Source organism: Microtus oregoni, unplaced genomic scaffold (genome assembly GCF_018167655.1).
Source record: "Microtus oregoni isolate MIOR12 unplaced genomic scaffold, Mior012 000010F_ref0000083, whole genome shotgun sequence".
Classification (NCBI taxonomy): Eukaryota; Metazoa; Chordata; class Mammalia; order Rodentia; family Cricetidae; genus Microtus; species Microtus oregoni.
The window spans coordinates 36,460,921-36,605,099 of record NW_024543069.1 but is presented as its reverse complement, the minus strand read 5'-3'; the positions used below and the strand labels follow the sequence as shown (position 1 = coordinate 36,605,099).

The 144,179-nt window shown below is 45.0% G+C and overlaps 2 protein-coding genes and 1 pseudogene across 3 annotated transcripts; 2 read left to right on the top strand and 1 right to left on the bottom strand.

Annotated features, from left to right (window-relative positions):
* Positions 1-86,140: 86,140 nt before the first annotated feature.
* Positions 86,141-86,769, top strand: LOC121452976 (annotated as a pseudogene).
* Positions 86,770-127,611: 40,842 nt separating this feature from the next.
* Positions 127,612-130,266, bottom strand: LOC121452762 (centrin-4). The gene is made up of 5 exons (XM_041659018.1): positions 130,210-130,266; positions 129,106-129,252; positions 128,490-128,618; positions 127,872-128,009; positions 127,612-127,712 (listed from the first exon to the last, which is right to left on the bottom strand). The coding sequence occupies exons 1-5, from the start codon at positions 130,264-130,266 to the stop codon at positions 127,623-127,625; spliced, it is 561 nt and encodes a 186-aa protein (XP_041514952.1). The 3' UTR covers positions 127,612-127,622.
* Positions 130,267-130,562: 296 nt separating this feature from the next.
* On the top strand, positions 130,563-140,025 carry Bbs12 (Bardet-Biedl syndrome 12). 2 transcript variants are annotated; one of them, XM_041659154.1, is made up of 3 exons: positions 130,563-130,635; positions 132,722-132,839; positions 137,901-140,025. In XM_041659154.1, the coding sequence occupies exon 3, from the start codon at positions 137,917-137,919 to the stop codon at positions 140,023-140,025; it is 2,109 nt and encodes a 702-aa protein (XP_041515088.1). In that variant the 5' UTR covers positions 130,563-130,635; positions 132,722-132,839; positions 137,901-137,916. The 2 variants fall into 2 exon arrangements, with proteins under 2 accessions (XP_041515088.1, XP_041515089.1); XM_041659155.1 differs by lacking the exon at positions 130,563-130,635 and adding an exon at positions 130,908-131,027.
* The last annotated feature ends 4,154 nt before the right edge of the window (positions 140,026-144,179 follow it).

The following is a 144,179-nucleotide window of genomic DNA, read 5'->3' as shown; positions in this document are numbered from 1 at the left end:
GCTCCCCACACCCTACGCCAGCCAGATGCTTGTAAAACCCAGAATGTTCCAGCAGACATTCCTCCCTCTGAAGGTGAGCAGGCCAGTGGGTCACACACCGAGCTTGTCTGAATCACTAGGGAACCTTCTAAAAATACAGTCTGGAGTCCAGTCAAACCCAGAAAAGTCTCTGGGGGTGGGGAAAGGAGAAAGGGAATCGTGTGTTTTAAAAAAAAAAAAAGAGAGAAGCAGCCTTGGTGACTCCCATGTTAAGTCACGGATGTGACCTCTCTGTTCCCTTCAAGACTGAAATTCTGTGATTCTAATCGTTCCCTCTACGTGAGTCAGAGCCCAGAATTACCGTGCAAAATGAGGTAATTTGTGGTTTCCTGTCTTAAGATTATGGTAGAAGGAGAATCACACAGCTAGCATTGCCTAATGTACGAACATTGACTACACCAGGGTGATGGGGTGTGTGTGGGGGGGGACCTGACTACATCGGGGTGACGGGGTGTGTGTGTGGGGGGACCTGACTACGCCGGGGTGACGGGGTGTGTGTGGGGGGGGACCTGACTACACCGGGGTGACGGGGTGTGTGTGTGTGGGGGGGGGACCTGACTACACTGGGGTGACAGGGTGTGTGTGTGGGGGGGACCTGACTACACCGGGGTGACAGGGTGTGTGTGTGGGGGGACCTGACTACACCGGAGTGATGGGGTGTGTGGGGGGGGGACCTGACTACACCGGGGTGACAGGGTGTGTGTGGGGGGGGGGACCTGACTACACCGGGGTGATGGGGTGTGTGTGGGGGGACCTGACTACACCGGGGTGACGGGGTGTGTGTGTGGGGGGACCTGACTACACCGGGGTGACGGGGTGTGTGTGGGGGGGGAGGACCTGACTACACCGGGGTGACGGGGTGTGTGTGGGGGGGGACCTGACTACACCAGGGTGATGGGGTGTGTGTGGGGGGGGGACCTGACTACACCGGGGTGACGGGGTGTGTGTGGGGGGACCTGACTACACCGGGGTGACGGAGCGTGTGTGGCGGGGACACCTGCATAAGTCCTTAGGCTAAAATCCTGACTGTAAAAGTGAGCCAAAAAAAGAACAGACCGACGTCGTAGACACAGCCTGTGCTCTGAGAGCTCTGATTAGAGCAGGAATACTCAGAGAATCAAGCCAAGATAACAACCGACACCACTGGTGTTACCTCAGAGCCGAACAGTGCAGTCTGAGGTGTGACGAAATAGAAAGAATCGGTCACAGGAGCCTAGAGCCACACTTTCCGTAGGATTATGGGCACGATTACTGCCTGAGACCCATATGGTCAAGAGAAATGTAACTAAATCAGAGTTCACAAGCACACTTGATTCGACCAAAGCAAAAACTCCAGTGGCGATTTCGCAATTGTCTGACACCAGACGGAAGTCCTCTGGACTAAGAGTAGACGTGTGTTTCCAACGCTGGGATTGTCTCTGGCGACTTCCAGGTTCTCGAAAGCACATGGGTCCTCCGTGAAGTTTGTCTGAGAAGGAAGCAAGGAGAGGCACCTGCCTGTCACTCCCGACTGCTGCGCACAGCGCTAAGTAACAGATAAGGGCTAACTCCACCCCTCGGAGTTAACTGCCCCATGCATCTATAAGCAGTCAGCTTCTTGTACCTGGGTTGCATTGGTTAGACTGTGAACTCGTACTGGGAATGAACAGTTACCTTGAAGATTTCAGGTTTTGGAAAAACGCATGGACAACACAGGTTTCCCACTGCGTATATGATTCTCTTAAAGCCCCTATGAGTTGTGGTATTGCTCAGAAATGGGGCTACGGGAGTAGATCAGTGTTAGGAGCAAGAGCCTAAGCTGGATGCTCAGTGCCACCCCAAGTCTGCTGATTTACACAGTCCTGGGCTCTCGGCAACAGTGGGGAGATTTGCGGGAGACTAAACCCTCGTGTAGTGCTGTCTCTACTTTGATTGGAAAAAAGCCAAGCAGTCGGTGGACAGAAGTTGGAGCTGTGTCCTCCTCAGCTAAGGGTCCCTTGCCTTTGCAGCCACCACCGTCTCCCCGTTGTGAGCTTGCTGGTCTGCACTGTGGTAGAGCCGACAGAGCTGAGAGTGGAGACGGGTGCTGACTTCACAAGCCGTTCTCAAGGGCTCCATGCCCCATCCTGTTTTCAACGCTAAAGCGTAAGTACTCCGTCGCCTCTTGAGAACGTGGCACGGAGAAGGAAATGAGCAGTTTTACGACTTCAGTATTTATAACCTCGTGATTCATTCTTGGCTACAGATATCCGTGGGAGATTACTATAATCTGCCCAAAAAACCCCTTCCGGACTTGAGCCAGGTGCCAATGGTCTCGCCGTTTCTATTTTGGCTTTATTAATCTGATTGCTTTCCAAGACTGTAAAGACCAGACAGAGGGGTTTCCTTCTAGGTGCTAAACAGGGCTACTCACTGCTAGGCACTCTCTCCAGGGACCAATCCAAGGCTGTATTGGAACCCCACTTAATGGGAGATGTTTAAGACTAGTTGCAATGTGATCTGAGGGGAAGATTGGTTCTGCCAAGAGTGATATCTATGACAACCAACAGAGAGAGAAGCCCTTGCTTCCTTGAGCTGCATCATTGCAATGGCTTCTAAGCGGTCCTGGGTGTTTGATTCAGCACAGTGGGGACAGTTGTCTCACGTTCTCTTCCTCACACTGCGCCTGTTCCGCACTGCGCCCGTTCCGCACTGCGCCCGTTCCGCACTGCGCCCGTTCCGCACTGCGCCCGTTCCGCACTGCGCCCGTTCCGCACTGCGCCCGTTCCGCACTGCGCCCGTTCCGCACTGCGCCCGTTCCGCACTGCGCCCTTATTCTGCCGTGTATCTTCAGACTCTCTATATCCTCATGACTCCTTTAGGAAGTCAGACAGGTTCCAGTAGTCTCTTCTCTTAAGGCCTCCTCTCCACCCTGGCTCCTCCTATCTAGCTTCCTGGCCTCTATAGGTACTTCTAAACACGAAAATCTGAAAATCCAAAGTCTGGGCTCATGTATGAGAGAGAGCCTTTATAATTTGTCTTTTGCTTTCAGGACGACTTCACTCAGGATAATATCTTCCAGTTCCAGACATTTTTCTGCAGATTTCATAATTACACTTTCCTTTACAGATGAATCGAATCCCTCTGTGCATTTGACTGCTTTTTCATTACTCGTTAGTCGGTGGATGGACATCTATGTTGGTCCATTTCCAGCTATTGCCAATAGCTCAGGAATGGCTATGGATGTGAAGTATCGCTCCGCTAGGATACAGAGTCCTTCGAGTACATGGCCGAAAGAAGCACATCTGAGCTGTAAAGGAGGGTAGATAAGGGATATATGCAATTGACAGGTCAGGGAGGGGACACTGGGAGCGGATTGGGGACGGGGTGAGAGGAGGAGAGGAATAACCAAATTAAGGATTATGAAAAAGCCAGATGGAAACCAAATATTTTTCAATCTAATTTTAAAATTTATTTTTTGTGAAAGGAGTTTGAACAGAGGTTTGAAGCACGATTAATAAAAACTCAGAGAGAGAAATCGGGGTTCAACCTGAAGATCTGAAAAGCAAAGCAACCAGCCACTGGCTCTTACCACAACCTCAATCTGAAATGGCGATCCTGCCTCCAGGAATCTCAGAATGAGACTGTGTCTGAGAGCTGTCTCCTCCCGTTTTATATTCCTCTCTAGGGTTGGGATTAAAGGCGTGCAACACTGGGATTAAAGGTCTGTGTCATTGTGGCTACTGGGGTTAAAGGGAAGGAGAGAGACAGAGGGGGGAAAGAAGGGGTAGCCAAATAAAGGGCTCCCCTAGGAAGATCTCTCTCCTCAACAGTCATTGGCGGCCTGTAGTTTTCTGTTTATGGGGTGGAGCCCCATGAGATTTCCTCTGCCACGTTAGCGTGTCTGTTGTGATATGATTGCTCAGGTCTTGTTTAAGCAGCCATGTTGTTGAACTATTATGGGTATAGTTTCTTCGTTGTTTCTAGAGACATAACCTCTCTGCAAATCGTGCTCCTCTGGCTCTTAAAATCTTTCTGTTTCATCTTCTGTGATGTTTCCTGAGTTTTGGGTGTGGATTTATGTCGTAGATAGATTTTTTTGGAGTTTACTGTGCCGGGCACCCCACTATCAGTGTGTTCTGAATTTTGACCAGTTGTGTTTTCTGGAATGGTCTCTGTCTGCTGCAAAGAGAAGCTTCTTAGGTGATGGGGACAGGCTCATCTAACTGTGAGCCCAGGGTTAGCATGTAGACTATTAGTACAGCAGCAACAGTAGGCACTCCTCTGAGATCCTCTAAGATCTATGACCTCACTCTCCCTGGGGAGCTGGCTAGAGTTTTGATACCAGGCAAGATTTCCCTTCTGTTGAGCTGGCCGTGAGTCCACTTTGACAGCAGCTGGCTTCCCCTTCTGCAGCGTTAGGGATATCTTGCCATGCTGGTCCTTGGCGCTGTTCATTGCCTCTTTCCCTGTGGTGGTTTGAATGAGAATGGCCCCTCTAGGGTCAGATGTTTGAATGTTTGGTCTCCAGTTAGGGGAACTGGTTTGAAAGGATTAGGAGGTGTGGCCTTGTTAGAGGAAGTGTGTCACTGAGGGGAGTGGGTTTTGAGGTTTCGAAGACCCATGCCAGGCCCAGTCCCCACCCTCCTCTCTCTCTCTCTCTCTGCCTGCAGACTACAGGTCGGGTGTGAGCTCTGAGCTACCTGTGCCACACACCCACCCCATGTCGGTCATGGGCTAACCCCTGAAGCTGTAAACAAGCCCCCAATTAAATGCTTTCTGTATAAGGTTCCTTGGCCATGATGTCTCATTGCAGCAACATTTTAAACAAATGGCCAACACCAGATATGGGATATTGCCCTATGACTTGTAGGCTGAGAAGACCCCGGAGGTCCTGAAATGATTCAGATACTGCCATTTCTCTTATTTTCCCCCTGAGTTGTATGATAAGACTCTATTGCTGAAGACACACACACACACACACACACACACACACACTTTGACTGTAGGCGTAGGGAACACAAGCTAGAACTGAGATGGAGACTTCTTTCCTACTGCATGGCTTCCACGGAACTGGAAGGCTGGGGGTAGGCTAAGAGAGCCCAAACCATCAGCAGCCTTACTTAGCCAGGTAGGAGCTACAATACTGACCTACCAGACAAAATATGCCCACTGGTATAATAATGGCACTGATGTTTTGAAGATAACCAATCACTTTCTGCATGGATTTGGGGTCTGTTTCACAGGAGGGAGTTTATCCCCCCATATTGTAAACCTTGTCAAAAGCCCAAGGCTGTGGGGGATATAAGCCATAGCGAGGAACTGCCTTCTATATATTTGTGTCTATTGCTATAGTGATTGGTGGGGCACTCAGGTGTGGTCAGAGAAACCTCTGTTTTCAGTGAGTTATTGGTAATGCAAAGACTCATAACTGGTCCAAGTGCTGAGAATAAGTGACCATTAAGCACTCGGTCCTAGACAGGATATCTGTACCCATGCCCCTACTCCAACCCCCGACTCAAGGAACATCATGGAAGAGAGGGCAGAAAGATTGTAAGAGCCTCAGAGGACCGGGAGGGCTGAGAGACACAGATGTCGCCGCCACAAGCTCACAGCAGCTGTGATTATCTGGACAAGGTAGAACCTGTCGACACTCCATCATAAATAGTATAGGATATTCATGAGGCGCTTGGCAGTTAATTGTCGCTAGAGGAGCCATTTTTTTCCCCAGTGGTGTAACCACTGGTAAGTGGCTCAGCTCCTTACTGAAGATCAGCTTGAGAGAAAGTTCAGCAGTAGCCAGATAGTGGAGGTGCCATTCCTCGGGCAGAGACCTGAGGGTGGGTTGTGTGGGAAAGAAGTGGACCCAGTGATGTGCATATGTAAACCCAGCACTAGGGAAGCTGAAGGAAGAGTGTAAGTTTAAAGCCACACTGGGGAACGCAGTGTGGTTTGTATCAAAAATAAAAAAAAAATAAATAATAAATAGAATAAAAAAAGGTCTGGTAGGTGACAAATCCCTTTGGTGGTTTTGCATGGTCTTATGAAAACCCAGCCTTTGATACAAACAGACACGGTCAGAAACAATGTGTCGCATCTCCCCAGCTTGCTGATATGACACTTGGAATGAGGCGCAGGTCTCAGAACAAGATTCAGGGACTGAGGAGAAAACTAGACCCCCAGCACTTCTGGGATCTGAGCACAGCAGAAGGAATTGGAGGCAGCTGTGCCTCCTGACTCTTCCTGCCAGGTGTGAGCCTAGAAAATAAGAGTGTAGATAGAAACTGATCTCAACAGCCTGCGTCAGAGGAGCTGTGTTTGGGGCAGGCTGACTGACGATGTATGCCAAGTCACAGAGAAGACTGTTGTCCGGCACAGCTCAGCACGGCCTTGGTCATCCGAGAGCTCTCAGTATGGCAAACACCAGAGAGGTACCCTCACTCACCACTGACCTTGGCATTCTCACCGTTAAGTACGCTCCTGCCAGTGGACCTCTGGGCTGCAGACACAACCACACCACCGCAGAAGTATGAAGGACAGCTTCGCATAGCTACCCAAAGCTACCTGTGAGGATCTGTGACAGGGAAATTCGCTACTCTGACTGGGAATAGTCACATGACCAGATCTGAAAGTATACATCTCTAACCCTAGCTCTCAGAGGGCCGAGCCAGAGAATGGCAAGTTCAAGGCCATCCTAGGCTACCTCGCTAAACCCCATCTCAAAAGGGGAAACAAAATAAGATACGATGGGGTGCTATTTTGAGAGGCTGTGGAACCTTCAGGAAGAGCTGCCTTGCTGAGGGGAGTATGTCAGAAGGGGTGGGACATTGACGGCTAGACCGGGCCCTGGTTCCTGTCATCTTCTGCAGCATAGGACCTGAACTGCTCTGCCATGCCTGTGCTGCCGTGACAGACGGAAACCTCCTGAAAGAAACTGTGAGGTTGCTTTCCTCCTTTCTGTTGTCTCTGTCACCATGATAGAAACACAGCTAGTATTATTGTTAGACTGGAATCGACAGCTCAGCCCCATTTCTCTCTCTCCAAACCCTGCCCTCCCTGAAAAACCACGTAGACAGTTGTGCTGGCTCCTCCCCTGGAGTTGCTAGCAGCCTAGTCCCTGCCTAAGCGTTATAATCAGGCACAAATCCAGCCTGTGGAGGACCTGTCATCGCCCCATGCCTACAAAATATTTAAGCCCTCTGCTTTAGATTGGCCATGTGATTTTTTTTTCTGCCCCTTCCCCCACTACCACCTCAATCTCTGGAGGCTGAAGGAGTCACCGGGGAGTTGCTCAGAATAAACCCGGTCTTTTACTTTTTAAGTTGGCTTGATCTGACTTACCGTGTAGGCAGAGAAACCTGTTTTGGGGGTACAGAAAACCTATTAATAATGTCACAGCAACTTTAAGATTCCAAGGAAGCCTGATGATGCCTGTTAGGAAAAGCAGATGTACCCTGGCCCTCTGTGTGCCTGTGTGCTGAGGGTGGTCAGGGCTTCAGACCCTACGTGATTGCGTGCAGCGGAAGGCTTATTTACTTTCCATTTGAATTATTTGTTTTTAGTCTTTCTGAAGATAATTTCCTGAGCCTCTTGCCCTCTGGATAGAAAGTGGGTAGAGACCAGATGTAAAAAATAAGATTATAAACTGGTGGGCTGTCAGGAGTGCGCCAGTAAAACCTATTCTAGGAAAAACTTGTTAAACTGAAAGATATTTCTGTTCTACTGTCACCACCCATATAGTTTATGCATAATGGACTCTTGTTTTACTTTCTGGCAAAGTGCAAACTGTGGAGTTAAAATGTTTGAAAACATGGAGATTTCTCACACCTTTAATCCCAGCACTCAGGAGGCAGAGGCAGGAGGATCTCTGTGAGTTCGAGGCCAGCCTGGTCTACAGAGCGAGTTCCAGGACAGGCTCCAAGCTACAGAGAAATTCTGCCAAAAAAAGAGAAAGAAACGAAGAAGAAGAAGAAGAAGAAGAAGAAGAAGAAGAAGAAGAAGAAGAAGAAGAAGAACAAGAAGAAGAAGAAGAAGAAGAAGAAGAAGAAGAACAAGAACAAGAAGAAGAAGAACAAGAACAAGAAGAAGAACAAGAAGAAGAAGAAGGCGGCAAATATCAAGATCATACCTTGTTCTTGAATGAAAAAATGAACTAGAAAGAGGACATGGCTACTCCTGTCATATGGAGGTTTTTGTTGTTGACATAAAGGAGAAAGCAGGCAGAGGGAAGAGTCCGGGCTGAACATGGCGGGCAGACTAAGCCCCACCGTGAGAGCAAGAGAGGTGGCCTGGGCTAAGAGACCAGCCTAGCTCAAATGACTGAGCTATAAAGGGAAGGGCAGTTCCCGGGCTATAAAGGTTTAGAGGAAGTTGTTGAGTGTGCCAGCCAGGAGGACCCAGTAACGGCTAGGGACCGGGGTGCCAGGAGGACCTGGTGGCCAGAATCCACTGTGAGGTGTTAATAGGCACCTCAATGAGCCTTTTGTCCAGGGCTTGAGACCTCCCCGTTCTGGGCCCATTCTGAAAAGCATAACCTAGAATTAGAAGGCCAGAGAAATCAAGGCTGAGAACATCCAGAAACTACAGAACATTCTCCTCTCAGATGGCTACCATCAGAAGCCAGGGTGACGAGAGCACGGCCGTGAGGCCTAGCTGGTCGTAATGACGACCTTCTGTAGACAGTGCCTCTGCTCTTCTCCACAGGTCAAGGAGAGCACCTGATCTTTACACCGCGGGAAAAACAGGCAACACGAACATGTGCTAAGAAGGCCTGAAACTGTCCCTGGCCCTGCAGAGGGTGGGCAGCCTGCCACCCTGCCTTGGCAACGTCCAATCATGACTCCGCGGAGAAAGGGTGATGTTTCTTTTCTTCTTCTATCAGAAGAATTATTATTCTCAATGAGTTACCTCTTCCAGGTAAAGTTTCAAGTTTTAAAAAGACATAAATCAAAGTAATTAATTTCTAATTGGGAGGTTCCAGAATCCACGCATCTCTCCCGGTCTCCCAAGCAGTAAGTACTAGGAGAGTGCTCCCTGCGCTGGGTGCAGAGCCGTTATCAGACATTTTTCTTCTTGTTGTTGTTTTGTTTTTGTTTTTTGAGACAGGGTTACTCTGTATTACTCTGTAGCTTTGGAGCCTGTCCTAGAATTCACTCTGTAGAGCAGGTGCCTTGAACTCACAGCGATCCATCTGTCTCTGCCTCCCGAGTGCTGGGATTAAAGGTGTGCACCCCCAGTGCCTGGCGTTGTCAAACATTTTAAACCCTGACTCAAGAGGGTTTAAACTGTACCCAAGCTGACTTCAAAGAACTCTACAGAGGGTTTGTTTGTTTGTTTTTGTTTGGGGTTTATTTATTTATTTATTATTCATTCATTTTCAGAGACCCAGAAAAGGCCTAGTACTAACTTAGGTCTAAATGTGTGCTCAAACAGGGCACAGCCATTGAGCAATACTGTAGGTAAGACCATGTTAGATTCTGGGAAAGAGATGGAGAAATTTTTTTATTTCTGTCTGCTAAAGGATGTAAGTCCTGCATGTATTTAAAAAAAAAAAAAAACCTTTTTTTTAAACTTTTGAGACAGGTTTCATCTAACCCAGGATGATCTTGAACTTGTTGCGAATCCAAGGTTGATCTTGAACTTTTGATTCTTCTGTTTCCATCTCCAAGAGCTAGAATTAAGGGGTACGCATCACACATAGCCAGAGACAGACACTCAGCATAGATGAACATTAGCTAGAATTAAGGGAGGCACACCACGCTTAGACCAAGATAAACACTCAGCACAGATGAGCGTGAGCTAATCATAAATGGCCATTTTCCTGTGACTGGAACGTGCGAGAACACATTGAGGATACAAGAGAGTATGTGGGTGGGCGCTAAAGACTCAAGAGAAAACAGTGTTTGAGAAGATAATGTCGCTAGAATGAGATTCACGGCTAGCCTGGCAGAGGGCTGTGGGATGAAGCTGGTTCCCTGGGTTCTTCCTGACAGGGAGGAGTCAAGAGCAGCCAGGGTGATGAGTTCTGAGGAAAATGCAGTGAGCCAGTCTCCTGGAGGGGACAGGAGAGGATGGGAACACTCTAGGACACAGCCCCAGGCAGCACCAGTCGAAAGACTTTAGACAGGGCACCCATTGCCCACATTTCACAGGAACTGTCCGCTGGTGCATATTCAGCAGGAAAGGTCTAGAAGAAGGGTCCTGAAGGCTGTGGCATTGCATCTGTTAGGGAAAGGTTTGTCACGTCATGTCAGGGTCCAGCCGGGTGTCCACTGTGAGGCTTCGTTGTGAATCTACCCAGCACAGGGGTGTGAATGTATCCCATGGCTGACTGCAATTGCTATAAGAATGAATGTCAGGACACAGTTGGATGAGATGGGCAAAGACAGCACAGTGGGAGGCAGCAGGAGAAGGTCCCTCCTGGGGTTGAAGGTCCCTCCAGTGGGTCGCTCATAGCCTTCCCGCCTGGCTGCTGTTCTCTGAAGGCTGAACATCCTCCAAGGCGCCTTGATGCTGTCAGAAGATGGGAGAAACTTTAAGAGGCCAGTCAAGGGGGAGATTTTAGGTGGTTTTATGAAGGGGGCTGCTGAAGCCGATGTCCCTGCTCAGGACTGAGCTGCCCGGGTTGTGAGCACCCCGGTCGTGCTCTCCATGAAATAATACCCTTCTCTCCTCATGAGCTGGTTTCCTCCCGAGTTTTGATGGAATCTAACGCACGAGCCATTCCTCTCTTTGTCCTGAGGGGGACAAAGTCAGGAGGGGATTGGTGGCTGAGTGTGGCCACGGCTCCAGCAGCAAATCTTGATGCAGAGCTGACTTTCACACAGTCCGACTTTCTACAGGAATGAATCATTGCAAGCACAGTGTTTACACCATTTAAAATTCGTGATGTGAATGAGCAACCCAAAGCAAAAAGAATTCTCTATATGAGTCATGGGGTTAAAAACATTTAAGTTGATCGAACAAATAAAATCACATGTGAAAAATGAAGCACTTCACAAACTCTTGATTGTGGTTAATCATTATTTATCATTATTTAATCTTAGCACTTTTCCCTCTGGTCTCTGTAGACTTTTCTTGCTTTTTCTTTTATCTGGAATCTTTACACTCGAAAATTAAAAAAAAAAAAAAAAAAAAAAATTCCAAACTTGCGAAACCTGTACCGAGAGCCAGTTGCTGCCTTTTTTTTCGGGTTTATGCCATGGACCAACTTTCCCTGAAGGGGGATTTTTTTTTCCCTTCTCTCGTTTGGTTCTTTCTTTGTGTCATGAGAACAGAAAGAAACCACTTTCCCCCATTTTCACTCCTAAAAGAGAACAGGTTAATTCCCTAAGGAAAACCCTGTCTTCCTTTTGTTAGTCTAGCTGTTTCTATTTTGTTTGAGATAAGGTTGGATGTATCCCTCCCTGGCTACGCTCAAATCCCATGGAGTTGAAGACAGCCTGGAGCCTGAGCTCATACAGCCTCGTTCCCCAAGTGCTAGGATGGCAGGTTTGGGCTATCACAGGCTCGTTCCCCAAGTGCTAGGATGACAGGTTTGGGCTATCACAGGCTCATTCCCAGTGTGCTAGGATGACAGGTTTGGGCTATCACAGCCTCGTTCCCCATGCTAGGATGGCAGGTTTGGGCTATCACAGGCTCATTCCCCATGCTAGGATGACAGGTTTGGGTTATCACAGCCTCATTCCCCATGCTAGGATGGCAGGTTTGGGCTATCACAGGCTCATTCCCCGAGTGCTAGGATGGCAGGTTTGGGCTATCACAGGCCCCTAATGCTTTTATTGTGCTGGGGATTGAGTCTTGGGACCTAGTGCATGTTAAGTTAGCAATCTACCAACTGTGCTAGAAAACAGAAAAACTAGCCAGAAAACCATGGCTTCCCCACGGTGAGAAGCTTTCAGCCTCCTCTTCTTTTGGAAAATGAACTCTAGAGGCGTGCTACAGCCTGCACCTTCGACGGTGTTCTCCTTGCCCCCACCGTCTCTCCACAGCAATGGCCTGCTGGGTGAGCGCCATCATAGACGCCGTTATAAAGTCAGACCTATCCCGATGTGATTTTTAAGGTAAGATCGTGTTTAAAGGTAAAATCATTTTTATTTTGTTTTTGTTTGTTTGTTTGCTTTGCTTTGTTTTTGAGACAGGGTTTCCCTGTAGCTTTGGAGCCCATCCTGAACTAGCTCTTGTAGACCAGGCTGGCTTCAAACTCACAGAGATCCGCCCACCTCTGCCTCCGGAGTGCTGGGATTAAAGGCGTGCGCTGCCACCACCACCTGGTGGTGGTGGAACAGTTCATTTAAATCCTCAGGAGATCAGGACCGAAATAATGAGCTGAGCAGATGTAGGTAGCTACCCCCTCACTCATAGGAGACCCTGGGTTCCAGGTGCATGGGAAGCCCCCAGTCCATCAGTTGTGCGTTCCCTTGGGAGGGACACCAGACAGAGAGCACTAAGAAGCCAGTTTTGGAATCCTTAGTTGCGTGTTCCAGCCCCAGCCCCTGTTGGTCTGAGAGTAGCGGTCATCTTGATGCCAGGTGAAAGGACTATGGCTGGGAAGCGCAGAGGCCCGGGGCTGAGAGTGAAGACAGCTGGGGACACTCCACTAAAGCTGTTTCCAGTCAGCTCCAGGGTGAGTGTTTAACAATAATGCCAGGAGCTTCCAGGGTGTCGGGGGCCCTTTCTTAGCATGGCTGCTCCCTGGAATCTAATCAGGAGCGTTGGAAAGAAGCCTAGTGGCCAGGCCATCCCAGGCCAGCTTTCCTAAGTCACCTGGGTACTTCAAAGACTGAGGTAAGTGATGACCTTTGACGTAGACCTTGAAATTGATCTCCTCCCTCTCTTTGAAACTTCAGCTGACTGGCCCCTCTCTCCTATGAGGCCTCAGTTGCTTGCTTCTGACGAGGCCGGGATGCTGGAAACATTCTTCATCCTGACGTGTTTGGGAGCGAGCCTCGCTCTGTCCCCATTGGAGTCGTTTGACTTGTGTTCAGTTCTCGTAAAACCCTCGACTTTCCTTGGGGGGGGGGGGGTAGTGGTTAGGAGCACAGGCTCTTAAGAGCTCCCCCACCTGACCCCTGCCCAACCCCAACCCAACTCCAGTCCTGAGACTAGCAGGAAAATCAGTTAACCTCATGGTGCTTATCTGACTAAAAAATCAGATGATAATAGTATCAGAAAGGGAGGGAGGGACGAAGAGAGGGAGGGCAGCCAGAGAAACAGGCCACTTGGAATAATGAGAGCACAATAAATGTTATCTTTTGCAAAAATTATTGCTCGCTTCCGTGCCAGACTCCCTGACGAGAACGAGTCTCATCTATTGTCAACCCCATGAACCTAAGAACTCTCTGAGGTCAGCATTGTGACTTAGATCCGCTGTGCTCAGCTTTTCCTCAGTCACGCATGGCACACCATTATCTTACACAGATCTCCACGTGTAGCCAATATAATATCAGTTTATCTAATTCCTAAGATGGTTTCCAAGGCAACTGAAATAGGGCAAGATACCTTGACACAAGGGAACGTCCAGGTTGAGGAGATTCACTGTGGATGAGTGCAGGGTTTCCGACGCCTACAGCCCAGTGGTGTAGAGTCCATTGTACCCCCATGCCTCCCCAAAACACACACTAGAGACCTAACCTCACACGGTGATCATGCCTGGAAACAGGGTTTCCACACGTGTAATTACCTGAGATCACACTGAGAAGCGGCACACTGACCCAGGACGACTGGCATCTGTACAAGAAGGGCTACGGAAAGTGGAGATGGCAGATCCCGTGTGAGAATGGACGGGATTGTGGGCGTGGGCAGATACAGCCAATGGGTACCGAAGAGCGGCGGCAAACCGAAAGCTAAGACTTCAGGGTGGACGTGACCCTTGACCTAGACTCTAGAAGTGGAAGATGACGTATTTGTTTTACTCCGTCTGCTTCTCCGTGGCTTATTATGAAAGCCCTAAGGAAAATACATGAAGGAAGCAGACGCTAACCAGGCTGTATGTGGACGACGCAGGAGAGGGGGAGGGTGTGGACAGCATCTGGGCAGATACTACCTCCCGGCGTATACCGGGTGTGTGAGCTGGCGAGGAATAACCGCGAAACTAGCTGCCATGACCCCTCACGCCGCCTTTCGATGGAGGAATGGCTATCTGAAAGTTGCTAGATGTCTGGACCACTTTCATTAGTGGATCCCGAATGCACTAATGCAGGCTTCAATATCCCCATTTTGTAGACAAGAAGACTGTGGCACCGTGTGGTTAAGTTGAGCTGCAAGGCCCGCAGTTTCTGCTCTTCAGCCGCGCTGAATCAGCGTTAACTAGAAGCAGCTGGGGGGGGGGTCACTGAGCTGAGCAGGGCCCTGAGTGGGAACTGAGGAAACCACACCCAGGGAAGACGATATCTGTACACATTCAATTCCCCACCAGCTGAGACTAAGCCAGAAGTCGGTCTAAGTAAAAGCAGTTCCCAGGGTCAACCACTGTGGGGCTTCCGACATTTCACTCCCTGGAGGAAATGAAAGATATCAGATTCTGTTTGTTAGAACGGACTGACTTTGGTTTCTTTCTTACTGGTAGTTAAGTACACACCCTGGAACTCTTGGTGTTCTTGCGGTCATCCTTGTTGGTTTTAATACTGCTGCTGGTGGGATTACACACACACACACACACACACACACACACACACACACACACACACCTGCTGCTACATCTTCTGGGGCAGAGTGTTTCAACAGATACAGAATTGTGATACAGCCTCTAGCTCTGTCTCTTTTGGTCATAATACGTTCTATTATGTGACCTTAAATGTCCCTCCAAGGTCCATGTGTTAAAGATTTGGCCCCCAGTGTTGCGCTGTTGAGAGGTGGGGAGTCTCTAAGAGATGGAGCCTAGCGGGAAGTCTTGGGTCATTGGAGACATGCCCTAAAGGAGACCGTGCAGCCCCAGTTCTTCCCTGGGACTGGACTCTCTAAAGCTCTGAACCAAAATGTATCTCTTCCTCATGGGGGGTTGCTTTCCCCTGGTGTTTGTCACGGAGGAGGAGGTAGACAGAATGAGCAAGCAGACAGGGTGCCAGGAGCATTTCTGGAATATAACTTAGGTAAAAGATGGCCGACAGCATTGGTGTGGGCTACTCCTGAACTCAGTATATTTCCAGCTTAATTTCCACTGAGTCTCGGCCCATTCCAGTTATCAACCTTCTGCAAAGAACCCCCTTCACGTTTTCCTTCTCACCCCATCAGAGCACCGCGGATTGTTCAGTGTGTGTATCTGTGCTTTGTGTGTAGGAAGAATGCCTTTTGCTGTTGCGATATCACCCCCTGTGAGAAAGCATGTCCTCCTAAATGTTCGCACCGTTCCAATGTCACTCTCTCCATGGGGAAATGTGACAGGGTAAGCTGGGGAGAAAGAAGAGGACACTAACACCAGGACGAAGCCCTTGGTACCTCATAAGGGCTGGTGCCAGCTTGACAGGAAAGGAGATCGCAGGGCAGGGTCCGCATGGATCCTCTGCAGCACAGGGGGTCCAAAGGAGAGACCTTCTCCATCACAGTAGGTCCAAAGGAGAGACTGATGAAAGACACACTCGTCTCTCCTGACACTTCAAAAGTGGGGGCTTCTTATGCGTGATAGTTCATTTTTTAAATAAATTATATTTTTCGAGATAGAGTCTTTTGTGAAGCGTTGATTGTATTGCAATAATGTCGGAAAACACTTCAAGTAATTGAAAATAACCTCAGTAGGTCATCAATTTATAATCCTAAGTCTTTATTATAAAAAACCTTTATAAAATTCATTTTATAAACATCTTGACAGAAAATAAAAGTGTGTTTAAACTGCTCCCAGTGTGCAGAAATAGTGACCATTTGACGGTGACGCTATACAAAGAATTGATGGGTTTTCATTTATCTCTCTGTCTTAAATGAAAACTGAGTTTAGTAATGATGTTAGATGATGGTACTATAATTACAAATGTGTTTTGAGAATCAGCAGGGCCTCACGTAACTGTGTTGGTCTCCTGGCAAGGAAGCCCGGCTGATATGGCTGTATCACGACTCACGAGCCCGGGACTGTTTCCTACAATATAAAAGATCAGTGAACATGTGTTTTTCAGACTTAAAATAGAAAGGCAGGTTTTATTTTTTTTTCCCATGTAGGAGAGAGCGGAACATTTTAAAATTGGAAACTTAAAAAGAATTCCAAGATAAAAGAAAGTGAGACCTGAAATTTCTAAGTAGCCCCGCCTGGCTCTTACTCAGTGCCCAAGTCATTTCTCATAAGATACTTCTGTCTTTGGTAAGTTGTGTTCCTGTTTATATAAGAATTCTTATTTACAGTATTCGTGAACATAAGAACTAATTTAGAAAATGACAGCGATTAGGGAGTCATAGGACGCGCTGTGCCCCCAGGGAGCATGGTGTGTGTGCTGCCTGTCATCCTGGCATTTCCACCAAGTAACACGTTACCCCCAGCCATGCCCCCTTCTGAAAGGCCTGTGGTTGTGCTGCCCAGAAGGGTCATTATCTAGAATAAATTATTTGATGCCTGTTCCAGTAGGTTTGAACTTTTCCTGCTATTCTTAAACACAAACACCTCCTGACATTATGATGGTTGTGTGGACAAAACTCCAGAGTCTGTATCCATCTCTCCCAAGTACTGTGTGGCAGCCTGCTTTATGCATCTCCACCTCGCCCTCTCAAGTTCAAGGATTCTCAGACTATCTTTTAACATGCTATAGACACAGTATTTTATTAACTTTATTATAATTGCACTTTTGTTAACTTTTATAATCACACTTAGCCATGTTTCTGGCCGTGTCCACTGTAAGCTGAAAAAACAGCTAGCTGTTCACCTTACTCTTCCCGTCCAAGTGTCCAGCGCATGTCATCTGGCACCCAGTGGGTGCTTAGCTATGGCTTCAGTAGCTGGACAGTGATGTCATTATGGATACTTCTGTGCTCAGTTTCCTTGGTAAAGTGTTTTCCCATGTGGTTTTGGAACCTGCTTCAGTTGTGACCTGAGGTCCCCATGACTCATTCAGCCTCCCAACCAAAAACACCAGGAGTGTTCATTACTGTAAAAGGCAATGTCTTCAAAAGAGAAGCTGTCTACCTACAGTAACTAGACAGAAACCACCTACCATAGAATGGCTTGTTGGCCCAAAAACTGCAAAAGAACAGGAATTTTCCATTTCCATCTGAAGATTATCATTTAGCAAGTGGCATCGTTCACCTTGGAAGACGCTCAAACCAGAACAAAACAATGATGATCCACAGACCCACTCAGTAAGGTCTTGCTTAACTCCTAAATATGACCTGATTTTGTACAAGACGCCTTGTGAGTGACAAATGATTGGAATTTCCTTGCCTGGGCCCTCAAAGAATTGCTCCTATATGAAGGGGGAAAGCCCATACCAGGAATGGGAGAATTAGTTCCAAGGTGGCCCATGGAGATTCAGGCAAATTTTGTCTCTTAGCTTGTGACTTATGGGACTTCTCCTTAGAGGAGAATCAACTCTTGATTTTTAAAAAAAAATTCTTAAATTTAATAATTTAATTATTAATTTTATCACATGGACCGAATACAAAAAGGTAGGGTCATTTCAAAAGAACAAGCCTAGTAAATTCCTTATGCCTGGCCGTGTAAAGACTTTTGCTTCTGCATACCCTATAGCTCTGAGTTCTGGGGTTCTTCAGACTCTACCGTGGGTAGGATGTGGTGTCATTAACACATGTGCCTCTCAGAAACCCAAGAAAGGTCGATTTTGATCAGAATTTGAGAAGGGATGCTGGACTGAGGTTCTCATCTCTCTGGAATGCTTCTTCCCCCATTTTGTATTGTCGCCGCCATGCAGACAGGGTGACCCGTGGGAACAGGGTAACCAGGCTAGGGCCAACAGAGTGGCTGAGTGGGGAACTCATCAGACAGTAGATTCAGGAACAGTGAACTGGTAAGTGGAGAGAATATAGTGAAAGATTCAGGCCCAAGACTAGATATATAAGGTGTTTCTGGTTGATGGCTCTGTGGCAAGGGATGGAGTTTGGCATCTGGGGCATCTTCTCTGAGCTAGCCACTGTTTCATAGCAGGAGTGACCCAGCATGGCCAGGCAGCCTTAAACTGAGCAGATAGAGGGCTCTTGGCTCCCAATTAGCACAGATGCTGCAACCCTGAATTCTGTGAGATAACGCGTTTGTACCCTGTAAAGATTTGTCACTTGTATTGGTTTAATAAAATGCTGATTGGCCAGTAGCCAGGCAGGAAATATAGGAGGGGCAACCAGACTAAGGAGAATTCTGGGAAGAGGAAGGGCTCAGTCTGCAGTCACAAGCCAGATGTAGAGGAGGCAAGATGAGAATTCCTCACTGAACAAAAGGTATCAAGCCATGTGGCTAACATAGACAAGAATTATGGGTTAATTTAAGTTGTAAGAGCTAGTTAATAATAAGTCTGAGCTAATAGGTCAAACATTTTATAATTAATATAAGCCTCTGTGTGCTTGGGACTGAACAGCTGTGGGACCGGGTGGGACAGAAACCTCCACCCACACCTGAACATCATCTTCACCGTTATCCACACAACAGGAGAGGGAAGGGCAGCCGAACTGCTCTCAACTGATTTTCTCTCGTTTTTGTCAGCAGAATAACATCATCTGGAAGGGCCTAATAAGGAATATTTTCCCGCATGCTAAGCAAGATTTCACCAGTGGAGCCATAGTCCCAGTCCCTGTGCTGTGCTTTTAATCCAACCCAAAGAACACATCAGCCCTTGAGGAACAACTTTCCAGAAGTACAAGGATATCCATGTTCCTGGAGATGGCTCTCCTCAGGGACATGTAGAAGTCAGTAGACCACGCCCAAATAGTCTTCAGTTCCGTGGAGACCCTAGAGGGTGTTCTGCAGACTTCCACAGGGCACCATGGAGAGGTGGAATCAGCTGATGAACCCATTTCCTGGTTTCCCCTCTGTGATTCACTTTCTCTCTCTGGAATTCACCCAGCAGAATCCTCAGGTATTTGCTGATCATTGAGCTGTACGCATGCGCGGGGGACCAACACAGAGCAGAAGTGGCTGCCCTGCAGGGTTCACGGGGATTGAAGAAGCAAAGGAATTGATGTGGGAGTGATTTTTTTTTAATCTGTTGCTTTTATTGGTTAACTAATAAAAAAAAACTGTTTGGCTCTCTGATAGGGTAGAATTTAGATAGGCGGAGAAAACAGAACAGAATGCTGGGAGAAAGAAGCTGAGTCAGTGAGTCGCCATGATTCTCCCACTCCAGACAGACGCAGGTTAAGATCTTTCCTGGTAAGCCAGCTCGTGGGCTACACAGATTATTAGAAATGGGTTAGATCAATATGTAAGAGCTAGCCAATAAGAGGCTGAAACTAATGGGCCAAGCAGTGTTTAAAAGAATACAGTTTCCATGTAATTATTTCGGGTAAAGCTAGTCCGGTGGCGGGACACAGCCCGCCGCTCCTATTACAACAAGGAGTAAACATTTTCCTTTTCTTTCTCCATTCTCTGCCCTGAACACACTGAGGGGCCTCTCTCCCTCCTGTGGAAACCTGGGCTAGATTATAGATTTCAACATCATTCATGCCTAAAGTCACAACTTTAGGCAGGGATGGGAACTGGGGATTTCACATTTAATCAGTAAATAAAAGGGGGGCAGAAAACCACGTGGAAAATAAACTCCAGAAAACAGACTAAAAGACAGGGAAGAAACAAATACAAGCCATGGCTCTGACAACAGGGAGGTAGGAGAAGACTCTGATAGAAGCATCTTTCTTAGTTCTCAGAGATCCAGAGTGAGTCTCACAGACTGGGATTCATAGACTTGATGCCACCAAGAGGGCAGGAGGGGTGGGGAAGTCTCAGCCTTGAGCACAGATAACGTCACAGTTGGCAGCTTTGATAGAAGGGCAGACAGCATATGGAGACATTACGTGACCTCTCCCTATCAGCTGTTTTGACAAGCAGGAGTATTTCCTCCTTTTTCCTTTTCTTTCTCCATTCTCTGCCCTGAACACACTAAAAGACCTCTCCCCCTGCTGTGGAAACTGCCTGCTCTCATCTCCTCATCTCTGCCGTCCACAGCTTCCCTGGCTTCTAAGTATCATGCTGTGGTAAAAGGAGCAGCTCTCATCTGAACACGTGTTGGCACTTTGTAAACAGCTTTGCGAAGGGCACACCTGTCAAGTCCTTGGTCCACCCACAAGGCCACAAAGCAGGTGACAGTCCTCAAAGAAATTATAGACAAAGACAAATCGGTAAAAACTGGGAACAGGTACAAAGCTGTACGTCCACTTGATCCTTCTGGACAGAGACTTCTAAAGGCGCACGGTGAACCAAATCTTACCTGTTGGGAGCTGTAGAAGAATTACCAAGAAATACAGGGGGAAAAAAATCTTTTTAGAAAATGCCGAAGGAATCTCAGCCGAGAAACCTGTTTAAATAGGAAGCCTGGTTCAGGTTCTGGCCTCTGCCGATCAGGCTGAGAGCAGGAAACACTGGCAGGGTTTGGGAGGCCCGGGAGATGCTGCAGGCTCAAGCTTCAGAGGGCTCTGTGGGGTGTGGGCTTTAGTCACAACTATGAAGGTGAGATTCTGACTTTCAGTAGGAACCGTACAGGCATGCGTGGCAGAGGAAGCTCTGTTTTTATGGATATGCTCTTCCGGAGGCTGAAGAGCTACTGCACTGGAGATCTGGGAACTGAGTGACAATTCTTGATTCTTCCAATCCGTGGTGACAGACAGGCCTGCAGAGACTGCTGTCTATGAACACCCATTCTCCGTTCTCCTCAGTAATGACTGTGAACTTTTTAGCCAGGCCCGAGCTGAAGTGAATGACTGTTCTTCTCAGTGCTGTTTGGTTGTTGTCTGTGGACAAAGTCTAGCCAGTTAACTATTCTACACATGCTGTAGGGGACAGTTGGTAAAGTAGGGGGCCTTCTCCATTGTCCTGACTCCCGATTGCACTGGACACATAACAGACAGCCCAGACTGTCTGTTGGCTGTGAGGAAGCCATACTAGGTGAACTGGACAGGGGATGTGAAGTCCATTGACTTTGCGAAGTGGGATGTTCAGGTCTCTCTTACTAGAGAGACTAAACTCTTGTGTGTAGAAGGTAGTGTGGGTGGGTTTTACTTTCAGCTGAACGTAATCTAAAGAATACAAACTCAAGGTTGGTAAGAGAGACACCAACAACCAAAGCTAAACACACAAACAAAGAAGGCAGAACCACAAAGGTTCTGCCAGAGAGGGATAAGTCAACATCAGGGAACCCACAGAGAGGGAACCAGAGGGGACCACAGCATTAACCAATGAGATGGCGGTTATGTCTCTGCCAAAGCACAGACGTTTCACAGCATGGAAAACAAACCTGTTCCGTGGTCCTCATGGATTTCACTCATTTACTTAATAGTTTGGAAAATCTGGGGCTTTCATTTTTTCTAGTTCTCTTTGATCTGAGAATAATCCAAGCCACAGAACTTCATGAATTGTTTCGTGCCGAGTTTTGACAAGGTGGTAGCACAAAAATATTCTGTGTGAAAAACATTGAATTCTACGGCTCTACTGAAGTTGATAGTCATGGTTTTGATGGATTCCAAACAATATGATCACACTACCTTTGTATTTACTCTTCGGTTATACACAGGTTTTGTTCAGACACTTAGAGCATTGGTTAAAATGGGCACACTGCCTAGAGCGGCTCCATTGCCAAAGTTTCTCATCACTGAAGCTCCAACTGCACAAACAGACACAGAGCAAAACAACAGTGTTTAGAACCAGCAAGAACTGTCCACAAAAGCGTAATGCCCCTTATTCTTTGTATCTGTGTCCATGTGTGTGGGGGGACACACGTGTGTGCATGTGGAGACCAGAAGTCAATCTTCCATGTTATTCTTTTTTTTTTTTTGGATTTTTTCGAGACAGGGTTTCTCTTTTCATGTTATTCTTTAGGCATTGTCCACTGTTGGGAAGGGGAGAGAGAGAGAGAGAGGAGCAAGAGAAGAGGGAGAGAGTCAGGTTCATTGTCCTGAAGCTTGCCAACTAGACTAGACTCTCTGGCCAGTGAACCCCAAGATCCTCCTGCCTTTGCTTCCCCAGTACTAGGTGAAGCTTGTGCCACCAGGCTTTGTAAGTGGGCTCTAGGGTAGGAACCAAGGACCCCAGGCTGGGAGAGCAAGAGCATTGCTGAAGGAGCCATCTCCCCATCACCCCCTTTCTCTCTGTACTAATACAGAGTTACAATATTCACTCCACTAATATTACCATCTTCTAAACTGTAGAACATTCCAGCTGTGAACAAATTTCCTACACAATACAAGATTAAACAGCAGCCTTGGTTTTATTCACTACCGCTGAAAGGCTGGTAAACTTGCATGTTCCCAAGCTTTGTAGTTACAGGGGCCACACCGTGTCTGCGCATGCGTCTTGTCTTGTTTCCTTTCTTTTGAGACAGGATCTTAATTCATAGCTCATGCTGGCCTGGAGTCACAAGACCCTCTGCCTTGGCCTCTGTAACTGCATCTCTTGATCCTTAATTTGTAGTGATGTAAAGAATAATTTATATAGAACTACAGAATTAAAAATAGGTGAGCCAGGCGGTGGTGGTGCAAACCTTTAATCACTCAGGAGACAGAGGCAGGCAGATCTCTGTGATCTCTGTGAGTTTTAGGTCAGCCTGGTCTACAAGAGCTAGTTCCCTGGATGCAAAATTTTGTATTGCACATGGTACAAAGCCTTGGGAACTAAGAGAGATATTTACATGCATACAATACCAATATATATCAACAATAAAATATATTTGCCCAAATATAAAATGCCTACTACCATCTTTTACAATGCAAGATCTCAATAAAAGAGTTTAGAATAAAATACCAAGGGCTGGAGAGATGGCTCAGAGGTTAAAAGCACTGATTGCCAAGCCTCAGCAACCACATGGCAGCTCACAACCATCTATAATAGTAGCTGATGCCCTCTTCCACCATGCAGCATACATGCAGAGAGAACACTGTATACATAATAAATAAATAAATCTAAAAAAATTAATACAGAATAAAATGCCAAACACAGAAATTGGATTTTAAGCAGTAATTGTGGCCTTTCTTGTCCTGGCCCATATAGTAAAGATCTCGGGGTGTGGCCCAGAGGTAAGATTTTGCCCAGCAGGTATGAGGTCCAGGTTCATCCCTGGTACAACAACAAAAAAACCCTAAAGACTCACATTTATTCCATTTTACATAATTTAGCCAATATTTACTCATAGGCCATAAGTATAGAATTTAACACGGTAATTTACTACAGTTCAAAGTCCCAAAGAACCTTCTTGATAGTAAGGAGGCTGGAGAGCCAAAGTCAGACCTGTGTTTAATATTATTACAAAATTTTATAATATCATCTAACTATTTTTATTTGTACTATTTTTTGAAATTGTAATGACATCTTTCCCTCCCTCCTGGTGTTCCCTCCCACTCTTCCCACGCACACCCTTCTTGCTCTTCCTTGTCAAACCCACGGCCTCTTTTTCCTTAATTGTCGTGACATATACAGATACAGGTATATAGATACATTTGTAAATACATAAATACAGCCTGCAGCATTCATACAGTGTTACCGGTATTTATGTGATCTCAGGGCTGACCACTCTTCCCAGGGAGGCCCGTTCCACCCACCCTCAGAATTCTCCATCTGTCCATAGCTCTCTGCCTAAGGCTGAGGCCCATCCTGTGAGGAGCATGGTGTCCCCACTGTTTAGGCAGTCATGTTGAGGAGACTTCATCGGTGTAACTTTCCTGACATCTCTAAGGGACACAATCTCACAGCAACCTCCTTATCCCTCTGGCTCTTAAAACCTTTCTGCTCCATCTTCCACAGTTGTCCCTGAGGCTCGGGGACAGGAACTGTGTTGTATATAAATCAGTTGGGACTTAAATCACACAATCTCTTGTTCTCTGCATTTCAGCGGGTTATGGTTTTCTGAAATGGTCTCCATCTGTTGCAAAGAGAAGTTTCTTTGACGGGGGTGGGGAATGAGAACTACACTTATCTGTGGGTATAAAAATTCGTATGTATAATGTAGGAGTTATACTGGCTTACTAAATTGGCAGTAGTAGTTTTTGCTTAAAGGTCTGTGACTTCACTAGCCCTGAGTGGTTGGCTGGGTTGCCAGCCGAGCAAGCCTTAAGTCCAATTAAAGAGCTATTGGTTACTACCGAGGCAAGTGTGCCCCTAATGTACCTTTAAAGTTATCATGCCTGCTGGCTGTTGTTGAGGGTCACAGCTGAGTGGGACCGTTGATGGCTTCTCAACCTTGAAAGTTTGTACAGAGCTTTCTGGTCCCCTGAAAGCCAGTCCTGGGGCCTCTGGGGCCTGTGTCTGAGGTACATGGCATCCTCAGCAATAGAAACTTACGTTCACCTCTAGAGGGCGACCAAGAGCAAGAGCAACAGCCTATAATGCTTTGGGACTACCTCGGACAACCTTGACCAACTCAAAAGAAGGCTTCTCATGCCTGGCGTTGGGGTTGACGCCTTATGTCCTTACTGTTATTTTATCCTCTTCTTCTTCTGTATTTCTCTTCTTCCCTCCTAGTTAAAACTCCACCTGCCCCAATCTTCCCATTTACCCCTGCAAATCACTGAAAGCCTGCTAGTCCCCTCCCTAATACTAATTCTCCCCCTCCATAACTCCCCTTTACTTCCCTGGATTTTGCAGTTAATCCAAACTCAATACTCATGCCATCTAACCATTTTAAATCAGAGTTAGGGGTAAGAGAAAAGGTGAATTGAAACATGGACGTCCTCGAAGATGCGGGCACTACACTTGGTATTCCTGACACGAGTGGACATTTCCATGTTATCCTATTTTGCTAATAGCATGAATTGGTAAAACTTAGGCCTGCAGCCTGAATTTGTTTACCTGGCTTTATTTCTGTTCCCAAATATGCCTTGCTGTGTATATCATCTTATACTGATGATATTATGGTTATCAATTTCCTTAACCAGCTCTGTAGATGTCGCCTTCCCATTCTGCCCCCAGAACAATGTGTGGTGGTCTGTTTTATACCCATATCTTGATAATGTATGAAGCAGACTCCAAATCATTTCCCGACTTTGTGGGATATCATCATGACCTATTTTATACTGTTAGGGAGGCCGGTTTAATCCAAAATCGAAATTTACATCCTATTAGAGTTCCTCCCTTCTCGTCTCTGTCAGTTTGGAACTGAAGCAGGGCTCGAAACCTACATAACTGAAAGTTTCGGTCCAGACACAGAGACTGCGGACGTGAGCGCTCGCTTCAAGGTTTGACTGAGAAGTGAGGTCATTGGAGATATGAGGGAGAGAACAGCCAGAGGCATCTGGAAGGGTCCAGAGCGAGGGAAGAAAGTAGAAAACTGGACACGGCCAGCAGACTGGACCAGACCATGAGACAGAGGAGAGGCTTGGCTAAAATGCCTGGGTTATATGGAAATGAGAAGCCAGAGGAAGGAGACCCCCCCCAGAGAAGACTTTAGGGTAGGGGGTGGGGTGAGAAAAGCCATAGGTAGCTGTGGCAGTGAAGAAGCCTGGAGGCCAGTGTGGGGGCTGAGGAAGCCATTGTGGTGGACACCTATCCTAAATTCCTAAAAGCTAAGCTGCCAGGCAACTCTTCACCCCCTCCCTAGAGCTGTAAAACTACTGGGATAATTCACTGCCTGCTCTGGCCACTATAAAACCTGTTTATCACTGTGTACCAGGGTGTGAGACAGCTTCTCCCTCTCTCTGTAATCGGGGAGAGAGAGACAGATCCTCACTAGCTGAGGGTAGAAAAGGCCGTTTCTCACTCAGTGACACACTCCACGGGAACCGTAAACATGGTCTCCATCTTCAAAAACTACCTCTCCCCCAGCCTCTTCTATGGAGAACCTCCAATTTGGTTTTAAGGCTGATATCCTGCTAATGATAATACATGCATTTCATTATAATTTGAACTGAGTCTGTGGTCTTTTCCTGGAGATTCAACCTCTGTAATACAGTGTCTTAGTGTTCTATTGCTGTGAGGAGACACCATGACCCCGGCAACTCGTATAAAGGAAAGCATTTCATCGGGGCTGGCTCACAGTTCGGAGGTTTATGGCGGGAAGCCTGGCAGCGTACAGGCAAACATGGCTGGAGCAGCAGCTGAGAGTTCTCCATTCAGATCTTCAGGAAACAGGAAGAGGCGAGCTCTGGGCTTGGAATGGGCTTTCTGAAACCTTAAAGCTCACCTCCCAGGGACGACACACTTCTGCCAACAAGGCCACACCTCTTAATCCTTCTAAATAGTGCCACTCCAGGGTGACCAAGTACTCAAGTCTGTGAGCCTTCGGAAGCCTTTCTTGTTCAAGCCACCACAACCAGCCCGTGCTTCCATATGCTAGTCAACACCCCAGACAGCCACGTGGCTTTTCAGACAATGATGAAGAAGTAGCTCCTTTGGTGGAGGGGAACAGGACCCAGAAATTGGGGCAGTGGAATTCCCTTTGGACCTGACCTTGTGGAGAGGGAACCCACTCCCTGCCATCTTGTTCTCCCTTCTCTTCAGGCTGCACACCTCTGCCACTCTTTTCTCCTTCAAAGCCAAAGGCAAGGATAGTGTTGTCTGTGCCCTGGAGTGAGCCTGACTCTGGCGAATCCCCCAGACCTCCCTCTGTGCATTCTGGTCGCTTGCCTCTAGGTGGCGTCTCAGCAAGCTGCTCACCCACTGTCCCTGGTGAAGACCCGCATGACCTTTCTCTGCCCTCGCCCCTCAGCAGCTTTTCAGGTTCGAGTCAGTTCTAGTTTCCCCTCTGCTGCTGTAATAAAAAAAAAAAAAACCACTTTGACCAAAAGCAACTCAGGAGAGGAGAGGATTTACACACTTACACAGCTAGGTCATAGTCCATCACTGAGAGAAGTCCAGGAGGAAGCCAGGGAGAAAAACTGTCTCCTAGAGCCCAGCACTACCTGCCAGGGATGAGGCTGTTCACAGTGGGCCTCTCTTGGTGCTTAGGAAACATGTTGCTTCTTCATTTGGATGGCAGAAGAAATGCCTTCACCCCCATGAATTGGAGGATAAACTCTTAGGGGTGAAAACTCCTGCATTAGGTCAGTGCCTCTCTTTGCATATCTTGCAAGGTTGCCGTGGTGATTCTGGGACATTCTTTGTAACATGAGGTCTGCTTGTTGGGGTTTCTGTCCTGCCCAGTTCCCACTGCCAGTAAGCCCCAAGAAATTACACAGAGAATCTATATTAGATATAAACTGATTGGCCCATTAGCTCAGGCTTCGTAGTAGCTCTTATAACTTATATTAACCCATTATTGTTATTTATGTTAGCCAAAAGCTCGGTACCTTTTTTGGCGGGGTAGGTCACATCTTGCTTCTTCCTTGGTCTGGGCAGGACTCAGAAGCAATGGGCTTCCTCCTTCCCAGAATACTCCTGTTCTCATTGCCCTGCCTCTACTTCCTGTCTGGTTGTCCTACCTATACTTCCTGCCTGGCTACTGGCCAATCAGTGCTTATTTAAAACATAATTGACAGAATACAGAATTGTCCCACACCAGTTCTTAGCTTGATGTGAAACTTTCAGGCAAGGGAAGAAGTCACCTGAGGTATGCAATATGGAAATTGTTATAATTGTAAAAGTATATAATTATATACTATTAATTAGCATAGGAAATTATTACAGCGTCCGTAGGTTGTGATGAAGCAGATTTCAGTCCTTCCCTGGTGTCCACAGAGGGTGGGACGCCGACAGCCTCCAGCCTCCTCTGTAACATAGTGTGCTGTTTGCACAGAGCCTTGCCTGCATCCTCCCACACACCTGAGATGCTTCCTGGGTTATTTATGGAGCCCATTGCTATACAAATCCTTGTGAGTAGTTGCTACGCTCTATTGTGTAAGATACAGTGACAAGGGAAAATTCTGCGCATGCTCAGGATTGTATTTTTAACACTATTTTGTTTTGTTTTGCTTTTTTGTTTTAAATCTGGAATTGATTGGACTGTAAATATGGAGCCCAAGGAGCTTGCTGTCTCTGAAATATTTGCTCTTCTTCCTAAGGTCTGCTCTTGTTGCTAAAATACTGTGAGATTTACCCAAATATTCCTTTATGTTGTAGCCTTGCAATTAGAGAAAACCGAGTCCGCAGTGAGCTGACAGGAGTCCTCACACACAGGCACATACGCTAGCACATGGCACACACCCTGACCATGGCCCACAGCAGTCCCCAGGCTCTACACTGGCACATGGCACACACCCTGAGCATGGCACACAGCAGTCCCCGGGCTCTACACTGGCACATGGCACACACCCTGAGCATGGCACACAGCAGTCCCCGGGCTCTACACTGGCACATGGCACACACCCTGAGCATGGCACACAGCAGTCCCCGGGCTCTACACTGGCACATGGCACACACCCTGAGCATGGCACACAGCAGTCCCCGGGCTCTACACTGGCACATGGCACACACCCTGAGCATGGCACACAGCAGTCCCCGGGCTCTACACTGGCACATGGCACACACCCTGAGCATGGCACACAGCAGTCCCCGGGCTCTACACTGGCACACGGCACACACCCTGAGCATGGCACACAGCAGTCCCCGGGCTCTACACTGGCACATGGCACACACCCTGAGCATGGCACACAGCAGTCCCCGGGCTCTACACTGGCACATGGCACACACCCTGACCACGGCCCACAGCAGTCCCCGGGCTCTACACTGGCACACGGCACACACCCTGAGCATGGCACACAGCAGTCCCCGGGCTCTACACTGGCACATGGCACACACCCTGAGCATGGCACACAGCAGTCCCCGGGCTCTACACTGGCACATGGCACACACCCTGACCACGGCCCACAGCAGTCCCCGGGCTCTACACTGGCACATGGCACACACCCTGAGCATGGCACACAGCAGTCCCCGGGCTCTACACTGGCACATGGCACACACCCTGACCACGGCCCACAGCAGTCCCCGGGCTCTACACTGGCACATGGCACACACCCTGAGCATGGCACACAGCAGTCCCCGGGCTCTACACTGGCACATGGCACACACCCTGAGCATGGCACACAGCAGTCCCCGGGCTCGCTCCTGCTCTGATTTTCCCACAAACACTCCTTAGAGCACAGCTACAGCAAGGAGAACTCCCAACAGTTCGTATGCTTTTCCTGAGAAAGGACAGAAATCTCCTTAAAATGGCTTATAAATTCAGACACTTTTTTGGTTTTGTTTTTAGAGACAGAGTTTCACTGTGTATTACCTTGGCTGTCCTGGAACTCACTTTGTAGACCACACTAGCCTCAAACTCATAGAGATCCCCCCACCTCTGCCTCCAAGTGCTGAGATTAAAGATGCCTGCCACCACCCTGGTAGATTCATACTCTTTTAATTGTAACTAGAAGCCTAACTCAAATTAACTTTTAAAATATAAGAAATGTCCGTGACATGGCTTTAGGAAAAGCCTAATCCAGGTTTGTACCAAAATCCCAATTTCTTTTATTTGGTGTCACTTAAGAATAAAAAAAGGAAACATTTTTCTCAACAGCTAGATAAGCTGGCAACAGACTGTGTGCCCAATTGTGCACACAGCTGTCCGGGAGAGCAGGCTATACCAACTGGCCTCAGTCTGATCCTCTCCAGAGCCTAGGCTTGAGATCTGTTCCACCCAAAATAGATAACTGAAAAGATGATGTTCGGGAGAAGGTTGCAAAAATCAAAAGGAAACATCCAAATGTATAATCAGGACATGGGGATGAATCGGGGCTGTTCTGACTCAGGAGGGAATGGAACTATCAGGGAACGCTCAGCTGGCGGTCTTGGCATGCCGCTTCCTGCATTTTTTTCTCCTTTTCAGACCTCTGCTTGTCTTTCTAAAGAGAACATACCAAGGCCATGTGATGGAAAGAGAGCTTCCAGTAGCTGCCAGTTCAAACGTCCCAGCTACACACAAAGAGGACTTTAACTCACCTGAAACCAGACCCCACATGACCAGAACAACTCCTGAGTCTCAACACTTCAGGCCACCAACCGTTCCAGGGACGAACTTGGTGGCAGGGAGTCACAGGGAGATACATGGCTGTCACACTACATGTCTGCACAAGCGGTAGCTGCTGGAGAGAACATAGTGCTGAGACCTGTCAACAAGGTGGAAGGAAAGAGTTTGCAAAACACACAGGAATGCAAGCATGTAGTGACGAGCTGGGCCGGGACGAAGGTACCTCAACTGTCTGCATTTGTGGTAGACGCTCCTGATGACTCGCGGACATGCTAGCTAATGTCACCCTATTTAAACTGAAATTTTGCTCTTATAACCTACATGGGACCGTTTCCGCACAGATGTACGTTGCCTAAATTAGCCACTCAGCGTCTGTCTGCACCGTCCTTGATCTCTCCGTGCGAATGGCATTCGCTACCGGACTTTCTGCTTTCGCTGCGAGTATCTCAGTTATTTCTAATACCGATTCTGAATCACTGCAATTGTTTTTAACCACAAATTCCGATCATTTTGGTCTCATCAAACAGCTGCCTTCTTTTATTACCTGTGGTCTTATTTGCATAATCTTGACTGAGCTCGTGGAAGCAGCTGCTCTTTATCTCGGTTCCCAGAGACGAACCTGCTATTAAACTGTATCTGGATTTCCTTATCACCAGGTTTTAGGCTGCAGAGCTCTCTGCCTAATGGCTTCGCTCCACTGAGGTCAGGCTCTCTTGAGAACCGCCAGAATAGCTGAGCTGAAGGGACCCGGGGAACAGCCCCGCCCAGAACAAGAAACATATTACCGGGGAGGAAAATATGAACTGTACTCAGCATTCAGTGGCAGAGCCAAATGCCCCTGTGGAACCCCGTCCTGCTTTCTTTGCTTGGTTCTAGAAGCACACCCTACCCTGAGAGGCCAGGAACACAGTAAAAAGCACAGGCCATCAGTTACAACAGCTACGTCCACCGTCCACCTCTTCCCAGCACCTCTGTACTCCGTTTTCCCTTCCTTGGGCTGAGGGCGCATTCTCTTAGGTGTTTGTACGCCTAAGCTTGGGACCAGCTTCAGCGCCTGCTGGAGCCCACTCCCCTCCGTGTAAACTGCACCCTTCTTGGCCTTCCCTCGACACTGGTGTGATTTGCTCCAACACTTCCTTTCCTTTCTGGCTCCGTGCATCTTTGATGCTATGCTGGGTTAGACGCTGGGGGAACCTTGCTCTGCTAGGGCATCCATGAATCTTTACTGACTCTTTCGAGCAGTTCCTTTTGCGTTTCTGGGCATCCTTCCCTGGTGAGATCCTTGGCCACTCTGTCCAGGCTCCTTTTAAAGAGCCAAAGCTTTAGTTGCTGCTTTAATTCTTAAATTGTTACCAGTGCTTTCTTATCTAATAAGCTTGCAAACCTGTTTTTTTTTATTTTAAAAAAATCTGTTTTCTAAAAAATGCCAGTGTATTCTCTAAATAATAGCTACAGCTAACTTTCATGACTGAGCAGAGATCATAACATATTATCTTTGCCAGCCCCGTTTGGAAGAGTGATAAATACTTAGAGCCAATGCAAACACTTTGCCCATATTATAAGAACAGTCACACAGGGTGTCACACAGAATGTCACCTCCATATCCTACAGCTGGAGACTTCAGGGAACACCCAGGTGTGCCAGCTTAGGGGGTCTATCTCCCGCTAACCAGACTTGCAGCAGACAGGGGAGTTTACTCAACAGATGTATATTTATACAGAGAGTAGCTGGCTTCCTTACTCTGCAGCCTCTTACGATACTGCCTGAAGCAGTTGGTTCTACTAAATACTTCGTGATCATAATTTGTGTCTTGTATCCAAAAGAGGCCTTAGTCAAATGCAAGTCACTATTTCAGAGCTGTGCTGCGGAGTCATGTGGTAGGTGGCAGAACTCTTAACGGAAACACTGGCTGAATATAGGTACTTGTGAGGAGAGGGGAGAGAGGGCGTAGGAAGGGAGGGAGGGAGGAAGTACAAAAGAATGTCAAGCTGGTGCTGTACACAAGATTTTCCTAACTGAAGCAGAAAGCCCGTTGTCTGGTTTCCTCCCCTGCACTGCCCCCTTGTGGTGGAAAGCCATTGGTGCTTTGGTAGAAAGATGAAGTAAAGACTAGTCAGCACAGAAACAGGAGGCAACCACACAGCAAAGAAGGAAGATCAAGGCCCCCAAGAAGAGCTGCCAGCCTCCATGCAGCTTGTGGGGAGCCTTGCCCTGCATGAGCTTCCTGTTCATGCTCTGTGGCTCTGTGAGAGGCGGCTGTCTCTGCCCCACACTGACCCTGGACATCACTTCTGAGCAGCTTAACCTACGATGATTACACCGTCCACAGTAGCTTGGCAAAAATGTTAGCTGCAGAGCTTGGGGGGCGAGTGGGAAGCTCCTGCCTGGAGCACGTTTCCTTGGCCAGCTGCTGTGGATGTTCCCAAAGAAGGTCCTGTTACTGTTTGTGATGTCCCCTCCGCCCCCCGTCTCTTCTACTAAGGAAAATCCACAAAGACAGGAAAGTGTGTTGTTCGCGTCACCGAGAACAAAAAGAAAAGAAAGACAGAAAAGAAAGGAAGGAAGGAAAGAAGGAAGAAAGAAAGAAAACTTATTTGTAAAGTCCAGTTTGAGCACTGAATTCTTAAATCAACTTATCACAGTAACTCTTAACTCCTAACTACAAGGTTGGCAAGCACCCTATGTGTAGGGACTGCTCTCTGGGAGCAAGATCCCACCATAAGGGAGACCTCTTGTGGAGGGCACAGTTATTGCAAAGCACTAGTGATCTTGTTTCAAGAGAAAAAAAATAGTAATATTGGTTGCAAATGTACTAATATTCTCCAAAAATAGGAAGACATCAGAATTAGAAAGATAACTACTCAATGAACACCAGCATTTAGATATTGTCTAATTTCTTAATTAAATTTTACTAAAGTGCAATCCTTAACAAATCAGATACCACAAATATATCCTTGTCTGAAAGCTGTGAAAGGCAGATGATACACCCAGCAGAGACAGCAGGTCCCACTCATCCCCAGTCTCAGTAAACATTTTCCTGTTCTGAGATGAGGTCCAGGAGCAGCCAGTTGCTCTGATTCTCTGGGGTTTTGTTCTTTAACCAGCTTGTGGCTTCTGGAGGCCCAACAGAACCTACGGTCTTGCTACCCCACATACTTGGCTGGGGAAACCTAAGCATCCTGTTGTGATTTAAGAAGTAACGTCTTGGGGTTCTGGAGTGGGCATGAGAACTGTTCAAACAGAAGTAGGAAGAGAGGCAGCTATGGGACTAGTGGCCCAAACACTCAGGCTGTGGTTGTCTTCACAGACAACTGCTCTTCAGTAAGTTGGAGATCTCTCCAACAGAGACAAACACAGCTCTTTCATGTGGGCAAGGGAGGCTTGATCAGACAAAGTCTCTATGCTTTTGAAACGCTAGATGAGAGGGAGGAAGTCAGGCTACAATTGGGGCAGAATTTACAACAGCAAAATCACATTCTGGCAAGTTCTCTCTTATTGCAAGGGGCCTCTGAGCTGCTAGAGATGCCCGCAGACAGTACTGTCACCTACTGGCTGGCCTCCAACAGCCATGGGGCCCAGAGCAGGGAATTCAGCCAGGCTAGCTCCTGAATCAAGGCTTGGGTGGTAGCCATCATATCCTCAGTCGCATGACCAACTTGGTTCTTAGAGGACAAGGTTTGGAAACTTTGATGTGTCTGCCGAAAACTTCACGGGAGGGGAGTTGGGCGGTGTTTCTGTGTCGCCTGGTGCAGTAGGACTGTGAAACAACTGCCCATCCTGGAGATGGCTTCCGTATTTAAGTGCTAAGGTCATCTGTAGTTTATTCTGTAGCTCTGATAGCTCACTGAATGAATACAATCTGACTGACCGCCTCAACTGCAGCTGTCACTGTCACAGTTCCTCAGGTATCCAACTGGAAGTCTGTGTCGGAGTCTTTCTCAGAATGCCTGGTGGGTCTGTCGGGAGAGAGGTAGGGGAGGGAGTAGCAATCGGGAGATGGGGTATGCCGGATGAGCAGAAGGTAGAGAATGAGGGACCAAGATGGATTTCGGACACAAAGGCAAAATGTACAGCATCTATGGATGTGACCCAACCTCAGTTTCCCCTCCTCCTTCTCAGTGTCTTCACCTCACACCCTGAGTTCTTGTTTAGCCCCTTTCTCAAACACACCTGTCATGTGGCCACTGGACCAAGAAGATGGTGCTTACAACTTGATTCTTGGGGTTAGGCAGCCTACTTCTTTCTGTTCCTTGTGTGACATGGAGCCAATGCCACATCTTAGCTGCTCAATTCTTTAAAAAAATAATCTAGTATTATAACAATCCTGAAAGCTTGAATCATTTTTAAATCTGCGCATTTAACATAGTAATGTCTTTTTTTTAATCTCAAGAAGGCATTCTGTATAACTGTATATCTTCCAAATGAATAGACTCACAATGGATTCAGAGAAATAAGGAAAATAAAGGTTTTTCGTTCTTTCTGACAGGTCCATGTGAGCAACTGTGAGGGAACCAGACTTCCTGCAGAGGCCTGATATCCTGCATCATGGCTTAAGTGAGTCTAGGGATCCCGTCAGGCTCCCTCACGGTGGCGTGGAGCACCGCTTCCCCGAGGTGCAGCCTGGGAAGGTGAGTTCCCCCACTGGAAAGCCTTGGCATCGGAAGCTACTGGGAATCCTAAACTAAGATGGAGAGGGAGAGAATGCTACCGAACATGAAAATTCAACGCTACACATGAAGTGTGTGTGTTCCAGGTCGTGTGGCTGTAGTATCTCCCTGGGGGCTCCTCTCAGCTTGCTGGCTTGTTTCCTTGGTTGAATCGATTGAGCTGAGACATAGAGGGTGGTACAGAACACATGACAAGGAGTTTATTGCAAAGGAACAAGGGACAAGAGTGGCCAGGGGCCAGAGAGGCCACTGTGAGAGAAAGGGTTCTTAGTGGGAAGTGGACAGTGGCAGGCAGGTTTATGCAGGCTTTATACTACTTTCAAAGTATCTGAAACATTTCCTGAGGGGCATCTCAGTGTTCAGGTGATTGACAGGCCTATTTGGATTAACTCTTTAAGGGAAAGGACAATGGCATGTCTTTATTCTGTGCTGGCAAGCCCCAAATTCCTCCCAGGGTCAGAGATAAAACTGAAATTCCATTCTGATGGCCAAAAGTCATGTAATTAATTTATGAGAATTAAAGACAAGAAAACATCTCTAAGGATAGCCAAATTTTACCCAGAGGAAATGATCCTCTCTTGATGAACCTCAATAAAGCTCTGCCTCCTGGTCCTTCCCTTCCATACAGCTTTAAATCTTGAGGGACTTTCTTCTTCCTTAAAAATTAGTGTTACCAGGGACACTGGAGGGGGGGGCCCAAAGATGACTGAAGGAGGGTTCATCCACAGAGACTTTCAAGTCTGAGCATCTCTAACTAACCTGCCTCAAAATCTGTTGTAGCTATTTAAATGAAGGAATGAAATGGATGCCCTGGCAATGCTGAAGCAGGCATGGGCAGCCCATAGGGGGTTTCATGGTCTAAGCCGACGACTGACCAGGTCTCTTCCTCAAGAGGGCATCGGAGCCTCATTGTAGGTGGTTGTGAGCCACCTCGTGGTTGCTGAGAATTGATCTCAGGACCTTTGGAAGAGCCATCTCTCAATATAGACGTCTACAAATGTTTCCTTTAAGAATTTTTCTGTATGGCACGAAGGCTAGGCCTTCTTAAAATATGAATCTAGTGATATTTTGATAAAAACAACTTTTAGTTCTTCTATTGTATAAAGAGTAAAGGAGTTTTTATTGCTCCAGGATCTGCTAACAAGCACGTCCAATCTTTGGCATTGTAATAGAATGTTGTTGTTTATGAAGCCCACACTTGAGAATCACATCGTTTAGTTACAAAAAAAAATCTGAACATGTCTTATAATCTTCTTACTACGCTTACAGTTCTGTGTTGGTCCACATTTATAGCTCTCGTTGACCTGCGGTCTACAGGTTGGGCATGCATAGTGCATAATGGGTGGGGGGTTTCTGAGAGATACAGAAAAGGGAGTTTGAAGGACAGGCCAGCTTGGTGGTGGTGGTGCTGGTGGTGGATACTGGCGTTAATAGGAAGTTTCAAAGGGGTTCTGTGTCCTTGTGTCCCAGAACAAGGAATTGGACAGAGACACGTGGATAATAGCAAGCAAAACAAGGGGCTTTATTAAGAAGAGATGTTCCACAGGAGGAGGCGGTTCAGAGCAGAGCCAAGTCTGGCCAAGATGGGGCTGTTGTATCATATCTTGGGTTTTGAGCTCATTCTCACAGTCTAGGCTTCTCACATAGCCCGTCACGTGGAGTTCTACACATAGCTCCAAACATCCCATGACTCACGGCATCTTAACTCCCACCCGGATGTGTTTTTGTACTGCCAGGAGCCACAGGTCACCTCCAAACTCCCCACAGTGCCTCTGCTCCTGTGACCCTGGTAGCGCTTGTTAGAATTTCTCTTCCAGCCCTCCCCTTTGTAGGCTTTGCCTGAATGTTGATTTTATAGCCTCTAGGAAGGGTTTCTGAACCTCACTCTCTACTCTGATTTCCCACCTGAGTTCCTCTCAGGCTTAGCAGGGAGAGGGCGCCTCTGTGGGGCTCTGTGTGTCCATCAGCAAAGTGTTTCTGAGCATCTCTCCCCTAACATCTGGGTCAAAGGAAGAGACATATGTGTGAGGCCAACTAAGACTCCAACAAACTCATTTCAAGTTCTCATCAGAGTCGGGATTCAAATGTACGACCCCGGCCTCACGTCCTGTGGAACTGGATCCCTGCGCAGCCCCGAGGGAGGTTGAAAACACTCTGAGAGACCTCTATGTGCTGGGTGATGCTCCAGGCATCAGTTAGGCAAAGATGGATGCACGCTTTACACAGTGATGGGAAACGATGCTAAGATACAAGCTGGAACTTCAAAAAATAAAACAAAACAAAAAACTTAAGTATGTGCAAACCACTAGCAATTAATGCTAAAATGAGATTTTTTTCCCCCTTAAACAAAGGTTCAAAACAATGTCTTTTTTCACTGTGAGAGACATTTTGTTACTTTCCCAAACCATTGATGGAATAACATATTGATGGAAGAGTTTGGCAAAATGTATAAAAATAAGAAGGCACAAACCTGGGCACGGTAGTACACGCCTGTAATCCCAGCACTCAGGAGGTGGAGGCAGGAGGATCAGAAATGAAAGTCCAGCTTCAGCTACATACAAGTTCAAGGCAAGCTTGGGCTACACAGAATGTCGGTAGGTAAAGGTGCCTCCCAATCAGTCTAATGGCCGGCCTTCCCGCCCCAGAACCCACGAGAGAGCAGCCAGAGAGAACTGATTTCTGCAGGATGTCTTCAGATTCCACGTGTATGCTACGGCACAAGCCCCCTCCCCTTCTTCCCAGCCAAAATAAATAGGCAAACGTTTTTTCAAAAGATGTCCAAAAAAATGGCGATACAATGTTATTGGTAGAAAACTGGCTTGGCCAAGATTGTGGCTTTGCTGGTTACTCCCTGCGAGGCGACAGCTAAGTTACCTAAGCCATGTGTATCTCCTGCATGTCCTTCCACCAGCTCTGAGTTTTACAGCTTTCTTTGTCTCTATGTGTGTGTGTGTGTGTGTGTCTGTCTCTCTCTGTTTTCCTTTAACATGTCGAGCAGTATGGTGTTCTCTAGTTATTCTAGTTTAGCACCTCATTCATCACAACAATTGTCCTAATTTTGGTCTTCAACCATGTTTTCCACGGACCCTCTCTGTGAAACACATGTCTTTAGGCCCAAAGAGTCTCACTCTATTCTGAGACTGCCTTTGAAAGTAAGTTCATGCTTTGCCCTGAACTGTTGACATTTTCCAGAAGTGATTCAAGTGCTGTTGCCATATTGATCTTCAAAACAGCCTCTGTAGATTTCTCATAACCCCCTGGCATTTCTCTGCAGCCTTTGCCTTGCTTTCTGTTTTGGCTCGTAACATCCTCTGTGAGGTATTTTTGACAACAAAGTTTGTCTGATTCAGTCTTCTTTTCATGTCTAAGATAAACCAGTAAATTCACCTTTAGTACGGTGCCACTTCCACAAACAAAGCAGCGACACCTTTATGTCACTGGGGTCTGGGTTAGAGACAGAGATGAGAGACTTTCTGAGGAACATCAGTGTCCCAGCATCCTCCTCTCTGCTTCTATTTTGCAGGCGAAGCCCCTGGCTTGTTGTTGACACCATCGCTGCCTGGGTTAGATGCTCAGAGAAGACAGATGATGGCTACTTAAATCACGTGTCTTCTAATATTTCACACTGAGAAGGGCAGAGTGTCCCTTATATGTATTCCTGCCCAAAACAGCTCATCTGAGCCTAGCTAATCAGGCTCATTCAAATGATAGTTATCAAAGGGTTCCGCAAAAATGTCAGAGTGGCTGGGCATGCTGGCACATGACTTTAATCCCAGCACTTGAGAGGCAGAGGCAGGTGGATCTTTGAGTCTGAGGCCAGCCTGTTCTACAGAGCGAGTTCCAGGATGGTCAGGACTACAGAGAGAAACCCTTTCTAAAAATAAATAAGTAAAAATATGTCAGAGTAATGGAAAACATCAGCAAATTGGTGGGGGTCAATTTTCAAAATACAGATGCAGAACTTGGAGCTATTGGAAAGAAGACAGACAAGATAAAGTACTTGTGCCAAAGTAGCGTAATTTAGAGTAGTACACTCTGGCCCCTTCACAACAAGTGAACACAGTGTCTGCCTGCCTGACAAGTGTTCCTTGTCCCCAATAACAGCACACCAGTGTGCAGTGGGTCAAGAGCAGTTTCGGGGGGGCTCTCGTAGCAACTCATCAGCAGAGTGTGCAGTGGGTCAAGAACAGTTTCTGGGGGGCTCTCGTAGCAACTCATCAGCAGAGTGTGCAGTGGGTCAAGAGCAGTTTCTGGGGGGCTCTTGTAGCAACTCATCAGCAGAGTGTGCAGTGGGTCAAGAGCAGTTTCTGGGGGGCTCTCGTAGCACCTCATCAGCAGAGTGTGCAGCCATGGCCATCACTTATGACTGGAACCCGGGAAGTCTCATCGCCATGACAGCCGACAGGAACGGGTGGTCTGCACTGACGTCATCATGCCTCTAAGTGTCCTGTCTGTCAAAATCGCTTATCGTCTGTGGTATCAGACCTGCTTGATGCAGGCCGTCTGTGTCCAGTGAGTGACTCTTGCTAGGAGTGGGAAACACAGAGTCCTTCCGTGCCTGGTTGGTGTGGCTCTAAGTACCCTGGTATACATAAGATGCAGGAGGCAGTCTCTTTCTCAAACCATGTCGGTCAACGCCTCGGTGACCTGGGCGGGTGACCTGGGACATTTCTGCCACACATGGGCAACATGCTCCCCTACACACATAGCCGTGGGGTCATTAGTAGGCTCCAAGGCATCACTTGTAGCATGTCCTGAGAAGATGTTCCTGGGACCACAGTCCTCACAGTCTCCGAGTTAGCCAGCCCTCAGATACAGTGTTAGTCCCAGCGCTGGAAAGAAACCCTCCACGTACTGGTGACCCACAGGTTCGAGCGCCTGACCAGGAAAGGCTTGGTGTTTTTCTTCACTCTCTCCCACAAACATAGCGTGAAGTTCTTCAGGCCTTTGTTTCTGCACCTCCACTGCATCGGCTTTTGCGACAGTGATTCACACACGTCCTTCGCGAGTCACTGAGTCTTTGTTCCTTCAGCCGTGGCTTCTCTGTGGCCAGAGGGGCTCCTGGGCCTCTGAAGGGCTGTTCCTTCTGTGGCCTGGTTCTACCGAATGCCCACCTAGCTAGAAGGCCTTTCCATCTGCCAGATCAGGTAGGCAGTGTGTCTCTTGGGGGACATGGGGAAACCTCTAGAGATATTTGATTGTCATAGCTTAGGGCAAAATGGTGCCCGTGGCATCCAAGAATCAGAAAACAGGACGTTGCCAATCCTGCGGTCTAAACTGTCAATGGTGTCAAAGCGAGAGCCCCTTCTAGTGATGTTTAGGAGCCCATTAGCCTGACATTTACATTTAAATGACCCCCCCCCCCCATGCCTGGACCTCCTCTAAGCATAAGGCGTTCTGAGCAGAGTTCCCGGTACACAGCATTTATTCAATTCACATTGGTGTTTTTGGCTGTTGGTATTTTATTTTGTTTTTCTTAGTAAGTTGGAATTTTTTTATGTCAAAATGAAGCTTCTTTTTCTTTCTCGGAATGAAAACTTTGCAAGACAAAATAAGTTTTGCTTTTTAAGTCTTTCCTCTTGGTTGACATTCTAAGGAACCTAAGAACTGGTTATATCTGGTTTTCACTCACAACCCCCTACCATGATGTCCTGTGAACTACCAGATCTCAAAATAAATGACAGGCTGATGGGAACTGAGAGGAATGGAGTTCTTCCCTCTAGAGATCGTATCCTCTCCATCACCCAGGCTAACATCCCCTCCTAAACTGAACGTGCAGTCCCCCATGTCTGTCTCTCTGTCTCTATCTCTGTCTCTGTCTCTCCCTGACCTGGGAGCCTTCTTTGTGGCCTCTCCACTCTGACCTCAGTTGACCTTATCCACAGTGGATGTCTTTCCACACACAGATCCTTACTTTCCATCCTTCACCTTGCCAGCTCTGCCCACTTTTCTTCAAATACCCACCTCTGCCAGGGAACTCTCTTCATTCCCCAGCCTCCAACAGTAGCTTTTGTATACTCCAAACATTGAAGAAAATTTGCATTTAAGGAAGCACACCAATCTTAGGTTTATAATCCCAATAATTTGAATAAGTTTATATATACCCATGTAACCACTACACCAATCAAAACACAGGAAACTCCCCCATGTCTGCTCTTAGTCAATCCCAGCTGCAACCATCACAGGCATCCAACTTCCTATTTTCTATTCCCTCATATTGATTTAATTTTGTTTGTTAGGGTTTTGAGACAAGATCTTATTGTGTAGCCCAGACTGAACTCAAACATATGGAAATCCTCCTGCCTCCACCTCCTGACTGCTGGAGTGACAGGCATGAGTTATCCATCACACTATTCTTTGGAATGGTTTTTGCCTCTTTTTCAACTTTGTATGAATGGGTTCATATGGAATATACTTCCATGTGTCTGACAAGTTTAACAAGGCAGTATTATAATTCATCTGTAAAGACTCTAAAGCTGGCACTCCAGACATGGAGCGTGCTGTTTGGAACTGAGTACCAGTCTCGGAGCATGTCCCCATGATCCTCTCCATCCTGGCTCCCCGTCCTCACTCCTGTCTCCCCATCCTCTCTAACCCCTTTTCTCTCCTGAAGTACAGGGTGAATCTTTCTCAGTTAAAGGTGTTCCCTTCACACAAAGAAAGCATTTGTTATGAAATCTCACTAGCCAGGAGCTATGCAGCAAATGCAGCTGGCTCCCAGAGCCTGCCCTACATCAGTGTCTGCTTTGGGAGCACATACATTCCCCTAAATATCATGAACTACCCCTCTAAAGTCTCCAGCAGGCCCCTTCCCCTGCCTCAAGAAGAGGTATAGAAGTCTCGGCCGTCTGGCCGCCCTTTGGATCTGCAGATTTTGTGTGCATGGTGTAAAGTTTTCCACTTTTTCTCCTGTCAGTGTATCCATTGGTGTTTGACACTTAGAGATGAGAAGTTCGAGAAGGGAACCAGGCCCATTCTGTGTTTCAGTAGCTTGTTCTCTTTTTAAATCGCCCAAGATTTTGTCTTATAGACGACACATTGCAATTTGTTTAAACCTGTGGGAGCCTAGTAACAAGCCTTTGAATTCCTTATGGGCTTTGGCTATCGTGAGTTCTTCAGCTGCTAGGGAGATTCCTCCTGCTGTGTGTGCTGTTTGATACAGGAGCTCGCCCCATAGTCCGGCTGGCCTGGAACTTACAATATAGTTCAGATTGAGCTGGAACTTACAACTGTTCACTTGCCTCAGCCTCCAAACTCTCCGACCTCAGGCAGGAACCAAGGCTACGTGGTCCTGACTCAACAGCTTCACACTAAGTACTGAATTTAGGTTACACAATGCCTTCGGGCTTGCTCTTCTAAGGTGTTCTGGCAATCGCTGCTATGTTGTATTTCTATATAAATTTTGCATTCATTTGACTATCTCTATCAAAAAGTGCCTGAGGAAAGACAGTGAGATGGTTTGGTGGGTAAAAGTACTTGCTCTCCAATAATATGAGCAAAGGAGTCAAGACCATGATGAGGATACCCAATGAAACAACCAACCTGAGCTAATGGGAGCTCACTGACTCCAGACTGACAGCCTAGGACCAAACTAGACCCTCTGAATGTGGTTGACAGTTGTGTGTCTGGGACAGACTGTGGGACCACTGGCAGTGAGACCAGGATTTATCCCTATTGCTTGTAATGACTTTTTGGAACCTATTCTCTTTGGAGGGATACCTTGCTCAGCCTCAATATAGTGGGGAGGACTCTGGTCCTGCCTCAAAGTGATATGCTAGACTTAGTGATGTGGGAGTCTTAACCCCTCTGAGGAGTGGATGGATGGGAAGTGTTGGGGGGGGGGGAGGTGGGCGGAGCAGGAGGAAGGGAGGGAGTAGGAACTGGAATTGGTATGTAAAATGAGAAAAGATTTTTTTAAAAATAAGTTAATTAAAAAAAATACTTGCTTGTAAGCCCAACAGCCTAGATTCAGTCAGTGAAGCTGAAGAGGTGGATGGTGAATCCCATTGTCCTCTGAATTCCACCATGTACTGTTGTATGCACATGACACAAAACACCTGAAAACATTAAAAGTACCTGTGAACATTATGAATATGACTGCGTTTACATTAAATGTCTAAAAATAGCCCTGGGCCAGCGACCTCTGCAGGAGCAGGCTCAAGCCAGTGACCTCTGTTGGAGCAGGCACAAGTTAGCAACCTCCACGGGACCAGGCCCAAGCTACCGACCTCCCTCCACAGGAGCAGGTACGAGAGAGCAACCTCCAAGGGAGTAAGCTGTGAGGGAGCAGGCCTGAGCCAGAGACCTCCACACGACCACCCCGAACCAATGACCTCCATCGGAGCAGGCCTGAGCCAGGTACACCTGCAGGAGCAGGCCCGAGTCACCAACCTCTACAAGAGCAGGTAGGAGGGAACAAGCTCTAGACTATGAAAGCCAGAAGGTCCTGGTCAAGTGTTATGCAGACATTAAGAGATCACAGATGCCAGCCCAGACTACTATACCCAGCAAAACTTTCAATCACCAAAAATGGAGAAAACAATATCCCATGACAGAACCAGATTTAGCCAATACCAAGCCACAAACCTAGCCCTACACAAAGTACTAGAAAGAAAACGCCAACCCAAGGAAATTAGTTATATCTACAAAAATACAGATAATAGATTATCCCAAATCCCAAAGAAAGGAAATCGCAAAGAAGGGAAAAGCACACACAATAACATCACCAACAATGAAAACTAAAAGAACAGGAACTAGCAATCACTGGTCATTAATATCCCTTAATATAAATGGACTTAACATACTTATAAAAAGACACAGACTAACAGATTGGATACAAAAATAGAATCTATCTTTCTGTTGCATATGAGAAACACACCTCAACCTTAGAGTAAAAAGTTGGGAAAAAAATTTCCAATCAGATGGACCTAAGAAACAAGCTGCTGTAGCTATCCTAATATCTAACAAAATAGATTTCAAACTAAAATCAATCAAAAGAGATAAAGAAAGTTATTTCATATTAGTTACAGAAAAAATTCATCAAGAGGAAATTTCAATACTGAACATCTATTCCCCAAATACAAGGGAACCCTCAAATGTAAAAGAAACTTAAATCATACATTAAACCCCACACACTAATAATGGGAAACTTTAATACCCCACTCTCACTACTGGACAGGTCTGCCAGACAGAAACTTAAGAGAAATAAGGGAACTAACAGATGTCATGACTCAAATGGACTTAACAGACTTCTATAGAATATTACATCCAAGCATAAAATAATATATCTTCTTCTCAGCACCTCATGAAAACTTCTCAAAAATTGACCACATACTCAGTAACAAAGCAAACATCAACAGATTAAAAAAATGGAATAACCACATTTATCTTATCGGATCACCATGGCTTAAAATTAGAATTCAACGGCGACACTAATTTCAGAAAGCCTGCAAACACATGGAAATTAAACAATGCTCACCTGAATCATCAATGGGTGAAGGAAGAAATAAAGGGAGAAATTAAAGACTTTCTAAAATTCAATGAAAATGACCACCCAACACACACAAATTTATGGGTCACAATGAAAGCAGTGTTAATAGAAAAGTTCATAGCCCTAAATGTCTATATAAAGAAGCTGGAAAAATCCCACACTAGTGAGTTAACAGGACACCTAAGAACTCTAGGACAAAAAGAAGAAAACTCACCCAGGAGGACTAGAGGGCAGAAAATAATCAAATTGAGAGCTGAAATTAACAAAATAGAAACAAAGAAAACAATACAAAGGATCAATGAGACAAAGAGAAAATCAACAAAATAGACAACCTTTATCCAAACTAATCAAAAGTCAGGGAGAGAATATACAAATAAACAAAATCAGAAACAAAAAGGGGAGACATAACAGACACAGAGGAAATCCAGAGAATCATCAGGTCATACTTCAAAAACCTGTATTCCACAATATTGGAAAACTTAAAGGAAACAGACAAATTTCTGGATAAGTATTACTTACCAAATTAAATCAAGACCAGATAAGCAAATTATCATAATTATCAAAATTAAATAGGCCTGTAACTGCTAGAGAAATAGAAAAAGTAATCAAAAGTTTCCCAACCAAATAAAAGCCCAGGACCAGATGGTTTCAGCATAGAATTCTACAAGCAGGAATGGTTCAACATACAAAAATCTGTCAGTGTAATTCACCATATAAACAAACTGAAAACAAAACACCACATGATTATCTCATTAGATCCTGAAAAAGTCTTCAACAAAATACAACACCCCTTCGTGATAAAGGTCTTGGAGAGAGCAGGGATACAAGGAACATACTTAAACATAATAAAGGCAATATACAGCAAGCCAACAGCCAACATCAAACTAAATGGACAAAAACTCCAAAGAGAACCCACTGAAATCAGGAACAAGATAAGGTTGTCCACTCTCTCCATATCTATTCAACATAGTACTTGAGGTTTTAGTTAGAGTAATAAGACAATAAAATGAGATAAAGTGTATACAAATGGGAAAAGAAAAAGTCAAACTCTCACTATTTGCTGATGATATGATAGTTTACATAATTGACCCCAAAAATTCAACCAAGGAACTTCTACAGCTGATAAAAAAAAACTTTCAGTAAAGTGGCAGGATACAAGATTAACTCAAAAAAATCAGTAACCCTCCTTTATACAGATGATAAATGGTCAGAGAAAGAAATCAGAGAAATATCACCCTTCCTCCACAATAGCCACAAATGATATAAAGTATCTTGGAGTAACTCTAACCAAACAAGTGGAAGAACTGTATGACAAGAACTTTAAATCTTTAAAGAAAGAAATTGAAGAAGACACCAGAGAATGGAAAGACCTTCCATGTTCTTGGGTAGGTAGAATTAACATAGTAAAAATGGCAATCTTATCAAAAGCAATCTACAGATTCAATGCAATGTCCATCAAAATCCAAGCTAAACTCAACTTCATTTGGAAAAGCACAAAATCCTGGATATCCAAAGCAATCCTGTACAATAAAGGAACTTCTGGAGGCATCACAATCCCTGACATCTGTGGTGGACCTCTCGACAGGCGAGAAAGAACAACCACCACACCAGGATTCCACTCAGATCACGCTTTACTGGAGTACCCTTGATTGATGGGAAGCAGGAAACGAGAGGGGCAGGAAAACAAGGGGCAGGAAGAGAAGGGCAGGGAGAGCATGAAGCGAAGGGGCAGGGAGCGAAGGGGCAGGGAGCTAAGGGGAGAGACAGCATGAAGTGAAGGGGTGAAGGGCTCTTAGGCAGCTGCTTAAATAGGGAATTGGCACACGGGTCGCCCTGTGATTGGCTGCCACCAACAGCTGACACCAGACCGCATCGGGATAGGCTCAAGGATCCTCATCCACCGTGCATGCGGGAAGCGGGGGACACGCAGCTCTCAAAGGCATAGCCAAATATGGAGTTGTTTATTTCCAACAAGACAGGATGTCGGCGCCATCTTGTAATGGCGATCCTGTCCGGCTCACTACAGACATCAAACTCTATTACAGAGCTACCATAATGAAAACAACCTGGTACTGGCATAAAAACAGACAGGAGGACCAATGGAGCCAAATCAAAGACCTGGATATCGATCCACACACCTACAAACATCTTTGACAAAGAAACAAAAAATATAAAATGGAAAAAAAAAGCATATTTAACAAATGGTGCTGGTAAGTGAGAAGTACACTTGAATGCATTGGCACAAGAGACCACTTCCTAAATATAACCCCAGCAGTACAGACACTGAGAGAAACAATTAATAAATGGGACCTCCTGAAACTGAAAAGCTTCTGTAAAGCAAAGAACACAGTCAACAACAACAACAAAAAAAAAAAACAGCAGCCTACAGAATTGGAAAAGATCTTCACCAACCCCACATCGGACAGAGGTCTGATCTCCAAAATATACAAAGAACTGGTCATCAAAAGAACAAATAATCCTATAAAAAATGGGGTACTTAGAACTCTCAACAGAGGAATCTAAAATGACTGCAAGGCACTTAAGGAAATGTTCAACATCTTTAACCATCAGAGAAATGCAAATCAAAACAACTCTGAGATTCCATCTTACAGATGTCAGAATGGCCAAGATCAAAAACACTGATGACAACTTATGCTGGAAAGGATGTGAGGTAAAGGTAACACTCTTTCATTGCTGGTGGGAGTGCAAACTGGTACAGCTGCTTTGGAAATCAGTATGGCGATTTCTCAGAAAATTAGGTAACAACCTACCTCAAGACCCAGCAGTACCACTTTTAGGTATATATCCAAAGAATGTTCAATTGTGCCACAAAGACATGTGCTCAACTATGTTCATAGCAGCATTGTTTGACATAGCCAGAACCTGGAAACAACCTAAATGCCCCTTGACCAAAGAATGGATAAATAATATGTAGTACACAATGGAGTTCTACACATGGAAAAAAAATAATGACATCTTGAAACTTGCAGACAAATGGATGTATCCAGAAAACATCATATTGAGTGAGGTAACACAGACCCAGAAAGACAAATATAATATGTAATCACTCATAAGTGGCTTTTAGACATCAAACAAAGAAAAATCAGCCTAGAATTCAGAACCCCAGAGAACCTAAACAATAATGAGGACCCTAAAAGAGACATACATGGATCTAATCTACATGAGAAATAGAAAAAGACAAGATCTCCTGAGTAAATTGGGAGCATGGGGATCACATGAGAGAGTAGAAGGGGAGGGGAGCAGAGAAAAATCTATAGCTCAATAAAAACAATAAAAATTGAAATAAATATCTAAAATAATTTAAGGAGAATTGACTAGGCAGTATTGAGTGTCTTAATCCACGAAGATGATTTTTATTTTCCATTTAGTTACATTTCCTTAAGACTCTATCAGCAAAACTGAATAGTTTTCAATTTAGAGGTCTTGAACGACTTTTATTAAATATGTTATTATGCATCTTCTCACTAAGATTTAAAATTTTTCATTTCCCACTTTTTCAGTCGGCATACATAGGATTAACTTTTATATTAACATTTTTTATTGTGACTTTGGTAATTGCTTACCACTGCTAGTAAGGTTTTTAGATTCCACAAGATTTTTCCACATGGTAAATCGTATTATAGACACAACTTTGCCTCCTTTCAATATTTATTCTTTGTGCTTGTGTCATTGCCTTACTGTATTTGACTTGGCTCTCAGATCAATTTTGGGGGAATATGGCCAGGTACAATCTTACACCGCTCCCTATCCCGCTGGAGAGAAACGTGGGCAGTAACTTAGTTCCCACCGTAGCTTCTTATGTTTGCAGAAATTTGATTAATGTTGTAGAATAATGTTAAATTTTGTCATATGTTTGTTTTGCATCTATTAAAATAACTCTCCTCTTTAAACTGTGAATAGAGTAGATTTAATCCATTGATTTTGAATATTAAACACTGTATTAATTACACAAACCGCAGTTTATTGGAATGTAATAAACATTGTTTGTTTCACTAGGTAAAGCTTAATGATTTTAAAGCAATTTTTATAACTACATTTTGGAGGGTGTTAGCTTCTGATTTTCTTACATCAGTGTAACAATACCTTGTGATATTATTTGAAATTATCCCCTCACTCTTTGTCTTCAGAAAAAGTCTACGAGACCTTGACTTCATTTCTTTCATAAATGACCTAGAAGTCACCAGGGAAGTCATTTGAGCTGAGGGAGAGCCGTAGGAGACGCAGTAAATTTCTGAGCTCCCATCCTCTGCCAGACTCAAAGCTCCTCATTTTCTCACATTGGTTTTATAAATGAATGCCTTAAGGAACACGTCCACTGTATCTGTCTAGTTAATGTGCTGATGTTCAAAGCCTTAAGGTAAGACTTGTCTCTCTCCACAATGGCTGTGGGCTCTATGGTGCAATCTCTTCTGTGCTATTGGTCAGCTCTCCTCCCTTCTTGCTTGGGATTTGCCAGTTTTATTCATTTCATCAAAGACCAAACTGGGGGCTTTCAAATAGAATTCCCCTGTTCATCTGTTTTCCTACTTCATGTATTTCTGGTCTATTATTTACTCTTTTTCTCTCTCTTCACTTCTGGTTTACTTATTTCTTTTTCTAACTTAAGATGGATCCTGGGTCATTGCCTTTCAGAATTTTTCTTTCAAATATGAGTGTTTAATAGCTAAAACTTTCCTTCGCACCCCGCTTTCACCGTCCACCAATTCTGATATGCTCTGTTGGATTAATGTTTTTAACGTTCCATTTTAACTTCCCTATTTTTTTTAACTGTTATTGCTTGAAATATATTTTAATTACTGCTAGAATAATAATGTGAATTAATTTATCATGTGAAATTCAGCATTTCTGAACAATGTCATTTGCTATTCCACTTGTCCTAGTGATAACTTGAACTGCCCACGTGACTCAGGGTTACCTCAACTGAAGAGCTGATTAGTTCAGACTGGCCTATGGCAACGTCAGTGAGGACTGTCTTGGTTGTTAATCCAGGTAGGAAGCACCAGTCCACTGTGAGAGGCAGCTTCTCCTTGGCAGGTTGTCCTGGGCTAGCTGAGCAGGGGTCTGTGAGCAAGCCAGCAAGAACATTCTTCCTGCCCTGTCCTAAGTTCCTGCCCTGCTTTCTCTTAGTGATGGACCCGTGAGCAGAAATTAGCCCATTTCTCTCCTAACTTACTTTTGTTTTGGTCAGAGTGTTTTTTATCACAGCAATAGAACCAGATTATGCTACCACCATTTCATTCTGTACATTGTTAATATATTTTTTAAGTAATCTAAACAGCAGTTCATTATACTTTGGAGCATTTGACAGGTACTTGTCCTTTAAAAAGGTAAGAAAAAGAAAATAAACATTATCTTACATTTACTTGTGTGTCTGTTTCTGGTGGCTCTTATCTCACCATTTCCTAGATACCTGAGTTTCTGCCTGCTATTCTTTCCTTTAGCTTGAAGAACTTCTTTTCGTTGTCCTTGTGGGAATTCTGCTGGCCCTTTGACATTGGAATTATTTTTGTTTTTTCCTCATCCCAATAGGACATTTTAACTGTAGAGTCTTGGATTGAGACTGAAGTACTTTTTATCATCTATTTCCCATTGTTTTCTGATGAGAAGTCCAGCCTTCCCTCAGCCCCGTCATTTCCCCCTGAAGGCCTGTGTGGGTTTTAGCAGTGTGCTGAGATCTTCAGGTGTTTGTTCCCCTTGAGAACCTGAGCTATTTGTGTCTGTAAATGGATTTGGGTCTGTAAATGGATTTTCAGCCAATTTGAAAAAGCTGTGGCCACCACTTCTGTAGATTTTGTCTTTCTGTTTCGTTATCCACCCTCTTCCCTTTTCATCCCCCTGAAGTCCGTCTTCACACATCAGAACAGCCAGCGTCGCTACAAAAGCAGGGTCTACTCGTTCTTCCGTGTTGTTCCTCAAAGAGGAACCACTCGACACCCACCTACAACTTCAAATCCGTTGGCTTTTCATTCTGCTATGTTCAACCTGCTGGGTCCATTGATGAGATTTTCCCCTCTGATGTTATAGCCTTGGGTGGGAAAGGCCCACAGCTTCCCATGTTTCCTGTCGAGACTGTGTTAGATCCTTGTCACCTTTTCTCTGCATGCTTGAAACATCCCTATTAGTTGCTTTGAAACTACAATCTACTGGCACCATTGTTCGGGTTACGCTGGCATCCTGTTCTCCTAGCGATAAGTAGCATTTTTCTCCCCTCTCCCTCTTCACCGCCCTCCTGTTTTTGTTTATTTGTCTGTCTTTCTGGTATCACTAATGCTTATCACAGTAGTATCTAGAATACTTTATGGAGGCCAGCCTGGCCTACAAGAGCTAGTTCCAGGACAGGCTCCAAAGCTACAGAGAAACCCTGTCTTGAAAACCAAAACCAAACCAAACAAACAAAACAGCAACAACAACAACCTTACCAAGTTTGATGGATGGGGCAGGAGGCACTGCTCCTAAGCAGGTGTGAGCAGCTCAACTGTCCCCTGATCAGTCACTGGAGAGTGTTCTGGTTTTCTGAGGACTGAAGGGGCAACTGTTATCTAGGTTTAAAGAGTTTGTCTTTTGATTTTGTTTTGGCTTTTGAAACAGTGTTTCATATAGCCCAGGCTAGCTTCAAATTCCTTATGCAGCCCAGGCTGACCATGAGTCCCTGATCCTCCTGTTCCATCTCACATGTGGCGTGACAGCAGTATCTCCCACACCCAAGTCTCCCTCTTCACCCTGATTTATTTAGGTGTGTGTGTGTGTGTGTGTGTGTGCACGCGCACATGCACGCGCACATGCAAATGCATGAGAACCATGTCTGAGTACCAATGTGCATTTGTATGTGCAGAAGTAGAAGCATGTGTGTATTACAGAATTGCATGCGTGCAGAAGCATGTGTGTGTGCACTCCTGCCTGTGTGTGTGTGACACAAGCAAATGCATCCACATGGAGATCAGATGGCACTCTCAAGTGTCATCATTCAGCTCACCATAAATCTTGATTTTGAGACCAGGTCTCACTCACAACAGTTTGGCTTCAGCTAGGTTGGCTGGCCCAGTCAACTCCTGGGATCCACTTGTGTTTGCCTCCCTAGCACTGGGATTACAAACTTAAGCCTTTTTTTAAAAAAAAAAAATGAACTTTACCAACTGAGCCAACATGCCAGCTCTTCTCCCATGCCCTTTGCCTGGCTGCGGAGCTGCCCTTACAGCAGAAAGTATCTCTGAGAATATAAGCTAATTGCTTTTGGCAGGTATGCGGTGACAAGGTTTATCCTTGGAACCTGCGCACTTGAAGTGCTTGCATTCTCCCGACAGGTGGCAGCATAGTCTCAGAGTGGAGGGCCAAGGTGTAGCACTCTTGTGGGGAAATCGGCAATGCTGTCGGTAGCAGAGGCCAAAGTTGCCCTCCATCCCTGTGACACAACATGAATGTAACATCCGTGGTCACACTCCAGCCCCTTGACCAACTCTTAGCCATCATCAATCACTTTAGAACAACGCCATGTCGTGAAGCTTCCGCTTCAAGCTGGAAAGCTATTAGTGCCCTTATCATTGGGAGCACCATGTGGGGGAGAAGTCGTGGACAGATACTGCCTGCCTTCCCTCCTCTTGGAGACTCGCTCCGTCCCTCCCGTCCCTGCTCTGCACAGTGTTTCTTTGGTCTCCTCTCTCTCTTCCGGGTGGGTTTATCAACCAGCGGATGGTAGTATGGTAACTCCATCCAGTCTGCTCCAGGCCTCCACCAAGCAATGACTGGCCTCGTGTGAGTCAAACAAGAAAGGAGGGGGATGACTGGAAGTCTAGAAGCCGCTGTCTTCCAAGAACATGAATGTTTGTGTGGGGGCCAGTCTGTGTGCAGCCCCGGAGTTGTGTCTGAGGCTGGCAGGGCAGGTTGGAGAGGGGGAGGGAGGACCTCGGGTGGGAAGGACTTGAGGTGCCCATGAGTAGTGTCAGATTCTGTTACTGAGAATTCTCTCTTTAGGGTGTAAGTCACTAGAATCTGGGCTCCTTTGGGAGAGAATTAAATTGTGATACAGATGGCAGTTATCTAGATAAAACATAATCAGTTCAGAGGCTCAGCCATACCCTGATGCTACCAAAAGCCCCCCATGATGAATATATCATTAATCTCTTACCTACTTTTAAGCTTTGAAAAATAAACTTAGAAGAAAAAAGTCACTGTGACAATATCAGTGAGGGTTGATGTTCTCAAAAGTCTGCTCCACCAGTTCTGGGAGCCCTGTCGCCTTGTCTTCTGTGTGCTTTGACATCCTGGAGTTCGGAAATTCTGGAGACTATTCTTTGACACGGGAGCGCTCTCCCTACACCTGGAAGTCAGCAGGTATAACTGCTGTCAGGGGAGTAGACACCCAGACCCTCTTGCCTCTGAGGCAGCTAACAAGTCTCAGGTTCCCTGCAGGGTCAGGGCGATCTGGGGCTGTACCTGCCGTGACCTCGCTGCTAGCTAGTCAACTCTGCCCTCACATTCTCTTCCCGCAAGGGATTGCTGCCTCCTACCTTTTCCGAGGAACCAGACACCACACACACATGCATGTGCATACACACACACACTTCGCTCTCTAATTTATGAAAGCATTAAGACTCAAAATAGAGTCATTTTTCTGATATATCAAGCAGCCTTGATCACATGATTAGAAAACATTAAGAACATTAAGTCGCTTTACCTATCAGTAAAAGAATTCTGCCCACTATAAACCCAAAACTTTTCTTTAGAAAAAAAATATTTTATGATCCCAACATTTGGAGAGGTTGAGTCAGGAAGATTGCCATAAGTTTGAGACCTGCATGGGCTTCATGCTGAGTATCAACCAGGCTAGCAGCCTGGGTAAGGCCCTGCCTCCAGAAAGAAAAACAAAACTGTTTAAAGTACAAATGCCTTAAATAGAGTTCCGTGGAATGTTGGAGAAATAACACCAATGTGCCTGGAGTCCGTTGAAAAGTAGCGCGGGGTGCAGAGGCACAGGGAGACAAAGAAGCCCTAGGCGGCATGGGGGCCACTGGGACCTCTGAGTTGAGAGAGTGGTGGGTTGTGGCTTTTTTCTATATGTAGCACAATGTACCTGTGGAGGGTCAGAGACAACTTTCAAGAGTCATTTCTCTCCTTCTACCATGTGTGGGTTCCGGGAGTCAGATTCAGGTCATCAGGTCCCACGGCAACTGTTTGTAGCCACTGAGGCTTCTCACGGGCCCCGAGGTTGGGTTTTCAAAGGATTAGACAGGTTACTTGTTACAAATAGGTGTTGGCGAGGGGGACGTACAGAAGCAGAGAAATTGCTTAGACCCTCCAGCTACCCAAGTGGGAGTTCTTGGTGGCCGGAGCAGCTGGAGAAAGCATGACTCCAGGAGCTGTGGAGGGCCCTTCAAATGTTTGCCGATGTAAGCAGCCAGAGTCAGTGCTTGAATCCGAAGCAGAACAGCAACGCTGAGACAACCAGGAGCGGACTTCGTGGGCAGTTTCTCAAGCAGGAGGAGGGACCATGCGCTGCCAGGCCGGTAGCTCCAGGGACTCATGTGGCCGGGGCTACGTGACTGAGGGAAAGTACTGAGAGATTCGGGAAGAGTGGAGGCCTGGCTTTGGGTGCAGAGGCGGGAAGAACACAGTGGTTCTGGGTGCCTGACTAACAGGTGGTGGGTTACACGTGCGGCTGTTTAGAGAGAGCAGGATTCAGGATCGTGGCCGTGAGAATAACGGTGGGGTGAAAGGCCCAAGTGCTCAGACAGACATTTGAGGTTCTGGGGAGTTTCCTAACGAGAGCCCTCCCCACCGAAGCCGCCTCAGCAAGAAGCATAGCTTAGTGATGAGCACGGCATAGTGACCCACAGGCAAGGGACGCTGAGAACAAGAAGCTGAAAGGCACGTGGGGCCAACATGAACCGGGGAGTGGTAACTGCACGCAGCTCAGGTGTGATGGGAGAGGCAGGCAACTCTCAACCCCTTCCAAACCTGCTGGGCACTCAGAGGGGGGCTGCAAAGGCAAGGGGATCGCTGAGCTGGAACTGGGGATGGTCTCATTTCAGCGGCAGTGGGAAGGAAGAAAATGCCATCTTCCTCACAGCCATATAAAAGCTGCACGCTCACCTTTTCTGCCGGGATTAAGGGTTTTCAGAGAATCACAACAGACAGTTGTACTGACTGGGTAGTATTTAATATGACCAGGTCTTAAATAAGAAGCCATGAACACAAACATTCAAATCCAAATACATAATAAATAATCATTAAGTTATAAAGTACATCATTCATATTAAAACTAAATTCTCAGGTGTAACTGTAAATAAAACAGAGCAATAATGTAGATTAATAATGCTATGAATTTATTCACGAGTACAAAGGAGACATCTTCAGCTAAAATACTAACAGTCGTAACTAATTTTCTCTGAACCCTCATGACCTACCGCAACCTTTCATCCCTCCCTTCCTTTCTTTCTTCCTTCCTTCCTTCCTCCCTTCCTTCATTTCTTCCTTCCCTCCTTCTTTCCTTATTGAGGAACTAAATATTATACTTGAGCTGAAATTTAACTCAGAAGTGGGGTCAGATGTTTCTGTAAGAGTACCCAGGACATTAATACTCAGACCTACAAAGATCAGAAAACAAAAAACACAGAATAGACTTAGGAAAGCCCAGTAGCCCTGTTCTACAGATAAGGAAATGAAAACCAAAAGAACGTAAGCAAGTGGCCACATTTCATGGGCAACAGCATGTCAGATCTACGCGTTGTCACCCACAGGTGGACGAGGATGTCCACAGGCTTTCCTTACAACCCTCTCAAGGACTGGCTGAGTCTCGGACACAGAGAGGTGGAGGTACTGCCGCCTAGGACTTGCTTTGTCCAGTTTATACGGTCTGACTTTCCCTTGGCTGGTGGTGGACCTTCCGCTGGAGCTTTCAAACTTTTCAAGCTCTCAGCTGGGCACCACTGAATTATTCTTACCTCCAGAGTTAGAAATGCTCAATGACCTAAGAGGCTAGAACAGATTTTTTTTTAAACGATAAACACACCAAAATAAATATGTTGTCTTAAATATAAAACCACAGTGTCAAGAAGTCGACAGTTACAAAGCCAGAAACAACAACAACAACAAAATAAAACATGTAGATACCCTCTCTCTCCACCATTTCTTCCTGAAGGTTTGCATGTCTGCTTCAGCGTCCAAGCTTCGAGCTCAGCAGCCTGTGCTAGCACCATTTGACACTCAGGGGGGCTCTCTGTATATAACGGCATCACGAATTGCACATTCGCACAATTTCTTTACAATAACACTTTTTAAACTTTTAAGAGAGTACATTGTTTCTGATTGCGACACTTTGCTGGGAATTAAATAATCAGCTGTAGATTAGAGCTGTACACTGGGTCTGTGTTTGTTTCTAAAGCACTTCTAAGTACAGACATTTCTTCCTTGGCGCAAAGCCCCCCCCCACTCCCCCACCCCATCCCCCACCTCCCTCCCCAGTACATGCTCGTGGGCCCTCAGGTCCATTTTAACAATAAGAAATTCTCAAAGAGGTTGTACTATTCCAGGGCAAATAGCTTTCTGACTTTAACCTCACATTGAAACAGACTGTCAGAATTTACCAAATGGCAGAACCCTTTGCTTATTTTTACCCTCTGGGGTTAAAAGACTGAAAAGTTAAGTAAAAGTCTGTTTAAAACTGGGACAGAACCTCTGGTCTCTCTTAGTTTATCTCCTGATTTTTACTTTAAACAAATGGTCAAATTTAACTTATCAAAAGGGTTCACGCAACGTGTCTTCAATGCGCCACGTGTTTGAAATGTCTTTATCTCAGAAGGCTCGCTCTACAAAGAGGGAAGGAAAGAGCAGAGGTGGGAACGGAGTCTGAAGGCTAGAGTTAGCAGACTGATCAGAAGACACCCACACCATTTGAGATGAGAGCTACAAAACTTCGAAACTCGATTGGCTCCAGAAGATTCTGCTGATGTTTGCCCCACCATAGGTTTTAGTTACCGTCCTCACAAGTTTAAAGTATTAGCTTATAAAAGGACTTAACACTGGGGGAAGGCAAGTTAAGCCTGCTTCTTCATATGCTATTGCCACTTTAGAAAGACAAGGAAGACCAGGAGTGAAGTCCATAAATGGGTTAAATTCTAACATATTTAAATATTTTGATAGCCCTAATAAAGAAGAAAACTCTTCCCCTAGAGCATCAAGAGACTAGACATCTGCATGTTGGATGTTTGATTCGAATGAGCAAGCCCTCCAGACATGCTTTTAAGTACAAGGTTTTCCTTAAAGAATAAAGACTTCAATTTCCGATTTCATCCTCCGCGTCTGTATTTTCAGCTTACACCATTCAGTTAGGATCACAAGAGATCTTATTCTTGCAGACTGACAAATTCCCTAGCTGTATTTTTAGTTAAAATCTTTAGTTTTTTCCCTTCCAATCAAAGCATATCCCCGCTGGGAAAGATGAGAGGCCACGGAAATCCACGACACAGGAAGCTGAGCTCTCCAAGGAGAGATTTCCCACGTTGACAGCACGGAACCTGTCAGTGAACGCAGTATCTGTGTAGTAATTTGGCAAAGGATCTTAGCCTACAGCTTTTATGAGTCATTCCTATTGTAATACATTGTACTTCTCCAGTCACAATCCAGGAAGCGAGGTGCACCCCTGTGTTCGTGAGCGTCTATAGTGTCCAGTGTCTCCTCGGGTCCTTGGGAATCTTCAGGTCCTGTGCGTTCTAGGAAAGCTGCTGATGTATCATCTGTGGAAACAATGGTCCATGAGTCACAGGGCACAAGAGGCAACGAGGAGACAACAATGAAGAGGAGAAATAAACAGAGCGAAGGCGCCTACCTTTTGAAGGAGCCATTTTAGTCTTTCTAGGAATTCCTTGGGTGTTTTTTTCTCATAAGAATCACAGGAAGGACATTTCTGGAAATCAAAATAAATAAACAAGCCGATAAAAGGTTACAGTCTTTAAAAGTTTTCCTGTCTCATAAAATACTTATGCAAAACATATTTCTTCTATTGAAAACATAAGTCATGTGCAGTAACAAACATTAGGAAAAATTTGCAAAATTGTTCTAGAATTCATTTGTGATGCCATCGTCAGAGACAACTGTTTTGTTTTGATGTTTAAAATAGGATATCCTTTTTGCTCCTTTTATTCTGTTTCCTTTGCATTCTTGCTACCCGGGTTGATACATGCTCTTGGTTGTTATTTTTATTTCCTCATTTATTTATTTAGTCAATCACAAGCGTTTCCTAAGAACTAGATACACTTTCAGTACAGGATATGAGGCAGCTGCTTTGTTTTCTGACACAGAATGGTGTTTGCACTATTTTCAGATACAGAAGTGGTGTCTCGCTTCCCCTCCTAAGCCCAATTCTACAAAGATTATCTCCGCAGATAATATTTCACATTGCATCTTTGTTTGACCTGATAAATTCCTCGAAGTGTATCAAGGAGAGCAAACCCTTATGAATGTTAGCTGTCCTCCTTGTCATTCTCTCTCCCTCCCTCCCCCTTTCTCCTTCACCTTCACGCTTAGTCCTGTTCTAACACCAAAATGCCAGGCCATTTCTGACGCTCGCTCACGTGCTGCTACAGTGAGAACATCCGGTGGAAACACAGCAGCTATGTTCTTCTTGACACAGCTGTTGGTGAAACCTGGAGAAAGTCGGCCTTTTCAGAAGACCTCACATTCCTTGCCCATGAATGAAGGCGTGAAGGCGCTTAACCCAGAAGAGTTGGGCTCCAGGTCTAAGTCCCTGGCCCTGACTTTCATAACTGGGCTTAGTTCCTTACTTTCTTCCGTCCCTTTCTCCCTCCCTCCTCATCTTCATGTCTCCTTCCTTCCTTCCTTCCTTCCTTCCTTCCTTCCCTCCTTCCTTCCTTCCACCTTCTTGAACACTCATAACCCAGGCTGTCCTGGAACTCTCAATCCTCCTGCCTCAGTCTCTAGGTACTGGTCTCATAGGCATGCACTACCATCTCAGGCAGTTCCTTTCTTTGTGAAGAAAGTTTCAGAGGTACATTTTCACATAATAACCCGGTGGAGCAATCAAAAGAAACCAGACTTCTTTTCATAATGTAGTTACTACTTAATTTGAGTCTGTGTGGAATTTCTTGATGGACAGATGACTGGTAAACACAGCAAAGCAACTTCTTTTATGCTATATCTGCTGCTTTTGACTAATATCTGAGTTACTCAGTTCCTGAGTCTCTGAATTGCAGGTGAGTTGGTCAAAGAAAAGAAAGTCAAGAAGATTTCAGAGTCCCAAAGAAGGAACCTGGAAAATCTCCAGCCTCACAAAAGGTGTTCCCCTTAAATCCAATGCTAACTCTGCTTTTGCCTGGGACAGTAATATTCTAATCCTGGCATCTCGGAAAGTTGGGATGTAGTCCCTGGTGACGATGGCACAAGCAATACCAGCACAGGAAGGAAAGGAGAATATTAACATCTCTGCCTAACGGTTTCTTTCCTCTGAAAGCTTCCCTTAGCTGCCAGGTAGTGGTAGCCAGGTCTGGTTGGGCTTCCAGACAGAGTGTGAAGCCTTGCTGGTGACAGCGCATCACGAAATGTGCCTTCTGTGATGTGGAGGAGCTCTTCAAGAAGGCCTGCAGGGCTCTAGCTGTGTGTATGTGGGAAGCCTAGGACGCTAGAGTTGGTAAGTTAAAACAAGATAAGCAACACACAGCACACAAGAGAGATGGCAAAGGACCGTCTTACAGCTGTGCTCTTCTGCTTTTTCCCCTTCGTGGGGGGCAGCCTCCTCCTCAGATGAGTGACCAAGTCACTGATGAGCGTTTTGTTTCCTGGGCTTGCTGGCTTGAGTTTGGCCTTCTGAAAACAGGCAAAAGCTGACCGCTCGCAGTGCTCCTGAAGGAGAGATAATTAGCATATGTTAATACTGCAAGAGATGATTAGTTATGTTAATGTCCTGAAAGAGATAATCAGCATGTGTTAATAACCTGAGAGAGATGATTAATCAGCGTATGTTAACGGATGTTGTTCCAAAGGTTAAAAATGACCATCCAGACCGCAGTTTCTGCGTGTCCTATCTTGGACATTTGTTTTAGAGGCTGCATTAGGTCTGGTTCTATCTCCTCTTAAACCCTGCTGAAGACAGAAGTTCCACTCACACAGCTCCAGTGTCTGGGAGAAAAAGGAGCCTCTTCCTGCTGCACAGACATGAGCAGGGGCCTCACCCTTCACAATTTCCTGTGCCCGGTGCTGTGCTGATGCCACTCTGAGGTTAAAATGGTGGGCATGAGCTTTATGGGACTGTGTGTGTGTGTGTGTGTGTGTGTGTGTGTGTGTGTGTGTGTGGTGTGTGGTGAGAACCCAGGACCACTACACATTTACTAGGCGAGCAGTCTACCACTGAGCTAACAGACCAGTCTTTCTATCTCTGACAGAATTTAGTTTAAGAGCCCAGTTGCTGAATTCTGAGGCTGTAATTGTGACCAGTGGCAACTCTGGAAACGTGACCCAACAGTCTGGCTAAGGATCTGCCAGTTTTGTCCACTATGCACACAGGAGTCTCCATGGGTGATATGCCTGGAGCAGGCTTCTAGTCTGTGCAGTGCCTGCTGCAGGTCTGGTCATCAGCAAGTTGCTCAGTTACTATTTGTGGAACTGACCAGCGAAGTGAATGAGTTAAAAGCACTGCAGTACCTCAGAGAGTCATTGCACCTGCTTGGGCTATCAAACATCTTGTGAAGCCCCAGTCACTTCGTGTCTGGGTAGGACAGGGTTCCCCATGCATCAAGAGTCCAAATACAGAAGGCAAGACTTGCTTAGCCAGTGGAAGGAAGGAGGACCCCTTTGGCAGAGCAGCACCACAGAGAACGGAGAAGAAGAAAGATTTAGGAGCAAAGTCTTCTCTTTGGTTTGGCCAAATCACTACTGGGCAGTGAAGAAGCCCATGTCTTAGCAGTGGATTCCCCTGGAAGGGAACACCAGGAAAGAGTTTCATAGCTGAGTTACAGCCTCGGCTCTGGAAGAGCAACACCTGAAACTGGCCTAAGAGCTCCTTCCGGGTTGCTTTCGCCAGCATTGCTGCTTCCCTCAGCAAATGTCTCTGTGGTGATACTCTCGCCCTGAAGTTGTCACATCTCTTTACCACGGTGCACGGAAGCCACTAACTTCCAACCAAAGGCCTCCCTCCTTCCCTGCTACGGAGAGAGCCTGCGTCTTCTCAGGGACAATCAGCTGAAAGAGCAGCCTGCTTTGCATTTTTCCAAGCCCTGCACTAGCCCCGCTGTGAATGTTGACTAATAACACAAGCCCATCCGCCTTGCTTTGCATAGGTAGCCGCAAGCCCAGCACGCCTTATCTAGTTCCTTCTATCAGGGTAGCTTGCCTGTCACCAGGGCAAGGTGCTGGCCTTCCCGTGTTTGCCAAAATGCTTATTTAATAGAAACTATTTATAAACGTTAATTATAGCACTTTTTTTTCCTTGAAAACCACATGTTCATGTTTGTTGAAGTTTTTTTCTTTTCTCTTCTTTTTGACCACAACCGGCTTAACTTACTGGAAAAAAATAATATTCATATTTAAAGAGGTAAATTTTCCAGCTGAAACTGAAAACGCTAACTGCTTCACCCGTGATGATCTGAGAAACCATCATTTCTCACAGAGGTTCATTTTGCTGAGTTGACATTTTCATTTGTACACTGAAAGAAAATTAGGTTCCAGAGAAGCTTGGGGAGGGGTCCTAAGAGCAAACTCCCTGAGACTATCCTGCCAGGAGTGACCAGGCCCAGCCAGCAAAGCTTCACAGGCAGACTAGAAAAGAGATGTGACATCAGGTTGTGGATACACCGCTGTCCCCACCCTTCTCCAGCCACCACGGAGAGACACTGGCCTGCTTTGCTTCTTGTCCTACAGGAAATGTGTGACCAGGTACAAGAATCAGCTGAAGCAAAGGCAGAAAGGCCTGAGAAAGCAGGCCCAGCCTACTGCCTGAGGAATGTGGAGTTGCATAGAGACCTGGAGGGAATCCAGTCTCAGGGCTCCCAGGAGGCTCAGAGTCAGAGGACAAGGCCAAGTGCTCCTGGAGGCTGTCCTCGCTGGGCCTCACTAGAGAATATGGGGAATTTTCTAAACCTGCATGGTTTCTGCATGGAAGGTACAGAAAAAAGCCGCAGAAAGGAGTTACAGAACCGGCCCCTCTTTAGCCAGAGATTTTAATAAAAGCCACACTGGCTTGCTAAGCTCTGCAACTGGATATCTGAAGGAAAAAAAATAAGATTAATTTCTTAAAGCCTATTTCTGACCTGGTTAGAGTCTTATCTTTTGGAAGGAAAGCCACGGCCCTTGAGCACAGAGTCCCTCACCAGCTGTTAGGAGACTTGCCTTCACTCTCACAGACTGGCTCTGCTCACAGATGGGGGTTCCTAATGGCAGCATGCTGATTACTCGGCTGTCAGATTCATTCTACACATTCTAGAACTTTCGCTAGCATTCCCGACCCCTAACGACCAGACGCCAGCGCTCTCATCCACATTCCCAACTGTGCCAAGCAAAGTTTCCCTACAGACTGTCAAGTGCCTGCTTAGGGAGGGGCAGCAACCTGCTGGAGAGAAAAGGAAGAGCAAAAGAGGGGGTGCCCATTACAGATCTCTGTAGCTTGGTAGAGTTTGCTCCAGCCCCTGCTTTGGATGCTGGCTCTGAAAACTTAATATACAACTTCCGTGGCCCTCACTGCCTTCCTCTCTGCCTTGAGTCTGTCTGCCAGCATAGTTTGGAGATGGTAGTTAGAGATCTACTTAGCGCCGCCTGATCAGATCATCAGAAAGATGCAATCTTCTCAGGGAGAAGGCAGGTGGTCAAGATTCATGTACGTATACAATCACAGATATTCGGCCAATGTGTGTGAGCAATGCGCATTAGCTATGTAATGGTGATAAACATTAAAGTGGCCACTGGGAAATTCAGACTTAAAAAGACACCTTCACTAAAAAAGCATATGCATGAAGTAGCCATTGGGTCAACCCAGCTGAAAACAAGGGCTTTTCCTAATTTTTACTTTGCAAAGGGTAGATGGCAGGCAGGAAACCCCGGAAAGACCTCTACCCGCAGCCGTCAGCACGGTGCATGAGAGGCTGAGAAACAGACATATTAAGAAATATTTTTTGCTTATTGGAAATGTCCTTTCAATAAGTTGCATGTGCTACTTTCATTTTAGCGGTGTCTGGTTAGGAAGGCCCTAGTAAACCCAAGAAGTGGTAGCTGGTCGCGTTCAGAGCCAGAGCGAACTGTAGAGCGAGCAGAGGCCGTGACTCATCCACTTTCTAAACTTTTACCCTGCCATTTACCATAACTCCTCTGTGAATGCACCGATGTGGTGCTCCAATTACTGGCAACCCTTTCCTGGGTTTCTTAATTTATGTCATTGAAGTCTAACAGAGAGAGCATCTCCCCAGTTTCATTCACAACATTAGGCACCAAGCAGAAGAGCAGACCTAAGACGTTCTTGGGGAAAAGATTGGCAGAAGCCCCTCTGCACCATATGCCAAGCCTCTCCTCCGAGGGACTGGGACCCGAGTTGGATTGAGCTGTTGAAAGTGACCCCTTTGAAAGACCTCGCCAAAGGCTAAAGATGAGAAGACTCACTGAGGCCAAGGTACACGGGAACTACACTCAGGGACTTTGGATTTCCGCACTCAGTCTCTGTGCCTTCCTTACAATCTAAATCTTTCTTTCTTTTTAAAGATCTGTTATTCAGATGCAAATGTTGCCTCTTATCTTAAACAAGATTACAAAGAGGGTCATAGAGCGTTCATGCCTAAAGCTCTGAAAATATGATTATCTGTTTCTTGTTTAGAAACTGAGCCCAGCACAGATTTTTTTTGATCCTTGTGGGTTTGTCTTAATAACTTTGCTTAGGAGCATTCTTAGAGGCTTTAGAGGACAAACACATATTTATAAGGATACAATATAGTATGTCATTGCATGGTTTGCTGGTAAATCTTTGGATACATAGCCAAAATGCAAATGAATATTTTACCAATTATTAATTCCCAAAGTCTTTGAAAAGAAGCATCCACCTAAATCATCATTCTAGAGCTGCGTTAGACTTTAAAGTTTGCATAAAATACATTTGCAGAATTTAATTCAGCTGATCTTACCTTTACATCTTGTGGAGCTGGCAGAAGGTCAGGATCCTAGCCGAAAAAGAATGAGTTCTGAGTTAGTGATATATAAGTCAAAAGGCTGCTTTTGCATTAGTTGAGAAATATTATTTAAATTGCATTGTGGCAAGCATGGTCTTACCAAGTCATTCACATAAATTTTCAGCTGTTCAGCAATGTCTATCAGGTGACGAAGTCTAATCAGGAGGCGATTTGGCCCTTGGGGGCTTGTTTTGTGAGCCACTGTCCCCAAGCAGATGACTATCAGACAGAGAAGGGTCTTCTCCATGCCACCAGAACTGGGTCTCCAGCCACCAGATGAGCAGGGCCTGGGTCTGGTTTTCACTTCAGCCTGACTGTGGACAGGTTGTTTCTGCAGCTACCTATTTATTCATCCTTCAAGGAGAGGCAGAGCCCTCCCATTGCAGCCTGGAAATCTTCGTACAGTGGACGAGTGTGAGTAAGTCGTTTTTCTTTTCCATTGGCTAGGTGTACGTGTGCGTGTGGGGGCAGGGATGGACAGACTCCACAGAATGTGCCCCATCTGCATCTTAGACAGGAAAAAGAGAGACATGGGTGAATTCCAGTTTTCAGTACTCACCAAGAAGTGTGTGTGTGTGTGTGTGTGTGTGTGTGTGTGTGTGTGTCACATAGGAGACACAACCAGATTTCAAAGAAGTAAACACAAACACTTTGATCCCTGGCACCTTACCTGGTTTGTCTGCCAGTCAGAAAGAGACTTGCACAATGAGTAAAGAGCCAGCATGTCCTTTCTGCAGGAACTTTTCATAGGGTAATGACTGTGCCTCTTGACTGAACAACCATCCTGTATCCCATTGCAAAAAATGGATGAGGTTAACTTTTAGGGAAAATTAAGTGATAAGGTAGTTTCCTAACTAGCAAGAAGACTTAAGATCCTTATCAGGTTTCAGGTGTTAAAACAGGATTTGCTTCCAGTTTTCACCAATGTATCTCTAACTAGCACTATGGTGCTCCCTGACTCTTGATGTAATAATTTGGTTTATAAGTATAATAAACTGGATGAACTTGTAGACAGTGTACTCTCCATCAAGATCTTACTCTGTCTTCATTAAAGTAAGGACCCACAAATTCTGTCGTGTCTACTGTTTGTATTTAATACATCAGTTTAGCAAATGGAAAAGGCAAATGCTCTTTTCTGTCCAAGTTCAAACAGTATCTTCAAACACGAAGAGCAGAAGCATTTCTGCAGGACATTGTCTCCATTGGGTTTAGGCAACAGGCTTAGAGCTGCACTTGGGACCAGGCAGAGGCTGATAAAGTCTCAGAGGCCAGAAGTGGTTTCTAGCACCTGCCTCTTCTGAATTTCTTGTCCTGTGACCCTTCAGCCATTAGGAAAACTTGGGTATAATACTCTAGCTCAATGGATGTTTAAGCCATAGTCAGGTGTGTCTTACAAACAATCCTCTTGACTGCAGACTCTTATTCCAGAATGTTATTCTGCCAATCTAGAGTTTGTAGCTGACTTACTCTGAAGCTTGGACTGTGAATTCTTCTCATGGAATATCTATTCAAGCTTTGATCTTATGCACAAATTGTACTTTCTTACAGTATGATGAAGAAGCGCTTCCTGTAATCATTAAATTCCATAAGGGAAGTTGCCGTATAAACTTATTAACCAATAAGGGCTAAATTCCATTGCTTTGCCCACATGGTCTTTTCTACTACCTGTTTTCCCAATCCACCTCAATGGATGTCCCTTCCCGAAATCACTATCCATGGTGATTAAGAGTTCATTTTCAAAAGCAGAGTTCCCGAGTTCAAATCTAGACCCTAACAATGAATTGCCATATTATCCAGGCAAGTTCTGGTGAAGGGAAGATAGGAGCCTTAAAGCTTACAAGCCAAAGGAAAGGGCTAGGTAAAATACACGATGAAGTCCCATGACATTGACTGATCCTGGATGCGGGTAGAAAGAACATACAGGCCCACAAAAAGAAGGACTGGATCAATGGTAAATTACACGCATGGCATGTTTTCAGAGGTGGTTTGAACACCTGAAGTCGTGCTGCCCACAGGAAAGCACTGTTCTTGGTCTCGATGCAAATCCTCCATCATATCCAAAGACCTCCTAGCCCTTGCTACAAGCCGCCTGCCAATAGCAAGTCTCAAGCACCCCGCCCTACATCCCAACCTAGGAGCTTCCCGTGGGAATCCTTAGAGAAAGTTCTACAGCACTGAGCAGGTTAGCATCATGGGACTCACAAGAAGGAAGGCAAAGGGTCATGGTCAAAGCAGATGTGATGACCCAAACAGGATGGTGTGTCACACACAGAGTCATGGGAGACTCATGTCCTCAGAAGCTGGGAAACTGAGGTATGACTAACTCTAGAGCCACGGCTCTCCACCTGTGAATAGCAAGGGGTCGCCTAAGACCATCGGAAAACACCATTACAATCCATGACAGTAACAAAGTTACAGTCATGAAGTAGCAACAAAATTAATTTTATGGTAGAGGCCACCACAACACAAGGAACTGTATTAAAGGGTCACAGAGTTAGGAAGGCTGAGACTCACTGGAACAGAACACTCCGAAGGAACACAGCCGTACTGTGTGCTGATCAACCCATTTTGCACTCCCGACCTTTGGAAATGCAAGATACTTGCTTTGGTTTGATTTTGGTTGTTGTTGTTTTGTTTTTGGCTAGCAATATGGTATTACTTTATTTTCTCCTCTTATTGAAAATGGATTTTTCCTCACATAATATATCCTGATTATGGTTTCCCCTCCCTCTGCTCCTCCCAGTTCCTCCCCACCTCCTCTGCCATCTAGATCTACCCCATCTCTGTCTCTTATTAGAAAACAAACAAACATCTAAGGGATAATGATAACTTAAAATATAATAAGATAAAGCAAAAACTAACACATTGGAAAAGGACAAAATAAGCAAAAAGAAGGGAAAGGTTCTAAGAAAGGGCGTAAGAAACAGACATAAACAGAGACCCACTTGCTTGCATACTCAGGAATCCCATAAAAACACTAAATATATACTAAAACATAAACACAAACATAAAAACACTATATATACGCAAAGGACCTGTAGGGAAAATTAGAAAGAGAAAAATGATAATATAATAATAAAAATTTTAGAAAAGATAAAGTTTAAAAAAGAGAAGAAAAGCCCTGACGTGACCTTCTGAGACAAGGAACCTCCAAAGATGATGTTGGGTTCACTTCCTACTGGCCGTCCACTACTGCCCATGCAGCCTGCCCTTAAGAGTACCTGTTTCCCCAGCGAGACTCCCTCGGAGGAAACTAAATTTTCTTCTGGAAGTAGTTATCAACTGGAGATTGTTTCTGGGCTAGGGATCAGGGCAAGTGTCTCTTTCTCCTTCCAGCTCTAGGTCCCCATCTTTTGCAGGACCGTGCAGGCCCTGTGCGTGCTGCCACAGCCTCTAAATTCATGTGTGTGTCAGGCCTGTTAACTTAGTGAGCCGTGTTTCCTCGCTGTCCTCCATCCCTCTAGCTTTTCCATTCTTCCCACCTCCTCTTCCACAAGGTTCCCTGAGGCCAAGGAGAGGACCTGATGGAGACATCCCACTTAGAGCTTTGTTCCGAGGTCCCCCACTCTCTGCGTATTGTCTGGCTGTGAAGGTCTACATTTGTTCTGTTGTAGGGAGAAGTTTCTCTAAGGATGGCCGAGCGAGGCACTTATCTATGAGTATGGTTGAATGTCATTGGGAGTCATTTTATTGTTAGGAGCTCTTCGTTGCTTGTTTGTTTCCAAACAGTAGCATTTGGTTTTACCCCAGGTCCCTGGGCTATCTAGGCGCTTATTCTTGGTTACCCAACCAGTATATCAGGAATGGGTTCCATCTTGTGGATTGGGCCTTAAGACAAATCAGATTTTGGTTGGTTACTCCCATAAGATTTGTGCCAAAATTGTCCTAGTATATCTTGTAGGCAGGACGCCATTGTAGATCAAAGTATCTGTGGCTGGGTTGGTTCTCCTTTGGTAGCACGAAGAGTGCCTTCCTATACCACGAACACTAACACATAGTGAAGTTTCTTTGTAGGCACCAGCTCAACTTCTCCATGTTCATGTCTTCAACCATGGAGCCTTACACTCAGTTTGTGAAGTGCAAAGTATAGTCTTAGCAACAGCCTGGGTTGTATAGTGATGTATTATTTATATTTTAATAAATACATCTTGCCTGAAGACCAGACGCAAAGCTAAAGCCACTAGAGGTCAGATAATTGTGGCACACACCTTTAATCCCAGAATTTGGGAGACAGAACCAGATGGATCCCTAGGAGTTCAAGGCCACCCTGGGCTATACCAGATCAGTGAAGAAACAAATCCAGGTAGTGGTGGCCTACACTTTTAATCCCAGTTCTAGGGAGTCATACGCCTTTAATCCCAGCACTAGAGGGAGTATAAAATAAGAGGAGAGAGAGGCTGTCTGCCTAGTCTGCCGTCACCCAGCCTTGGTAGAGGTGAGACTTCTCTAGTGGCTTGGCTGCTTTGCTTTTTTGGTTTTTCAGGTTGAACCCAAGTTTCTGTCTCTGGGTTTTTATTATTCGTGCTACTGGGTTGTTTGGCAGTTCCCATGGGAACCTTTTGGCCAACAATTTAAATAGGTGTAACTCAGTCCCTGTAACGGTAGCTTTATTTGAAGTTATGAGCTATCCAGCTGGGATTCTATCTACCCCATTACTTGGTGATTTCATTTAGATCTCCTTCATATATGTACATATTTTAGGAAGCATCTACTGTATTCGGTTTCCATAATACCCCTCGAATGGCCCTTAACTTCAGTTGTCTTTTCCCATATACCGTCCCTCATTCCCATATCTCCTCTCCCTCCCTGCTTGATCCTCCCATTCCAACCACCCTCCATCCATTCATAACCATCTATTCTATTTATCTTCCTTAGGAAATCTGTATGACCTCCACTAATCCCTTACTTTATACCTAACCTCTGTGACTCTATGGATTGTAATTTAGTAATTATTGACTTAATGGTTAAGTCCATATATAAATGAATATTTACCATATTTGTCTTTCTGGGCCTGGATTACCTCATTCAGGATCATTTTTTTTCTAGTTCCATCCATTTACTTGCAATTTTCATGGTTTTGTTCCTTTTAAAGGGTGAGTAATATTCCATTGTGTAAACATGCCACATTTTCTTTATCTATTAAATCTGCTGAGGGATATCTAGGTTGTTTCCAGTTTCTGGCTATTCTGAAAAGAGCAGCAAAGAATATGGTTGAACAAGTTGAATCAAGCATCCTTTGGGTATATGGCCAAGAGTGATATAGCTGACCCTTGAGGTAGGTCAATTCCCATCTTCCTGAGGAACTGCCACACTGATTTCCATAGCGGCTGTACAAGTTTGCACTCCTACCAACAATGGATGAATGTTCCTCTTCCTCCACATCCTCATCAATATAAGCTGTCTCTTGCTTTATTGATCTTTACCATTCTGATAAGTGTAACGTGAAATCTCAGAGCAGTCTCATTTGCATTTCTCTGATGACAAAGGATGCCAAACGTTTCTTTAAGTGTTTCTTGGCCATTTGTGTCTGTGGCCTATTTGTTGTTGTTGTTTTGTTTTGTTTTTAAAGACAGGCTTTCTCTGTGTAACAGTCTTGGTTGTCCTGAAACTCTCTTTGTAGACCAGGCTGGGCTTGAACTCCCTGAGGTCTGCCTGACTCTGCTTCCCAACTGCTGGGATTAAAGTCGTGTACCACTGCTGGCTAGCTACTGTGGCCCATTCTTAACCGGGTTATTTTTTCTTGATATCTAGTTTCTTGAGTTCTTTATATATTTTGGATATTAGTCCTCTATCAGATGCGGGGTTGGTGAAAATCTTTTCCCATTCCATAGGCTGCTGCTTTGTCTGATTAATGGCATCTTTTGCCTATAGAAGCTTTTCCGTTTCACAAGGTCTCGTTTGTTAATTGTTGATCTTAGTACCTGTGCTATCTGGTTCTGTTCAGGAAGTTTTCTCATGTCTTAGTGACTTCAAGATTATTCCTCTTTTCTCTCCTATCAGGTCCAGTATATCTGCTTTTATGCTGAGGTCTTAGGTCCATTTGGAGTTGAGTTTTGCACAGAGTGATAAGTATGGAGCTGTTTGGATTCTTCTATATGCAACCAACCAGTTCAATCAGTACTACTTGTTGAAGTTTTTTTTTTCAGTATGTATTTTCTGCTTCTTTATCAAAAATTGGTTTCCATAGGCATGTGGACTTATGTCTGTTTCATTAATCAACTCAATTTCATCGGTCAACATGTCTGTTTTCATGCCAATACCATACAGTCTTTATTACTACCGTTCTAGAACAACTTGAAATGGGGATAGCGCTGCCTCTGTCAGTTCTTTTATTATCCAGCATTGTTTTAGCTATCCTGTGTTTTTCATGTTTCCATATGAAGCTGAAGATTATTCTTTCAAGATCTATGAAGAATTGAGGTGGAATCTTGATAGAGATCACACTGAATCTCTAGACTGTTTTCAGTAGGATGACTATTTCTACTATGTTATATCTACTGACCTGTGAGCTTGGGAGATCTTCTTACCCTCAGATAGCTTCTTCAATATTTTCTTCAAGTTTCTTAAAGTCTTTATCATATAAGTCTTTCATTTGTTTGGTTAGAGTTACCTCAAAATGTTTTATAGTAGTTTAGGTTATTGGGAAAGGTGTTGTTTCCCTGATTTCTTTCTCAGTCCATTTGTCATTCATATATTGGAGGTCCCCTGATTTCTGTGAGTAAATTTTTGTATCATCTACCTGACTGAAAGTGTTTATCAGATTTAGGAGTTCCCCCAAAGTAAATTTTATGGTCCCTTATGTACACTATCATATCATCTGAAACTAAGAATCCTTTGACTTCTTCCTTTCCAATTTGTATCCCCTTCCTTGATCTCCCTCAATTGTCTTATGGTTCTAGCTAGAACTTCAAGTACTCTACTGAATAGATATGGAGTGGAAAACCTTATCTTGTTCCTGGTTTTAGTGAAATTGCTTTGAGTTTCTTTCCATTTAAGTTGATGTTGGCTATGGACTTGCTGTAAATTGCCTTTGTTATGTTTAGGTATGTCCCTTGTATCCCTGATCTCTCCAGGACTTTTATCATGAAAGGGATTTTGTCAAAGGTGTTTCCTGCATCTAATGAGATGATCGTGTGGTTTCTGTCTTTCAGTGTGTTTATATGGTAGATTTCATTTATTGACTTATGAGTGCTACACCATCCCAGCATCTCTAGGATGAAACCCATTCGATGATGGCAAACGATCTTTTCGATATGTTCTTAAATTCAGTTTGCAGGTATTTGGTTGAGAACTTTTGCATCTTATTGCTCATAAGGAGAAATGGTCTGTAATTCTTTCTTTGTTTTGTCTTCATGTGTGGTTTGCGTATCAGGGTAACTGTGGCCTCATAAATGAACTGAGCAATCTTCCTTCTGTTTGTATTTTGTGGGATGACTTGAAGGGCATGCACATCAACTATTCCTTGAGTGTCTAATGGAAATCTGTCCAAAAATCATCTGGTCCTGGGCTTTTAATGACGGCTTCTCTTTCAGTAGGCATTGTGGGTCTTTTTAAATGACTCTTCAGATCATGGTGTACCTTTGGTAGATGGTCTGTATGGAGAAGGTTATCTATTTCTTTTAGATTTTCCAGTGGGTGGAGTACAGGTTTTGAAAATATGCTCTTATAATTCTCTGGATTTTCTCGGGGTCTGTTGTCACGTCCCTCTTTGCTTTCTAATTTTGTCAGTTTGGATCTTCCCTCTCTGCCTTTTCATTAATTTGCATAAGGGTAATCAGTCTTATTTGTTTGCTTATTAATAGTCAGCTAAAATTAAGGAGTTATTTCAGCTTTCTTGTGTCTGTTGACACTTGCTTTGTGTCTGAGTATGTGGTCAATTTTGGCCATAGTTCCATGTGGTGCAGAGAAGAAGGTATAATCTTTTGTTTGCATGAAACATTCTATAAATAGCTGTTAGGTTCATTTGGTTCATAATGTCAGTTGGGTTCGACATTTCTCAGTTTAGTTTTTTTGGTCTGGATGACCTGTCTATTGGTGAGAGTGGGGTATGGAAGTCTCCCACTATCAGTGTGAGGGTCAGTATGTGACTTAAGCTGTCGTGGTGTTTCTTTTATAAACTCAGGCACCCTTGTGTTTGGGGCATTGATGTTAAGAATTGCAATGCCACTTTAGTAGGTTTTGCTTTGATGAGTATGAAGTGTCCTTTACATCTCTTTTGATTGGTTTTGGTTTAAAATCTATTTTCTTTGGATATGAAAATGGCTACACACTAGCTTGCTTCTTAGGTCTATTTGCATGGAATATATTTTTTATCCTTTTCCTTGATCTTAAGGTATGTTTCTTGAATGCAACAGAAGGACGGATCTTGTTTTCATTCATTCTGTTCATCTGTGCCTTTTTACTGGGTCATTGAGTACGTAACAATTTGCTGTGGAAGCAAAAGGAAAATAAAATGCTAGGCACAGATTTTGCTTAATTTTAGACAAGGGTCTCATATATCTCAGACTGGCCACGGACTTGTCCTATAACCCCCAAATAAGCTTGAACTTCTGATCCTCCTGATTCCACCTCCCAAGCAGCAGGATTAACAGGTGTGGATACCTGGCATGTGCCATCCCGGGTGTGAGATCTGAGGTCTCCTGCACCCTGGGCAAGCACTCTGGCAACAGAATTATGTCCCAGTCCTGTAGTGTTCACTCTTGGGGGGAAAGGTAGAAAAGTCCTATGAGAGGGAGGAGAAACAGCACAGACCGTGGCAGTACTGGGATTTTGGAGCATGCGGGCAGAGGAACAAGGAAGAGTGACCATGAGAGGACAGATGTGCACAGCTGCCATGCAGTGTGTGCGTTAGACATGAAAACGTGAGTCTCGTGTTCTCGGTTCTGAGGAGCCTTCCGGCACAACCCGCATTATGCTTCAGGTCACAAAGCTAGCCTTGTCTTTTATTTGAATTTACCACTATGTTGAGTAATAAGGCCAGATTTACCTAGTTATGTCAGCAAAGAAGATAATTATCTACATAAAATGTAGTCCGTTGCTTCTTGTCACCTCTCAGTGGCTTCGACTCACAGACCCGCAGTCATGTGTGTAACGTGGAAGCCTGCTGTGACACCTGCTTTCAAAATGAGCATTTTTCTCAACGGGATGAGAGGGAGAATACTTTGGAATACAGCATGAATTTTGGGTTGTCTTGTGTGTGCTTTTTGTCTGTAAGAAGCAGAGGGTGACTGTAGTCAGCACCACTAGCAGAAAGCAGCACAGAAAACAGCACCAAGTACACTCGCCTCGGGCGTCAGCCCTGATGTGATGAGCCACGCCCATTGACTTTGATGCCAAGGGCTCCCATTTCCCAGACTTCCACACAACCGTAGTGAACCACAATGGCACCCTTTCCGAGGCCTGAAGGGGCATAACAGCACGGGATTAGCTGAAGTCCCCCATTAGAGGCCTGCACCTGGGGACACCAAAGTCGGTCTCCTTTAGATAAAGCACATTGTACTCGTAGCATATACTGCTTCATAATGGTTTGATGCACTTAAATCCTTTATGTTATATGACAACCTTTTATATCGAGCGCCCATCTCTCTTTCAGTCTCAGTTTTTACTGTTGCTCCTTAACCCCATTTTTCTCCTAGGCCTGTGGTTTTTATGGTTTTCTTTTCGCATGGCACAGTGACTTTTGTACACACATGTCATATTGTAGTAGAATTGACTGTATTTTGTTTGTAGCATCACTCTTAAGTATTATCAGTAACCTGTTTAAATCCAGGTCACAGGCAAGGATTTTATTTGTTTTATCCTTTTTTTTTCCAGTTCTAGAGATTGAATCCCGGGTCTTGTGCATGAATACTCTACTGTTCGTAGGACCAAATCCAGGTCCATTTAGAGTAAAGGTTTTTAATTGAGATATAATCTTGCTGAGTTGTCCTAGCTAGCTGAGTTCAGGCTAGCCCTGAACTCACTAGTAGCCAAACCTGGCCTTTACCTTGACACCATCTTCCCCTGTCTCCCAAGCAGCTGGAATTATAGCCCCTCTCTGGTAGTCTTGGCTGGGGTGTTCTCTGACATTCACAAGCCTCCTGGAACCCATTTGCAGAATTTGGTGTTCCTGTGTCGTAGGGGAGAATGGTCTTCAATTTCATCAGCTGGCTTCTCAGAGAAATCATCCTGCCACTGCTTTATCTCCCAGACTCCAGAGCCTTTTGCCAACTTCAACAGCCCAGTGATTTGGCCCAACAAAATCGATAGCTGGGCTTGGGAAGCCTGGTCTGGTGACATCATATGCACAGCCCACAGTGTCCTTACTCCTACGACTGCTTAGAACGTCAATGTCAGGAGGTAAATTTTCTTGGATGTCACTCTTAAAGCTTGAAAGAGAGAAGAAGAAAACTTTAGTCATCTATATAAAGAGATTCATGGCCACATTTCAAGCACTTTCTGTGACAGCCTATGCTTAGAGAACAGGGTGAAAATATGGCCAAGGGAATGTGCCAGGTTAGTTCTACTCAGGGACAGCAAATGAAATGGACAGTGTGAGCTGAGCCGTTGAGGAAAGCTTTGCAGATTTATACGCTGTTGGGCTGGGGTCACCTAACTCCTGCACCCTGTCTGCAGGCTCTTCCTCTTGCCTCTAGTTGCCAGACTTCATTTCTACCCTCGTTTACACGGACCCTCAGTGTGGACCTATATGTCTTGCTTACCTGGCCTAGGAAAGAGCTTCCTGGGGGTTGGATGATCTGACCTTATGATATATGTTGACCCTGCAGAGGAGGAATTCATGAAGATACCATATGTGTTCTAGGTGGGCCTGGGCCTGTGTACACCTGGAAACATTTTCACTAGAATAATTCAAGGCAAGTTTTACACTTCCCAACAATATTCGAGAAACCCCTGAAATATCCATGCTTGACTAAACAGAGAGAGAACTCTAAACAAGCTCACCGGGATTTGCTAAGGTCCTGGCTATATGCTCTACGCATGCTCTGTCTGTCCTACAGACTTTATCCTCTTCTTTCCTTACCCCAGATCCTGCATATGTGTTCATACAGACTTGATCACTTTTATCAGAAACATCTAAAAAGTATGTTGTACACTTGCAAATGCCTCGAATCTAAAGAGGTCAGTTCACCCAGAACCCAGCTCTAACTTCTGAATCACTCTCTTGTGTATTCACACCAGGACGTCCCTTTCCATTCCAGGGTTTCCTGGAATCACACAAGGCCAGTAAGGCGATCTCCCTTCACTGTTAACTCCAGGGGGGGGGGGGGGGGGGCAGAAGCCTTCTCTAACTCCACACCCTTTCACCCCTATTCTGAGGGGCCACGCTACTTGGGTCTGGTAGTTGGTATGGCAGAAAAGCCACCCCACCCAGCTGTTCAAGTACAGTTGTATTCATTCCTAGGGCTTAGAGCCTCTTTTCTCATGGGGACGTAGGGAGGGTGCATCAGTGAAGGGCTCTCTGGGGACAGGTCTTGTATACGCCACTGACATGTATTCTGGAAGTGTCTTCCTGCTGCTGCAGATCTGGTCCAGAGGGCTGTCCCCAGCAGCCATGTGGATCTCTCTCCTTAGGTCTTAGTGACATGTGCCTAGCGTCTCTCTCCTTAGATCTTAGTGACATGCACCTAGCATCTAATGGCGTAGCAGTGAGACTGGAAGCAGATGTCTTTATTGGAGAAAAAGAACCCAAAGATCAACATGGTCACACACGCACACACACACACACACACACACACGCACGCACGCACGCACGCACACGTACTATACAAGCACGCACGCCCACTCCCACAGCGGATCTTGGCCTCTCCTAGCCTCCTGCTCCATCTGGTATCGAGAATGGCCCATTTCCTTTCCTAGGGTGGGGTCTGGCTGTAGCATCCGCAAAAGGAAATGCCTCCTGAGCGCTGGGACCGAAGGCATGGTCACCACAGCGCACTTCAAGTCACTTATTTAGCCAAAGCCGCCACATCTGCCATCTGAGTGCATGGCCAGCAACTTTAATGGCAAGACCAGGATGAAGGACTCTTTGGTCTTCCACCTCTCCGACCATCCACCTGATGGTTACTGCTGTGCTCAGAGAACAGATTTTTCATGTTCTTGGGCCTGGATCCTGAATTCATTGGTACTAAATGTCACACACTACACTCCTGAACTGTATTCCCAGCTCAGGGAGCAACTTTTAATTCAACGGATGTTCTGGTCAACATTGAAAAAGTCGGGCAGTGGTGACACATGCCTTTAATCTCAACACTCGGGAGTCAGAGGCAGGTGGATCTCTGTGAGTCCAAAGTCAGCCTGGTCTATAAACAAGTTTCGGGACAGGCTCCAAAGCTACATAGAGAAACCCTATCTTGAAAAACCAAAAAAAAAAAAAAAAAAAGAAAGAAAGAAAGAAAGAAAGGAAGGAAGGAAGAAAGAAAGGAAAAAAATGCTATTTAGGCCATAATATTTAATATCTATGTAAACATTATATGTATATTATATATATATTCATCATTGATTCCAACATCTGAGGGAAAACAGCTGCATCAAGGAGAATGATAACAATAGCAGGTAGCAAACCATGCCCCCAATCTCTCTCTCTTCTCTCTCCCTTCCCCCGCCATTCATGCATGCACACACACAAGCCTGGGAAGTTCTGGTGTCCCCTCTTATCCCTTGCCTCAAGGCTCCCCCTATGACTGCCTCCCATTGTGTTTTTCCATCCTACTTCATGTCTTCCTCAAACCCTCACAGTGTGAAACCAAGACACACTTGAATTGCCACTGATTAGATTACTCATCCAAATGTTTATCTTAAATGTTTGTTTAAAGTAAAATTAATTGAGCATTGTTTTGTTTTTCTAGAGAAGAGAGGATTTTGATTTGGGATGTGGGGTTCCCTCTCCCCACCTTGAATTAATGATCTTTTAACAGAAAAGTAAAAATATTGTTTGTCTCGATAGATGCAGGTTGGGGAGAGCAAGAAAGTGATGCCTACTGAGTTTCTAGAAGTAAGACAGCGTGGGATCATCCTAGCTGCTGAATCTGTTAAGGAGCCCTTTCTACTTTAGAATGCATCTCTTGTCTGTGGCTTGTTGCTATTTAAAACTGAGTTGCTCTCACTCAGGACTATCCGCAAGCTGCTCCATAGCTTCTCCACTGCAGACATGTTAGAGCTATCCGTCAGTCACCCACTAGTCCAGCAGGGACCACAGAGAGAGAACATTTCCATGCAGTTTGTTTAGGATGAGAAAGAGTGTGGGTTTTTTTTTCATTTATCTGCTAAGTTTTATATAATACGAGAGAGATATTTACGTGGAAGGTATATACTCCTCACAGTTCCATAGTTGGAATATAAAATATAGTTACTACCGTTGGAGTTTTTACTGGATAGTGACTTCCTGTACCAGAATTCATTGGTGGGAAAGGGGTAGCAAAAAGAAGGACATTAGACTGGAAAGTTCTGGAGCTGGCAACCCTTTGAGGGGACAGTCAGCATCCTTTGAGGGTGTTCTCTAAGGTCACCTGGGGGAGATGAAGAGCGGTCCTAGTCACACGCAAACCTGAGGTCACCTGAGGGAGATAAAGAGTGGTCTTAGTCACACTGAAAGAGTCTATCAGACAGCGGAGACCGAAGAGGGGAAAGTGAGAAAGTACAGTGTGTTCTGTGCCCTAGACACACTGGGGAAGAAGCATCTCCACTCCAGATGCTGGCCAGATTGGGAGACATGAATCCACCAGCATTAACAGGACATGTATGAGTTTCCTTATCTTACCATGCAGCGAGCGAATCACTGTCCTGAGTGGACTCTGGAGGCTGCGCTGAAGGAACCAAGAGAGGTAATGAGCAGAGGTCTGCGCCTGCCTCCCTCCTGCCCAAGCCCAAACCACAGAAAAATCTCTTCTTCCTCTGCACACCAAGTCCTATGTAAGATTTAGTTCGGAGGGCTACAACTATCTTTTGACTTTGCACTCCAGTCCTGTGTAAGATTTAGTTAGGACAGCTACTTGCTATGAAAAAAAGGTCTTAGGATGACTCATTTTGCCCATTTACAGAGGCCTCTCAGAACGGGAGAGTTGCCTGTTCTGGCTAACCACACACGGACACGCTATGGTGTCACCGGGTCTCCTCTCCATCATGTATCGTGGGTTACTGACAGACACTTTCACACTTATGCAGCATGGCAAAAGTTGTTCGTGCCCACGTGTGTTTCACTAGGTCCTGAACACCACATTTATCTCTTTCTATCTCTGAAGCCAGGCTGCCTTTAGTTCTCAGTACATATTAGGTCAACGACGTACAATAAACCAATCTCAACATATGTGAGGCAATGACAGTCATAATCACCATCCATTTTGAGGATAAGAAACCAGAGGCTGGTGAGTTGGCTCCCCTGACAAAGTCCTTGCCCTGCAAGCTTGAGAGCCTGAATTCTAACCCCCAGGATCCAGGCCCAGTAACATGGATGTCTATAACTTCAGTGCTGGGTGGGCAGAGGCAGGGAGATGTCAGGGACTGTTTGGCCAGTGTCTTAAGCCCTGGTAAGGTATAAGTTTCCGTAAGAGAACCTGTCTCAAAAAATAATAATAAAATAAATAAATAAGAAATAAAGAACTGAGGAAGACATCAGATGCAGGTGCTAGCATCTGGCCTCTACATGCATGTTCCTCCATTCATATGCATGAGCCTACACACACACACACACACACACACACACACACACTCACTCACTTACAGTGAAAACCCAGAGGCTCATAGAGCTTAGTGAGCTTATCTAAGGTTACCTCTGGTCATTCTGCATCCATGGCAATGACAGGCTAGGAAGACCCTCCTTGTCCTGAGGACCAGCAGCACATTGCTGGCATCATATAAAACTGCCTATCACTTACCATTTCTGTATATTTCCTATCCAGCCTCTCTGTCTAACTGCTCTCTTCACAGTGAAAATTACCAGTCTTCAATGACATAGCTAACAGGAATTCTTTAAAAAGAATCTTTTTCATGCATTATCCTTTTTGAGTGTCCTAGTGATGGCTGTCACCTGTAAGGTTGGATGTGTGAGCTTTGGGGCCATTGTGACAAGAGCATTGGTCATCCCAGGGGATAACGCATGAAACAAATTTCCCTGGCTACATGAGAGTCAGGAAGAGTCTATTTAGCAAGAAAAAAGTTCCAGGATAATCGTGCACTGTCACAGGAATGCCTGGAGGAAAGGGGAGGAAGACACAATGAAGAGCTTGGGCCACAAAAGCAGAGCACCCTAGCTGTTAGAAAAATGATTAAGAACAAGACTGACAGGGAAGCATGGTGTACTTCCGGTTCATGTGTGCATGAGGTGGGGAAAATACATGGTTTCCCTGTCACTTATCAAAAGCAGATGGGCAAATGACGTGTTTGGCGTTTGTCACCTAAGAAGTCTGTGGCTTAGGAACATGCTGAGTCAGTTTGTTACTTAGGAATTTACACTACCGTGAGAGTGGACTTCCCCAAAAATGGGATTCTGAGCCAACTGTCATCCCTGTGTGGGGAGGCCAAGCTCACATCCCAGCCTGGGGAGGCGGGGACATCCTCTTTCCCCTCTGACAAGCCAAATCAGGAACCCAAACCAGACCTCATCCCTTCCACCCGTTTTCCCTTACCTAACAGCTCGGTCATGGGCAGACTGAGTGCTGTTCTGAAAATCAGAAGTCAATGCTTTCAAGGAATTTCTTTAACAGCGAGTTGAAGATCCGTGAACTCACCGCTCAGCTTTCAGTCAACAAGGGCACTAACCTAAAAAGAGAAGAAAAGCAACCTGCTACCTAAAACAATAAATAGGAAGCATTACATCATCAGACAAACATGCGTTGAGCCACACAGACTTGGTATGTCTCTAGATGCTATCAGGTCACTCTGTGAAAGACTAAACTAACCTGCAATCCATCTGCTGGGGAAAAGGAAAGTGAGCTGGTCTGTGCGAAATGACAGTCGAGATGAGAACCACATGACTGGAGGTGTCTCTCTAGGTCACACTTGTCTTCCCTCGCCTCTGTAGCACACTGCCGACTTGCAGCCCATGCCGCGATACCGGCTTCAGTGTACAATCTCAGTGCATCAAATGCTTTCTGTCTTCAGGATCTCGGTAGAAATTGGGACCATTAGCTAGTACGTTAGTTGAAGCCTTAGCAAATAAAATGTCGATGTGAGAATTTGGGGAAAGGTTTAATTTTTTTTAAGTATTAGTGTAAAATATTGGCAAGATGTGGATGGAAACTTGAGTTGGTTACTTCTGAACTTACCTATCTGGGAATACCCAGTGATGCACCGCTATGGGACAAGACCATTACAGTTTATCTGCAGGAATCCATCTTGACGATGTTGGCAAAAATTCCGTGGTCATTTTTTCTCTCTTGGTTCGTGGCTGGAAAGCCATGTCATAGGCTGATGTGAGGGCCGGTCTTACTGCTCTGCTCAACGCTGTCTTTTCACGGTGCACAGCATGGAGAGACCCTTCAATCCTTGTGCTTGAATGACAAAATGAATGATCAGCTTGTATAGTCAGCAAGTCCTTAGGATATAAAGAAATATAGAGTAAGAAAATAGTTTCTGGCTCAGTGCTGGGTTCTGCAAAATAGTCCAATTCGGTGTCTATGAACCAAACATTATGGGCTGCTTCCAGAAAACACAGGGTGGTGTCTCCTCTGTTGTCACATCCACCCAGAGAAAGCTTGCCAAGGCATTCCAGATAAAATAAAGTTTCCGGGTATGAGCTAGACTCACTGCTAATTAGCAAAGAGAGGGTCACCTGAGTAAGCCAGTACCTTGAACAGTTAGAAATGGTTCCGGCAAAAGAGTAGTTTCTGAAGATTGCTCTAGAACCAAACACGGGCAGTTTCCCTCTCAGGAGCAGCTTGATCTGGGCAGTGCTCGCTGTTAGCCTTTGCTAGCAGCAGAAGCAGTAAGGAAATTATTCACCAGGGCTGTTTCACTGTTCATTAGAAGGAGAGAGAAGGGTGGCCTTCGGGAGCCCTCTGTTCAGACAGCTACAGTCAGCAGAGGTGTGGGCCTCAGAATGGGGAGGATGTGAGAGAGGAGGAGGGTATTGGTTGGCCTCCGCTTCTGGGGAAGCAGTAAAATTTATAATGCAAAACGCCACGGAGGAGTGCTTCAAATGGAGACTAGCAACCCAGAGATTGAATCTCATGAAAATTTAACTTACAGGAGTAAAGGGATGCCTTAAGAATGCTTTCTTTTAGTTTTTTAAAAATATGTGCAGAAAATAGATTGTGTTTCCTTTTCTCCTTTAAATCAGAATGAGTGTCAATCATCTACCACAGATGAGCGATTGTGTCGATCACCTCCTGTGGTTGAAGCAGTTCTGTCAACCACCTCCTATGACTGAAGTAATTGTGTCAATCAACTCTCATAGATGTCTCGGTACAATGAAGTTAGACATTGTGTTCCCTTGTATCTGGAGTCTTACGTGTCTGTGCACAGTGACAGCACCTTTGTTTATTTAAGATGTATTCATGTAACAACTAATCATCCTATGCCTATACTTTGGCATGTATGAAAACGGGGTGCCTATTAGCTGTGTTCCTTAGGGCACAACTTGCAGGTTTTTAGCAGGAACTTCCTGCTACATGCAAAATTTTTGTGGAAATAAAATCAAGATAGTTTCCTGTCTGCGAAAAAGTCATTTTCAACAGAATGTCTCCTTAGAAGAAGACAAACGCCTGGGCTGGAAAGGCAGGTCCGACTCCGTTCTGATATCATTTCACAGGCCTGGGAGGCTCGCAGTGCTCTTCTGTGAATCTTCACAAAAAAAATGCTTTGAGTTTTATTCTGCTTTTGATAGCTTGGACTAAGAGTAGGAAGAATACCTTCAAATCTTCTTAGCTAAAAAACACCCAAAAAGTTCTGGGTCTCACTGGTCCATATGCCAAATCAGAGAGCAGGACAGGAGTTAATCTTTTACCCAAATACAGACTGGGGTTCTGTAGCACAGAGATCGGGAGACAAGGCCGCAGCTCTGCCTGCCTGATTTTGTGCCTGACTGTATGATGTCCCATGAGTGGACTCTGAAGGACTTTCTGAGCCTTGCCTTCATTTGTTAGATGGAGATGATGATTCTAATTGGTACCCGGCTCATAAAATTATAATGATGTGTAGAAAGTATTCAGTACAAAGACTAGATGAAGCTCAGCAAATACTCAATGTCGATCAATGATCATCATCGATCAGGCAGTCACTGTGATGCCAAGTACTCAATAACTATTCGCCATCATTGTCATCATCATCATCATCCTCACACAGTCTTTGTGCATCCCAGGGCTCAGTAACCGTTAGCTGTCGTCATCATCAACCCATGGTCCATGCGATTTCAAGAGCTCAATAACCATCAGCCCTTATGGTTATCATCATCATGCAATCACTGTGAATCTATATCTCCAGAGAACCAGCACATCCAACCCCACCCGATAGAGGTGTAGCATCACTCAACTCCGCTACCCCGTGTAGCCTATCCACACGCTCCTCACCCAATGGCCACACACTCCCGACTCAGGTCTCATGCTTATGTTAACATGATAACTCATCTTGTACTCTTTAACCAGGCTAATCCTGCTGGATACTACTTTAATAGTCCGGTAGACACTTGCTGCCTTTTTGAGGGTTTTGCCTGAATCAAAAGATGGGTGCCTTTTAGGATCCTCAATCAGCTCTCAACAACAGCCCCTATGGATTCTTAAGAGATCATCTCTCAGGGGGATTCCAGGTATACTTTCTACACAAGACAGTACATCAGTCAACCTCGTCTCTATAGTCAATGGCTCCAAAACCTAGTGGTTAGAAACAATTGTCTTGGGATAGTTCTGTCAGCTTGACACTCACTACCACCATGTGAAAGGAAGGAACCTCGGTTGAGGAAATGTCTCCATAAGATCCAGCTGTAGCACACTTTCTTAATTACTTGATGAAGAAGGGCCTAGCCCATTGTGGATGGTGTTATCCCTGGACTGATGGTCTTTGGTTCTATAATAAAGTAGGTTAAGAGAGTTCTGATGAGCAACCCACTAAATAGCGCCCCTCCACCAGCTCCTGCCTCCCAGTTCCTGTCCTGACTCCCGTCAGTGATGAACAGTAACATGCAAGTGTAGGCTGAATACTTTTCTCCCTAAGCTGCTTTGGTCATGACTTTTTACCGCAGCAATAGTAAGCCTAAGTAGGAAGGCAACCATCCCAGGGCCTGGGTTTGCTCGCTGACAGAGGTCTTGATTAGCATGCCTGAGTTCTTAGGTTTGATCTCCAGCATCGAAAGCAACAAGCAAAACCGCCATTCACCATCCTTCACCCCTCTGCGAGACTGTGGGTGGCTTGCTAATGCAACCAGCTGACCTCAGCTGGTTTGGTCATGCACCCATGACCAGTGCTTGACTTCTCCCCTCCTTCCTTGAGTGAGTGTCTCAAGGGGAAGGAAGTTGAAATATAATACCAAGCGGTAACCAAAACCTGTGGTGACTCTGACCATGATGAAGCCAATACAGAGATGCACAAGTTCTACTGGTGGTTCTTCAAGCAATGCAGCCTGCCTCAGTTTCCCTTTAGACCAGAGCCCACATTCAGCTTTGAGCTAGACAACCTCAGCCCTTTTCCTCCTCGTCTCGTCTCGCCTCTCCTCTCCTCTCCTCTCCTCTCCTCTCCTCTCCTCTCCTCTCTCCCCTACTCTTCCCTTCCCTTCCCTTCCCTCTTCTCCTATTCTCTCCCCCCACTCTCCTCACACCGTAGCATTCTTTCACATAAGTACCCGGCTGGGTTGGTTGCATGCAGAGGAGGTGTACCCAGCCTTATGTGTCATAACTGTGTTACTTCAGCCTGTTCTGTTGAATTTAGTTTCTGAAAGTGTATTGCCTAGAAAAGAGCGGTCACAAAAGTTTTCTGTCATACTGTGAAAGTTGATCTCATTTTGATAGGTTTTAAAATTAGACTAGGGTCATACTTTCTGTGGTATTTCCAGAGCAACTGGTGGGGGCAGGGACCCACCAGCAAGTTGAGTAGTATCTTTTTAACTCTCAATTCCCAAGAAAACGCTGGCTTTAGCTGCTTGCATTTCCCTCCAACACACTTGGTTCTGAAGCTGCCACCACCACGCCACTGCATCTCCGTCTCCATCCTTCCGATGTGTATTGAACACCAGAACCTCTCCCCGGGGCTCCAGACCTTCACCGCCAGGTTGGGACTGCTAAGTCTTTGTGGACTGAGCAGAGCTACCAGGTTCTTAGTCTCTCTAGTATCCAATGGCCATTGTTGATCCACTCAGCCCATACTGTGTAAGCCAACCTAATGGAACCCCTTTGTAACACGTAATATATATCCTATTGGTTCTGCCCCTGCATCAAAACCCTCCCTGCTCAAAGCAGTTTCTTTTGCTTTAGAAGAGATGAAGACAAGTCTACTGAGGCCCTTTACAGTCTGTCCAATATGCTTCGTGCTGTCGTCTTCCCAACGTGAGTATGTGATCTTGCATAAGTTTCCACAGAATGGGCAGAGTCCTAAGGGATCCATGCTGAGAACTCTGGTACAACTCACCACGGTCTCATCCTGTCCCACACGGCCACTGCTTCTCAAGGGCCAACTCTACCTGTCCAGGTTTCTTCCAGCCACTGGGTCTCAGGATCACTTTGATCTTCCGTCACTCAAGGCAAGTGAGGAGGTTCTATAAATGCCTGCACATTTCTCTGCTAGTAGTGACTGTGCTGGGAGCCCTCAGCTGTCAACTTGATCAGACTAAGAATGCTTAGGCGTGAATGAGGCACGCTTTTGGACTTGCCTATGAGGACTTACCCAGAGCGGATCAACTGGGGGAGAAGATAGCTCCTGAGCGTGGGCAGCACCATCTCATGGGCTGAATTTCCAAACGGAATTTAGAAAGTAGAACTCACACTTCCTGGTTGCAGGTGCAGTGTGGCAGCTGCCTCAGATTCCTGCTGCCTAGAATCCAATCCCCTCACATTGTGCGCCACAATAAACCCTTAGTGCCCTTAATTGCTTATTAGGAGATTTTTTTTTTACAACAATAAGCAAAGTAATTAATAGAGTCACCCAACATGCGAACGCAAACATTTCTACCTCTTCTCCCACTAATTTTCATAATCAAGTGTTTTACATCATTCGTTCATTTTTAAACAAATACATGGAATACACATTTTGTGCCAGAATAAAAGACAAAGAATCCCTATGCATTCAGAGCTTGTAGTCTGACTGATAGAGACAGAAAATAAATCATTAATAATACAAAATAGGAAGTGTAACCAGAAACTGTTGAATGTCTAGGATACAATGGTCCAGAAGCATAGGGAAAGGGAATGGAGTTAGGAACTGGTTTCTAGTTGGATGAAGATAGGCAATGAGAATGTTATATCTGCTAGGAGAACATACATCCCTGACAAAGGGATTGACAGTTGAGGCTCTGAGGACAAGCTAAATGCACAAGTCTCAAGTTTGGGAGACTTTGGGGCTGGAAATGAAAATGGGACTCGCCTGCATCAGGTGTTCAAATCTAAGTTGTTTTTATATTACCAGAGGACTCAGTGTAAATCATGAATAGGGGAAGTGTTCGCAACAAGCCTCAGAGTTTAAACATTTGCAAGTTGGTGGTGATGAAGAGCAATTAGCAAAGAAAATGCAAAAAGATTTCCTATAAGCAGAAGAAAAATCAAAAAAAGGAGCCCAAAGAACTGAGTGAGCCAGCACACACCACTGGGAGATAAAGGACAATGGCGGAAAGTGGGCCGGACATAAGAAGCCACCCAGGCAGCTATGTCAGGGAGTTGGTGAGGATAAAACTCAGTGGAGGAGGGGGTCAAGAAAGAATAGAAGAAAAGGAAGAGAGACAGCTGTGGAGTTGTTGGTTCAAAGAGTTTGCCAGAATGAGAGCACAGAAATAAAACGTTAGAGAAGGTGCAGCGCTCAAACGTCTTCAAGAGGGAAAAGTAGCGCCTCTGTGCTCATGGGAGTGACGACAGGAGTGAAGCTGCAGGCAGCAGAGTGGGACAAACTCTCTAAGGAAGTGAAGAGGGAGTTGAGAGCATAGGCAGCAGCAGGGACCACATGATGCTGATACAGCAATGTGGCAGCTAGGAGCGAGGACGCAAGCCTACAGTTCCAGAATTCAGGAAGCTGGGGCAGGAGGATCCCTGTGAGTTCAAGGCCATTCTGGGCTCTAGATTGCAACCCTATCTTTAACAATTTTTTTTTAATTAAAGACATTGTGGTTGTTTCTATCTCCCAAGAGAAAATGGAAGAAAGGAGAAAGAGAAGACAGGATGTGAGACAGCCTTATAGCGGACTCCTCTGTCTTCCCACCCATTTGAGGATGGTGGTTACATCATTTTATGGAGGTCGCTTGGCATGGCTGCATCTTTTTCTCCGGTCAAGCTCAGCTGTAGGTGTGAGATAAATTTAACTTTAACCAAGTAAAGGAAATGAGTTGAGAAATGAGCTGATAACACTGGAGGGGGAGAGAGAAAGAGAGAGAGAGAGAGAGAGAGAGAGAGAGAGAGAGAGGTGGGGGTGGGGTGGCCACATGGGAAGGCAGGAACAACCCACAGGCAGGAGGATCACTACATTGAAAGCAGAATGAAAGGTGTTTGAAGCGATGTGCACTCTGAGCCCACTGATAGAGGGGCTCCTGGGAGCATCAGGCTGGATGCCCGCCAGCCTCTGTGTTCCTTCGGCCTCGGGTTTCTGGATTCTGAGCCTCCTGGATCCACGTTTCAGCCGGTAGCTGATTACTCTCACCTGCTTTCATTCTCTGCACCAGGAACCTCAGGTTCAGGAGTATCAGCAGCAGAGATGTCTAATGAGCCCGCCCCCCCTCTTATCCTGGAGGCCCTACAGCCCCACTACTAGAGGAGAAAAGTGGAGCCCCACCTACCCCAGGCCGCAGCTCCCCAGCGGTGATGCAGCCGCCACCAGGCATGCCACTACCCTCTACTGACATTGCTCCTCCACCTTATGAGCCACCTGGTCATCCAATGCCTCAGCCTGGCTTTGTGCCCCCTCACATGAATGCAAATGGCACCTACATGCCTGCAGGTTTCTACCCTCCTCCAGGCCCTCACCCACCTATGGGCTATTACCCACCAGGATCCTACCCACCAGGGCCCTATCCTGGCCCTGGGGGCCACACGGCCGCGGTCTTGGTCCCATCAGGGGCAGCCACCACGGTGACGGCGCTACAGGGAGAGATCTTTGAGGGTGCACCTGTGCAGACAGTGTGCCCCCACTGCCAGCAGGCAATCGCCACCAAGATTTCCTACGAGATTGGCCTGATGAACTTCGTGCTGGGTTTCTTCTGCTGCTTCATGGGGTGTGACCTGGGCTGCTGCTTGATCCCCTGTCTCATCGATGACGTCAAGGATGTGACGCACACGTGTCCCAGCTGCAAAGCCTACATCTACACATACAGGCGCTTGTGCTAACGGAGCTAGACTCGTACTCCCCCACCTGTTACTCTGGCCCCGTGTGCTTTGCTCCCCATGCTCAGTGGTCACCATCCCTCAGCCCCCACTTACGGTTGGAAGTTTTGCCACTGTACCCTGGAAATCCTGTCCTCACCTTGCCCTTCCCTGAGCATCCGACTCTTCTAGCAAAATCTGCCAAGGGCCAGTGGGTGGCATGGGGGTAGCACAGATCTTATGTGTTGCTTGGGAATTTGCAATCCAGAAGATAAGCATCTCTTACTGGGGTCCTCATTCCTCCTTTCTGTTAAGGTCCACGCTTGGTCCTTACTCTTCCTGGGACCAAAAGCACCCAAAGCATCAACAGGTCCTAGACTAGGGCCTACAGTGAGGGTTATGCCTGGAACCATAGTTGTTTCTGATCTGAAATGAGGTCAGGGCATCATCTAGAGTTAAGTGGACCCAAGCAATACAGGGTCTTAAGGCCTGGGCTTATATGGAGTATGTTGTCTGGGGTGCCAAAGGTGGAATAAGACAGAAGTAATGACTGCCAACTCTGGGCCTCAGAACTCTCAGGTATGGAAACCCAGGACTTCTACCCACTGTCCAGGAGGTACCTAGGAGCTGCCTGGCATAAAGCGAAGAGGACACTGGGCGAGTTAAAGCCCTGGTAGCCAAGAACACTTGCCCCTGTTCTTACTTAGCTTCCTTTGAGTCAGTCAGTGTGCAGAGATCTTCTTTCTGGCCACACCTCTGTGAACCCCTATATTTTCTGGGGCCAGAAAGAATGAAATCCCATGAGCCTGTCTTGTCTACTTTTGTGTCTGTGCTGTGTGTAAATACAACTTCTGCCTGGTGGCTTGCTGACAGATGGCAGATCAGAAGAGCCTCCTTATAGGTTCATTGGTCTCTGGAGTAAGTGCCAGTCTTTTTTGCCATAGATGGGACAACTGTGGCACTGAGCTGGGGACCAGGAAGAAGTCACAAGTGGTGGGGGTGTCCTAGGACATGAGTCTTGCCTAGGATGTAAACCCAAACTTGTCTATTTCCTAAATGGTCTGTGAAGATGCTCACGTGGGCGCTGTGTCCTGCTGCTGTCCCTCTCCTGGTCTCACACTACCACTGCATGGCCTCCTATCACTGTGAACTGTGGCCTGGTTCCAGTTTGTAGTTTCATTAAACTGGCCCTTTCACTCTCCTGCCCTGGGGAAAAAAAAAAAAAGAAAGGTGTTTGAAGATGGGATACCAGAAAAAAGAAACTGTGGAGACGGGAGGTAGTGGCAGGTGAACTGGTGGAGTTGGGTTTTAAGCCAGTCAGGCAATGGTTAGGAAGATCACATAGGAGGCCATGGGAAGCATGGATATGTTTCCACTCGAGACAGTGGATACCTACAAATGCAGTGCAACCCAGAACTGTAATCTCACTTAAACATGGACTATTTCATAATTACATTTTTTTTGATAACCCAATTGTACAGTTCTCACATGTGAACTTTATAGATGATGGCATCGTGTCACAGTACCAAAAGGTTGGACAATCCTGGTAGGCAAAACCTCTGAAAGAGTCAAGGCCAGAGACCTGGCAGACTAGAATGCTAGCATGGTGTGAACATTTACATCACCGATTGTCGGGAGCCATGTTGCGGAGAATGAGTGACAGCTAGGAGCTACACTTTCAAGAGGTGAGGGAAAGGAACTTGGATGGTGGGGACACTTAAAAGGAAGAGCGGTCATGTCTGAGCATTGTAGCATCTTATCCAAACCACGTTTAATTTTCCAAGCAAGGACAAGAATGCTCTGGAGTCAGCAATCAGGCGTGAGATGTTTGAGATCTTTGCTCGTCCTCTCTTCAGCTTTTAGAGTATGTTCTTTCTGTCGGGTGTTTGGGGATCAAAGTTTCTCTACCCTTCCTTCTAATGCTTCTCCACTGTGGTCCATTCCAGACACCTAACCTCAACCCTCACTGTGTATACAATCACCACGCCCTTCCCTCTCGGGAACCACACAAATTTAACTGCTTTTTCACTGGGGTCCAGGAAACCATAGCTTTTTAGATTCTCTAGGTTATTTTAGTGAGCTGGCAAGTTAACACATGCTGGCTCAGGGACGGTTTTCTGCATTTGAAAACATTCCTGACCCAAGGAAACTAGGATCAAACCATTCCTTTTAAAATCTAGCACACTCTTAATGAGTTTTCAGAATTGTCTTCATTAGGGTGTGCGGGCGGGCACTAGGGAAAGGGCAAAATCTTGGAAGTGGAATGTCGAATTAAGGAAAACTTGCTGTCCTTTTTTATTGCCGTCCAGGCTTTGAAGCCTCCTGTCGCCGAGTCCTGCTCTGTGCATCCACCCTCACCGTGATTCCCCTCCACACCCTGTGGAGGTCAGAATGTGCTGGCCTAGCTGACTGGGTTTGCTTCAGTGCTGGCTTCTGCGTAGGAGTGCTGTGCGCACCAGGCACTCAGCACCTGCATCCTCATGATGTGAAAACTGCATATCCACCATTTAAGCATTACCTCAAATTGCATAATTTGCTCTCACAAAGTGGAAAAAAGAAGTTTCAGAATGCGCATGCAGCCTCCACTGGCCTTCTGCAGTTCCCAGATGGGTGAAGAATTGGGTCGCTGGAGGTGGACGGCCCTGAAGACAAAGCCCCGTGGGTAGAGTGGGATGCCTCTGATGAAGATCCTGGCCTGTCTCTCATCTCTATCATGACATTTGAGGAGTGTGGAGTCCTGGTTGTAAATGTTCCAGAAGGCCATTTGCTCTACCAAGTACTGAGGTCGCCCTCACTCATTGGGATAGCCAAGAGTCTCCCGGAGACTCCTGAACTGGTCTGATGAGCTGGCATTGCCCTGGGCCCCCAGCTAATACACTTACACCTGCTCTTCATGTTAGCTCACTAGTTCCTGAGAATGCGGACGTCAAGGAGGAGAGCCGAAAGGACTCTAGCGGCCGATATGCAGAAAATATATTGCGTGTGGCAACTTGGAGCCACACCTCTAGGTTTTGTGAATTGGGAGTATTTCATGAAGGAAAATCCAAGTTGATAGCAGCTAAGGGGGCTAATCAGTTAAACGATTAGCAAGCATTGGATCTTAGACCTGTGAGGATTTTCTCCCAAAGCAAGTCCTTTGCAGATTGTACCCAAAGGACAGCACACAATGTAGGTTGCTCTTCCTTCCTCATAACTTCCAGCAGGTCTGGGGGCACATCGTGTAGCTGTAAAGCAGATGCCTCCGCGATCTGCCCAGGAATCATAAATGACAAATGGGCGGTGAGCTAGGGTAAATGAGGGCGATGGGGACTCTGGCAGACAGGGCTATGTCTTCTACCTAACGGGCACAGTAGCCCATCACCTGGCCTCAACGCAAACATAGTATTCCATGAAAGAGGCTGTGATATCTTCTAATATTAAATGTTAGGTCAATAGTTTTGTTAAATATACTGTGTCCCTAACAGTATGTGGAGATATGGTGGTCTAAACAGAACACTCACCGCCGGCTTTAAAAGTCACTTCCAAACTCTCTCCTTGCTTTTCCGTTATCAAAGCCGGGTGGTGGTGGCACATGCCTTTAATCCCAGCACTTGGGAGGCAGAGGCAGGTGGATCTCTGCGAATTCGAAGCCAGCCTGGTCTACAAGAGCTAGTCCCAGGACAGGCTCCAGAGCTACAGAGAAACCCTGTTTCAAAAAATCAAATAAATAAATAATAAAAACACCCTGACAGAAGCAACTTAAGGGGAAAGGGCTTTCTGTTATCACTGGTTCCTTCAACTGTCCACCCAGTGCGATTGCAGGGTAGACTGATTCTAACTGATCACCAGTCAGCTTGGTCATGGGGTTGGTCTAACTGCTTTGGACTTGAATGTGTGTGCAGAGCTGTAGACCATGGCTGCTGAGAATGGAGAACCAAGAGGCAGCCCAGGCATCTGTAGAGATAGGCGTGTCAAGGGAGTGCAATGAGTAACTGTGTGGGTGACTGAGTCAGTGAATTACATGTGGGGGTGTAAGCCTCGTGCACAGGTGAAGTTGGTGTAGAAGAATACAAAGAATACACACAAGAGGGAAAATGGAGGGGGATGACCGATGTTTGAAGGGAGGAAAAGCCACATATCCTTTTGCCTAGTGCTCCTAATAGGTACACTAAGGAAGCAGTGACCATTGTTCATGAAGCCCAAACTGGGCATTTAAACTATTAGAAGCAGTGGGTAAATGCCCAAGGGAGATTAAAAACCAGGATTTTTTCCCCTGGTTTCTGGCTTCACATGTGTGTGTTTGAGACAGGGTCTCACCAGTCTTTTCTTTCATGACATGTTATTATATGAACACCAGATAGTAACCTATGTAAACACAGTGACGGTGAATATCATAGAACTCCTCTGAATGACTGGGGGCCATGTTAACGTATTACTTCTATCTAATTTATCTGTTCACACCCCCAATATTTCCTTCCCAAGTCCTCTGGTTCGTTTGAGGGTGTGGATGTATTGACCTCTCTTTGCAGGTGACAGACATAGAAGACCATCTCCAAAAGCCACGGTGTGGGTGAATGACAGCCAGATCATTTCAACAGCCATTCTGCCCTTCCAAGCCAGTCCTCACCTTCACCTGGGCAACACCGATGTAGTCTAGACTGTCCGTTTGTTTCGTTTTTATATCTATTTATTTTTAAATTAAATGATCACAGGTGTTTACTGGAGGAATTTTTTTTAACATAGAGAATCACAATTAAAACCACCGTTTAAATTTGGTCTCCTTGCAGCACCGTACTTTTTATTGAGAATAACTGTCCTGTGTCTCCTACTCTGTTCCCCAGGGAGGGGTTAACAGACCAGTGTGAGTACCTCCTTCCTTACAAGGGTCCCACTCTCTATATGTCTTCGTGTGCACACAATGTAAAGTCAGAGTTTAGTAGGAGCAAACGGATTATTAGATGATTCTAGACCAACTTGCTCAGCTGAGAAGAGCAGACTATAGATGTTGTCTGAATAATCTGAAAACTAGAATTCTCAAGAAGACTTCCCAAAGCATAGACAAAGGACTTCGTGTGGCTCCATGCACCAACAGCTTATGTTCACTTCGAGGCATTCCTGATTTCGTTTTCTGGGTATGCTAACCTACAGGGGGCGTTACTGCCATCTGTTGGCAGTGTGTGGAAGTGATGCATTTCCTCCTAGGGGCATGAAAAGGTTCATTCTAGGCAAGTCCTTAAATATGGGACACTCTATGAGGAAAGAAGGAAGGGAGGAGAGGGGGACAGTAAGGAGAGAAGGAAGAGAAAGAAAACAGTGACTACATGCAGAATCAGAGCAAGTCCAGATATCAGCAGACCAGAGTAACTAAACCCTCTTTGCTTCCCATCTTTAATGGGAATTCTGTCCTGTTCATAGAGATGTTATAAGAATTTGCCGGGCAGTGATGGCACATGCCTTTAATCCCAGAACTTGAGAGGCAGAGATAGGCAGATCTCTGTGAATTCGAGGCTAGCCTGGTCTACAAGAGCTAGTTCCAGGACAGCTAGGCTGTTACACAAAGAAACCCTGTCTCAAAATAAAACAAAGAATTAAATAACAATACATACCAATCTGAGTAAATGCTAATCCAGATCTCAATGGCTGAACACAGTGGTGGTCAATTCCCGGTCAGTTCTCTTCTGAGTTGTGACTAAGGACAGATTCTCTCCAAAGACTACCAGTTTCTGTGTGAACTTTCCAGATTACCTAGGATGCTGACATGCTCGCCAGGAGAGGAAAGGGTGTGGATGCTTGCAGAGGAGGCATTTCTGGGCCAGACCTAGAAGCACATGCATGACTTCTACATACAGTACATGGCTCGCTAGATTTCAGTGACAGAGGGGCATCGGCTACTAGAAAGGCTGGAGATGGTGGCACAGTGTGCCAACCGATGAATATGTGAAGTACAATTATCCCACACCCTGATAGCTTAGATGGGAAGCCTTTCTATGAGAAGCATCCTTAAGCTGGTTCTTGGAGGAGCTAATGGCTGTGGTAAGTGGGAACAGGGTCTGGGATGCTACACAGGGACCCTCTGAAAACGGCCACAAACAAGAGGGTACGGTGAGGAGAGGATCCTGGCTGAGAAGATGATGCACTAGGCGGGACAGAGAGTAAACTAAGATGAAGTTTGCCAGGTAGAGGGAAGAAAGAGTTACTGAGAAGCTACCGGTCTTAGAGAATTGTCCTAGGTCCAAAGGATGCCAGCAGAAAGCCTGCGGCCCCATGAAAATCAACTAGCAATGGTAAGAAGAGATCTGAGTATTGAGTATGTCGCAGCTCTTGACATGATGAAACCTTTTATCAAATTCCTGAACTTCGAAAATCTGAGTTGTTGCACTAAACAATCCTCCAAATAAATGTTTTTCAAGATTCCAGGAGTTCCATTCCAGGAGTTAGGGAAAGGCTTACGCAGTCATGGAGAAACATCGGGGCTATGACAAGGACCAATTGGTTCCATTGGCAAGAGAGTACGCGCCTCTCAGAGAATCAAGAGGTGTCTAAGGCGTGAGTCAGAACCAGCTCAGAAAGCACCTAGCAGACTTCGCTGTTTGAAGCATGCCAGCCAGTTTCACGTGGGTGAAGTTTGGTTTAAAGTAGACAAACTGAAAACACAAGCTGTTTGTTTAGATTGTGCCCCTCTGTGGGAGGCTTAAGGGTGGTTCGGTGAGGGAAGAATTTTCTTCTTAGTGGCTGCTGTAGCGCCGGGGTAGCGCACTGAGCTAGCAAGTACAGGGTCCTGGGAAGTCCCTTTCTGGGAACACTGAGTCTCTTGGAGAGAACATGGCCCCAGTGTGAACGACATACAGGAAGCAGTGTTTCCTTGCCCACGTCTGGTGATGTCCTTGTTGAGGCAGGAACGAGCCCAAGTCCAGTCCCGTAAAGGTCTCTGGAGCCGCAGAGCGCTAGAGCCCAGAGAGCACCCTTGGCTCTCTCCGACTCTCTCAGCATTTAAGAAGCACAATGTTTGTCTTTATTTCTAAGGCAAAGGTCAGTCTTCCCATTAGCTGTTATCTGTTGTGTGCTACCTCTTTATTTACGCAAAGGAAAAGGTCCATTGAAAAAAAAATACACATGACCTTGGCAAGTCGAGTCTGCTCTGGGCCTTTGTTTTCTTCTCTCTCCAATGTAGGGTTCGATTATATAATCTCTGAAGTCTCTTTTTGACCTGAAACAACAAATTCTAGAATAACTTCCTGTTTCTGGCAAAGCGACATGAATCTTGAGGTTACTTTATCGCATCGGAGTAAATCTCTACCATTGTTGAAAACCCTAGCACGCCACGGAGGAGCAGTCTGGCAGTGTTCTTTTTTTTTTTTTTTAAGATTTGTTTATTATGTGTACAGTGTTCTGTCTGCGGGCCAGACCGGAAGAGGGCACCAGCTCTCATTATGGATGGTTGTGAGTCACCACATGGTTGCTGGGAATTGAACTCGGGACCTCTGGGAGAGCAGCCAGCGCTCTTAATGGTTGAGCCATCTCTTCAGCATTCTTTAATGGCAACAGCACGCCTTTAGTTGTTGAGCCCAGAGTTGCTTCCTTTCCATCCCAGACAGGAGGGGACAGGTGCTTCGGTACACCTACCTGCTTCCTAAACACGGGGCTCCCATCATGGCCCTGCTATGGAGTCTCTACCTGCATGCGCTTCCCGAGTGGGCATGAGTTTGTCCGCTAGCCACTCTTAGACTGCTATCTGATTTCTGCTTATGTAAAATAAGTAGAAATACCAAGAGCCCTTCTCTCTCTGAAGGATATTTCTTCTAATGCGGAAATGTATCCCAGGTAGAGCAATTTTAACGCGGTGTCCAGCACAGAGCACGCAATGGTGTGAGCGGTGACAGTTGCTGGAGAAAGCCAGGCTTCTAGATCACCTACAACTGTCTAAGGGTAAACTAATTCAAATTACGCTAAATTCGTAAGTCAGTCTCCCGTCTTGAAAGCGCTCAAGGAGCGCTGTGGCTGGCTACTGTCCCATCACACCGTTTTAAACAGAATTACCCAACACTATAGGGAGCCCACAGGACAGTCTGCCCACATACTGACCAGTCACAGAAATGGCAAAGCGCTCGGAAGGCACTTCGCTGTTCTTCTTGCCACCTCGCGAAGCGGGCCATTCCACTCTTGGAGAAGTTCGTGTTAGAAAGTTCTTCCCAAGGAATCAAAAATCCTGTACACCACCCTTACACACACACACACACACACACACACACACACACACACACAGCAATTTTAATGATCCTTCTCTCTAGAAGTTCAGACTTTAGCTCAGTGGTAGAGTGCTTATCCAGCATGAGGCTCTGGGTTCCGTCCTCAGCACTGAAAAAAAAAAAGTTCTTAGAGTTGAATTCCGTAGTCTTATATTTGATCTTCCTTTGTTGTGGTCCCTTGTTTTAGTCTTACTCCCCACCTCTCCCTCTTCTCTCTCTGTCTTGATGGAGATCACACCTACTGAGCCCCAGCCTCCCCGGTTTTATTGATTTTGCACTATGCACTCCCGAAGAGCGTTCCTATGTCTTCCCCAGCAGAGCAACACTTACACAGATTGTGCGTTAGTGTACCAGCACATAAGCAACCACCTTTCTCCTCCCCCAGGCCTAAGCACAGAAATCTCTAAGTGGCTTGCTTCAGTCTGACAGTTCAAAAGCATGTTGTAAGTAAAAGGGGAAATTAGAAGCCCTGGAGATGATTGATGTTCTGCAAAATGGTGTCTAGACGAGAGGTTCTGGGTGTTGGGTTCTGCCTGAAAGGGCATCTCTACATGGGTGGAGACAACAGGGGAGACACAATGTTAAGGACCACTTACACCTTCGGATCAAATCAGCAGATGCCAGACGGGTCTATGCTGAGACAGCAGAAAACCAATAAATTGTTCTCACCCTGCAGTCACTGGCAAAGGGGCCAGGTTTTCGTTTGAAAAGTTTGCACCGAGATGATTTCTGCCGACTCTGGGGGTTCTGGGTACCACTGATAAACCAGGGATCGTCCTAACACACACAAGGACTGATAGCTGATTCACTTCACCAGCTTTAGCATGCGATCAAACGTGTGATGTTTTGCTCTTCTGTCTTTTTAGGGTTGCCCACCACTCAGCTCCCAAATAAATCACACACAGAGGCTTGTTTTTAGTAAAGAATGCCCAGCCTTAGCTTGGCTTATTCTTGTCCACTCTTAAGTTATCCCGACTATCTTTTGCCTTGGGGCTTTTATCTTGCTATTTCTGTATATCTTTCTTTATTTCTTTCTCCATGACTTGCTGTGTATCTGGGCGGCTGACCCCTGGTGTCCTCCTCCCCTTGTCTTCTCGTTGCTCACTTCTTCCTTGTTTCCCCTTCTATTTGTTCTCTCTGCCTGCCAGCCCCACCGATCATTTCTCCTGCCTTGTTTTTGGCTGTTTATCTCTTTATCAGACCACCAGGTGTTTTAGACAAAGACTCACAGCTTCACAGAGTTAAACAAATGCAGCATAAACAAAAGCAACACACCTTAAAAGAATATTCCCCAACAATCAAAATCAGCACTGCCTACTGTGTAGAAGCACCCCGCCACTAACACCTGGTACTAAGTACAGTGCTAGATCTACAGTTGACCACACACACACACATAAACTCACAAACATATACACATATACACAAAAAACACGTTCATATACACACATGCAAATACATATACACTATACATACATACAAACACATATACACAATAATTCATACAAACATATACACACATATAAACACACATATCTATATACACACACATATCTATATACACACATATCTATATATACACACATACACAGATACATACACATATATGCAAAGACACATATCTATCCATAAATTCTTCATCCATTAATTCAACCAATCACTGGTTAAAAATATTTGAGAAAAGACCAAATCTGTACTAAATACATGCAGATTTTTAAAGACTTTTATGTTTTCATTTAAGTGCGTGTGTTACGTGACTGTGTACATATACACCAACTGCATGCATTCCCACCATGTCCAGAAGACAGCATCAGATTCCCTGGAGCTGGCTTTACAAGCAGTTGTGAGCTGAATGCAGTGGGTACTGGGAACTGGACTCAGATCTTCCATAAGGGCGACATGCACTCTTCACCATTGAAGTTCTTCTTGCTTTATCCCCTATGTGCAGTTCAATGCAATACAGACTAATACAACTGGTGTAAATAACCCAGAGATGATTTCAAACACAAGAGGATGTACATAAAGTATATGCAAATTATACAGCAGTATATGCAGGGACATGAGTATCTGGTCATTTGGGGATATCTGCAAGGATAACTGTGATAGACAGATTTTATATATATACATATATATATATAGAGAGAGAGAGAGAGAGATGATAGATCAACATATATACATACACACATATATACATACACAGAGACTGCATAGAAATAAATTTTTATATAGTTATCTATACTTTGTTTTGAATAATAACAGTCTTATACCATATATATATGCATTTATAGTATACCTATCTCTAGTTACATAAACTTAATGTGTATTTTAATGTGACACGAATATCTATGTGCACACGCACATAGACACTGAAGATGGTTTTGGATGATGCAGGCGAGATCTTTTATTGTAGTCTTAGAAGAGCAGGAATGGATTCTTGGGACCTAAGAAGGGACCCGTTTCTATTTCACGTTACTGTCTCTCATACATTTTCGGTTTTCACCTTCATAGCAACAAAATAGTTTTATAATATCTGATTATACTCAGCAGCCATTATCCATCTACATCTCCTCCAAGATGAGTTTCACGGTACAGAGTTAAAGTCTATTCCAGGCTGCGCTCAGCTCACGTTCTATAGCTTTCCCCCACATCTGTGTGGTGTCTCTCTGCCTCCATCACAACGTCCAGCTCTGGACTGATGAGATGGGTGTGTTTGCCCAGCTATTCACTGTTAGCAGTAGATATGAGCATAGGCATGAACGGTCATAATCCAGTGTTCACTGTTACACACAGCGCAATGACAGCAACAGGCTCCACAAAGGGAAGAAGGAACAACATGAGGGAAGGGAGAAGCTTGCCCAGGAAACTCTGCAAACACGAGCTGGGAAAAGGATGTGAGGCCTTGGGTTTGGCCTAAGTAGAGAGCAAAGACCAAGTGGCCAAGACCAACCTACAAAGGCCAGAGGGACCTCGCTACCTAGAACAGTGTGCTGTTCTCTGTCTAGTCACAAACAAGGCACCAGGGAACCAGAATTCCATTTGTTTTTAAAGACATTTAAAGGAAAGTGTAGGTAACTATTTTTTTACCTTTTACAAATTAATAATTTGCTTGTAATAATTATCTTTAATATGTGTGTGCACATGGTGGTGGTGGTAGCTGTGTGTGTGTGTGTGTCTGTGTGTGTGTCTGTGTGTGTGTGTGTCTGTGTGTGTGTGTGTCTGTGTATGTGTGTGTCTGTGTAAGTCAGCTACACAGCCTTGGGTGTCATTCCTTGAGAATCATCCACCTTGTTTTTGAGATGAAGTTTTTCCTGAACTGGAAGTTACCAAGTAAGTTAGGTTGGTGGGGTCAGGGAGTCCCTTAGATCTGCTCTCTCCACGTCAGGGCTGGGATTATGTCCAGTCTTAGTTTTTTTATTTTTAAAGGTGAGTTCTCAGGCTCAACACAAGGCCAGCATGCTAATGTGGGAGTCCTTTCCCAGCTAAGCTCTTTCCCAGGCATAAGAACCCTTGGCAGGTTTCTCACTGCAAAGCAGAATTTTCTATGGCTATCTATGTTGATAAAATAATTTGCTACTCTAGGTAACTGAGCAGAAAATATAGAAGAAAATTAGGTCTTTTGGAAAGCTAGGTCCCATGTTTAATAAGCTGATGAAAATATGGGGTTTCCCTCCCGTAAAATGTAGATGTATAGAGCCATCAAGATGGCTCCGTGAATAAAGGTGTTTGTTTCCACAGCGACAAGTTGAGCTCCATCTCTAAGACCCGTATGGGGCAAAGAAACAACTGACTCCCACAAATTGTCCCCTGACTGCCACACACATACGATGTCATACAAATAGATGTAAAAAATTAATGTAGATATAAAATATCACATATAATTCCAGGAAGTTAACGGGACTTCTTTTTTAAAAAAAAAAATCCCTGAATTTAAAGGTTATAGAAGTAATCCATTGGTAGTTTTGTTTTGACAGATTTGGGCTTTTTTTTTTTTTAAGAAAATTGTGTGCAGAGCCTTGGGGACTCACCTATAACCTACAGAGTTCTAAAAAACCGGTTCAGATTCTCATTTTAGCAGCAAGTTCTGAACATACCTCCCAAATGCTGTGTGTGGTGCTTTTGAAGTCTTCTGAGTTAGAAGAAACCTAGGGCAACACCAAGAGCATGATGCGGAATCTAGGTCATAGACTGTTCTAGGACATCCAAACAGGAAGCGGGAGGAAAGCAATCCTACAGAACATGGTCAAAAGCAATTCCTTCAGATGCCAAAAAAATCAAACCCTTCCAGATCTGTGCATGCATATCAGAGTGAACCCAAACCCTTCCAGATCTGTGCATGCATATCAGAGTGAACCCAAACCCTTCCAGATCTGTGCATGCATATCCGAGTGAACCCAAACCCTTCCAGATCTGTGCATGCATATCCGAGTGAACTCAACCCCTTTCCAGATCTGTGCATGCATATCAGAGTGAACCCAAGCAATGTGTGGAGAGGGCTCCAGTTTTAGGACTTGCTAGCTTTCAAACTAAAATGTGATTCCTTATTTATTTATTTATTTATTTGCCAACAGACTCTTGAAATGGCACTGGACAGGGGAATGGAAAAGATTAGATTAGGACTTTGTGTACAGGGGGCCAATCACAAATTAATTGCTCTCCTTCTGAAAAAGTGAAAATCGGGTTGTTTGGGTGAGGCAAGAAAACCTGCCATTTGTAAACAAAACTGGCTGTGAGAACCTTCTAGTCCTAACACGTGAAGAGCCTTCTCTTGAGATTAGTGTTAGAGAAGAGGAACTCAGCAGAGAACTTCAGAAGGTGGGAAGAAGTGTGAAGAGAGGCCAGTGAGGAGGGGTCCTGGCTCCCTGACTGAAGGCCCAGACAGGAAGGAGGGGAACTTCTCTGTGCCTCTCACTGTCCTCGTGCCTTGTGGCCCCTCCTGGACTAGTCCTCCTGAGTTTTTCTTGGCGCTCAATCAGTCAGAAACTCAGAAATCCCAGCAGGCAGGAAGAGGGCTACGGAAAGCGTCTGATGGTGTTGGCTATCCAAAAAGACTCTGAAGCCAGGCTGAAGCCAAATGTTAGGGGCCAAACCACCACTGAGACGAGATCACACCAAGCCAAGAGGGCCCAGAACAGACCTCAGAACAGGCAGCCCACTCTCAGAGGACAACAGCTCCTCTGGCACCAAGATGCCCATCTCTCCATCGTGGTACCTCAGAGCATCCAAAAGCCCCTCATATCATCACCCAGGAGGGAGAAATCCTGAGGGCTGGGCATATATCAAAGACTGAATTTACCAAAGCAATTGTCAGAAGCAGCTGGGATTGCCATTTGTCAGGCATTTAAACAGACTGAGAGTTAAGTCACAGAGATACTGTGCTAGTGATTAGTTATTCCTTGATGTGTCTACATCTCCCTTGTTCCAGCAGAACCTGGGATCACAGGAAGATGGCCTCTATGACGGAGAGCTGAACAAGCTATATGTTCTGTGCACGTGAGTGTGTACCCCTGTGACAAAATTCTGCCACCAATGCAGGATTCTATCATCTATTACTTTCTTAGAAAAATTAGAAAATTGATTGTCAAGGTTTATAATTTCAAATGCACTCCATGTCCTTAGACATGTCTAATAAAAACTGACTTTTTATGATCTCTGTGTGTGGCTATACACATGGGTATAGCATTGCATTTCTATTTCCTCTTTCTCTTACATTTCCGATGTGCTGAGCTGGGGTATTTGGTTTTCTGAATGATGCAATGGGTTAACAAGATAATGTATCAGGAAGGAAATCTTTTAAGGTCCAAGGACCTCGACACTACCTTTGGTTTCGTTTTGATTAAAGAGGTGGGATTCCACGCAGTGGAAAGTTGCGCAGGTGGCCGTCTGGGAGCATACACCCCCTCCATGAGCAAGGGGCGGGGAGACACTGAATACAAGTGGCAGAGGGGTCTCTGGTATCTCATGCTTTGCCTCCGGTTCTTTACTGCATTGGGTCTCGATGCTCATGACCCAGGCTCCGTAACAAGAAGAAAAAGTAATGTTTTCACTTGTGAGATTCTAAACCTGCTAACCCTCAGAGAAAGGAGTGGGTGATTGCCTGGAAAACGACTCATACATTCCTTGAACATTTCTGTCTGAAAGCAACCCCTTTGCGAACCTCTAGGGCCCATCAGGACCTCCAGTAACTGTGGGAGGTTTTCTTTTCTGAATAAAAATGACTAAAAGTATTGATCAGGACTATACTCTCTCTGTATATTAATGTTTTGGGGATGTCAACAGTCAATCAAAACTTCAAGTGCAATATTTTGGAAAGTTAGGCATGACCTAATTCTAGTTAACTGGAAATACTTCTAACTAAAAAATGAATATATTTTGAAAGGACAGAATGCTTAAATGATACTTTCCAACGAATTGGAGTATTGAAACAAGAATTAATAAAATACAATAGGATATAAATTGAACATATTTACTTTTTAAAAAGACATATCTTACGGATTTAACTAGAATTTTTTTCTGACTAGCTGCATTTTTTTCTTTTTGTCCTTTTTTTTTTTTTTTGGATTTTCAAGACAGGATTTCTCTGTGTATCTCCGGCTGTCCTGGAACTTACTTTGTAGATTAGACTGGCCTTGAATTTACAGAGATCCACCTGCCTCTGTCTCCCTGAATGCTGGGATTAAAGGTGTATATCACCAGTGCCTGGCTTTTTCTTTCTTTTATGAGGCAGGGTTTCTCTGTGAAACTTTGGATCAAGCCTGTCCTGGAATTCACTCTGTAGACCAGAATGGCCTCGAACTCACAGAAATTCACCTGCCTCTGCCTCCCAAGTGCTGGGATTAAAGGTGTGTGCCTCCATCACCCGGCTAGCTGCATTTTAAAATACCTCGAACTGCAGAGATTATCGGCACGAAGATGGATATCTTAACATCATGTTATGTTTGGGTGAGTCTTTCAAATGAAAGATAATCCAATTTAATGAGCAGGGCTTAGGCTATATGCTAATGAGTACATGAGCCATGAACCACTCATCAATTGAGACAGAAGAAGATTGTGTCTTACAAGAGCGTCCACCACCCGGTCAGATGAGCCATTTCCAGTCTTCTGCCTTTCACATCTGTGTCGTGAATACACACTTGGTGGTTTCCCTTCATTCCCTCTCCTGTAGGGAGGAAGAGCGATTCACACAGAAAGATAGGTTAGGCCCCTCTGTGCCAGTCACCCACATTCAGAACTTTGACAAGTGTTTCTGGGAGCCGGCAGTGAGCCACTCCAAAAACTCAGGTCCATCTTCCCAAGAGGACAATTTTACCCCAGAGCGCCATGCAGAATTAACTTCACCTCCGAATAAGGAGTGTTTCAGAAACATGGATGCTTAGTCACGGGGTGTCACAGAAGGCTGTGACGTGATCAGAAGGAAAAGGCATGAGGATAAACGTGGAGACTCTGGGGATGACACCTCTGGACTTCCAACCCAACTGGCTCAGGCCACCCAGGTCTCTGTTCTTGCCTGCTCAGGTAAGAGAGAGGAGTGACGAGAGCCACAGGGAGGACTGAGGAAGAGAACTGAGGGCCCAGTTCTTGCCCAGTCTTTGGGAGGACTCCTTAGCTTCCTTTGCTAGGATTTCTAGTAGAACACGTCAACACACACATGTGTGTAGATAAAATTTGTTAACAGAAACATGTAGTTTAATGTGCACTGGAGATGCTGGCAAGCTTGGGAGTAGGCTGGATGCTCCAGCTGTGCTAGCCTTATGTCTTCACTTCCTCGCCCACTCCCACCAGGTGCAGTTCAGAAGGTCCAATAGAAAAAGAACCCCAGGAACTACAGCAGCTTATGACTGTGTTCCTCATGTCCAGAGACATCTCCTTGTCTGTGACTTTAACTTCCCCATGGTCTCCAGTTTTATAATTCTTACTGTAACGATGGCAGAGCACAAGGACAGCTGCTCTGGGTTCGCTCACACCGAGCCCTGTATGAGGTCCTCTGTGCACATTGATCCCTCCCACGATTTGGGGAAGTTGTGCTTTTTGTACTTTTATTCACACATTCTTGTGTTTGTTTGTTTGTTTCTTTGTTTGTTTGTTTTAGACAGACAGCTCGTAACTTTGGCTGTCCTGGAACTCACTTCGTAGACCAGGCTGGCCTTGAACTCCAGAAATTCACCTACCTCTGCCTCCTGACTGAATAAAAGGCAGGTGCCAAGACCACCACTCAGCTCTGAGTGTTTCGAGGTAGCAAGAGCTATCTCTTCCTCGACAAAGTCCTTGAAGTCTGGGAGAGCTGGGTGTGTAGACCACTGCCCCCAGCCTCTGCTGTTCAGCAGCAGCTCCTGCACTCTTGGTGACCGGCCATCTGCCACCAAAGGGTTTGAACTGACCCCCAGGCTATGTGGTGAGCTTTCACTTGGTTCAGCCACATTCTGTACTTTCCTCCCAACACCCTTGCCAAGGGCTCACCAGATTTCTAGACTTTCTTTTTTTGCCCAAAGGGACACTATAGTTCTTCCTCGTGAGGTCTCCTGGACGAGACCCAGGTGATAGCCTCTTGACCCTCTCGTGTCTTCCCCCCACAAACTCTCTATGAATTCTATGACTGCCACGCCTCCCCTGAGTTCCACCCATACAGGTACAGTCTCAATGCTTGAAGAAGCTAATAAAATGCTCTCTCCTGCTCACAGAGACAGTTGTCAGTGTGGGCAAGATGACGGCTAAGGGTCACAGACAGCAGGCAGCTTTCCTTGGAATGACTTGGTGTCTCTGGCTTAGACTGAGGTCTTGGTCTTGTGACTCTCAATTTAGGCCTTTTTTATATATTATAGTAGACAGTGTCCCTTTCTGTCCCTTGCAAACATCACACGAGTCCATGGAAAATGCTTGTCTCGCTGTGGTTCTCAGCAGCATTCATGCGTAGCAGCTTTGAGCCAATTCATTAGATGCCAAATGCTGAGGAACATTAAGGACTTGAAAAGCTGGAGAAGTGATTCACTGCCACCATTAAGAAAGCTTTCCATGGGAGAAGATCTGTTGTAGAGAGTTTAAATAAGACTGAAGTAGACTGTGCACAAATTATAAGACAGCGAGAGCTAGAGACAATGAGCAGGGAAACACACAAACCTTTGTGGTTGCTTTTCTCTCAACAGAAGATCGTCTTACTAGAAAAGGGCTTGACTAATCCCGATTCATCCTGGAGAGGTGCCACTTTTTGTTTTAGATTTCTCTTGAAGACCGAGTGCTCATTTTCATCCTTTTTCTCTGTCTCCATCCTCTACCGCTTCTCAGATTCCTTCTCTTCTCTGCCCTCTCTTCCTCCTCCTTTTCCTTCCACTGGAGGGGACATTAAAGTTTGTTCTTACCCAAAGCTTCACCTAGTCCATTACAAAATTAAATCTATCCAAAATGGATTTTATATTTGGCTTCGTTTATCCTTTCTCCTCATCTACAAATGATAAGCTGTTGCCTTCTCCCCCGAGAGAGAAAAGACTGTTGCCATGCAACAGGTTGCCTGTAAAGAGCATGGGCACGTAAGAAGGGGAGGAGAAGGGACCGGTGCTCATCGTGTCCTTGCACACTTTTGTCCCTGAAGTTGGAGGCAGAGATGACAAAGACAGAGAGGCTCCGGGCCTCCAGACTCAAAAGAAGGGTGTTCCGTTCCACAAGCATCTGGGGGTCTTGCTAAAGACCAGCCCCATACCCTGTGTTGGGAATACAGAAATGAATAGACTTAGTCAAGGGGCTCCCATGATGTTGACTATGGGTGGAGAAGAAGACATTGTTGTCTCCTTCCTGGTTTGAGAGGAAGCGTTTTCAGTTTTCCCTGTTACTGTAGTGTTGGCGATTTGCTGTATACAGCTTTATTAGGTTAGTAGGGTATATTCTTCTATTCCTACTTTGTCTGGACTTTTATCATGAAGGGAAGTTGGTCTTTTTTTGCATGTGTAGAGATAACCACCAGATTTTGATAAAGGCTCAATCATTATTGATGGATAGCCAATCAGTGAGCTCCTTAGGTAGTCCATGCTTGTCATTGGTTCCCTCAGTGGGATTTGCTCGCTAATGCCTCCTGTGTCTGAGCACAGCATCAGGCATTTCTGATCCCACCTTTAAGTTCATGGAGGAACTGAGTTTGATCCTCAGCACTCATATATAAAACCAACATGGGAGTGTGCATTCATAATCCCAGTCCTGGTGGGGCAGGGGCAGAACCTGGGCTCACTGGCTGGCTAGCTTAGCCTAGTGGGTAAGCTCTGAATTCCAAAAAACGGACTGTGTTCAAAGGAAGATGGCCACCCAACACCAGCCTCTGATCTACACACACACACACACACACACCACTCACGCATGTGCACGGTGGGGGCAGGGAGGTAAAGTATGCAAAGCCCCAGGAAGTTTCTGAGCTTAGATTTCTTCACAAGAAGACACAACCTTTAAGGTTTTATCCACTTTAAAGAAATGAGGCTTCTGATAATAGGATGTTGCAGCCCCAGTGTGGTTAGACACCTCTGAATTCCACAGACACCGCTGCCTCAGAGGAGGCTGTGGCTCCAAGCGCGGGCATAGCAGCCAAATACACAACTCTGGGTGTTCATAGGGCATGTTTAATGACTCCTCACTTTGCTGACCTGCCTGATCGGTCACTTAGGTGTAATACTGTAAAGAAGCGGGGATGTCACACATCAGAGATGATTGCACTGGTTTTTTGTTTGTTTGTTTGTTTTGTTTTGTTTTGTTTTGTTGCCATGCTGTTCTCAAAAATGAGATCTACCTCTCAACAGTTTTCAAACATTCTGACATGCCTGCATGGACGCCTGTTAGCGTGAAGGATAATGGGAGTGGAGTTCTCTCCACGACTTGACTGGGCATGAGGCCGAGTGCAGGGTGATGAGTCCATGGCTTCATAACCTGCCCCGTTTCGTGCTGGGAAAGTTGCTTGTTTTTCTCTGCTTCCAGTTCCTCCTTGTAGGGGAGTGGTAGGACCTACCCAAGAGGGCTGAGGTAGGCTTTAATGCTGCTAGTATTATTTCCTTTTAAATCAGGACAGTGTCTCTGCTGGCCAGACTGGGGCAGAGATTAGAGAGCTTTGTGCCAGACACATGCGAGGACACTGTGTGGTGCATTAGCTCACTGCTTTTACTCTCATCCTCATGCAGATGTTAGGACACAGCTGGAAACAGGTAAGTTCTTTGCCGGAATAACACTAATGACCTTTCGTCCAATTCCTGTGGACCCTTCCTGACATCTGAAGCCCCATGGCGTTCTTTCTTGCACTCATTTCTGTCAGTCCTCTGGCTTTCTAAACTCCCACCAGCCTGGCCCATTCAGTGAAGCTGCGGCACCCTTGGGCTTCCCTAATCCAGATCGCCAAACTCTCTTGCATCCCTCCCACGTGCCTACTCATGAGCTTGAAGAACCACATGGTCGGTTTGGTCACGGTGATACCCACACTTTGCTGTGCTAATTTTCTGCGACCTTTCACATTGTTGGGAACAAATACCTCAGGGAAGCAACTTCAAGGAGCAGAGATTTATTTGGCTCACAGTTTGAGGGGCTCTCTGTCACCACAGTGAGGAGCTTCATCGTGGTGAAGCCATTCCACTCGTGGCCATTGGGGTATGAGACACTGGGCGTTCATAAGACATTAGGCCAGGAGGCAGGGACCAGGGATGTATTATCCCCAAAGGTCCTCCCCGAGTAACTGACTTCCACCAACTAGACTCACCTCCTAAAGCCTCCACAGCCCTCAAAATAATCCCATAAGCCAGGGACAAAGCTTTCAAAACATGAACCTATGGGAAGCATTCCAGATTCAACAATGGGGACGAGTGGGTTAAAAGTGATTTTTATTAATTGAGAAGCTAGGTTGACTCTGCTTGAACCCAGGTTTAAAAGAAAGAGCGATGGAGGTCGAGAAGCAGCAGTGGTGCATTCTTGTAATCCCATCCCTTTAAAGGCAGGTAAATCTCTGGGGCCTGCAGACGGGTGCCTAGAGCCAGCCTAGCCTACTCCTGAGCTCCAGGCCAGAAAAAGAGCTTGTATTTAAAAAAAAAAAAAAGGCTCCTGGGAAGCAACACCCAGGGAGCTGACTTCAGGCTTTCACACATGTGTAACCCACATGAACATCCTCTCATACAAACGCACACACATACACACAAGCAATGGTTTGCCTTGGTTCACAACTCCAGAGGATTCATCCCACAATGTTTCCTGTTGCTTTGGGCTGTTGGCAACATGGTGCATCAGACTGGGGACACACGGCAAAGAAAGATTGTTTGTATCACACAAGTCAGGAAGCAAGAGAGTCAAAGTCCTAACTCCCCTTCAAGGGCATGCCCCAGGGACCTTACTTTCCACAACCCACCTCCAAGAGGTTCCTCTCCCCCCCCCAATAACACTGGGGGTGAGACCAAGCCTGCTAGACATGGATCTTTGGGAGACATTTAAGAGACAAACTATAGGAAATATTTTTAAAATTCTGGAATTATGCAATATATATGCATAATTATGCCATATATAACCAAGGATCATGATTCAACACATTGATTATGATCTTTAAAAATTAGAAGACACTGTTATAAAACTGGTGAGGATACAGAGGAAAAAGACCCCTTGTATGACTGGTCCCCTCCATCCATTTTGTTCCTCTGTCCTACAGAGGAAAAGGACTTCCTGCAAGATGGCTAGCAAAGGTTGTAGCAGCGATTCTAACTCCGCCCTGCACAAGTCTTTGACAACCTGATTCCAGTGGCAGAGCCATTTCTCCTTTGGCTTATCTTGCCACAGACCTCCCCAACAGAACTCTGTGCTGGCAGTGGCTCCACCTTCTGAACTTCTCTTCACTTAGAGGCCCCACAGTGTTTCTTTCCTTCTCTTCTGCTATGGAAGCTAGCCCAGGCAAAACCTCCTAAAAAGAGACTGCCCGAGAGGACACAGCCAACAGTTTCAATAACCACCAGACGTAAGCAAGCCCCCCTCAACCGCCCCTTCGACCCCCAAACTGCAGGTGATTTCAGGCACAGGTGTGACAGATAAAACCAGCAGAAGAGTTGCCAAGAGGGCTCATGGCAGCTACAGATTGCAGAACTGTGAACAGATAAAATAAGGATTGTGTGAAACCACCAAATTTTCTGGTGGTTTTAAGACAGCAATAGATAGTGATCCAGCCTTAATCTGATTGACGGGTCTCTTGAGATTGCAGGTGCCCTTCCCGCCCCCTCTCCCACTCTCCTCTCTGCAAGAAGAGGCCCCCTTATTCTCTTTCCTCCTCTGGACCATATGTTTCAGAGCATTGTTTAGGTGGGGAAGCATGTTCCTTTCCAAAGGCCAATTAAGCCAGGGTCAGATCCAAACATTGCCTTGAAAGAAAATGACTCTCAGGCATCAGTTTGGAAAACAATACAACTTTTCCAAGTACTATAATTTTATTTTTGTGTTAATAGTTTAAAATTTGACAGGAAAATCTAAACAGGCTTTAAATCTTCATTTGCCTTTAACAACGTATTCTGTGTTGCCTGTCAGAATCCAAAGCAATTCATTGACATTCTGAATGTTTCCCATTTCTCAATATTTTAAGACAGCAAATCGTAATTCACTTACTCCTTACAGGATTTGTGAAATTTGCAAATTGGGATTTTTATTGAAAACCCATTGTCCGTAAGTAGGACTTGGCCTTGACGCACATCTGCTGCTTCTAGGGGAAGATGCTGTGTGAAGAGCCCACTAGGATCTGCAGCAGATAATCTTTTTACATTCCTCACCCTCTCTTCCCCTAGCGCTTCTCTTTCATTAATACATCTCAAAGAGAGCATGCCTTATTGTGCAGACATATAATTTTTCCTTAAGTCTTATAAATTCATGGTTGGGACATATCACCATAGCCAAAGAATTAGGGGAAAAAAAGCAATCTAGTTTATTGACCCCGTAGAGCACACTCCATACAGGAGACTGCTCAGTGAGAGAGCTCCAAGGCAGTGGCGTGGCAGGTACTCTGGCCAACAGGGGCTAGAGAGCTGCCTCAGCAGCTAAGAATGCTTGCTGCTCTCTGGAGAACCTGAGTTGGTTCCCAGCATCCAGATCAGGTGACTCACAACTACCTGGAGCTTTGACCCCCTCTGGCCTCTGTAGGCACTCACATAGGTATGGCATACAAAACTGAGTGCACACATACACATAAAATTTTTAAATTACATTTAAATTAAAATTATAAACCCTCTGGCTCACAAATCTGTAGGGATAATAAGGACAAAGGCAAATGGCTTTCGGCTCCCAAAGACAGGGAAGGTGAACATGTGGGAAGAATTAACACTGAGGTCTCTTTGTAGACGCCCTGCTGCAACCTCTGGGCTCAGCTGTCTCCAGAAAGAGAATCGTGCAGTCTTTGGGTGCCATCTGCTGCATCTTGATTGCCTATAACTCAGGTTTGCCTCTGTAAAATCAAAGAGGCGTCTTCCTCAGGCACAGCCTCCCTTACTTCAGTGCTCATCTTGCACACAGTGGAGAGTCCCGCTTCAAACATAGCAACTCTGGAGTGGTGTGGTGTTAGCAGAGCTACAGACAATGACTGTGAGATAAACACACGGGTATGGCGGCAGGACTGTGAGCCTAGCCCTTGGGAGGCTGACCGGAGGACTGCCTGTTCAAGGCCAGCCTGGCCTGTGTGTAAAGACTGTCCAAAAGTAAATTAAAAGGAAGGGAGGGAGGGAGGGAGGGAGGGAGGGAGGGAGGGAGACAGGGAGGGAGGGAGGGAGGGAGGGGAGGAGAGAGGGAAGGGGGGAGGGGAGGAGGAAGGAAGGAAGGACTGAAGGAAGAGAGGAAAAATAGATGAAGAAAGAGGGAGGAAATGAGTATGTTAGACTAGAAATATAGTAATACAGGCAGCCTTAGCTTTGCCAACCACAGTTAACACTCTGCATTTGTGTTTATGTTAGGACATTGCAGGTCATTTTTAAAGGCTATTTTCTGATGTATGAAATTAAGATTCTTAGACAAGTATAAAATGAGAATGTATTAGAGGGTTAGTTCCCTCACTAGGGGGAGTCAGGAAGACGATGCCCTTTGTGTGAGCTAGCTCCTCTCTCTCTCTCTCTCTCTCTCTCTCTCTCTCTCTCTCTCTCTCTCTCACACACACACACACACACACACTACACACTCACATACATGCACACACATACATGCACACACACACACAAGTTGCAAGCCAGTGGAGAGGACCGGTCAGTGTCCACAGCTCCCCGCTTACTCTGTATGGAAATACTCAGAAATGGCAGTACACAACTTAGAAAGACCCATTAGATGAGTCCTGCTGAGCCTCCCCCCCACCAGCCGCCTTGAGAAAGTTGTCCTGATACAGAGAACTACATTTCCTTGGTGAACTGAGAGTTGGGAATCAGTGATTGATGAGGCCTGAGTTCCATCATGCTGTTACCTGATTCCCTGGCCATGTCTATGCATGGTGCCTGCCAAAGCTGCAGTGGTCCTTTGTACAGGTTTAAATCATAACTATGAGGGAGGCTTGCTTCCTCTTGTTCTCTACTTACAAACAAAATAAAAATTCTGCCTCTCATAGGATTCTTTTAGGCTGTGTTCTGACTAGCTTTATGCCTGTTTGATCCAGCTATACTCAGCTGAGAGGAGGGAACCTCAACTGAGAAAAAGCCTCCACAAGATTGGGCATTTTCTTAGTGATTGGTGTGGGTGGTGCCAACCCTGGGCTGGTGGTCCTCATTTGTGTAAGGAAGTAGGCTGAGCAAGTCATGAAGAACGAGCCAGTCAGCAGCACCCTTCCATGGCCTCTTCATCAGCTCCTGCCTCCACATTCCTACCCTGCTGGAGCTCCTGCCCCATCTGCCTTATCTATGGAAGTGTGAGTGAAATACCCTTTCCTCTCGGAGTTGCTTTTGATTGTTATTTCACCAGAGCAATAGACACCCAAAGACAGGCTGTGCAGCCGTGTGCACGCACACATGGGAAGGAAGTGGAAACTTAGCAGAAGTCATGGAGGCCTGCTTGCTTACCAGTAACTTTACATGACACTGTGGATCCTACAGATGGAAAAACCGGGGGAACACCTCCCTAATTTGTGTTTGTAACCGTGGAGATAGTCGTGGAAGTGGGTGCAGGACTGTGCTGGGCATGGCCTCAGGCTGGCCCAGTCTCTTTGCGGAGATGTTCTTGAGACTAACAGGAGGGTGCACAGGGCACTTAACATCCTGGGACAGGGAGATGGTGGACGGAACAGCCGAGCTCTTTCTGCCCTCCCCTCCAACCGTTCAGAGCAAGCTGTCTCTGTTGCCTTTGACCTGACGTATAGAGTCGCAAGCAGGCTGTTTTTAAGGTCCCTTCACTGGGGTCCACCGTAGGCACCTGTGATCAAGACCCATCTATTCAGGCAGTTTCCCTGAGTCTTGGGGACCAGCTCTCAGTGAGTCTCTGGTTTCTATTGCCCTTGCTGTCTAGCTCTAAGTGGAGCTCACGGCGTGTGTGAGCTCTGCACACTGTGCTCAGTAGTGAAGCTCACGGTGTGTGTGAGCTCAGCACACTCCTGCTCAGACAAGCTGCTTACTGCTGCCCAGTGAAGCTGCTTTACAGTTGGGGTGTTAAAAACTGATGCTGCTGCTGAGACAGGCCAAGTCATGGAGCAGAGGAAGAAATGAAAGTGTGTGTGTGTATGTGTGTGTGTGTAGTGTGTGTGTGTAGTGTGTGTGTAATGTGTGTGTGTGTAGTGTGTATGTGTGTGTGTGATTTCATCTCTTCTGTATTAGACTTTAGCCTCTAGACTTTAAGACAATGAAATGGAAGATCATAATCTCTTTAGCTACATAATTGTTCTTCTGTATGTTCATTGAATGAAAAATTGAACTATGTTTTTCTTCCTATAGCCATAGACTTTATGCACCTGAAAGAGCTCTGAGTGTATTCAGGTCATAAAAAAAAGTCTATCTTCTTTGAAGGTGTGAAAATTCGAGAGATGAATATTACATGCATAGATGACAATTTTGAGGGTAAATGTTCTGCTTTGAAGATTTTTATCTAAGCCCAGTTCAGTTTAGAAATCAGCATCAAAACTTTTATTTTTATTTAAATTTGTTTGTTCTCAGTTGAGTGATTTCTTTTTAACTCAAAGGGTGTTCTTGATGGCAAAATATAAAAACAATCACATTTCTTTGTTTCAGTCTTTCTTCTCTTTCATCCTAGTCATTGCTGGAGCAACGGAGACTGTTATGACTGGGCTGGGGAGGGTTTCTGGTAACTGTACACCTACACCGCGCATCTCAGGAAGTGGAGCCCATACCTGGTGGCCAGGACAGCTCACAACTTGATGAGTCATCTGCCAATGTAGGACTGTTGTTACTAATGTTGAAGATTTCGTCTCAACCGTGTGTGCTGCAGCAGTAACAGAAGGCATGGATCCAAAGGGGAGGGGGACGTGTCACAAGCCTAGCCCTGCACCCGTGCACACACACAGTTATAGTCACGTGGGTGTGCACGTGCACAATCGTGATTGTAAGTAAGCCGCGGGGTTGGGGATGAGGTGGAGAAGAGAATTAACAGTGATTAGCACCTCTGATGTGGATGCCAGGTGACACCCATTTATCCATCTCCTCGCTGAAATAACCCTGGAACAGTCAGCCAGTGACTACTTCACAGATGAGAAAAGTGTGTCTCAATAGTCAGTAGCAGAACCCTGTTCTGAAACAACTGAAGCCTTGAGTAGAGAGGAGGTGTGGCTGTCCTGTCAGGAATAAACATATTTTTGTTTGTTTGTGGTTTCTTTGGTCTTTTGGGTTTTGTTTATTTGTTTTTTGTTTGTTTGTTTGTTTGAGTGGGTTTCTCTGTGTAACAGCCCTGACTGTCCTGGAACTCTGTAAACCAGGCTGGCCTCAAAGTCACAGGTACCCGCCTCCCTCTGTCTCCCCAGTGCTGGCATTAAAGGAGTGCACCACCCCAGCCCAGCAAGTGAACATATTTTTAAGGAACGCTTGGACCCCTCCCTCTCCCATCAGCTATTGAGACAACAGACCTCACCCTGGAGGACTGCTTAGTGATGCCTATTTCTTCCTTTGGTTGAAACCTTACTCTAATCTAGAACCCTGAAGATGGACGGGGGTCGAGGGAGATGTCACTAAATCTCTATGTTGCTCTTTTCACATTGACTAAATCTTTTTCGGTTCCCTCTAATAATTCTCCTCTTTGCATGGCCTGTTGAGGACACGTTGCCAAATCTAGTTTGTTAGAGCTGCTGGGGCTCAGGCTCTTACCCTAACTCTCGTAACAAACATAAGACTTTATTTGTTACCCTGGAGTTACATCTAGAATCTCAAACTAAAGCCAAAAACCCAATAAGTATCCCACATTTTAAAAGCCAAGATCCGCCGTGCCCTGGAGCCAAACACATCCTCCCAGGCTAGGGTGGCTGAATTGCTCCTTCTGCCCATGGTACCCCCCACCCCACTTCCTTCCACCAATAGGACCGAGAGGGAAAGTGGAGTCGCTTCCCCTCTGAAGCCAACGAAAGGAAAGTGCTGCTCTGTCTTCAGCCTCCAAGAAGAGACTGACATTTCCATCCCCATGGTGGAGACTTGTTTCCAGGTGGACTTGTTGCTTAGCCCCCAAAAGATCCAAATGGGGGCAGAGGTTTGGAGAGAGACAGGATCTCAAGGTCCAAAGGCCACGCCGTCCTTCACTTGTCAGACCCGCCGCTTGGCGGTTGAAGGATGGGTGTGGCACTGTGTTCTCAGGTGAAGTCTACAATGAATGAACGTGTGCGGCGGGGAGGAAGAAGCTGACAGTGAGACACGTCATGGTAGCCCAGTAGCACCAAAGGGGAGACGCCAAAAATAAACCTCATTAAGAAAAACCATTACTGAAATAGCTTGACCGGAATAAGGCCCTCATTTGCACAGGGCTTTGAACCTCTTCACCAGCGCATGCAAACAATAAATGGAAGCCACGGTCAGTCAAAAAAGAAGTCTATTTATTTGGCTTCCCTCGTTTCTACTTAAATACAGTTAGAAGAGAGGAGAGGAGGAAAAGACAGATCCAGGGCAAGTCCCAGGCATTGGGACTGCCTAAAACTGATCAGAATGGGTATCTATTTCCCATGGCTCCGAAGATGTTCCCGCTGTTGGATATCCATCCTCCTCTTACCTGGCTTGATGGGAGAGTTCATGGCTTATTCTATTCATTAGAATTCTGAGATGGAGAGAGAGGGCTCAGTGGATCAAACTTTGAAAATCCACCCACTGCTGGGCAGCAGAAGCTCTGTCTCTAGCCACACAATTGCAGGGGTCCTAGCTCGCCATTCAGTCAGGGTGGAAGGTGCTGATGTGGTGGGGGAGGCTGGCTTCTGCTGTGCAGACACAGCTCGCCCTCCCTGCGGTGGAGAGAGCGTAAGTGTCCCAAGAGTGGCAGGGACAAGGAAAGGAAAGAGAACACAGCAGAATCTGATTGTGGCTGCATAACCCCATACTCTGAGCATCAAGGCAGGAGGCCAGCCTGGGCTGCACAGCAAGGCTCTGTTTCCAAAAATCAAGGGCTGGTGGTGAAGCTCTTACCTAGTGTGTGAGAAGTGTTGGTCCCCAGCAGCGCAGGAAGAAGACAGATAGAGACTGGTGTGGGGATCTTAGAGAGTCTAGTTGTAACAGAAATTCTTTGTGTATCACAGTGAGCTCACTTTCATTGTCTTATAGAATTTGGAATGTAGTTTTACAAAGAAATGTTAATTAATAAATATTTCCATCAAACAAACCAAGACTTTCTTACAGCTATCAACAAGCGGTTGCAAACACTAGGAAGACTAGTCAAATATTTGACATTTGGGGTTTTAAAGGCGGGAAACATGTACCCGAGTAAGTAAAACAACACGGAGAACACAAAGTAAAAGCAGGTTGTTTCCGGAGTATGTGTGTGTACACACAGATGTACACACAGATGCACACACGTGCACACCAATATGTACACTAATCAATCAGAACATACTAGGTGGGTGAGCTCTATAGGCAGACAATTCCATTCTTTTCTTTTCCCATCATCTTGACTAAATTCTTGACAAGAAGGAGCTTAAGCAAGGGGTGGGGTGTTTTGGCTCGTGTCTTAAGGGTATAGTTCATCAAGGTCAGAAAGGCATGATGTGTGGGGGGGGGGGGAGGCAGAAGCAGCTCACATCTGTGGCAGCAGGAATAGGAATACGACACCTAGAACTTCTGGAAGCCCAGAGGGACCAGGAGCAGGGGCTGGTTACAAACCTCCAGGTGGGTGGGTTCCCCAGCAACCCACTTTCGCCAGGTAGGCTCCACTTCCAGAAGCACAACTTCCGAGACAGAACCACCAACTGGGAACCAAGTGCTCAACACAGGAGCCTGTGGGGATAGTTTGTTTCTGCCATCACAGTGGCTGAGCAATTAAGAAAAATGCATCTACCAACGTAACTGCTTCACAGAAAATAACTTTGGGGAAGAATTTTGTCTACTTTACAAGCACAATTTTGGCCCATTTATGTAGGAACTTCCCTTTGGGACTTACAAAGGCAATTTATTCAGTGTTTCTAGAAAATTATTATAAACTGAAATGAAGTTAAGAAATGTTCACTCTACGTAGTAACAGAGAGGTTAAAGCGTATACTAAAAATCAACTGTAGGGAGAGAATCCACAAGCCTGCTTGCTGCTTGGAGCCATCAGGACCAAGCAGAATGAGATGGAGACAAACACGCCCACCTGGAGCTGTTTGCCCAGGGGGAGAAGAAACCATGAGGCCACATGGTGCCAAAGGCAGCATGCCATTATGGTAAGCCAATATATGGTGGGTACGAGAGAGAGAGAGTGAAAGACACAGAGAGAGACAGAAAGGGAAGGGGGAAGCATGGCGCGTGTCCTGTAGAGAGACAGATTGGAAGAGACAAAGGTGATGAGCAACAGGCTGGTGTGCGAGGCCTGCTTGCCATCTGGGGTCACGGTGACACCCAGTCCTTCCAATCCTGGCCTGCTGCCAAGGACTATGTCTGGGTCCGTGGCCCCGCCACAGGCAAGGTCTGTGTTGATATCCATGACTCCTGGTACTGTGCAGATCCCAGAGGTCTGAGCTGCCACCTGGGACCATGTTGTTGTCTGAGGACCACCTTGCTGCTGGGCTGATGTCTGATCTGAGTGGCCTGCAGAGCTGCCCATGGCCACAGTGACCTCCAGACCCGAGATGCTGCTGAGGACCGTGTCTGAGCATGTGATCCTAATGTTTGTGTGGGGGGGCATGGGTGTTGTCTGTGTTGATGCCTGGTTTCTAGGCTGTTGTGGTTATGTTGGGATCTGAGGGGCATGCTGCTGCTGACGCCATGCTGACCTGAGTGGCCTGCGCTTCCACCCATAGTCATGGTGTTGTCCAGGCCTGAGCTGCTGCCGAGGGCCATGTCTGGGTTCATGACCCTACTGTGGCTAGGATCCGTGTCTATGCCCAAGGCTCTGATTAGAACCAACAGCAGTGCAGATGCTGAGAATCTAGGGCAACTTCTAAGGCCACATTGGTGCCTAGGGTCTTGCTCCCACTAGGGCCATACAGATGGTGGTGGCCTTAGCTACCATCTGGGGTCATGTTGACATTGGGGCCAAAGCTGTGGCCAGGGACTATGTATGAGTCTGTGGTCCTACCACAGATAGGGTCTGTGTTGAAGGCCATTACCATCGAAGACCATGTGACTGCCTGGGATTTGGGCTGCCTCTTGGGGCCATGTTGCTGCTGTTGCTGCTGCTGCTGGCCCCATTCTGATCTGAGAAGCCCACATTGCCATCTGGGGTCATGGTGACAACCAGGCCCAAGCTGTTGTTGATGGCCATGTCTGGGTCCGTGGTCCCACTGAAGCTTGGATCTGTGTGGATGTCTGTAGCCTGTGTTACCACAGGGGCCCTTGCAAATCTTGTGTTGAGCCAGGGAGAACTGGCCCCTCCCCTCGAGGGCACTGGGATAACAACCAAATGACCCATAGGAAAGCTGGCCCTGTCCCTACTAGGAAAGCCACACCCCCACACTTGGGAAAGCTGGCCCTATCCCTCACAAGTGTGAGAAAGTGGGAGAGTTGGTTCCACCCCTCACCTGAAGGGAGTGAGCCCAGTGGCTGGGTCAGAACAACCCAGCTACCACCCAGACACACACCCAAGACTTGAAGCTGGCACTCCCTAACATCCACCCCATCTATGACCTGCTGGAGGGCACGAAGGGACTGGGCCTACAGAGTCATAGTCTCAGGATCTCCATGACTGAGGCAACCACAGAATATCTGTAAGGAGTTTAGCTGAGTGCCCAGTAGTGCCATGCCAGAGGCCAGAGGCCTTGGACCTGACCAACAACACACTACATGATGAACATTTACAAAGAAAGCTGTGTTTATTTTTTATCTCACTTTTATTATTTCTTTTTCAGTTTTCATTTTTGGGGGTGTGGTGACACTCCAAGGGTGAAGGGCTGATACGGGGAAGGGGACGGGGACGGGGAGATGAGTGGGACTGAGGTACATGCTGTGAAATTCCCCAGGAATCAATGAGACATTATGTTAATAATAAAAAAAATCAACTATGTTGTAATAAGTAACCTTGCCCTGGTGGGAAACTGCCTTAATTCTCTTTATCTCTCTGACCTTCCCCTTGTTAAAGGAAATATGAAGGGCCCAGATTTTAACTGGCTTCTTGAAGACTTCAAAATGAATGTCTTAACATGATTGTAATAAAAATACCATCTCCAATATGTCTAGTTTCTTTCAAAGCTCTGAGATATTTTTGTGGTGTCAGCTTGGAGTAGAGACCAAGGTGCCACCAACAGCCAAATACCCCGATTTCTAAAATTGGTCCTGTTTGCTAATTTTCCTATGAAGGTGTAACAGCCTAAATCGGAATCTCTTTTGCCAGCTCTGCACACATTTGCCTGACAGTTTGGAACAACACCTTTCTCCCCAGAGGAGGGCATTGTGGTGACATAGATACTTCAAGTCAAGCATGATAGCAGTCTATCCAGAAGAGCACCGTTTGATCCTTTAACACGGTACAACTGTGTTTGTGTTTGAGTACGACAGATGTGCTTTGAACTTCTGTCAATCAGTGCCAGCGATTGAATCACAGAGCTTCAGGTTAGAAAGAGCTGGAAGGAAGCTCAGCTACTGGTGCCAGCTCTAAGGCTTTATCCCAGTTGCTCCCAGGAAGGCACATAGTGCAACTTGGCAGCATTTGTTGGTCCCTCGCTAAGATCATACATATGTGTAGATCACCCCCAAACAGCCTTGTCATTTAGTTGGCAGATGTTGAAGCCATTTTTGCCGACCCAGAAAAACGTCACAGTGACTGTAAAGAAAAGGCCGGTGGGCTGGCAGGTACGAACAGAGGCAGGAAGAGGGGAGGCGAGAGGAAATGGATCCACTGTGACACACAGTGTGAAATTCCCTCGCGAACACTCAGCGCCTTTTTTTCACATAAAGGTACTATTGGGTACTTTTCCATTAAATTTTCAGAGGGCTTGACCTCCTCAAAAAAAGTCTCTGACTAAAAGGGGTTTTCCTCAACCACTCGCTTCCTTCCCTGCCTGGTCCTACATCAATCAATGATCCTGTATTTGGCCCCTCAGATAGTTGCCATGGACACAGGAGCAACACTTTCAGCTTTCTAGCCTGGTTGTGGGAGATCCTGCACAGAGTCACACCAAGCTGGCAGAGAGCCTCCCTAAGTAAAGTGCCACCTAGCAAGTAAGAGTTTCCAGGAAAATGGTGACACATGGGAATGAAAATAGATTGTTCAACTCATCTAAGAAAAAAAAAGTCCCTTTGATTCATAGACTGTCTGCCTGAGTGAAACATGAGAAACCATCTTGTCTTGATTCACCTTCAAGCACCTCAGACGACAAATAAACCCTCCCCATTGTCACGAGGAGAAGTCATATTAACCTCTGTAAATCAGAGAAAGGTTATCAGATAGTGTGAAGTGGGCCATGTGGTTCATCTAACAGAATTCTGAACAGCACTTTAGAGGAATTCTATAGTACATACCCCTATAAAAAATACTATGAAATCCAGAAAAAGTAAAATGGAAAGGATTCTGAGAAATGATGTTGTGTGAAATTTGACATGAATAAAACAATAGTCTATAATCTCTAGATATATACTTGTATAGGCAAAAAAATCACAAGGACTTTAAACATATGCTTACCAGTAAAATGCTTGCCTGTCATGTTTGACATAGTAGACACAACAGAATTTTGCTGTGAATTAGAATCAGCCATGTAAATACCTGGTGGGATTCTTCAACTCAATTTCATGAAGTGAATAAGGCCTCAAAGAATGACTAATTGTGCCGAGAGATTACATCTAAATATGTAGCTTGTGTTTAAGCTCATACAAGTTTATTGAGAGATGATGTTAGACATTATTGTCTGTCACACCTACAAGCTTAGCTAATGTGGATTTTAAAATGGGCTTTTGCAGCTGGGCGGTGGTGGCGCAGACCTTTAATCCCAGCACTCTGTGAGTTTGAGGCCAGCCTGGTCTACAAGAGCTAGTTCCAGGACAGGAACCAAAAGCTACAGAGAAACCCTGTCTAGAAAATCCATAAATAAATAAATAAATAAAATAAAATGGGCTCTCGCTCAAGTTAGATCATTATCTTTTTCCATGGTTCATGTTTGACTGATTTCCTAGTATGTCCCAAAGTTCCATCACCAGAACCTTTATTTATGGGAGAAAGCAAAGTTTGTTTTCCTGCTTATCTGACTATTCAGACTCCATTTTAAATACCTGTGTTCTCCACCCAGATGCTGCCATGATAATCCCCTTCTGGCAAGGATGGTTTAACTCCAGTGCTTTGGGAAGGAGGCTTGTTACTCGGGTTAGCAGTGAGAACAATCAGGCAATATTCCTTCTTGTATCACATTAAATGCTTCTGCTGGATGTCTGTGGGTGCTGTTATGCAGTAGCTTTTTTCATCTGTAGATTTTTACTTTATCATTTTTTTTTGATTTTTCGAGACAGGGTTTCTCCGTAGCTTTTGGTTCCTGTCCTGGAACTAGCTCTTGTAGACCAGGCTGGCCTCGAACTCACAGAGATCCACCTGCCTCTGCCTCCCGAGTGCTGGGATTAAAGGCGTGCGCCACCACCGCCCGGCTACTTTATCATTTTTATATGGCTTGGCATTTAATATGTTCACGATACATGTTTAAGAGAAGTTTAAAAAGTACTTACAGGTTTTTATTAAAAAGTAATATACTGGCCAGGCAGTGGTGGCACATGCCTTCTATGTCAGCACTCAGGAGGCAGAGGCAGGCAGATCTCTGTGAGTTTGAGGCCAGCCTGGTCTACAGAGCTAGTTGCAGAGCAGCTAAGGATGTTACAAGGAGAAACTTTGTCTCAAATATATATATATATATATATATATATATATATATATATATATTACATATACACACATATATGTATATTTCCATCAGCTTAAAATTAATACAAAGAACCTTATAATGGACATAATATATTTTGACTATGAATGTTTCTTATTTCTATATTCTTATTTCTTTTGTATATGTTAGACTTCTTCAAATTGAGTTACATATCCTTTTACTAACTCTCTCTTCAAAACAGGGTTTCTATGTGTAATAGCCTTGGCTACCCTAGAACTTGCTTTGTAGACCAGGCTGGTCTTGAACTCACAGAGCTCCATCTGCCTCGGCCTCCTAAGAGCTGGAATTAAAGGTATGTACCACCATGCCAAGTCCTAAGTCATTTATGAAATGTGGAAGACATGCTTAATTATCAAATAAACTGGTATATTTAGAATAACACCAAATCAAATATATTTTTAATTTTATATTAAATAAATAGCTTATTTATTCAAAATACTTCCCATTTTCCCTCATTTCAAGATTAGAATGAAAAATAGCTCCTATTCTTTCCCAGTGCCATACAGAGAAAGAGAAAAGTCCCCCTGAAGATCAGTATAATACAAGCTTCTTTTGGGACTGCTGATGAATGTCTACTATGACATACTGGTGCTCTATTTCTCCATCTCTAGGCAGATTATATATCTAGATGTTAAAAATTCACTTTAATAAGTATTGCTTTAGCCTCATTTGTACATGTAATTGAGTTTTTCTTTTTAGCTTACAGTTTTAAAAATTTTTGTTCATAAAAATTCAAATAACACAGAAGTGTGGCAGATAAAGCTCACACATCCCCCTGCCTTCTCAAATCATGTTCTTGTCAATTGTCGAATGAAACTCCTTTAAAGCTATATTCATGTCAAGGAATTTAGTTCCTCCTACTTACACTCAGAAGAAACAGCAGGCATCTTTGCAAGTGTGTTAGGAGGAAAATTCTGCCTCAAATTGTCAAATATTTTTCCCTGAATATTCAGCGACTATAATTATAGGATAGGATAGAATTGTGTGGGAAACAGTTGACAGCATTTGCATAAATGGTCAGTTGTCAGGGAAGTGGGTTAAAGAATAGTGCAGCTTACTGGATGAGTTACAGTCTTCGCATTGGTCTATCTCTAAAAGCATCACTACTTTATGTAAAACAATCCTGAGGAGCATGAATCAGGCCACACCCTCACTGGGCAAGCAGAGACACGACCTTAATGCCCTCTAGTGGGAGAGTTTGGTCCCCCAGCACACTCAACAAGGCCACCAATTCCAGTGTTGAAACTTGTGTTCACCTAATGCTGTTAGCATCGCTCTCCGTGGTTTTACTCACTGGACAAATACTAAACTTGTTTTAAAAATCAATCAAGCCAAAGTGAACTATCCCAAGAGAATCAGGCAAAATTGAGGGAGACTGTTTTGATACAAGATATTAAGTATCTCATGTTCTGAAGAGAATGCATCGCCGATCTTCCAAGTATTTGTCTTGACTATTACTGGCCACATTACACCTCCCTACCACTGAATTTACAAATACTATTTTAAAAAAGTTTTTCTGTTTAGCTTCATTTTTTTTCACTATAGTCATTTTCTGAAGTGTCCCTTCCTTTCTTGCTCCAAATAACAAAAATTCTGTTTTTTTTTTATTCCCTTGGAAGTATAAACTATCAGTATTGTTAGTGAGAAAAAAATTCCAGTTTGGGGGCCTGGTGAGTGCAGCAGAGTTAGGAGCCTGGGGTATGACTTCTAGTCATTCAGGATGACCCCATTCCCCAGAGGGTGGAAGGAGGTGGAACTTCAGCTAAGCTATCAGCACCCAGCTGTGGCTCGACAGAGTAAGCTAAAACAAGACCCTGTGAGGGAGGGTTTGAATAGAACTCATTTTCTAAGCAAAGGTGACTTAGTCCTGCCTTCCTGGCTTGTTGGAACACAGTCCAAGAATGGAATCATGCAAGAATTCTGGGTGCTTATGAAAAAACTCCAAGAAAACAAATCTTGCAAACTCAGTTTCTTCAAACCACGGAGTTGCTCTTGGAATGGGTTTTCGTGTTCCTCCCAGGTGTAGAGCATAGGAGTGAGTTTACTTCGGATTTTTCTTTACAACTGGCTATTGGTATTTGCTTATATGCTGCCTCTGTGGAACATGTTTTTGCCCCGTGTGGCTTGCCCGTCATTTCCAGTTTGTCCTTGTGACTATACACTCTACTCAGGTGACTCTTCTTAACCCTTAGAGAAAATTCTCTGGTGCTCTGAACAAAGTTGGCTATTGCATGGGACTTTAGTCCACCTTATTTTTAGGCTCCACAACCCCAGGTCCCACCGCCCCTGGAGGGATAAACACTCTCATAACAGGTTTTTCCTGCGAGGTGTCACCCCCCCCCCAATTTCAGTACATTGTTACCAGACAAATTATTTTTCTAAAACATTTACATTTCTCTTTGGATCAGAACATACTGAACTAATCCATAGTATATGGTCAATTTACAATTCTTCATTAAAATGGCTGGAAGTAGAATAAAGCTCAATGCTCAACCATGGGCACTCAAAGAAAAATCATTTTAATCTCTTAAACATCAAATGTGGTATGGTACATAAATTTATAATCCCAATGCCTACAAAAATGAGGCAGGAGGAGATCATGAGTCCAAGGCTAAACTAGGCTTTATAATGAGAAAAAAATATGTTATATACAAGACTGGATCTGATTTAAATTGGCTGGTAGTTGAGTCCAGTAAAAAAAAAATTTAGATGGAACTCTGTGGAATAATCCTTCTGTACATTGTGAATGTATATTACTCTGACTGTTTAATAAAGAAACTGACTGGTCAATAGCTGAACAGAATAAGGTTAGTCAGGAAAGTCAAATTCAGAATTCTGGGAGGAAGAAGGGTGAAGTCAGAGGAGACTCCACCAAATACAGGGAAAGCAGGATATGTAGAAAATGAGGCAACAAGCCATAAGCCACATAACAAAGGGTACATAAGAAATATGGGTTAATTTAAGTGTAAGAGTTAGCTAGTAACAAGCCTGAGCTATTGGCTGAGCAGTTGTAATTAATATAAATCTCAGTGTGTTTATTTGGGAGCTAATGGTGGGGCAGAAACTTCTGCATACAAATGGCATTCCAATGTGGGTCTGGAATTTCCACATAAGATCTGCTAAAGTTTAAATAAGGATTCTAAACATGCAAAAATGGAGTCATGTATGGCTTCTTGGTAACTGACTTTTCTTAGGTAGGTTCTGTTTGCTAGTGGTAAGCAGAGACATGCTTCCTTTAAGAGACAGCTTTTTGTCTCAATGCTGGTGGCAAAAAAACAGCATGGCTCTTTTAAGAGGCCCTGCTACTGAACAATTAAATGGGATTTATGAGCACCAGGGTGTGCACTGCTCAGTGACAGCATGGACTCAAAAACTCCCCAGAGTTGGGGCACTAAACATGGCATTGCTCCAAGAGGAAGCTAGGTTTCCAGGGAACCAAGAGGGGCAGAGCCAGCCACCAAAGCAGAGGCTTTGGTCCTAGCCATGCAGATTAACAGTTTAAAGGCTCATTCTGTCAGAAAAAGATTACAGATATACAATAAAAAGAGATTCAGATGGAAAAAACCTATGGAGAGAAAAGAGAATGTATAGATAGTTATAAAAAAAGAAACATATATTTTTAAAATATTAGTAAAGTAAATATTAGTAAAGTCCTTTAAAAGGGAGTAAAGTGATAGAAAAAATAAGTCACATAAAGATGAAAATGCACAGAGTCTGGATTCTATATGCGATTGGGTTGTCTTTAAATGTTTTTTGACTGCTAAGGGACACTGGTTTATAAAAGGTACTAGATTAAACCAGCCGACATATTTTAAAAATAAAACATATAGTTATCCTCCTGGATATTGGAAGTTGACAAGATCGCAAAAGTTGGGAGCAGGGGGGGTGGGAATGGATTGGGGGGAAGAGGAGATGGGGAGAGAGAAGGGAGAAGGGGAGGATTGGTGAGAGCTTGGGGGAATGGAATAATTGAGATGGAGGAAGGGTGGATATAGGAGCAGGGAAGAAGTTATCCTAACAAAGGGAGCCATTTTAGGGTTGGTTAGAGTCTTGGCTCTAGAGATGTTCCCAGGTGTCCAAGGGGATTTCACCAACTAGGTCAGTGGGCAGCAGAGGTTCTCCCATAGACACAGTGATGAATATCTTGCATATCACCATAGATCATTCATCTGGCGAGGGATGGAGATAGAGACAGAGACACACATTGGAGCACTGGACTGAGCTCCCAAAGCCCAGATGAAGAGCAGAAGGAGGGAGAACATGAGCAAGGAAGTCAGGACCGCGAGGAGTGCGTCCACCCATGGAGACGGTGGGACTGATCTAATGGGAGCTCACCAAGGTCAGCTGGACTAGGTCTGAACAAGCATGTGATCAAACCAGACTCTCTGAATGTGCCTGACAATGAGGGCTGACAGAGAAGCCAAGGACAATGGCACTGGGTTTTGATCCTACTGCATGGACTGGCCTTGTGGGAGCCTAGTCTGTTTGCATGCTCACCTTCCTAGACCTGGATGGAGGGGGGGCCTTGGACTTCCCACAAGGAAGGGCACCCTGACTTCTCTTAGGACTGGAGAGCGAGGGGGAGGGGAAGTGGGGGGAAGGGTGAGGGAAAAGGGAGGATGGGAGGAGGTGGAAATGTTAATAAATAAATTTAACAAAATAAAATTAAAAAAAAATAAAAGGTACTAGATTAAACCAGCCGACATATTTTAAAAATATTTTGACTTCAAAATTTAAGTCAAAAGATATGTTACTTTGGGGAAGGGATTATGCTTTTATTTCCACAGAAAATAAAAAGATTGTGGATTTATTCAAAATTAAGATGATCAGGTTTTATTGAGGAAGAACCCCATGAAATCCTGACTCCAAATAAAGAAATAAACCTAGAAGAACTACAGGGCACAAGATGTATATTTTACCTGCTCAAACACATAACAAAAAATCATCTTTGGCTTAATAATCTACAATGCACAGTCTGTACATCTATTAGTGCAGATATGTATGTTACCTTTAAAAGTTTATGTACTTTCAGAACAAGGGTATCAGACACCAATAAAAACGAATGGCCCAGGTGATCCAGCAATCCAGAGCATGCTGGGAGGAAGCAAGGCAGAGTCCGAGGAGACACCAGCAGACACAGCGGAAGCCAGATGTGCAGAAAATGAGGTAACAAGCCATGAGTCACATGACAGAGGGTAGAAAAGAAATGAGTTAATTAAAATGTGAGAGTTAGTGTGTGGGTGCACCCCTTGTGGTCCTGAGTTCCTTGCTCGTGCTCCGTCTCCTTCTGCTCCTGATTTGGACCTTGAGATTTCTGTCCGGTGCTCCCGTGTGGGTCTCTGTCAATTGCAGTGGGTTTTTGATCCTACTGCACGTACTGGCTTTGTGGGAGCCTAGGCAGTTTGAATGCTCACCTTACGAGACCTGGATAGAGGTGGGCAGTCCTTGGGCTTCCCACAGGTCAGGGAACCCTGATTGCTCTTCGAGCAGATGAGGGAGGGGGACTTGATCAGGGGGAGGGGGAGGGAAATGGGAAGCGGTTGTGGGGACGAGGCAGAAATCCTTAATAAATAAATAAATAAATAAATAAATAAATAAAATAAAATAAAATGTGAGAGTTAGCTAAACAAGCCTGAGCTATTGGCCAAGCATTTACAACTAAGCCTCAGTATTTATTTGGGAGCTGCTGGTGGGACAGAAACTTCTGTCTACAGAACTCACCTTAAACAGCATTCAAAATAGTTTCTGAGTGATCCTAACTACGCTTGTCCTTCAGTTCAGTTCATAGCAAAATGTCACATGCTAGGTAGTCCATGACAAAAGGACTGCTATTAATCTGTGATGACTTCTCTGTGAGCACCCATGGCAGAGTACAGTGTGCAATCCCCCTCCTTTAAGTATACTTAATTTTTTTTAATTACATTTACAGGGATTGGACAGATGACTCAGCAGTTAAGAGCATAGGCTGGGGTTCAATTCTCAGCACCTGCATAGCAGCTCAAAACCTGTAAATCTAAAGCCCCCTTTTGGCCTCTGTCAGCACCAGACCCTCAAGTGGTACACAGACATATAAGCAGGTAAAACACCCATACACATAGTAATAAATTTAAATTATATTTATGTGTTATGTGAGCTCGCACACTGTAACATGGATGTGGAGATCAGAGGACAACTTCTGGGTGCCAGTTCTCATCCTCCACCGTGTAAGACCAAATTCAGGTTGTCATGCATGGTGGCACATGTCTGACCTGCTGAGTCATCCCATAAGGCTTGCAGACTCTTTAAAGCTGTCTTAACCTCATTAATAAAGGAGGGACTCTAATAGCCTCATCTCTTAAAGAACCCATTACCACACTGCTTGAACTGGGGTAGAGAGTCTCCTTCCAAACCCAGCAGTAATTACTAGAAGAAAATTAGAAACACTGAATGTCAGTAGTTTTATTAATAATTTACATATTTGAAGAAATTATTAACAAAACAAATTTGTCAGTTTTTTTTAAAGTCACACAAAAGGAAATAATGGAAAATATTGCTTTCGGGTTTGTTATAAACAATTTCACTGGGATGTGGGAGCTGTAGGCAAAGGCTGCTTGCTTGTTCCCAGCTGCCCAGACCTGAAATAACTAACCAGAAACTATATTAATTACAACACTGCTTGGTCAATAGCTTAGGCTTCTTATTAACTAACTCTTACATCTTAAATTAGCCCATTCCTATTATTTTGTGTATAACCACAAGGCTCGTGGTTTACCGGCAAGGTCCCGGGTCTTCTGTCTCCTTCGGTGGGTACATGGCGTCTCCCTGACTCTGCCTTTTTCCCTCCTCTATCTACTTGGAATTCCTGCCTGACTCTATCCTGCCCTGCTATAGGCCAAAGCAGCTTTATTCATTAATCAACAAAAGCAACACATATACAGAAGGACTTCCCACACCAGGGAGCCAAGTTTATTAAACTGAAAAAAATTTAAATGTCTTTAGAACCTAGAGCTTTAAAAATAACATGTGAAAATACTATTTGGGGGGGGGGAGGTCAAGGTTCAAATAAGTCATGCTTTTTTTTTTATTATTCTTGCTATTATAGACTTGATGGCATTCATTGGTGGGGACACATAACTTCTTGCATGGATTAGACACCAAGGGACTAACCTGAGCATATAAACTAGAAACAGAGAAGAATGAGATAAAGTATTACATTACCGAACTGCTTAACAGGCAAGCTGTGCATACTTCCTAGAAGCCAGAAAGCAGAGCTAATAAAGACTGGTCTTCTTCATCATCCTCAAAAACTCTTCCTCGTTAATCTCTCCGTCACCATCACGGTCCGCTTCATCGAGCATTTCCTGTAAAACGAAACGTGACACAGTAGACTGAAACCATTAAAAACGCCTCACGATGGAAACGCAGCAGGAATTTTTGTTTTGGCTGTGTACGTTCAACTAAGCCACACAAACCGTGTGAAACTACACACGCGTCATAATTACAAAATAAACAAGATTTACCTGCAATTCTTCTTCTGTTAAGTTTTCCCCTAGTTCCTTGGCAACCCTCTTGATGTTATTCAGTGATATGGTGCCAGTAGCATCATCATCAAATAATTTAAAAGCCTTCAGTATCTCTTCTTTCTCATCCTTTTCATTCTTTAGGAAATGAAATGTCATGGGTTAATTTGTTTATTTATTTGTTCTATCACGCTGGACTTAGTAGGTCTGTAATTCTAGAGCTGTGTGTGCACATCTGTACCAGGAGGCTGAGTTCTCAGCCTAGATCTCCTTTCACAATTATTCCGACCTGCCCACACCTGCCATTGAAGCACATCAGACAGCAAGCTCCGAGATCCGGGGGTGTTTTCAGGGGCAGTGGCAAAAGTGGGCACTCAGGGATTGCCAGGGACAAGGCTTCAAGTTTGGGCTCCTTCCATCTTGCCCTATGTCAGTATTTCCCGAGAGAAGTCTATTCGACAGTCTTTACCACCCTGAAAACATACATTCTTGTGGTGTTATCGTACCCCACCCACCCGTGAATACCCATTTCCAACCCCTCCACGAAATCTCTATGCTCCAAACCCAGACACGCACAAGTCTCTGAGAGCATTTCTTTGAAAAGTAGAATGACTATACCATTTTCACACTCATAATGGCAAAAAAATCTTCGAAACAAATCGTGCCAGTCCCTTCCTTGTCCATTTCCGCTATCATTTGTCTAATTTCCTCTTTCTTTGGCTCAAATCCTAAAGCCCGCATTGCAATCTGCAACAGGAAGGGAATGTATTTTAATATGCCGTGATCTCATTTTGAGCTTTTAAGTTACTAATTAATAGCTTTTTTGTTCTCTAACAAAATCTGAGCATAGAGCTAATCCTACTGTGACAGAGTACACAACCTTGAGAATTCTGGGTCTTGACTTACCCATCAACCAAGGGCACAACTAAAACGTTAAAAGATATTGTATTGTTGACTCAGGGCAGGTAAACATACATACCTTTCAGAAGACTACCGTTAAAGGTGTAAAGAGTACCACAGATACAGGTTATGGGAAGCCTAGTGGTAGAGTCCTGGGTTCCATCCCCTCAAACCAAACACACACACACACGCACATGCACACGCACACACACAGACACATATGCACAGAAACACAAACGCACACACACACACATGCACACACACAGACACACACACACAGACACACACACACACTAATGTGGTTTTTCAAATGACCTAAAAATAATTCCAGAACCTTCAGTTCTTTCACATCTATGGTTCCAGACCCATCCACGTCGAATAAGTCAAAGGCCTCTTTTATTTCTTTTTTTTGGTCATCATTCAATTCTACTTTTGCTGCTTTTTTCTTCCATTGGTCTAAAGTTGTTCGATAGCTGGATGCCTGCAATAAGTATACAAGTGGGTGAAAACTATATTACTAGAATGTGCACATTCAAGTATCCCATTTCCTTCTATAGAATGAGAGTGCTCCCCACCCCCTCCTTGTTGCTTTTGGTTACTAATTTTTTTCTTTCTTTCTTTCTTTTTTTTTTTTTTTTTTTTTTTTTTTTTTTTGTCTTTTGAGACAAGGTTTTCCTATGGAGCCCCAGACTGGCTTGGACCTCTCAATTCTCCTGCCTAAGCCCCCTGAGTAGGGTTATGACTCTCTTGATTGAAAGTGTCGTGTTATTTTTTTCATTTAGATTTTCCTCATAAAACCACAACCTCTGAAGGGAGAAGCAGCTAAGGAAGATAGCATAGAACTGTGTGGCGTTGTCTCACAAAGCAGTTTGTCTCAGTTTATCGGGAAAGTATTAACTTGAGGAATGTGTGGTCACATACGTATCCCAGTGTTTGCAGGAGGAATGCTTAAGAGAACACAATTATCATCCCGCACTCTCCCTCCGCTAGCAAGGGTCCTACGCTACCGAAGCCCAAAAGTGAAAAACCATGGTTTTGGTGAACAGCTACTCCACAGATCTGGATGAGAATGTTTGGCTTAGGATGTGGAAGATCTTTCTGTTTGCTTCTTTCTGTCACCAAGCTGGGACACAGAACCACTATAGATTCTTCTCTCAGCAGGTGGAAGTGAGAAGGTCCTGGAGGTGGCTGTGGATCTAAGCGGCCTGCTTTATATTAGTTATGTGCTGTGGATTCTTGGTTCTAGAGCTGCTAATTTTGATGAGTAGTCTTCTTAGATCCTAGGGCAGCCATCTGAGTCTGCCTTTTCTCAGGAAGAAGTCAGTGGTCCCTTGTCTGTGAGTCGCCTGAGTTGGTGGACCCCTGACCATCAGGACTGAGTCAGTGACCCCTTCCCGTCTGCGGCTGAGTTGATGGCCGCTGTTTGTCGGTGGCCCACGTCTTGCTCCTCAGTTTGGGCACCGTCTCCGGGGCGGTATATCTTTACGTGGACCATTCCTCATAGACTGCTGGCGTTGGAGGATAAACGGAAAGGAAGACCCATCTCTGTCCCCTGGCCTAGTCACTAAGGGCATCCAAGGATCCTGGCACGAAAGTCAGAAAACTGAGAAGATCACCCGAGTCCCACAAAACTCACCATGACCCCAACCCGCTGCCCAGCCTCAGCCCGCGCAGCCCAACAACCACCCTCCCCTTCCTGGCAGGCGCTGGGGGCGGGCCGTTGCTAAGGGCGCTCAGGGTGCGCAGGCCCTCCCACTCGCTCCCGTGATTGACGGGCATTGCGCCCAATGGAAAGGAAGGAGTGCTTTGCTCGCAAACTGCCGCTGGACTGGCTGAGTTCCGGCGCTGTGTGGAGCGGCGCGCGGTGAGGAGGGTCGTGGTCCCCTCGGGCCGGAAGGGCAGGGAGGGTGGGAGCGAGAGCCCTGGCTCGCGTGCCCTCAGACCCTCCGCACACTGGAGCAACCGTCCTGCGGCCTTCCCGCCTCAGAGCCGCTCGAGGGCACGCGGCGGCGCGAAGCCCGAGGTGCTGCTTGGCGCTCGCAGACGGGGGCGGGGAGTGGTGCTCGCCGCGCGCGGGGTCCTCGCGGGGTCCCCGGGGACCGAGGGTGGCTGGAGCCAGGCTTTCTCCTCGGCGGGAGAATGCAAAGCAGTCGCTTCCTAGCGTACTGAGTAAAGCAGGCACATTTCCCAAAGCCTCTGTCGTCTCACCTTGCAGTTTGTAGTTCTTAAATCTCTCCTTAGGCTCCTGGGGAATAGGTAAGTTTATCCTGATATTAGAAGCCATTTTTCCCGTCTCCCAGTGTGAATTCAGATGATACAAATTCAAAATATTTTGTGAATGAAGTAGTAGTGTTAAAGCATTTAGCCATAATCTATTTGTATCTCATCTGGAAAGTTGGCCAGTTTTCAAAGTCATATTTAACACTAAAGAAACTTCTGAAACCCAGAAACGAATATTATATATGTATGTGTCTAATATATGTACGTGTGTATGTATTACTCATATATAAATAATATATACATATATATGACTGCTACAGTTAAACCAATTTTACATCATTTTTCTTTAGGAATTTGGATATTCTAGTTTTAAATTTCATTATTATTTTTTCGAGACTGGGTCTCACTATGAAGCTCTGGTTGTCCCGGAACTCACTAAGTAGACTCAGACTCATAGAGATCCACCTGCCAGTACACCCAGCTAAAAAAAAAAAAAAAGTAATGCTAAGTTCAGATTCTGATTTCTAGACCTTGATTAGGATACCCCAGTCTTGAAAAATGACCATTACTCTTCTGTACATAAAACTTTTAATTGCTAAGCAAGATAGTAAAGCCATACACATTATTAAACTACCGAATTTACCCAGTGCACTCTACCTGTCATGCGCCATGACGGCTTCTGGTGAGCTTGGAAGAAACTTAGTAAAAAGTAGATGTTTGATTTGGGGCAGTTGATCATTTAGTTATGTTTTGTGTTTTTCTCAGACACATTTCTAATTATCATTTGAAGGAGGAGCCCACTTTAAAAGCAATCAAAGGGCCCCAACTAAGAGGTCCAAAGGTACTTGAAAGAGGAACACTAGCAGTAACATCCGTTTGCTCCTTTAATATTTATACTCAACTTTGGGATGAGCTGGCACTTGTCAAATGTTTGCTGAATGCCGATGCTAAGTTGTCAGCAGTGTTCTAGATACCATTCTCAGTGACTGGAATTGTCATCTGGAAAATCGTGTCAACAGAAAACGCTGGCCTGTGCGTCATAGATGTACAATGCTCATTTTGTAAAGTTTCAGAGGAGAAGAAGAAAGTTTATCTCCTTGGAGCAGATAAACAGTATCTGGCATATGGAAGGGAAAAGGTTTGTGGTTTGTAATAGGTTGACCAGGGTAGATGTCCCTGAAAAGGAAATTTGGGGAAGCATTTCAAGATAGTTAAGGCAGACGATTTCCTGGAGAGGAGCATTGCAAAGGACAGACATGTAGAAATACTGAGGCAGGAAGCATGCCTTACATATTCTAAAAGCACACAGGAGGCCTGAGCAGGGCAGAACAGATGAGTCGGAGAGGAGGAAGCGTGGGTTTTAGTGCTATGAGGACATGGCCTTTACTTGGGGTGAGTTAGGGAGACTCAGATTCTAGCGTAGAAGGGGTGTGACTCCCTTTCATGGGAGTGCCCATGCTGGACAAAGGACTAAAGACTATTCTGACTGCTTCCAAGCAGGGGATGTTGTGGTTAGACTATCGTGTTAGCTGTAGACTGGAGGTGAATAAACTTGGTTCTCATGATGAAAATTCTAGTTATACCCATCAAGAAATAAAGTATAACCCCTGAAAGGCATGTCTTAAGTGTTCTAACCTGAATATTTAGCCAAGGCAAGGTACGGTCTTTGGAAAGAAGATTTCTGAAGTCAACCTCCCAGTTAAATAATCTGATTCTCCCTCTCATTGCAGATAATAAGTTGAGGAAACAGTATTCCGACATTGACCTGTTTGTGGAGGGCGTCAGTGCGGGGTACCGCAGGACGACAGTCGGGTTGTGTTGGTGCAGTGCCCAGAACAGTTCCCAGAGGTATTTGATCACTTCTGAAATCACCCATCTTCCCATCCTCTTCACTGTTACTGCCTTTTTATTCCCAGCCTTATTTTGAGTTTGTATTAGTGATTAGCCCATTGCAACCTCTTCAGAACCATTTAGGACTTCTCCCAAAGTTAGGACTGCTAAGACAATTTTTCAGTTATTGCTCAAACTGGAAATAGATTCAAATGCTAGAAGATCTCTTTTGAGTATTAACGTCGATATTTGTTATATATGACTTTTCTTTGCAGATGCTTGAAATTTATCCTGTGTATGGACAAACCTTTTGTAACATAATTCCATACAGACTGAGGTTGAAATACCTATGGGTTTTTCCTCTTGTTCCAGGTAGTTTTCCACTCACAGAGTGGTGTCCTTAATTATGATCTAGAAATAGACCATAAGCAGAACTCCTATCACGGCCCCCACCCCCGTAAAAGACATAGACCCTGGCAAGGCAAGGGTCTCTACAGGACTTCGAAGTAGTCAGAGGGTTTGAAAGAGGGAAACGAAGAGTCCAAAGAAGAGAGAAGGAGCTGGGGTGGAAGTGAAGCAAATTGTAGCTGATACAAGAATTGACAGTGTAAACTTGGGCCGTGGTTACACGGGGATACCCTTAATGTGAGGAGATTTTGCCCATGTTTCTCAATATCATGCTTCATTTTCCACAAATAGGTTAATTATTTTAGTATCAACTTTATATTTTTGTTGTGATTTCATTTATGATATGTTTCAAGCATCTTATACAAGGTAAACTCAAATTTTGTTAGCAGTGAAAAACAGCCAGACTTTTAAACTTGTCCTTTCAAACAAATTTTTCTCCATTGACTGGATATTCATGAAGGGAGAAATAGATCACTGCCTCCAAAAATCAGATTATGGCAAATTATAAATATAAATGTAAAGAAAAGAACAGTATTTAAAAGAGAAATTTCCTGGCTCCAGAACTTAACTGAAAGTTACAGCTTTTGCAACAATATGGTGTTGGCATAAAATGATTACATCCTCCAGTGCAATTGCATTGACAGCCCAGAAGTAAACCCATGTGTGTATAGCAAGTAGCATGTTCATTTTTGATAAGGGTACTAAGAACATACAGGAGAAAAAATAGTTCATTTAACAGGAGGTACTGAGACACCTGGAGAGTCACATGCACAAGAACCCCCGCCTCACACCATATACAAAAGTTAGTCTCAAATCAATCAGTAAGCTAAATAAGGATAGAATTCTGAAGAAAATACTGGGTTAAGTATGTATCACCTTGGATATGGCAATGGATTCTTCATATACCACCAAGAACATGAGCCACAGCATCCACAAATAAGTATTAAATTTTACCGCCACTAAAAGAACAGTATTTAAAACAGAAATTTCTTGGCTTCAGAACTTAACCAAAAGTTACGGTTTTTCTGAGTGAAAGAACATTATCAAACAGCAGAGACGTCCTATAAAACACTAGATTGTATGCAAATCAGATAGGGTAGCCCCTCAACATCCATCCATAGGGGAACGATTCTAAGACGCCACCATAGAAGCTAAAGTCCACACATACTTAAGTGCTTTATATAAAATGGTAGAGTACTTAAGTCTAGCTTATACACATACTTAGGTATATCCTTAAAATTAATATAATAATAAACTAAGAAAATATAAACACTAGTTTCATAGTTGTTATAATTCATTGCTTAAGGAATGATGACAGAATATAAGTTACATGTTCAAAACAGATGCAGAGTTTATTTTTGTGTTTTTTCAAACATTGTCTTATGAGTGGTTGTTTGGATCCACGAGTGTGAGGTTAGCTGTTGTTTCATAAGGGTTTGCTGTCTGACGTGTAAAGAGTGCTTCCAACTCAATAACAGAAACCTTTTAATAGCCCGCTCTTAAAATAGGCAGAAAACTTCAGTGGGTATTTCTCTAAAGAAGATAGACACATATCCTAGGCCCATAAAAAGATGTTTAATATCATTAGTCATTAGGAAAATGGAAGTCAAAACCACAATGAACTGTCTTTTCACATCTGCTAGTGTGTTTAAAATCTGACAAAAGCAAAGTTGTTGAATGTACTAGTGACTGAACAGTGCTGTCTGTCACACACGAACACACAAAATTCATACCCACCCAGAATGTGGTTTTGTTTGAAAGTAGTCTTCGTAGAGGCAATTAGTTGAGATGAAGTCATACTGGGTCAGGGTAGTCTGTAAGTGCAGTAACTGGTGTTTTAATTAACAAAAAGGACAATCGAAGCAGTCAGATATTAAAGTTATGCAACTAAAAGCCAAGGAATGCCAGGAGCAAGTAGAAGTTGGAAGAGAAAAAAATGTATCCTTCCCTAGGGTCCTGAGGGAAAGCACTGCCCTGCAGCACCGTCATCTCGCGAGTATGACTGTGTGTTGTAGCCTCCTGTAATCTGGAGTAGCAGCCCGGGAAAACTAACACAGTAAGAATGTGAAGAAATCAAAACCTTTGTCCATTGCTACTGGCAATGCTCTACTGTTTGGGAAAACATCTGGGCAGTTCCCTAAGCTAAACATAGAGTTACCAAATGACCCAGGAATTTCATTTCTAGATTTGTAGCTAAAAGATCTAGAAACAGGTTCAAAAATGTGCTTGTACAGAATCTTCACAGCAGTCAAACACAAGCTCAGTAGCTAAAAGGTGGAAACAGCCCAAATGTGTAGCAGTGGGGAAATAGGCGTATAAAATGTGGTTCCTACTAAGTGGATTATTGTTGAGTAATAAATGTGGAAGAACCCCAAAAATATGCTAAATAAAATGTGGAAAGGTCACATATTCCATGATTCCTTTTATATAAAATACCAAGAATAGGTCAAAACAGACTGCAAGCAAATTAGCAATTACCGGTTACAGAAAGAAACAGAGTTACTGCTGAGCAGTTTTCAGACTTTCTTTTGTGACTATTAAATCTTTAGGAACAAGATAGAGGTGGCAGTTATATAACATTGTGGATATGCTAAATCTAAATTGTATTCTTTAAATTAAGGTCACTTCATTTTATCAAGATCAGTAGCCTTTCAAGGTGAGTAAGATGAAGTCAGAGAGAGTCAGAGGATTGGAGGATATGATGGATAGAGTGATTGAAATCATTGACTTGAGAGTTTAGTAGGGAGATGATAATACAGGGGAAGGAGGTGAAGGACAGAAAAAGTAAGGCCAGGTAGATATGATGAATCTAAGGATTGCTCAAATTAAATCTGAGGGTATATTTTAATATAATGTTTTGATATTATCAAGGAATATGTGTGAGTGTATTGTAAGTGTTTGTTATGTAACACAGAAAATTTCATTGAAAAAAAAAAGGACTTGGGAGTGAGTTCATATAATGCTGTAGTTATTGCTGGGCCTGCCCATCCTTTCTACCTTTGTTAGTCCTTGAAAGCCTGTAAGAAGCTGTTCTGGAGGAATAAAACCTGTGCTCAAGCCTAAAAGATGTGTGGACTGTAGCGCTCTCCCTTCCACAGATGAGTGTCGCTAGTTCAGAAACAAATTTACCAGAGTTACGATCTGTATTAGAACAAGATTCTGATTAAAAATATTCAAAGAATCGTGAAAGCCTTATGGTATCATCTAGCTTCAGTTCCTTATCTAGTGGAGGTCACACCTCCTCGGGTAGTAGTAGTTTTATTATAGATGGTTTCTCAGTTATAAAGTACCATTGTTAGCTGGGTACACACCTTTAATCCTAGCTTTAATCCCAGCACTCAGGAGGCAGAGGCGGGCGGATCTCTATAAGTTCGAGGCCAACCTGGCCTTCAGAATGAGTTCCGAAACAGCCAGAACTACACTGAGAAATCTGGTCTCAAAAAACCAAAAGAAAAACAAATTAAAAAAAAAATGAGAAAGCACCATTGTTTAAAAACTTTTTAGTATTGACTTAATAATCTTTCTCTTGGTCTCTTGATATTCATTTTGGAGGTGACTTCTAAAATATTATCTTGAATAATTCCAGTTGCCTTTGGATCTCCTTTAAATAGTATGCTTTTTCCTTCGTAATGTAATCAATTCCCAAATCTTTCTCCCCATTATCTGGCTTCATAATTTTAGAAGATTAAGTGGCTGTTTTATTTTGAGTCTGGTACTTGGTTAGTCAGTCAAACTTAAAAGGATGGCAGTATAACTGAACGTACATAAAACTGTGCTCTCCACTGTCCTGAGCACTGTCTCCTCATGCTAGCTGTGAAGTAGCTTCTGTGATTAGTCTCTTTTTCCAGATGTGTAAACTGAAGGGCTAGCTGCCTGTTAGCAGTAGAGCAAAATTCAAGCCCGGGCTCAGGTTTAAGAAGCTTTCAAACACTACATCAAGTGATTTCTTATTCTTAACACAAGTGGTTTCCATTATAGGATAAAGCTTATTTCTTAACATAACATGAAATATCCTCATAACCCAATTCCTCCTCTACTGGAGCCTTAGGTTCTTCAACTCCTTGCCGTGTGTGCCATATTCTCATAATACCAGACTCCTGGTACACAGTGCTTTTCCTTCCTTCCTTCCTTCCTTCCTTCCTTCCTTTCTTTTTTAACATAGTTGTACATTCACAACCACCCCCTTGCTCAGTTTGCACAGTTATCCCACAGATGACATGATGGAACACGCCTGTAATTCTAGCACTTTCAAGGTGGAGAAAGGGCGATCACAAATTTAAGACCATCTTATATAGTAAAACCCTGTCTCAAAAGAATCGTAGCACAAATGTTTTAAGTCTCATTCTGCAGATTGCCTTCTGGAAACCCTGCTTGTTGCCTGTATTCCTCTCCATTTCCTCTGTCATGTGGAGTGGTCAGTCCTCTCTCTACTGCCCAGTCCCCATGCCCTTCTGGAAGCCTTGCTTATTGTCTGTACTCCTCTCTATTTCCTCTGCCATGTGGAGTGGTCAGCCACCACCCTGTCCCACACCCTTGATTTACTCTTCTGCATCATCACGCTGATCACAGTAATTGAAACTCTGTCCAAAAGTGTGAGCTGTGTTTTCTTCTCTTTATAGAGCCCTTGTCATCAGTCACCCAGCAAAGTTTCAAGTGTTGGTTTATTTGCAGATAATTGCTCGTGGTGATGGCTTGCAGCGTCATAAACAAAAGAAGGCACGTGGGACTTCAACAGCTTTCATCATTCGCACAAACAGGAAGAAGTTTCCTAGGCCCAGTAAAAGCCACCAAGTTTATTACAGATGCAGAGTGTCATGAGAGTGTGTTAATCAGCTCAACAGTCAGACTTCTTGAAGGTTTGGATTTAACCTGTGCAGTGGGGCAGCTTCTCAACGAAGCAGTTCAAGCACAGCATGGTGCACATAGAATTGGAACCAGCACTCTCTTGTTTCTTGTTGGTGCATGGAGCAGAGCTGTTGAAGAATGTCTCCATCTGGGTGTTCCCACTACAATAATAGTGTCAGTAATGTCTGAGGGCTTGAACTCTTGTATTGAAACAGTAGTTTCCCTTCAAGTACCCATATGCCATGTATTTGACCACATGGACAACTCAAGGATAGTTTACAAACTTGAAACAGTTGATGTCAACTTGCGTCCTTCAGGTCCTGGGTTGTTAAAGGAAAAACATCATTTCAAAGATGCTACATCTCGGTTACTGTCCTCTTACAGTCTTTCTGGGAGCCATGCTACATCACCCAAATTCTTCAAAACTCAGGCTAAGGTTGAAACAGAAGAAAACATACCACAGACTCTGCGAAACAGCCTGCATGCAGATTCCTTCTGCAGAAAGTCAGCATTAACTCACAGTAGGCATTTTACTAGGACAGATAATAGCCACGGGATAAGCAGACCTGATGGATTTCTAGAACAGTGTGGGTCATCAACTCCCAGAACTTCTTCATGTAATGCATTGGTAGAGTTAGCAGTCGGCTTAAGCCATGGAGACCACAGCAGCATGGCATTGGCAGAAGCAGCTGTGAGGCTGCAGTGGCAGAGTGTGCATCTGCAGCGAGACAACTGTGAGGCACCATTTGTGTTTGATGTTTCAAGACTCCTCACTTGCTGTCTCCCGGGCTTACCTGAAACTTGTTCTTGTGTTTGTTTAGGATATGTCACTGCCGTACCCATGTCTAGTCTTGCTCTGATAAAGGAATTGCAGGATCAACCTTTCCGGGTGATTCTCATCGAGGGTGACCTCACAGAGAGTTACCGCCACCTGGGATTTAATAAGTCTGTAAATATTAAGACTAAGTTAGATAGTGGAAAGCTTCCAGAAGATAGTGCAGAAGAACTGTGGGCAAAAAGTGTGTTGCAGGTGTTAACCCAGTTCAATGTGAACCTCGTCCTGGTACAAGGAAATGTATCTGAACACCTCACTGAAAAATGTACGCACAGTAAGCGGCTGGTGATTGGGTCGGTGAATGGCAGTGCGTTGCGAGCGTTTGCAGAGGCTACAGGAGCAGCACCAGTAGCCTATGTTACACAAGTGAACGAAGACTGTGTGGGCTCTGAGGTCTCCGTGACCTCCTGGACAAGTCCTCATGATGTGAGCGGGCGCAACAGAATGGCAGTCTTGTTAAAAACAGAAAGAATTAATTTGATTACAGCCGTACTCACCAGCCCAGTAAGTGCTCAGATGGAAGCCAAGGAAGACAGGTTTTGGTCTTGTGTATATCGTTTGTATCATGCCCTAAAAGAGGAGAAGGTCTTCCTTGGTGGTGGTGCTGTTGAATTTTTATGTCTTAGTCATCTTCAGATTCTTGCTGAACAACCTTTAAATAAAGAAAATAATGCTTGTTCAGGATGGCTTCCTGATTCTTCCTCTTGGATGGCCTCGTCTCTGTCCGTCTATAGACCTACTGTGCTGAAGTGCATGGCAAGCGGGTGGCGTGAATACCTGTCAGCTGTCATGTGTAACACCGCCACTCACCCATCAGCCGTGGAAGCCAGCACGTGCATTCAACATCATGTACAAAAGGCCACCAGCTCTGGCTCCCCTTCATCTTACATCTTGAGTAAATACAGTAAACTAAGTAGTGAACTTTTTCATTCAGGTATTTCAGATAACCTGGAGCTAGTTCCGAGAGTTTATGATACTGTTACCCCAAAGACCGAAGCATGGCGCCGAGCATTGGACTTAGTGCTCTTAGTGCTTCAGACAGACAGTGAAATAATTACTGGACTTGAACACACACAGATAAACTCACAGGAATTAGATGGAGTTTTATTTTTGTAGGGTCAGCTAAATCTTTAGGAAATAAGCAATATCGTATTAATAAATTTTAAAGTGTGTGGGAGTGTGCATGCATGTCCAAGGAGGGCAGAAGAGGGCACCGGATCCCCTGGAACCACAGTTTTAGGTTTATAAGCTGACCAGTGTTGGTGCTGAGAACCCAACTGTGCAAGAGCAGCAAGCCCTCTTAACCTTTTAGCCGTTTCTCCAGTTGTAATAAATATTTATAGTTAGATCATAGTGTCTAAATTATTAGCAATTGTCAAGAATGAGTTGATGTCTATCAATAGCTACAGTTCTGAATTTTGCCCTATTTATAAGCTAACAAATTAGCCTGTTCTTATTTCACAGGTGCTATAGGATACCCCTGGATTAGCAGCAGAGCGCTTTTGCCATTCACAGCAGAATCTACATTCAAAGTATTGTGTTGGCTTTTCTGTCCCACAAGAGCATCACAGAGGGCCAGTGACAGGACCTGAAACAAAGGGTGTTCTCTTGTAAGACAAATGCTGAACTTGTAATATTTACTGCCAAAGCAGAAATAAGTCCACTTATTTGTCCAACAGGAGTGATTACATCCTTCAACAGGGCTTAAGGCAAACCAGCCATGAACATGGACTAGATAAAGATTGGTCAAGCTTTTATATTCTTTGCATCTATAGTAAGCACAGAGATATCTTTATATTATTTACATCTATAGTAAGTATGGAGATGCTGTCTCAGTTACTTTTCTATTGCTGTAATAAGACAAACCAGGGCAACTTAAAAAAGACTTTAATTTGGCTTTATGGTTCAGAGAGTCAGAGCTCATGACGACAGAGCAAAAGCATGGTGGCAGTGGCATCTGTGAGCTCACATCTTGGTCCCCTAGTAGGAGGTGGGGAGTTGAGGGGAGAGTGCAGTGACATCATCTGTGAGCCTACATCTTGGTCCCCTAGTAGGAGGTGGGGAGTTGAGGGGAGAGTGCAGAGACCTCACCCAGTGTAACACACCTTCTCCAAAAGGGCCACATGTTCCAGACAATCCCAGATATTTCCACCATGCCTTCCTTCTTTCCATTATTCTTTAAGCACATCTTTAGAGGACTGTCTTGGTCTTTTTTGTCTTTCATCTTCAATCCCCACAACCAGTATAATCACTATTAACATTTAGGGGATGGTTTTCTAAGGCTTCTTAAATTTATATGTCTGTAAATACATTTTGACCCCAAAGTGGCATCACTGTATATAGTGACATTTCAACTGTATTTTAATAAATAAAGACTGCCTGAAGATCTGAGAGTACAACAGTCCCACTGGTCAGCCTTACAGACCAGGTTATGCTAACACACACCCTTAATCCCAATAGCCACCCTAGTTGCCGTAGGGTGGTACATGCCTTTAATTCCAGGGTGCACGCCTTTAATCCCAGCCCTAGAGAAGAAGAATAAATGGGGGTGAGGGTGAGAGATGGGAGAGACAGCTCTCACAGTCTCATTCTGAGATTCTAGGAGGCAGGGTCACCATTTCAGATTGAGGTCAAGGTAAGAGCCAGTAACTGGCTGTTTTGCTTTTTGGATCTTCAGGTTGAACCCCAATTTCTGACCCTGAGTTTTTATTAATTGTGCATCAGCTGTACATATTACAAATTGTCTACTTCTGTGGATTAATCTATTTAGCGTTTACCTAATATTCTTAAGAGTTCAGTGGTGCCATCATCACTCCCGCACAGTGACTCACCACTACCTGTTTATGTGAGTTCTTCTCTGTTCAGTCAGTCTTGGTTTGGAAGACTGTAACAAGTCTTTTTCTGTCCCACCAGCCTGCTCCCAAATAATGACATGGGGACTTATTATAAAAGCTCGGCCTATAGCTTAGGCTTGTTCCTAACTAGCTCTTATAACTTAAAATTAACCCATTTTTATTAATCTGTGTTCTATCATGTAGCATTACCTCTCTTCCATCTTGCACCTTCTGTTTCCTCTCTGTGTCCCCTGCCTTCTCCTGTGAGCCTAGATTCCTCCTCTTCCTTTCTCTCTCTAGAAATCGCACCTATACCTCTTGCCTAGTATTGGCTGTTCAGTCTTTTGTCACACCAATCATAGCAAATACATCTTCACATGGTATACAGATACCCACAACAGAAGATGTAGAGAGATCTTTGCAACTTTAAGACTTTGTTGCAGTCTCCTAAAGGTTGTTAATTCTCCCAAGCTTGTACATACATAATTCATCTAGACTTTATCTTGGTAGACTATATGAATTAAGAACCTAAACCTTTTTTAGTATTTATCCACAATATTAGGTTGTTGTTGCTCCTTCAGATAATTCGTAGCAATGAGAAGGAAATGCTGGGGTGTGGAAGAGAGCCCACATCACCATTTCTGTTCTTTTTCCCCGGGGAGTCATAGTGTTCAGCTATTCATTTATTCATTTATCTGTTTATGGCCACCACGAATGCATTGCCGCACAAAACACAGTGCAGCGTTGTAATAAAAAAGTTAACACAGCAGAAATGTGAAGGCAGCATCCTTTTCCAAAGCCTCTTCCTGTGTTGCCCCGGGTTCCCCTCCTGAAGCACTTGTACTTGTCAGTACTTAGTTCTAAAAGGACCTAATGAGGCCTTCTTTCCTCTGACCTGTAGGTGGCAGACTTCCTCTCCCGTGATCCCCAAATTTGTCCTCATGTTTAAAACCCCCAGAACTAAAGGAGATTGTTTCAGAGGAGGGTAGCACCAGTCTTCAGGGCCTTCACTAACCCGGGTTCTGTGGGCAGTTCTTTGTTTTCTGCTTGGGAGGCCTTCCTCTGCCATTAGCAAGCCTTGGCTTGGGAAAGTGAATCGAGTTCCCCCAAACTACTCTTAGGTGACAGTTGACTGCATCACCCTTACTATGACCTCCAGCTCTAATGCTGATTTAGTTATAGTAAAGCTCATTTAAAGGGGTAAAAAATAGAGCTTTTTTTCCCCCCCTTAAATAAAGCTAGACTTGAAAATGTGAGTGAGCTTAATGCTGTGAGATTTGGAGACTGCAGAGCCGTGTCTGCCCCTCCAGCAGGCATTTGATAATTGCATGATGTATCCTTTACTATAAAATGGTCTTTTGTGTTAGATGGTTTTGCCTTCTGAGCATGGTTAGGAGAGCTCAGTTATGATGGTAAGCAGGTTAGGTGTTTAAATGCACACAAAGCTCCCAGTTGCCATAGTTTATCGAGATATAACTCATTGTGAGCTAAGGACATCCGTACTGTGTAAAGAGCTAAACCTTACCCTTGGCTGTCACCCACAGTAGCAAATAGCAGGAATATTTCCTAAGAGCGGAGTGCCAGCTCTGACGTCCACGTCTGTGTGTGTCAATGTGAAGTTGTGCCTATTTGACCGCAACACATCTTTCAGTCTATTTCAGACTATTCTGACGTTTGTTTGCCTTTTCTGTTTTTTTTTTTCCATCTTGGTAATCGCATTAGAAAAATTTCCAATGTGTTTATATCTGGTATTCTGAAGAAAATTCTTTATACATGGTGCATGAATTAAAGAAAGCTTAGACGTTCCTGACCTATTAGCAGTATTGAGCAGTGTGGTTTGGGTAGAAATGTTTCCTGTGCTGACCTCTTGAGCAGGAAGTGGGGAAAAGCTATTTCCCAATATGTTTCCACTATGGAATAAATGTCAAATTAGACCTAAGACAAACTAGGTGTAATAGTACAATTCCAGCCCTAGGAAGACTGAGGCAGGAGGATCACGTGGGATACATGGAAAGATCTTGTCTTCATTGGGGGAAAAGGGACATTGGAGATATAATGCATTTTCCCTTTATCTCTTGCTCGAGTAAAATAACCACAGATTTCCTAATGTGTTTCAGGAGAGTAAGGATCTGGTGGGGCATCTCTCCAGCTTCAGAACCTAGACCCAGAGCCTGACTCTTGAGCTGGAACCTCCTGGGCAGCTAGGATTTCTGCAGTGGCTTAGCCTGACTGTGCTGCAGGGTTACCTGCTTTTACAGCTGCTCAGGGCCCATAACCTTTCTTATTCTGGGGAGGAAATACATACAGTTTACTCTGGGGGGGTTGTTTCTGTTTGTTCTTAAGGCAGCATTGTGGGTATCCTAGGCTCTTCACATTTGATGAAGGGGTAAGGGTGTCTCCACCTTGCATGTGCGGGCAGTGTAGGTGTGCACCACT

Bases quoted from the DNA above. Each gene is read 5' to 3' on its own strand.
- LOC121452762 (XM_041659018.1), bottom strand. From the start codon at position 130,266: ATGGTCCACGTAAAGATATACCGCCCCGGAGACGGTGCCCAAACTGAG. The intron at 128,619-129,105 runs GTTCTGGAATTA...TTCCTGTTGCAG, and splicing joins TAGATGTGAAAGAACTGAAG to ATTGCAATGCGGGCTTTAGG. The intron at 128,010-128,489 runs GTATAGTCATTC...CATTTCCTAAAG, and splicing joins CCATTATGAGTGTGAAAATG to AATGAAAAGGATGAGAAAGA.
- Bbs12 (XM_041659154.1), top strand. From the start codon at position 137,917: ATGGCTTGCAGCGTCATAAACAAAAGAAGGCACGTGGGACTTCAACAG.